Below are 131,811 nucleotides of genomic sequence, written 5' to 3'. Positions count from 1 at the left end.
TGAAGTGCTAACCGCTCGGCTAGGACAGCTTGATAAATAGTGGTGGTAGTTTAGGCTCAAGATGGGGGTCACAAAAATCTAATAGTCACGATTCTATCCAATTTCTTAATTATACATTTGCCGAAAAGAAAATGCAAGAGAAGAAAGAAAGAGGTAGACCTAGGAAATGGGGAACGGAGAGAGGAGGCTGAGAAAAAAAGAATGAAGTTTGACAGAAGAAAGGGAGGCATGTGAACGAAAAGATTAGCAAATGATGAAACTCATAGAAAGAATTTCCCTTGCGCTAAAAAAATCATCTGCAACATATTCACTGTGTACGGGAAATCTCCAGCCAAAGAAAAAAATGAGGATTCTATACAATTTCTTAATTATATATTTGCCGAAAAGAAAATTCAAGAGAACAAAGAAGGAGGTAAACCTAGGAAATGGGGAACGGAGAGAGAAGGCTGAGAAAAAATAACTAAGTTTGACAGAAGAAAGGGAGGCAAGTGAACGAAAAGATTAGCAAATGATGAAACTCATAGAAAGAATTTCCCTTGCGCTAAAAAAAATCATCTGCAACATGTTCACGGTGTACGGGAAATCTTCAGTCAAAGAAGAAAATGAAGATATATATTTGTATATTATCTGTATATGAAAAATGAAGACGTATATCTGTATTTGAAAAAAGTGCGGAATGAAACGGTTGGCCGAAAGAACACGGGTGTCTAAAATTCAACCTTACCTATATCACAAGGCACAAATTACCTTTGTAGACTTACCGACTTATTGTACAAAGGACTTTCAAAACTAAAAAAAGCTGTTTTTGAGCTGGATTTGAGTTACCTCTGTAACAATTCTGTCAATAATTCAAATCCAAAACAAAAAGAAATTCAGCATCTTGGAAAGACCTCCAATGCAAGTTAACGGATCTAGAGCTTAAATCGCTAAAAACAGGCGTATAAACCTTGATAGAAGATGCCGAAGAACTAAAAAGAAATAAACCCGAGACAAGCGTAAAACTTGGCAAGTTTAGCAGGCAATTATGTCAAGACTAGAAGAGATTCATGAATGCTGCAAGAACAAAGCTTGGGAGAAAGGACGGGGCTGGATTCCATTGGACAAAAGAAAAAAGTAGACCTCAGCAAAACAAATGGAAGCAACTTGTTACTATCGTAGCTCTTCAGGGTATTTTGCCAAAGATTACTCAATATCGGGATGAACATAAAATAAAAGCTTGGGCTAGGGCCAAAAACAATAAAAAACCGTAATGCGTTTGTGGAATCACAAAATATACATGCAAAATTATATAAACAGCTTGCTGGTATTTATTACTTAAAGTTTTAATATTTTTTTATTTATTAAGGTAAAATAAAGTGAAAATATTTTAAATGTATATTTGTTTTCAGTAAAGTGCAAATTATATTTTGGTCCTAAGAAGGCATGGGGGTTTTCATTCCTTCTCATGTTAATTTTTGCTCGTTTTGAGTTTGAATCAATTATTTATTGCAATTTCTGATCGTTTTGAGTTTCATTTATTTATTGAGGGTGATTTGTGGTAGTTTTACGTTTGGAAGGCTATTTGACTTTATTTTTGCTCATTTTTGGCTTAGTGGAGCTCTTTAGTTTTTTTTTTTGAAAAACTGGTTTGTGGAAAATGTTTTTTAAATGAATTTTTGTACGTTTTTATTGACATAGTCTTTTTCAAGGAAGAAAATGATATTTATATCTTTTCGGTTTCTTTTCTATAAAAATCCATAATTTGGTTTGCTATTTGTTTGTTGGAGGAACTTTTTCGACAATTTTTAATCCTGACAAAAATAGTATTGTTTGACTTAAGTTGATACCTCCTCGAGTTGATCTGACAAATAAAACTTAATAACATTTCCAAAAAATTTTGTCTATGCTCTTTGACAACCTGGATACAGTTACACTCTTTTGATTTATTTAAACTGTAAGAGCAGAAGTAGTAATAGCAGTAGCCCCAAAAGTTTCAAGTTAATACCCCCAGTGTTTCTTGACATATTGCTGAGGTGTCTTATTGGCAACTATACGCACAGTGCCTTTTGATTTAGTTTTAAAGCAACATTTAATTTTGAAGCATAATGGGCCGATTCTATAATTGTTGGGGCCTGACATACCCATTATCCCTATAGCTGCTAAACTGTTCTACTATACTGAACAAAATATCTGTCTCAAAACTTTGACTGGATGTATTTGGAAAATGAGGCTTATATGTGTATAGTTTTTTCGTTTAATTGAAACTCCCACTAAACATTACCTAGAAGTTTCGCCCATAACCCTTGCCCCCAAGCTCTGAGGGGCTATTTCCACACCAATACCTTTTTATATGATCTTTAGACTATTTTGAACAAAATAGCTATCTTAAAATTTCTTGCGGATGCATTTGGGAAAAAGAAGACGTGTGCTGGGGCTCGTTGGATGCAACTTTATTCATTTGATTGGATGTGTTTGAAAAATGATGGGCGGGGGGGGGGGGGTAGGTTGCCCTCCAATCACTGCCGACTATTAAAAAGGGCACTAGAACTTTAAATTTCCAATCCAATGAACCCTCTCTGAAGTTTTTGCGACCTAGCTTTCCATATAAACGTTATATGCCCCCGTGGCATAATACACAACCCTTGCCCTGAGAGCTCGGGTGGGGGGTGGGGGATAATCTCAAAACATAACTACTGGACCTATGAACTACGCTGAACAAAATGGCCATCTTTAAATTTTGATTGGACGTATTTGGGGTAATGATTGGCGTGGTGGGGGCTCGTTGCCTTCCAATCACTTTTGACTATTAGAAAGGGTAATATAACTTGCAATTTCCAATCAAATGAATCCCTTTCGAAGTTTTTACGACAACTCCTTCTATACAAAGTTTCGTGGTCTAAAAAAAAAAAAAAAAAAAAAAAAAAAAAATTGTGGGAGCGCTATTGCACTGCCTATGATCTCTTTGGACTGTTTTTTGGACAAATGGTCATCTCAAAATTTCTATAAGATGCATTTCGGGAAAACAGGACGCGTGGGGGAGGATAGCTGCCCTCCGATCATTTTTGCTCTTACAAATAGGCACTAGAACTTCTGATCACCAGTTCAATGAACCACCCCCCCCCCCCGAGGTTTATACGACCACCCTTTCTATAAAACTATATATGCCCCCAGGGCATAACTTACAACCCGGACCTTCAACTACGTTGAACAAAATGGCTTTCTCAAAATTTTGATTGGATGTGTTTGTCAAAATGATGGGCGTGGGGTGGGGCGGATTATTGCCCTGCAATTACTTTCGACTACTAAAAAGGGCATAGCCCTTTCAATTGCCAATTAAATGAGTCCCTTTTGAAGCTTCTACGACAACTCCTTCTACGAAGTGCCCTGGTCTGAAAAAAATAATACATTGTGCCCATATTGGCTCTTTACTTAGGCAGCGGTATTGCGCTGACTATGATAATATAAATGGTCTATAACTTGCCAGCCAAAAATGATGCACCAATCGGAAAATGTATACATTCTGAAAGGATGTGATGCATTTCAATGTGATAGGCATGCACATAAAAGGAAAAAAGAAATACTGAAACGCTACGGTATATCCTAACTTAATCAGATCTACTCTATACCCAATTTTAGTCAACTTCAGATAGCGTCCTGTCTTAAGCTTTGAAAGAAACGAGCACCATGGAATTTTCCTCGTAGTAGGAGAGGACCTAAATGAGATATTTTTCTACGCAAGGGCGAATGAAAAGTATCTGAAAACTATCAGGATAAAATATGAAATTGAAGTCTTGTATTCATTTTGGATTTCACAAGGAATTTATTTCCTCTCTCCTTACGCGTTTGCAGACGTTTTCCTTAGAGGCAGAAAAACGGGTAGAGGCCATGTTCTGTTTAGTATTCCTACACGCTTAATGTTTTTCCATTCTAAAATAATATAAATATAAAACTGCGGGCTCCGGTTAGCGATTGAATCTGGCGGCAAAAGTTTACAGATCTAGTCTGTATTACATAAAAAAAAAAAAAAATTTCTCAAATGAAAGCAAGGAGCAACATTAAAACTTAAAACGAACAGAAATTATCCAGTATATGAGGGGGGTTGCTCTTCCTAAACACCTCGCTCTTTAAGCTAGAGTTTTTTAGTACTTGAAAAAAAAAGCTTCTTATTGTTCTAATAAAACGAACAGTATTTCGGGAGTCGTTTTTAAAGAATTGGGACAGAATTCAAACTTTGGCGGAAATAGCGAGGGGTTGAGGAGGAGCAACCCCCCTCATATACGTAACAATTTCTGTTCGTTTTAAGTTTTAATGCTGCTCATTAAATTCAGTTAAAAAACTTGTTTTTTTAATTTAATTTCTGATCGTTTTTTTAATAATGCCAGGATATCTGGCGAAATCTCCACGGAAAAATCCCTCCTCCTCACGGATTTATTCTCTAGACAATTCAATCCTGGTGAAAATATACCCCGGACAATTACCCCTAACATGTCCACGCATAAAATTGAGTCGGCAAAGAAAAAGCAAGACATAAGACGAATTTTGTATAGAAATTTTGGCAAATTCCCCCAGTGTAAAATATCCTCTGAAAAATTCACTCCCCGTGGATAATCGCACCAGCAGAAAATTTGCTCCCCACCCGAAAAATGTATTCATACTTTCCAATAACAAATACTATATGTAAACAATGGGCAAATTTTGTAACTTAAAGTTCTTTCCCCAGGGGCTGTGGGGGGTCAGGATATCTCCAAAGGCATAGTTATTTGGCCTTTCAACTATGCTGAACAAAATGGTTATCTAAAAATTTTGATCGGACGATTTTGAGAAAAAAGGGGTGTGGGAGGGGGCCTAGTGGCCCTCCAATTTTTGGGTCACTTAAAAAGGGCACTAGAACTTTTAATTTTCATTCGATTGAGCCCTTTCCTGATATTTTAGGACTACTGGGTCAATGCGGTCACCCCTAGAAAAAAACAACAAATACACACGCATCGGTGATCTTTCTTCTGACAAAAAATGCAAAAATGGTGTTTCCCCCATTTTTCGAAAATAAGACAAACTTTCTTAAACTCGTAACCTTTGATGGGTAAGACTAAACTTAATGAAACTTGTATATTTGAAATCAGCATAAAAATCTAATTCTTTTAATATATATATTGATATCAAAATTCCGTTATTAAGAGTTTCGGTTGCTATCGAGCCGGGTCGCTCCTAGTTACAGTTTATCGCCAGGAACTGTTTGATTTTTTTTTTTCTATCTCGTTTTAAAGTAAGAGAAAAATCGTGGCCAGGTTCTTGGGAACATTATAATTCGTGCTCTGTTTCTAGGGTAAAACTTTTAGATCTGGATAATGGAATAGTTAGATAGAAACATAGACAAAATGTATGTAATGCATACTAGGCCTTGACTCCGCGTCGATTTATCGGTGGCGTGCCGCCAATGAGAAAAGCGTCGGCGTGGAAAAAATGTTGGCGGTGCACCGCCGTATATTTTGACAGGATCAGCTCAGCTCATTCAAAAATTGAGAAAGGAAGCAAAGAACAGAGCAGAATTTTCTTCCTTAAGAAAGAAAAGAGAAAAAATAAATTGCTATGGCCAAAGACCCTCAACTTTTTGGTTTACCGCCCCCATAGTGAGAAGTAACGAGAAGCCTGTTCCAGCTTGGAATGACCCCTCCTGTGTCTGTTAATAAATTCTTGGACCACACTGCTTTTCCATCTACATAATTTGACAAATGAAATTATAGTGAAAACAGGTATAATATTCTAAATAAAGCAATGGACAGAACAAAAAAGCAACAAACTTTAAATAATAATGAAGTCCTAATATCTTTACTTCTTGCCTGAAAGCTTTTAACAACGAAAGAAAACCAAAAAAAAATCCCCAGAAAAAAAATGGTTAAGCTAAATTAAACAAAAACTATAAGGAAATAGAAAACATCAAACAAAACTCACATCTTAATAGCTTCCAGTATCACCACGCAAATAGCACGAATACGCACAACAGAATGACTATTTAGGTTGTCTCTTGTACAGCTTGAGCTTAGAAATAAAATCTACCAGAAACAAAATAAAATATTTATTTAAAAATGTGCATATTCCCAAGGAACAAACAGTTATAATTATATACGGTTCTAGGCAAATACCCCCCCCCCAGCGAATACCCCCCGGAAAATACCCCCCGTGGAAAATAACCCCCAGAAAATACCCCCCGCGGAAAATACCCCCCTGGAAAATACCCCCCTAAGTTCAGCCCCACATTCTCAGAAAATTTCAATTTTTCACAAATTTTCAAATTTTTGGGTCACTTGCCGGAGACTCTGGGCGGGTGGGAGCCCCCAAATATTGTCCCAAATTTCTCTCTCAATTTAGAACTTGTTCACGGATGCCCACCGTCTCGAATCCCTTTCCCAGTAGTATCTATTCATTGCCTCAGCTGAGTTTAGCAATCTGAGCAAATTTAAACTTTTTCAAGTTTTGGGTCAGTTGCCTGAGACTCTGGGCAGGTGGGAGCCTCCAAAAGTTGTCTTAAATTCCTCTCTCGCCTTAGAACTTGTTCATGGATGCCTAAATCCTTGAACGATTAGACTGTTTCCCTAGCGGTAACCAGGCATGTTCTACGCACATACCAACAACATTCTTTTTTTATTTTCACATGGGGTCCCAATCTAGCCCATGTCCATCGCTTAGCATTCTAGCCTTAAAAAATAAAGCCCAGATAGTCAGACCCCAACGCTCCAGTCTGAACCCTGAACGCTAAAAATGTCCAAATTTTGTCCAATAATTAATTAAAAATTTGCATCCTGAACCCCTGATAATAATCCACAAACCTTATATGAGGGGGTCACTATGCATTGAAAATAGTGAAAAATGAAATTTGCTCAGAATGCTGGACTGAGCTTATAGTCGTGAATGGTTAGACAAATACTCAGGCGGTAATCATGCACTACACACACGTCAATAATGTTTTTTCATTTTCACATGGGGTCCCATTCTAGCCCACATTTGCCACTTCCATTATATTAAATAAAAAAACACAAGTTTTTTTTAACTGAAAGTAAGGAACGACGTTAAAACTTAAAACGAACAGAAATTATTCCGTATATGAAAGGGGCTGTCCCCTCGTCAACACCTCGCTCTTTATCCTAAAGTTTTTCATTGTTTAAAAAGAATAGAGCTGTGAGAAGGTCAAACTTTAGCCTAAATCGCGAGGCGTTGAGGAGGAGATAGCACCTTTCATATACGGAAAAACTTCTGTTCGTATTAAGTTATAACGTCGTTCCTTACTTTAAGTTAAAAAAACTTGTTTTTTTTATTTAATTTTTGAATGTTTTGGAAAAATTGCAGATTTAGATTTTGGCTCACCGTACATGAATAATTAAAACAAAATTTGAATATTAATTTTACTTTTATTTGGTTAAATGGCTTTCTAGAAACTTGTTTAATTTTATTTACGAACGTTTTTATTCGTAATAAATATACGTAACTTACGAAATAACTTACGTAACGAGTTTTCTTTACGTTAAGTTTTACGTACGTCGAAGAAAAATTATTATTCCGAAGAAAAATTATTATTATACAAAAATTCTCAATTGTAAAGGAAACCTGAAAAAGATTTGGTCCACCATTAATGATATAGTTTCAAAAAATAGAAAATCGAAGTCTAAACCTATTCGCCTTAAATACATAAATGGTAGATTAATTGACCCCTTAAATGCACCTGATGCATTTAATAATTATTTTTCTAATGTTCCTCATACTGACTCCAACTTCTCCTTACAGGCTGTACTCCCTTGCTTCAATTTTAGATCCATATTTTTCTGCCCAACTGATCGCAATGATGTACTTCAGATCATCGGTTCTCTCCCTAATAGTTTTACTCCTGACTGTCTTGGACTAACTAAAAAGCTCCTGAGGACCATACTTCCTTTTTTTTATGAGCCCATCAAGCATATTACCAGCACATCTTTGACCCACGGAGTTTTCCCTGATTTACTAAAGTCAGCCATTGTTATTCCAGTTCTTAAAAATGGCGATCAAACAGAGATATGTAATTATCGTCCGATCTCAATTCTTCCTGTTATATCCAAAGTGCTCGAGAGAATCATCTTCAGACGTCTGTCTCCCTTTCTGTTTGACAGTCAGCACTCCGTATCCTTGATTTCTCCTCACCAATATGGCTTTAGGCCGAAATTCTCAACTTCTCATCTTCTCTAATTGACGCCACACAGTTCATACGCTCACAACTCGACCTTAAAAAAAACTGCATTGGGCTTATTTTTGGATTTTTCTAAGGCCTTTGACATGGTCGATCATAGTATTTTAATAAGTAAATTAAATAGTTACGGTATTCGTGGTGTTGCCCTCTCTTGGTTTTATTCTTATCTATCTGGAAGGGTACAGAGTGTGAGCCTGGGTGGAGTATCCTCTCAGCCCTTACCTGTTCGGAGGGGTGTCCCGCAAGGCTCCGTTCTAGGCCCTATTTTATTTCCCCTATATATCAATGATCTTGTTATAGACCTGGGCCCTTCAGTTTATCCTGCATTATTTGCTGATGACAGCAACTTCTTCATCACTGGCACCAATCTACCATTGGCAATAACCTCTGCCCAAGTCCTTCTGAGCAGAGTCCAGGCGTGGTGCCTTACGAATAACATGACCATTAATAGCAAAAAAAGTCAAATAGTATTATTCAGAACCCCCCTACAAAAAAGACGTTATTCAACCTGCTCTTGGTCTCAGGTACTCCTCCGACATCCTCCCACAAGTGGAGGTTGTCTAAGTTTCTTGGTGTATTTATTGACTCATGCTTGTCATTCTCTAATCATATTTCTTACATAACAGCAATAATTTTGAGACAAGTAGCTATGATTAACCGTGTGAATCATTTTCTTCCTCCTGACATCCTAGTTACCCTCTATTATTCCTTTATTTTTCCTTACCTTTCTTATTGTGGATCAGTTTGAGAAAACACAAACCCGTCCTATACTAAAAAACTAAAATTTGCCCAAAACTGTACCATTAAAGCAGTTTTTCAGCTTCTCAGTCCCTATATTCAACCCGTGATTTATGTTTAGATTTTGGCATATCTCCACTTGATCAAATCATACAAAAAATAAACTTATCGCTTGCTTACTCTGCTTTCCACAATAATCTTCCACCTCAACTACTAACCTATTATAATAGTAATAATTCGGAAGCCCACTATCTCTGTTCATCCAATAGAGCCTTTAAAATTCCTAAATGCGTTCAAGTGCTTCCCAGCAATCTCCCATTTACAAATCTATTATTCAATGGAACAAAATTCCCTCCAGTGTTGAACTAGCCACAAGTTTCTGCAAGTTGTATAAAAATGCAACAATACTTGATAATATAATTTAATCTTTCCATTTTTAACAAGTTTGCTCTAATTACCCATGTTTTATTCTTCTATTTTTTTTTTTTTTTCATTAAAAAGTTATAATCTAGGATATTTATTGTTATTGATGTTTTTGTTATGTTTTTATTCTAATAAAATTTATTTGAATTGAATTGAACGAACTTCTATATTCATATATTTTTAATACGTATATTAGAGGGTTCGCTCCCTAGTCAATACCTTGCTCTTTAAGCTGAAGTTCAAATTTTGTTCCAATTCTTTAAAAATGACCCCATAATCACAAATGCCGTTAATTAGAATAAATAGCTCTTATGAAAGTACTAAATAATCTTTGGCTTAAAGAGCGAGGTATTGACTAGGGGGTGAACCCAATCATATGCGTAATGTTTTCTGTCGTTTTAAGTTTTGATGTTGCTCCTTACTTTCAGTTGAAAAACTTGATTTTTTTATATATATAATTTCTTATCTTTTTTTAAATAATGCTGGGAAATCCGGCGCCCCCTTCATAGCAATGTCCCTTCCCCCATGAAAACTTCCTTCATGGAAAGATCCTCCCACATAACCCCCGACACACCCACCCCCCACCCCCACTACCAGAAAAAATCCCCCCTGAGAACGTCTGTATACTTCCCAATAACCAATACTATATGTTAACATTGGGTAAAGTTCGAAAATTTCAGCCCTCCCCCAGGGACTTCGGGGGATTAAGTCATCCTAAAATACATAGTTATCATATTTTCGATCATGCTGAAAAAAATGGCTATCTCAAAATTTTGATCGGGTGACTTTGGGGAAAAATGAGCGTGGGAGGGGGCCTAGTTGCCCTCCATTTTTTTTGGTCACTTAAAAAGGACACTAGAACTTTTAATTTCCGTTCGAATGAGCCCTCTTGAGACAGTCTAGGACCACTGGGTCAATACGATCACCCCCTGGAAAAAAATAAAATAAACACGCATCCGTGATCTTTCTTCTGGCAAAAAAATACAAAATTCCACATTTTTGCAGATAGGAGCTTGAAACTTCTACAGTAGGGTTTCATATACGCTGTATATGATGGTGTGATTTTCATTACAGTTCTATAGCTTTTAGGGGGTCTTTCCCCCTTTTTTCGAAACTCAGCCATATTTTCTCAGGCGCGTAACTTTTGATGGGTATTACTAAATTTGATGAGACTTATATATTTGAAATCAACATAAAAATCTGATTCTTTTTATGTATCTATTGGTATCAATATCCCGTTTTCTAGAGTTTCGGTTACCATTGAGCCGGGTCGCTCCTTACTTACAGTTCGTTACCACGAACTGTTTGATAATCAGAATTAAACTTAAAAAAAATCCCTAAAATATTCAGGAGATAATCTATTAAGCACTTGGTAAGTAAACACTCCCACCTGATGGTCTTTCACCTGATGAATGTTTAAAGTTCTAAAACTGATAAGACACTAACGCCTGTTCTCTCACTAAACAAACTCACCTAGTTCTCGAAGCGCCTTAAATTGAAGAATCTGCAGTATTTTAATATTTGAAGAAAAATTAGATGCATAAATACAGCAACCATAAATAATAAAAGGATAAAAACAGTATGATATACATTTCTTAAAGCAGTTAAAGGTAACACGTGTTTCAAACGCCGCATCGCTCCAAGACCTCGTGCAAGAAATCATATTTACGAAATTAGAAGAAATTTATTTAGAAGAAATCATTTAGAAGAAATCATATTTATGTGTATCTTCCAACTAAAATTATTATCAACACAAAATCCTAAATTTTTATTTTCAAAAACCTGTGAAAGTGACAAATTTTCAAAGACTATAGAAGCACTATTTACAATTTTTCCTACCCTACAAAAAATCATATAATTTGTCTTAGAAGTATTAACAGCAAGGTAATTCAAGGAGGTAAACACCAAAAGGTTTTCCAGCGTTCGGTTTGCTTTATCCACTAGTTCTTCCAGTGAACGTGCAGAAATCGTCAAAGCAGTATCATCTGCAAATGCTGTAACAGTTGCTTTAGGCATGAAGAACCTCAGAGTATCGACGCATATGAGAAAGAGTAACGGACCCAGGACTGAACCCTGTGGAACTCCACATTTTACAGGATAGACTCCACTAACGATGTTACATAACATTACTTTAGTTGACCTTCCATGCAAATATGATTTAAACCAATCCAAGCAAACATCTTTTATCCCCAGACTAGATAGGCGACACAGCAACAACTCAAAATCCACAGTGTTGAAGGCTTTTTTGAAGTCGACAAAGATCGTTAAAGGAATAAAACCTTTTTCTAGAGCTCCATCGACTACATTCAGAAGATGGTGAACAGCATGGCTAGTAGAATTTTTACTGTGGAATCTGTTTTGGCTGTCACACAATATTCCTAGTTTATCCAAATATTCATAAAGTCTCCTGTGAATTATCTTTTCATAGATATTAGAAAAAATAGTCAATAACGAAATCGGTCGCCGATTCGATAGTTTTATTTGTTGCCTCCTTTATAAAATGGTATTACCTTTGCCAGTTTAAGACCACTAGGAAATTCATCAGTCTTGATTGACAGATTTATCAAATCAAGTAGACAAGGTAATATATAAACTAGGATGGCATTTACACCCCTAATATGAAGCCCATCTATTCCGGCCGAGTTGGACATCAGTCCTTTAACTGTGCTATGGATCTCCTTTGCTGTGCAATTCTCAAACGAAAAACTGCGCCCTTCACCTCAATTATCAATAAAGGACTTCTCCAGATGTCTTCCAGACTTTTAGCTACGTCTTCCTTAATACTTGCGCCTATGTTCGTGAAATATTTTCCGAATTCATCTGCCATTTCCTGTTTATCAGTGATTTCACTTCCATTCACCATGGTTACCATGGTCACCATGGTCACCCATGGTTTTCTTGGCTCATTTTTCTCTTTCCTCATTTTTTTCAGAGGACAAGACACCTCATTTACCGGTTAGAGAATATTCATAAACCTGTTGAACGCTGTAGTTGCATTTTGCTCTTCGCTAACTTCATCCCATGCTATTGTACTAACTTGCTCTTTCAGCTTTCTCAAGTTATTATTTCTCATATATCTATAAACTCTCTTACTTAGGTTTTTAGCCGAAGTTTTATAATACCACTTATCATACAAACAATCGGAAGGAGGTCAGAAGCAGGTTGAAGGAGAACATCACAGAATGCTTGCCTCAATAGATTTGAAGAAACAAATATGTTATCAATTAATGTTGCCGACTGAGCAGTGATACGGAAAGGAATCAGATTCACTTGGTACAAATCATGAGATAATGCAAGATTTAAAAATTCTAAATGAAAACCATTTAAATTCAATAAATCAAAAGTTAAAATCACCCAGAATAACGCATTTCAATCGACAAGACTGGACCCTGCTTAAAAACTGACCAAACTCCTGAAAAAATTCCTCCGGATGAGCAAAAGGGGGTCTATAAACCAGGCAGAAAATTCACTTTTTACTTTACTCTTTTAAATGTTATTCTTTACTTTCATAATAAAGGCGTAGACCAGAAATATTCCCGAAAATCAAGAGGGATTAGATATCAGCTTCTATCTCTTCCCTCCCTAGAACTAACTCTATATTTATCTCAAGGTTCAATGAGAGTTACGATGTTTTGGTATTAAGATGCACTTTTGAGGCATCTGCCCCCCCCCTATACAATGACCGACCATGCCTCCTTCATAATATCTTATGTACAGTTATATAATTTTCTTCGTTCTTTTATTTGTTTTAATTTTCCTTTAGCTTCTCAATTTTACTTTTGGGAGAGAATTTCCTGGGGGGGGGATATTTTCAGGAAGGAATAAGTGAGACCCCCTCTCATTCGATCCGTCTAGTTTGCATCAGATATAAAGGCTTTGCTCTAGCTCAGCCTAAAATCAACAAAAGTCAAGTGGGATTGGATGCAGGGACCAGAAAGGGAAAGTATTTTTGAGGAAAAAATTTGAAATTGTTCATAATCCTAAATAAACTGGATATACCTCAAGGGGAGGACTTGGAGGCCCCTTTCTTCCCCACTTTTGAGGCCAATTTTGGTGGAGGGTGAGGGAGCTCTCACTTTCTTATTGATTAACAATCCAGCATCTTCTATAGTTGCTTGACTTTACTGGCTTCTTGGCTGACTTTACGACTGTTTGATCAGCCTAGTAAATACCCAAATTCTGCATGAATTTGATAATTATAAATAACATCCCAACTATAGTCTCAAAGAGAATTCTGATGGAATTTTACTCTTCATCTAAAGAATTTGTGGATCTTACTGCAACAGACGAAGCTGTTTGAAAACATGTTGAGTTATGCCTTTTGCAAACGAAGTATCAAGAGTGAATAGGTCAGAGCCATTCCCAGATAAAAACCCGTGCATTGCGTTCTGGTAGGATATAAAAGAGCGCACCCAAATGGTGGCAAACCTTGCACAAATGGTTCTTGGACTGCTGGCCATGAGCACAACAGCCAAGCGTATCCTCTCAACGACGGATCTAATTGTCACTATTAAAAGACCCTCAATCACTCCAGGGAGAATCAACCACGCACAGTTCATCCATGGTAACTGCAAGATGATGCAGGGTCAAGCAAAGCTAGAAAAATGATTAAGCCGAAATTTTTTTTCTTTTTTACTTTATAATACAAAACAAATTACGGTCATATTATACATCCTTATTCATTTCAGTAAAAAAAAGAAAATCTTTTCGCCCGCACGCCAGGCCCATGTTCTATGAAAACACGTTTTAAGCGTACTGTTCTACTTCGTCCTGACACGGGTTGATAGGCGATTTATCGGTCTAGGACTAGGATCAAGTAGGAGGCGCATTAATGTGTGAAATTTTCCTTTACTTTCGACGTGAATCTTATATTTTGTAAAAAAAAAACAAAAAAAAACGTAATAGTGGGTTTAAAAGACTTAAAAGGAGTTCTTGGAAAACAAGGCAGAAGTCCCGAAGAGATTTGATTTTAAGAAAGTTATAAAACCTTTGAGTTTCCCCCTCAAAAGTATATTGCTAAGACGTAAGATAAATAAGGTCTATCGCACGTCACACATGGGCTGCTGAAAGTGAGTTCATGAAGTGAGTATGAAGTGAGTAGTGAATATCATGAAAATACGGACATGGATGAAAGCGAACGCTACCGTTCATTCAAACACGTGAAGTTAAAACTCTGAAAAAAGACATTTGTTCCTAAAAATTGTTGAGTGTTGTTGCCTGTGTTATGTTTACCTCTAATTAGCGTAGAACATGTTTTTTTATTATTTATGACGTGCCCTCAGAGTTTTAAAGGGCTTAAATGGACTCGTCAGTTTATTTGGATTTGAACGATACGTCACTCATCATGTTTTGAATAGGTTTGAGCATGGGCGTAGGCAGCATATTGTCTAGGGGGGGGCAGATATTGTCTAGGGGGGGCAGTCAATAGTGTGATGGAGTTTTATCAACTGCTTTTTCCAAACCATCTGCTTTTTCAGCCGTATCTAATGTAAATTTGAAGGTGTAGGGGGGGCAGCTGCCCCCCTCCCTACGCCCATGGGTTTGAGACTCCTTCTGGATAGGAAAAAACGGCGTCGACCGGTGGCGCGCCGTCAAGGACATGCCAACGTCTTCCAGCTGTTAGCCTTTTGCCACCGAAAAGAAAACCGGCGCGGTATCGGGTCTACGTCCAACTGAAACAATTTTATGTTATTAATGAATTTGGTGATTGTGCTCGACTATCCTTAGTTTCTCAGGCCTCTAGCGTGCATTAATTCCATCATATATAGCCAAAAGGTACCTGGGTACTCGGCCATTTTTTAGCATTAATTAAAAAAACTTTCCTAAAAATAAGTTGTTCAAAGAAAAGTAAAGGCCATTTTAAACTTAAGCTCAGCAGATACAAATACCTTTTAAAATTCAAACTCAAAACGATCAGAAATTACTATTAAAGAATAAATGAAACCCCAAACGAACAGAAATTAAATAAACAATCATAACAAAAACATACAACAAGTAATAATATGAACGAATAAATAGATCTTAAAGCGAGTAAGGCTTAGATTGAATATGAAAATCAAGCTTAAAACGAAAAAAAAAAATCCTGTTAAAGTAAAAATGAAACTTAAAACGAACAGAAATTAAATAAACAATCAATGGAAACAAACATACAATATATATTAATGTAAATTAGTAAATAAATCTTAAAACGAGTGAAACTTAAATTGAATATGCAAATCAAGCTTGAAACAAACCAAAATCACTACAAACCAGAGTTTGGGTATGACCTCCTTCTCTCACTGTAAAAGTCTAAAACCTGCTGCGTCATTGGCACTTTACTGAAAACTATATGCGTCTTGAACAGTCTTGGAAAGTGTAAATAACATCAAATTGAACATTTGATGTATAATGATATTAATTGTTGAAAGATTCATCAGTTCAAGAATTTATTTCACTGTAATTTTATTTTTATTTTCAATGCTGTAAGAACTGGAAAAGAAAATATTTGTAATATATTTTGTTTTGTAATATATTTTGTTTTCAGTTAAGCGCCAATTACGCAGTTGGCTTTCGGTTTTTATTAAATAAAAAAAAACAAGTTTTTTTTAACTGAAAGTAAGGAACGACGTTAAAACTTAAAACGAACAAAATTTATTCCGTATATGAAAGGGGCTGTCCCCTCCTCAACGCCTCGCTCTTTACGCTAAAGTTTGACTTTCTCACAACTCTTATCTTTTTAAACAATAGAAAAAGTTTAGCGTAAAGAGTGAAGCGTTGAGGAGGGACAGCCCCTTTCATATACGATAATTTCTGTTCGTTTTAAGTTTTAACATCGTTCCTTACTTTCAGTTAAAAAAAACTTGTTTTTTTTTATTTAATTTTTGAACGTTTTTGAATTAATGCAGGTTTTGATTTTGGCTCACCGAACATGAATAATTACAACAAAACCTTCATATTAATTTTACTTCTATTTGGTTAAATGGCTTTCTCGAAAGTTGTTTAATTTTATTTTCGAACGTTTTTATTAGTAATAAATGTACGTAACATACGAATTAACTCACGTAACGAACTTCTATATTCATATATTTTTATACGTATATTAGGGGGTTCGCCCCCTAGTCAATACCTTGCTCTTTAAGCTAAAGTTCGAATTTTGTTCTAATTCTTTAAGAATGACCCCTTAATCACAAAGGCCGAAAATTAGAATAAATAGCTCTTATGAAAGTACTAAAAAATTTTTGGCTTAAAGAGTGAGGTATTGACTAGCGGGTGAACCCAATAATACACATAATATTTTCTTTTCGTTTTAGGCTTTGATGTTACTCCTTACTTTCAGTTGAAAAACTTGTTGTTTTTTTATTTAATTTCTGCTCTTTTTTTAAATAATGCTGGGAAATCCGGCGCCCCCTTCGTAGCAATGTCCCTTCCCCCATGAAAACTTTCTTCATGGAAAGATCCTCCCACATAACCCACGACCCATCCCCTCCCCCCACCACCAGAAAAAATCTCCCCTGAAAACGTCTGTATACATCCCAATAACAAATACTATATGTTAACATTGGGTAAAGTTCATAACTTTCAGCCCTTCCCCCGGGGACTTCGGGGGATTAAGTCATCGTAAAAGACATAGTTATCAATATTTTCGACCATGCTGAACAAAATGGCTATCTCAAAATTTTGATCGGATGACTTTGGGAAAAAAATTTACGTGGGAGGGGGCCTAGTTGCCCTCCATTTTTTTGGCCACTTAAAAAGGGCACTAGAACTTTTAATTTCCGTTGCAATGAGCCCTCCCACGATCTTTTAGGACCATTGGGTCGATACGATCACCCCAGGGAAAAAAAAAAAAAAAAAAAAATAAGCACGCAACCGTGATCTTTCTTCTGGCAAAAAATTCAAAATTCCACATTTTTGTAGATAGGTGCTTGAAACCTCTACAGTAGGGTTCTCTGATACGCTGAATATGATGGTGTGATTTTCATTAAGGTTCTATATCTTTAAGGGGGTCTTTCCTCCTTTATTCAAAAGTCAGCCAAATTTTCTCAGGCGCGTAACTTTTGATGGGTAAGACTAAACTTGATGAAACTTATATATTTGAAATCAGGATTAAAATTTGATTCTTTTGATGCATCTATTGGTATCAAAATTCCGTTTTTTAGAGTTTCGGTTACCAATGAGCCAGGTCGCTCCTTACTTACAGTTCGTTACCACGAACTGTTGTATTTACAGTTAAGAAAGGAGGCAGTATCAAAACATTGGTTTGTAGTGAAACTATATTCGTCTTGAACAACTTTAAAAAGAGCTAATAAATGAAACTGATGTATAATGATATTAATTGCTGAAAGCTAATCTGGTCAAAATTTTACTATAATTTTAACGTTTATTTTCAATATTAAGTACAAAAGATATTATTTGTAATAAAATTTGTTTTCAGTAAAGCACCAATGACGCAGTAGGTTTTAGACTTTTACAGTGAGAGAAAGCGGTCATACCCAAACTCTTGTTTGTAGTTATTTTTGTTCCTTTCAAGCTTGATATGCATATTCAATTTAAGTTTCACTTGTTTTAAGATTTATTTATTAATTTAAATTAATATCTATTGTATGTTTGTTTGCATTGATTGTTTATTTAATTTCTGTTCGTTTTAAGTTTCATTTATACTTCAATAGGAAAATATTTTTTTTGTTTTAAGCTTGATTTTCATATTCAATCTAAGCATTACTCGCTTTAAGATCTATTTATTCATCCATATTATTACTTGTTGTATGTTTTTGCTATGATTGTTTATTTAATTTCTGTTCGTTTTGGGTTTCATATATTCTTTTGTAGTAATTTCTGGTCGTTTTGAGTTTGAAATTTAAAAGATATTTGTATTTACTGAGATGAAGTTTAAAATGACCATTACTTTTCTTTTAAAAAATTATTTTTCGGAAAGTTTTTTTTTTAAATCAATTTTAATTCGCTTTTTATTGCAAAAATTTTCAATCAATTAAGAACTAATTATTTAATCAGCGAACTTTAAAAGAAAATATAATATTCATAGACGTATCAACAGTGATTTCAAAATAGCAGTATAAAAGTGAAAAAATTGGTTTGTACGAACCTGTGAGTTCTTATTATATGATGTTTGAGCTATTTTTAATAAACTGGCTATCTCAAAATTTTTATTGTATGGGTTAGGGGAAAAAGGGCGTGGGGGGGGATAATTATCCTTCGGTCTCTTTTAAATCTCTAAAAGTGAATTAGAATTTTCTATTTTCAATCGAATCAGCCCTCTCTGAAGTTTATACAAGTATCCCTTTTACAAGAACCATATATCATGGGTGCCCATATGGGGGGGCAGGGGGGGGCTCTTGCCCCCCCTGGCTGAATGATGCTGCCTTATTTTTATATTTTTGTTCTGAGATTTCTATTATATAGAATTAAAAGTAGCAATTAGACGAAGTTTGCCCCCCCCTGGAATTCAGCTTATGGGCGCCCATGCCATATATATCCCCAGAGTATAACTTACAACGCCTGTTTTTGTGCCCTAGGGGGTTGTGTCGACCCCGGAGTTTTAATATCTGATGGTTGAACTATTTTTAACAAAATGATCACCTCAGATTTTTAATGGATTGGTTTATCCATCCGATAAGCCCAAAGGCGTGGATGAGCGGGGCTAGTTGCCCTCTGATCTTTTTTTACTCTGAAAAATGAACTACAACTTTTAAATTCCGTTCAAATGAACCCTCTCTGAAGTTTATACGAGCATCCCTTTCATAAGAACCGCATACGGCCCCAGGATATTGCTTAAAATGCCTGCCCCCAGACCCTGGGGGTATGTGTCGATACCGGAGTTTTTGTTTTCTGACCTTTGAACTATTTTGAAAGAAATGGCTCTCTTAAAGTTCTTATCGGATGGGTTTAAGGAAAATAGGGCGTTGAGAGAGGGTCTAGTTGCTAACCCTCCCATCTCTTTTGTCTCTTAAAAAGTGAACGAGAACTTTCAATTTCCAATCATATGAGCCCTCTCCGAAGTTTATAGGAGCATACCCTCCAAAAGAACCATATATGACCCAAGAGCAATACTTACAACGCCTGCCCCGCTACCTGGGGGGGGGTGTCGACAAAGGAGTTTTTCTTTTCTGACCTTTGAACTATATTCACTGAAATGGCTATATGTAAAGAAGTTTTTGTTATATGATCTTTGAACTATTTTTAACAAAATAGCTACCTCAAATTTTGTGTTTGGGGAAAAAGGTGGACGAGAGAGGGGGGCTAGTTGCCCTCCTTTCACTTTTGACTCTTAAAAAGGGCACTGGAACTATCGATTTTCAATCAAATGAGCCCCCTTTAAAGTATACACGACGACCCCTTCTATACGAAGTGCCTCTGGGAAAAAGAAATAAATGGAGTGTACTGGGAGGCTAGCCGCCCTCCAATCACATTTGACTCGTAAAAAGTGAACTATAACTTTCAATTTCCAATCAAATGAGCCCTCTATAAAGTTTATACGAGCATCTCTTCTATAAGAACCATATATGCCCCCAGGGCATAACTTACAACGCCTACCCCCGGGCCCTAGGGGGCTGTGTCGACACCAGAGTTTTTTGTTATCTGAACTTTAAATAATTTTTAACAAAATGTCTATCTCAAAATTTTTATCTGATGCATTTAGGGCGTGGAAGAGGGGGCGGGGGGGGGGCTAGTTGCCCTCCGATCTTTTTGACTCATAAAAAGTGAACAAGAACTTTCAATTTCCAATCAATGAGCCCTCTCCGACGTTTTTACGAGCATCTCTTCCATAAGAACCATATATTCGCCCAGGGCATAGCTTACAACGCCTGCCCTCGGGCCCTGGGGGGCTGTGTCGACCCTGGAGTTTTCGTTATATTTTCTTTGAACTATTTTTAAATAAATGACTACCTCAAAGTTCTTATTAGATGGGTTTGAGAAAAAAGGGCGTGGAGGGGGGGACTAGATGCCCTTCAGTCTCTTTTGACTCTTCAAAAGTGTACTAGAAATTTCAAAGCAAATGAGCCCTCTTTGAAGGTTATACGAGCATCATTCCATAAGAACCTTATATGCCCCCAGGGCATAACTTGGAACGCCTGCCCCCGGGTGCTGTGTCGACACCGGAGTTTTTAATTTATGATCTTTGAACTATTTTTAACGAAATAGCTATCTCAAAATTTTTATTGGATACGTTTGGGAAAAAAGAGCGGGGGGGGAGCTGTGTACCCTCTGATATCTTTTGATGTTAAAAAGTGAACTAGAACTTTCAATTTCCAATCAAATGAGCCCTCTGAAGTTTATAAGAGTAATCCCTTTTTAAGAACCATATATGCCCCCAGGGTATAACTTATAACCCTTGCCCTGAAAACTGTGGGGGGGGAGTGCTGCTCAAAGATATAATTTCCATAACTTTCAACTACGTTGAACAAAATGGAAATCTCAAAATTTTGATTGGATGTGTTTGGGGAAATGATAGGCGTGGAAGGGGTGTTAGTTGCCTTCCAATCACTTTTGACTATTATTAAAAGGCACTAGCCATTTAAGTTTCCAATCAAATGATCCCTTTTTGAAGTTTCTACGACAACGCTTTCTATAAACAGAAACCTTATATGCCCCGAGGGCATAACTTACAACCCTTGCCCTGAGGGTTTTGAGGGGGGAGGGTTGTCATCCTCAGACACCTAATTTCAATTTTCAACTACGTTGAACCAAATGGCTATCTCAAAATTTTGATTGGATGTGTTTGGGGAAAAGGTGGGCAAGAGAGGGGGGGGTAGCTACCCTCTAATCACTTTCGACCATGGGCGCCCATGAGGGGGGGCAGGGGGGGGGACTCCCGCCCCCTGGGGGAATGATGCGGCCTTTATTTTTATATTTTTGTTCTGAGCTGTCTATTATATAGCATGAAAAGTGCCCCTTAGATGAGGTTTGCCCCCCTGGAATTCAGCTTATGGGCGCCCATGCTTTCGACTATAAAAAAGGGCACTAGCCCTTTGAATTTGCAATCGAATGGGTCCTTTTTGAAGTTTCTATGACAAAGCTTTCTAGAAAAACCTTATATGCCCCCAGGGCATAACTTACAACCCTTGCCCTGTGGGCTGTGGGGGAGTTTCCTCCTCAAAAACATAATTTCTATCCGGAAATCAACTACGCTGAACAAAATTGCTATCTCAAAATTTTGATTGGATGTGTTTGGGGAAATGGTGGGCGTGGAAGGGGTGTTAGTTGCCTTCCAATCACTTTTCACCCTTAAAAGGGCACTAGAACTCTCGATTTCCAATTGAATGAGCCCCCTTTGAAGTTTCTACGACGACCCAACGCTATAGCGTTGCCCTCTGATTTTAAGACAGGACACATAGACATGTGCACCAAATACTTTTGTCTGTGGTTGAAAATAACGAGACATGTGCACCAAATACTTTTGTCTGTGGTTGAAAATAACGAGACATGTGCACCAAATACTTTTGTCTGTGGTTGAAAATAGCGAGAAGCAAGCCTCTAATTTTTTTCTATCTATAACTAAACATAAACGCCATCTCCAAAACCATATTTTAAACAATTCAAATAGAAAGATTTTTATCTATTGTTTATTTTAGGTAATTGTATAACTTCAAAATGGTCATCAGGAATCCAACTACATTGACGAGGCTTGGTTCAATGCCAAACTTATTGAACACAAAGAAAAAGGATCTTTTCAGGTTTGTCTGGCAATCTTGCGCAAAATTGCTTTCTGAACTGAACACTAAGGCTAGCAACAAATAAAATGTATTCAACACTTTCAAAGTATTAGGCTATAGGAGCAGTCATTTAAGCAGTAAAATTATAGTTGAGGGGCTTCTAGCCTATCGGTAAATTTCTACCAAATCATATTATTGAGTTAGGAATAAAGTGAATACACCATTTGATGACTTTTTTTATGCTGATTACAAATATAATAGGCCTAATCATTTCTATTGGAAATGAATTTCAGCCCCCCCTATATATGCCAATTCAGGGTATATATTAATACATTAGAGGGAGGGTTAAAGTTTAAACTTACCTCTCATTTACATCAGAAACAGAATTTGCCCCCACCCCCCTAATGTAGAAATATATACCCTGAATTGGCATATAGGCAATAGGGGGGGGGGGGCTGAAATTCATTTCCAATAGAAATGATTATTCAGCATAAAATATTCGTAATCAGCATAAAAAAGGCATCAAGTGGTATATTCACTTTATGCATAAGTCAATAATATGATTTGGTAGAAATTTACCAGCCTATCTATCATGGAAACTAACTAAGGTAGTTGAGTTAGGTGAATCAAAACTTTCAGGAATGACTTCTAGGCCAGAAACATACCCCAGGAAGATATTTTGAAGTAGCTGACAGAACCCAACCCCTGTCCCCAAATAGAATTCTACCTGGTAAATTTTTCATTGTTCATATTATTGACTTACAAATAAAGTAAACATACCACTCAATGCCTTTTTTATGCTCTTTCCAAATATAATAATCATTTTGGTAAAATTCTTCTTTAGCTAGGCCTACTTTTGGCTGGGACTCCACCCTTTGACTATTGGAAAAAATTACTTTATAAGCTTATAAAGAATGGTACTATCCAATCTCCTTATAGGCTAACTAAAAACATTTTAGTCATCTAGTTAGAAAATTTGGCCTATCCTTAGGCTATAGGAGAATCTATATTTGCCAACTAGTTGACAATAGCCTAAATGTTGCCCCAGCAAAACTTTCTGGTAAATTTTCACCAAATCATATTATTGACTTACAAATAAAGTGAATATACCACTCAATGCCTTTTTTTATGCTGTCAGAAATGAATTTTACCCCACCCCTATATATACCAATTCAGGGTATATATTTGCACATTGGGGGGGAGTGACAAATTTTATTTCTGATGTAAATGGGAAGCAAGTTTAAACTTTACCCGCTAATGTGCAAACGTATACCCTGAATTGGTATATAGGGGTGGGGGTAAAATTCATTTCTGACAAAAATGATTATTATATTTGGAAAAAGCATAAAAAAAGGCATTGAGTGCATGGGCATAGGGAGGGGGGCAGCAGCCCCCCCTAGACATTCAAATTTACATTAGATATGGCTGAAAAAGCAGTTGATAAAAGGCCCTCCATCACACTATTGACTGCCCCCCCCTAGACAATATGCTGCCTACGTCCATGATTGAGTGGTATATTCACTTTATTTGTAAGTCAATAATATGATTTGGTAAAAATTTACCAACTTTCCTTTTCCAACTAGTTGACTAATAACTTCTCCCCAGCAACACTTAAATTTGTCAACTAGTTGACAATAAATGTTGCCCCTGCAAAACTTTCATTTTCCAACTAGTTGGCTAATAACTTATCCCCAGAAAAACTTTCATTTTTCCAACTAGTTGACTAATAACTTCTCCCCAGAGACACTTAACTAGTTGGCAAATATAGATTTCTCCTATAGGAATGGGAAAAATTTTTTCAACTAGATGGCAAAAATATTTTTAATTATAAGGAGATTGGATAGTACCATTTTATATAAGCTTATAAACTAATTTTTTCTAATAGTCAAAGAGTGGACATCCCTTTTGGCTAGGCCTATCTTGGAAAAGGATTGGATTAGGAAAATGAAACTTTCAGGGATGGGTTTACAGGCTAAAGTACAGCTTGGGAAGGTATTTTGAAGTACCTACCTCCACTTCTTCTCCCTCTAGAGGGTCCTGAAATTTGCCTACATGATAGGTCTATGTCTATTAAAATTTTGACAAAGCATCATTTTACCTTAATTTTCAGTTATCAGTTTCTTTTTCTCTGGCTTTAGTTCTTAAAAGTAATTCCTGTTATTTGAGTAGAATTTAAGCCATATCAATGTTGTTTTTTTCAAATTTAGGAAATATATTTGCATATCTTTAAAACCTTATAAATTGTGATTGAGTAAAGTTTTGAAGCTGAAAACAATTTTGCTATACTTCATTTCAGCAGAAGATTTATTTTGCAAAGTTTCACTTTTATAACACACAGATTTTTAAAGGTCATCAAAAGTTAGGACCCTCTAGAGGGAGAAGGAGTGGAGGTAGGTTGTTCAAAATACCTTCCTGGGACATATCTTAGCCTGTAGTCCCATCCCTGAAATTTTCATTTTCCTAACCTAACCCCTTTCCAAGATAGCCAAAAGTAGCTAAAGTAGAATTTTACCTTTTGTTGTTTATGTTATTGACTTATGAATAAAGTAAACACACCACTCAATGCCTTTTTTTATGCTCTTTCCAAATATAATAATCATTTTGTCAGAAATGAGTTTTACCCCCACCCCTATATATACTAATTCAGGGTATATATTTGCACATTCGGGGGGGGGGGGAATTTTTATTTCTGATGTAAATGAGAGGTAAGTTCAAACTTTCTCCCACCCTCCCTCAAATATGTAAATATATACCCTGAGTTGGTATATATAGGTGTGGGGGTAAAATTCATGATAAATTTTTCACAATTCATATTATTGACTTACAAATAAAGTAAACATACCCCTCAATGCCTTTGTTTATGCTGTTTCCAAACATAATAATCATTTTTTTGGAAATGAATTTTACCCCCACCCCTATATATACCAATTCAGGGTATATATTTGCACATTAGGGTGGGGGTAAATTTTAGTTCTGATGTAAATGGAAGGTAAGTTTAAACTTTACCCTTACCCCCCTAATGTGCAAATATATACCCTGAACTGGTATGGGCCTAGGCCTATACAGGGGTGGGGATAAAACTCACTTTGAGCAAAAATGATTATTATATTTGGAATGAGCATGAAAAAGGGCATTGAGTGGTAAGTTTACTTTATTGTAAGTCAATAATATGAAGTGCAAAAAATTTACCAAATTCATTTCTGACAAAAATGATTGTTATATTTGAAAGGACCATTAAAAAAAGGTATTGAGTGGTATGTTTACTTTATTCATAAGTCAATAATATGAACAACAAAAATTTACCTTCAACCTTGATGAGCTATACCAATCTTTACATTTTCAATAAAAATGAAACCTTATAGAAATATTGTCTGCTTAAATAAGGCACAAGAAAAATATTTTGAGCTTCATGCCTATGCTCAATCCCAATTTATAGGGCTTTAAAGATCTGTGTATCAGTTTGTTAAACTTTGGAAAAATATTTTTTATGGTTTAAAACGCTAGGGTATAAGACCTTTTTTTTTAGGAAAGACCACTTTTCTTTGGCATTCCAGAAAAATAGTAATGGGTTCTTGGACCACCCCTATTTACTACAGCAAAATGCAATGTAACAAGAACTCCACCTTCTTGGTCAAATTTCACCAATAATTTGTCAGCATAAATTAAGAATATTGTCTCTGTTTTGACAAGCAATTGAAAAGAAAAAAGTGCATCTAATATTTGTGATTTATAGAATAAATATCAAGCAATGAAAGTTATGTTTTTAGAATCAACAGAAAACCTGCTTTTTGCTAGTATATGAATGACCTTGACACACTGAAATGATATATACATCAAAATAGGACAATTGGTTTTTCCAAAAAAAGGTCCTTGTAGGCAAACCAATAAACTAATAATTTCAAGTGTTTGATCTTAAATAATTTTAATGAAAACCATATTAATGTATAGCTTAGATTATTAGCTTTTCTCTGATATATGCAACTCTTCTCAATTCCTCTTTGGTAACAAAATGTGAGAGTTTTAGTTTTACATAATTTAACTCCATTGGGTACTGGTTTTTTACTGTACTAAAATAACAGGAATTATATATTTAAAAACTTAAGGCAGTAAAGAAGAGATTGAAAATCCAAAATTAGGCCCAAGATAAAATTTTTGTCAGCATTTAGATGGACATAGATCTGTCATGTATGTAATCTTCAAAGCAATAGGAACAAAAACTTTCATTCCTGAAGGATATAGTCACCTAGATTGAGAATTGGTTTCAAAATAGCAAGAAGCCTATAAACTAGAGCTTTACCATTAAATAATTTCCCATGCTGCACTGCTGTTGGTAATAGCCTATAGGTGGTTGGCCACTTCTTAAAGAAACATGCAGTATTATTGCTATATTCCCACTCTCCAGAAGCAATAACAGTAAATATTTAGAGCAGAGGCTCTCCAGAAAGAGACATGCCAAAGTAAAGAGAGGCCAATAGGGTAAAAAACCAGTATCCAATTGAGCAAAATTATGTAAAACTGAAATGCTCACACCTTGTTACCAAAGAGGAATTGGGGAGAATTGCATATATCAGAGAAAAGCTGATAATCTAAGCTATACATTAATATGGTTTTTATTAAAATTGTTTAAGATAAAACACTTGAAATTGTTAGTTTACTGACTTATCTACAAGGAACTCTTTTTGGAAATACCAATTATTCTATTTTGATGTATATATCTTTTTAGTGTTTCATTTATATTCACATATTATAATATAAAGCTGATTTTGTTCTGATTCTAAAAATGTAACTTTTATTGCTTGATATTTATTCTATAAATGACAAATATTAAATATAATTTTTTCTTTTTAATTGCTTGTCAAAACAGAGACAACATTTTTAATTTATGCTGAAAATTATACCAAGAAGGTGGGGCTCTTCTTACTACCCTCACATTGCATCATGCTGAGGTAAAATAGGGGTGGTCAAAAAATCCATCTCTATTCTAGAATGCCAAAGAAAAGTGGTCTTTCCCAAAAAGAGGTACTTTACCCTACTTCATGTTATAGTGACCACAATTTGTTTTTGATATGTAATGAAAATGGTTTTCTGTGTCCATTTGGAGATAATCAGCTTTGCCTGAGCAAGAGAAACTACTTTGCAGGTATATTTTAATCAAATATTTAATATATAAGGTGGTTAGGTTCTGCTTTCTAAAATTCTGGGTAGCCTGCTTTCCATAATTCTCCATTGTATTTTTCATAATTTTGTTACTAAAGTATTATATTTTCATCATATTTTGGTATAATTCATTCTTTGTTATTTTTTCTCTAACAATATAATTATTCCTTTATAATATGCAGCATATTTATATTGATCAGATTATCATGTTTCCTTCATTTCTATTCACATTTTTAACTTATTTGAAATAGTACTTTTTATCCAAAAAGAGCATAAAATTAGCAGTATGAAAATGTCTCTTTTTTTTAGCATGTTCCCCTTCTGGGGAGCTATTTTGCACATTTACTAGAAAAACTATAAAATTTGGCACTAATTTAGTGGTTAGCCCCCTCAGAAGGAAACTTGTTAATAAGACAGCTCTTACTTCATAATTTACAGAAAAACTATAGTTAACAAATATTCTTGCTACTTCTACTTTCATTCTCTTTTTATCCACTTTTTTGTTGGTTCTATTTTTGTGTCTGGCCCCCTCAAAAGGAGACAGTGTAAAATTTGTAAAACTAATGTAGGAAATTCTAAAATAATTACTTATTGCTAAAAGCACTTCACCCCCCCCCCCACTAATGTGCACATATATAGTCCAGAAAAAAAAATTAAAGATTTATGGGGAAAAAGTCCCTTCTAAAATTAATTTTCATCTCTCTGAACTCCCAAATACAACTGCCAACAATTTGAACTTGTACCTACCTTCCATCATTCAAAGTTTTTCCCCTTTCACTGACTCAAGTCCAACTATTCCTCCCAATACCTTCTTCCCCCTAATTTTCCCCTCTGACATTTAAAATAAAATCCTAAAGCTTAGAAAATCAAGCACTTGCCCCTTGAACATCCCAATTGACTTAATTATAGCCTTTTCAGACAAAATTGCTGGACCTTTATCAAATATTTTCAACCACATTAAAAAATTTGGTTAAGTTCCTAGTTGCTGGAAACAAGGTTTTATAACACCTATCCCAAAAAAATCTACCAATCTGGCTTAAAGTTTAAATTTGTCCCCATATTGATGTCCAATAGTTTAGTAATTTAAGGAAAACTTCCACTACCCATTACCTTCTGCATTTATACATACCATTGTAAGTAACCTTGAGAAACCCAATGTTTGGCTAAACCTTGTCTTAGTTGATTTCCAAAAAGCTTTTAACCTGGTTGAACACACCACCCTAATTTGTTTACTACAGTTTAACTTTGAGCTTGATCCTCTGTTAGTAAATATTGTTTTGTTGTTTCTTTTAAATAGATCTTAAGTTGTCAAATACAAAAATATTTTCTCTAACCTCCTCCCTATTTACTGTGGAATTCCTCAAGGAACCTTATTGGGACCACTCTTATTTCTAGTTATTATTAACAATATTTGTAAGGAATTCCCCCAAAGGGGGAAGCACATGAAATGCAATAATAAACCTTTGCATGGAAAACATTTTCCCCAAAAGACACTCCCTTTCATATACTGTTTCTGAACCTGTTCCTATCTTGTCCCCCATCTTTTGATTTACCTCAAGGTATGAAAAAACTTTTGTTCCCTTCATTACTGATAAAACAAACCACTAGTTTTTCTCTTTCTTTTTTTGGTACTGGTGATACCCAAGTTTTTTGACATTTTGCTGCTTAATATTTTTGACTAATGAATAGTTTTGCCATTCTGATATTCTTTTGTTTTGCATTGTTTTGCCAGTTTTTTAGTTGTTTGCTTTATTTATGTTTTTTTTTTTGGTTTTATGACTTGAAAATGCAAATTTGGTTCTTTGGGGCTTGTGATAGACATTTTTTGCAATAAATATCTTGTCTTATCACTTGTTAATCCATGAAGTATGTCACAGGAACATTAAAAGTGACCCCCTCAAATTCTGAACCCATATTTTGGAAGAAGCTAAGAATCTAAGTATGAAAGTAGATTCTGCCAAATCAAATATAACAACAATAAATTTCTTGAAATCCACTCCTGTTTTCCTAGACCCTATCCCACCCAAAATGCTAGTGAAACACATTAAACTCCTTGGTGTCACAATTTCAAATAGTATTAATTGGGACATGCATGTTTCAAATATTGTTAAACAAGCAAATGTTCCACTATCCATGTTAAAACTTTTAATTGCCCAAAGATGCATTCCCTCCATGTTTATTTATCATTTGTCAGGCCGCTATTGGAATATGCATGTCTGGCCTGGCATATGCAACTTTCAAGTGAACTTAGCAAAAAAATTGAGTTTGTTCAAAAGCATTCACTCAGGATTATCTTCAAAGAAAGCAAAATCCCATTCACAGCGCAATCACGCTGTCTAAGTAAAGAACAATGTTGGCACAATGTATTATTTATTTTTTTGTTTTTTGGTTTTTTCATACCACAGCACTTCGTATCGAAGGAGTTGTTGTAGAAACATCGAAAAGTGCCCATTTGATTGGAAATTGGAGTGGCTAGTGTCCTGTTTAATAGTTGAAAGTGATTGGAGGGCAACTAACACTCCTTCCACGGCCACCATTTCCCGACACACATCCAATCAAAATTTTGAGATAGCCATTTTGTTCAACGTAATTGATTTTCTGATAGAAATTATGTTTTTGAGTAAAATACTCCCCCACAGCCCTCAGGGCAAGGATTTTAAGTTATGCCCTGGGGGCATATAAGAACAATGTTGTCACAATGTGTTATTTATTTATTTTTCCTTTAGACCAGGGCACTTTGTATTGAAAAAGTTGTCATAGAAACTTTGAAAAGGGCTCATTCAACTGGAAATTAGACTGGCTTGTGTCCTTTTTAATAGTCAAAAGTGATTGGAAGGCAACTAACACCCCTTTCACACCAACCATTTCCCAAAACACATCCAATCAAAATTTTTGAGGTAGACATTTTGTTCAGCGTAGTTGATTTCCACTTAGACAATATGTTTTTGAGGAGGACACTCCCCCACAGCCCTCAGGGCAAGGGTTGTAAGCTATACCCTGGGGGCATATAAGGTTTTTGTGGAATGCATTGTCGTATAAACTTCAAAAAGGGCTCATTTGATTGGAAATTAAGGATGACGAACCCCCCCGAGCCCCCAGGACAAAGGTTGTAACTTATGCCCTGGGGGCATATAAGGTTTTTATAGATAGTGTTGCTGTTGGCTCATTCAATTGGAAATTGAGAGGGCTAGTGCCCTTTTTAATAGTTGAAAGTGATTGGAAGGCAACTAACACCCCTTCCACGCCCACCCTTTCCCCAGACCCATCCAATCAATATTTTGAGTTAGCCATTTTGTTTCATGTAGTTTAAAGTTCAGAAAATTACATATCTCAACTCGACGGTCCCCCCACAGTTACCAAGGCAAGGGCTTTAAGGCTTGCCGTGATTGCGTAATAGGTTTTTATTGAAAGTTTGGTCATAAATTTGCCAAAAAGGGCATAGTCGAAGAAGCGACGAAATGGTACGGGCCCTTTTTAATAGCTAAACGCAGGTGGTAGGCTCCAAACTTCTCTCTTACACCCATCATATCCCCAATCACGTATCCTCAGAATTTTTAGATAGCTATTATGTTCAACGTAATTGAAATTTTTGTAAATTATGTATTTGAGGATGACAATCCCCCCCCTCCACAGCCCTCAGGGCAAGTGTTTTAAGTTATACCCTGGGGGCATATAAGGTTTTTATTGAAAGCGTTGTCTTAGAAACTTAAAAAGGGCTCATTCAATTGGAAATTGAAAGGGCTAGCGCCTTTTTTAATAGTTGAAAGTGGTTGGAGAGCAACTAACACCCCTCTCACGCCTACCATTTTCCCAAACACATCCAATCAAAATTTTGAGATATCCATTTTTTTCAATGTAGTGTGAAAGTTCTGGAAATTAGGTCTTTTAGGATGATAACCCCCTCAAGGCAAGAGTTGTAAGTTATGCCCAGGGGACATGTAAGGTTTATATAGAAAGTTGTTCTAGAAATTTCAAAAAGGGCTTGTTTGGTTGGAAATTGAAATTGCCCTTTTTAATAGTCGAAAGTGAGTGGAGAGTAATTAACCCCCCTCTCACACCCACCATTTTCCCAAAAACATTCAATCAAAGTTTAGAGATAGCCATTTTGTTCAACGTAGTTGAAAGTTCTGGAAATTATGTATTTAAGGATGACGAACCCCACAGAGCCCCCGGGGCAAAGGTTGTAAGTTATGCAATGGGGGCATATAAGATTCTTATAGATAGAGTTGTCAAGAGGGTTCGAGCTGTAAAAGTTCAAGAGGGGCTCATTCAATTGGAAATTGAGAGGGCTAGTGCCCTTTTCAATAGTCGAAAGTGATTGGAGTTTAACTAACCCCCCTCTCACGCCCACCCTTCCCTCAAACACATCCAATCAAAATTTTCAAATAGCGATTTTGTTCAACGTAGTTAAAAGTTCTGGAAATTAGGTCTTTGAGAATGACTACCCCGCCCCCCACCCCTCAGGACAAGGGCTGTAAGTTATGCCCTGGGGGCATATAAGGTTTGTATTGAGAGTGTTGTTGTAGAAACTTCAAAAGGGCTCATTTGATAGGAAATTGGAAATTGAAAGGGCTAGTGCCATTTTTAATGGTTGAAAGTGATTGGAGAGCGACTAACGCCCCTCTCACGCCCACCATTTCCCGAAAAATATCCAATCAAAATTTTGAGTTAGCCATTTTGTTTAACGTTGTTGAAAGTTCTGGAAATTAGGTCTTAGACAATGACAACCACCCTAAGAGCCCTTAGGGTAAGGGTTGTAATTTATGCCCTGGGAGCACATAAGGTGTTTATAGAAAGCGTTGTCGTTTCATGGGCAGCGCAATCGCGCTGCCTAAGTAAAGAACGATGGTGGCACAATGTATTATTTTTTTTTGTTTAAGAAAAATTTTCCATACCAGGGCACTTTGTATTGAAGGACTGGTCGTAGAAACTTCGAAAAGTGCTTATTCGATTGGAAATTGGTTTGGCTTGGGCCCTTTTTAATAGTCAAAAGTGATTGGAAGGCAACTAGCACCCCTTCCACGCCCACTATTTCCCCAAACACATCCAATCAAAATTTTGAGATAGCCATTTCGTTCAGCATAGTTGTGCAATTTAATGTCTTTTTGTACTGTATCTTTTTAAAGATGTTTGATTATTAAGGCAAGCCCAATTTCTAAAAATGATATCGACTAATCTTCAAACTTTTGGTTTTATTTTTTAAGGTTTTTGAATTGTTGTAATACCGTGTTAAAATATAAAAACATACTTCTGCAAATACCTGTTTTTTGCTCTTTAGGCAATTGAATATCTTTTTATACTCAGATGTATTCAAAGATATGTCATTGTTACCAATAGTCCCATTTCTAACAACGATTTCTACTAAGCTTCAAACTTTTTGTTTTCTTTTTTAAGGTTTTTGAATGTTGTAATCTCTTGTCAAAATATATGCAAATATTTTTGCAATTACCAGTTTTTTACTCTTTAAGCAATTTAATATAAACTTCTCCATAAAAGAAAATCTTCAATTTTTCCACCTAAGTGTGACAACGTCATTGCAATAATGATGTATATAAATGTGACGTCACTAACATATTTTTTTTCTTAAAAAAATGGCTCTTAACGAATTTTCTCAAACTTCTGACCTATCTAGATCGTTTTTTTTTAGGCCAGAATATCTTAAGATGCCAATTTTCCCGAAAACATTATGGAGCCGTTGTAGAGAAAAAATACATACATACATAAATATACAATTATTGCTCGTTTATATAGATAGTGTATGTGTGTTTAGAAAGACAAATGTCAATAGCATTTTTACAATTTTCAGGTTAAAATTGTTTTTATTAGAATAAATAGCAGGAATTAGCACTTTCCTGAGGCATGATAGCTTCTGCTGCTTAAAAAAGACACTGGAATGAACTTGAATCAGCCCTTACACAAAATTCTACAACCACTGGTTCAATATAACCAGTCCCGAAAAAAAAGAACAAAACAATAAATAAAATCGCATCTGTGGCCTACCCTCTCGGGAAAAAAATGTGAAATTTCATATTTTTGTAGATAGGGGCTTGGAGCCTATGCACTAGGGCTCTCAGATATGTCGAAATTTAAACTGTCATTTTCTCAAAGATTGCATATCTTTCTCTGAGTATCTCCCTGTTTTTCTAAAAATATACAAATTTTCTTATGCTAGTAAATTTTGGCTGGTAAATTCACAGTACAAAAATTAGCCATAAAAAATGAATGCTTTTGATGTATAAATGCTATCATTTTTTTCAGAGCTTCTGTTTCTGTTAACAAAGGCAGTTCTTCACTTACCGCCTATTATTATGGATGGTTTGATATCCTGCATTTTGTATAATTCGCCTGTATTGTCGTATTTTTTAAAAGTTTTACTTTCTCCTTATATAAATTTCCTTGTCTAATTGGGCACATAAAGAAAAAAAAAACGAAAAAGTTACTAATTGAAAATATCTTCTGGGTCTGTGTAACCCAAAAGTGACTGATTTAGGGGGAAATTCTCTCCATATATGTTTTTTTCCTGTTTAATTTGGATTTTATTTTCTTTTTTTATTCATTGTAATGTCTGTTCACTTGAGGTTGACTTTTTGTTTGTAGCATTTTTGAACCCTTATATAGGCTTATTTTTTCTCATTACTTGCTTAAAATCCAGTAAACACGCGATAAGCGAAGTTTAGTTAATGCTAATGAAATGAAACAAAATATGATGAAAATATAATAGTTCAGAAACAAATTTGGGATATATATTTGCACATTAGGGGGTTGGGGTGGGGGTAAAGCATAGCTATATTAAATGCATAACCTAACCTAGGTACCTTTTTTTGCCCCTTCAACCCGAAAAAACTAAATTTTAAATCTTTGTCATGGAGTGAACAATACCTCACTATGCAGTGAAAACCTGTTTTTCATCTAGCATCTTTGACATTTTGATGCGGTCATTCCCGCTTGTTTTCTGGATTCTTAACAAGTACCTTTTTCTCTTGTCAGTTTACTTTGATTGGAAAACTTTTGTTATTAAAAATTCGAGTATTTCTTTGTTTTATTCATCAAACCAATTGCAAAACGTAATTTTTGGGTTGGTTATTCTATATGATGTAAAAAGGCACCAATGGGATTCGAACCCATGATCTCCTGCTTACTAGGCAGGCGCTTTAACCAACTAAGCCATGGCGCCTTGAATGTTTAAGTGAAATAACTTTAAATTGATGTTTAATGTAATGGAATTTGGCACTAGTTAATTTGTTCAGTACTATAGGATAGGCTAGCTAAAGAGAGGCCGTGGCGTAGATACACGGACAAATGGTGTATATGTCTGTTGCCTGTGGATGACAGGACGGTCAAGGCTCAATATAGGGCAGAGGTAAGAGGAGGAAAAGAAATACATTATGAAATAATATTGCCGCGGGTAAGGTAGGAAGTGAGGTTACTAGTTTTCCCCCCTTCTACCTTGCTTCCCTCGTTCTGCTTCAACAAGAATCCCCTCTTCTTACCCCAATAAAATTATCACTGAAATATATTGAATAACTTTTGTCCTGTACATTGTTGATATTGTTAAATAAGCGAACCTCCCCTCCCCCCTTTACCTTACAATTGCTTAATATTTATTTTACAGATTTTTTAGCTTTCTTTTACAGTTTTTTTTAAACTAAATTGTGTTTTTTTTTAATCAAAAGAGTTGTCCTTGTGTTTTTTATTTGTCTTGTTATCTTTTAATACTGCAAGTTTTGATTCTTTTGACATTTTGATAAAAAAACAACAACATTATATTTGCTTGTTTTTTTATGTGTGTGTGTGTGTTTATTGAGTCTATAAGTGCAAATTAGGCCCATGTGGACGTAGGCCTATGATAGTCATTTATCATATAAAAATCCTATCTTGTCTAGTTTCGTTGTGGAACCAGGAGTTGAGTAGTGCTGTGTTTTTTATTTGTCTTGTTATCTTTTAATACTGCAAGTTTTGATTCTTTTGACATTTTGAAAAAAAAAAAAAACATTATATTTGGTTGTTTTTTTTATGTGTTTGTGTGTGTTTATTGAGTCTATAAGTGCAATTGTGTTTAAACTAAATTGTGTTTTTTTTTTAATCACAAGAGTTGTCCTTGTGTTTTTTATTTGTCTTGTTATCTTTTAATACTGCAAGTTTTGATTCTTTTGACATTTTGATAAAAAAAAAAAAAAACATTATATTTGCTTGTTTTTTTATGTGTGTTTGTGTGTTTATTGAGTCTATAAGTGCAAATTAGGCCCATGTGGACGTAGGCCTATGATAGTCATTTATCATATAAAAATCCTATCTTGTCTAGTTTCGTTGTGGAACCAGGAGTTGAGTAGTGCTGTGTCGTATGCCTGTTTGTATGGATTAGTTTAAGGGGTTTATCGGCTTATCCTACGATAACATGATATCAAATGGTAAGGTAAAATAACCTAGACTTGGATGATGCAGAGGATTACTGTTGTTGATAAAACAGTTTGCGAAATGAATGAAAGGTTCAGTGTGCAAGAATAGGCTTAGGGATAGTAATACTATTAAGAAGACTAGGAATAATTAAGGCTTGAACAACCTGGGTAGTATTATCTGCAAGGATGGTGGATTCAGTGCTACTACTGCTAACAACTCACCGCAGCACCAAGCCGCTTGAGGCACCAAGCCGCAACACAGCTACGCACGCTCCTCCTCCATCCTAATCTATTCAAAGCCTCCCTCTTTACACCCTCCCAGGAAGTTCCCATTTCCCTTGAATCTTTCCTTACGGCATCCTCTCACACTGACTGTGAATAACCTGCTTTCCGTTTAGCTCTAGATGGTTGGCCTAAAAGGGTGATCTTCGGCAATCTGTCATCCTTCATCCGCAGAATGTGTCCTAGCCATCTCAACCTTTCTCTCAGTATAGCCCTAGAAAGTTGGATTGAACCACATCCACCCGCAGAAAGCGAGTGGATGCAGTGAAGGTGTAAAAAAGTAGAATATCCAATGCCTAGGATGTTGGTTTATTCGCAGCTGAGAAAACTTTGTAAATAATAGGGAAATAACTAACGGAACTAAAGATTACAATATTGGGAGCCATGGTCATGACAGAGGTCAAGTCTGAAACTTTGGTGCTTCGAAAGGCTGAGGAAAATGTGTTAAATGATTTCCAAAGGAAATTTGTAAGGATAATTTTTGTGAACTCGTTTGACTGGCCGTATATCAAAGTTTGATCCCACTTTTAGGGCCATAATGAAATTTATGGATGACAGACTGCCAAAGATTGTGTCTTTTGGCCATCCATCTGGGCTCAAAGCAGATCATTCCCGAATGGGGTAAGCGGAGGTCACAAGAAGGGACTTAGAGGAAATCAAAACCACATGGAAGGGGGGCAAAGAGTGAAGCTTTGAGCGGTATGGGGTGGAGGGGGAGCAGCGCAGCTCTGTTAGCCTCAGACGGCTTAGTGTTGCAGTGAATTGTTAGTATCGGTAGTAGTATCAGATTCTCCAATCAATGCTTTCTCAACTATAATAATTGCTTGAGTCACAATTACGCCTCCCTCTCCTAATGGGGCCAGATATAGCCCTAAACTATGCACAAAAGTTTGGCTTTATTTGGTATTATGAACCAACTATTGATGAGAAATAAGCACAAAAGATAACAGTAAACAAAAAAAATAGACAAACTTTAGTAAATGGTCTAGGGCTATATATATATATATATATATATATATATATATATATATATATATATACTCTCGTATATACATATATATATATATATATATATTTATTTATTTATTTATTACCCGTCAAAAAAAGGTACAAAAGACGGAGTATCACTAGACAAGAAAAAACACACACAAAAATAAATTACAACACATTACACATAATCGAACAAATAACAAAGACGAGAAACAAAAACTCAATTATACACTGCACTGCAGGTACGTAAGAAATTTTACTTTTTAAACTCCCAAGTACTGAAGAAACATAAGCAATATGATTGATAACTTCAATTCAACTAACCTAACCTACAGCAAAATACTTGATAACTTCAATTCAAAACCAACGGACTCGATCAACTAGTCTAAATATGACAAGAGATGGTAAAAAGACTAAATATGACAAGAAATGTGCAAATAAAATTAAATGGACAGCGATTTACTGCCTTAGCAAACGGTACCAAGGGTGGGAAGAAACTTTCTCGTTGTACCGTTTAATTTGTTCAATTATAGCTTCATTATATATATATATATATATATATATATATATATATATATATATATATATATATATATATACATATATATATATATACATATATATATATATTATATATATATATATATATATATATATAATATATATATATATATATATATATATATATATATATATATATATATATATATATATATATATATATATATATATATATATATATATATATACTATTTTTATAAGTGAGCAAGCAATAATTGTTCATTTATTTATTTTTTCTCAAAAACGGCTCCATATTTTTTCGGGAAAATTGGCATCCTGGGATATTCTGGGGTAAAAAAACAAAAAACAAAAAACGATCTAAATATCTCAGTAGTTTGAGACAGTTCGTTAAGAGCCTTAATTTAGGAAAAAAAGTGTTTATATGATTGACGTCATTTTTATATACATCAGTATTGCAATGACGTCACTTATGTGGAAAAATTGAAGATTTTCATGTATAGCTAAGTTTATATTAAATTGCTTAAAGAGCAAAAACTGGTTATTGCAAAATATTGGGTTATATTTTTACAAGGGATTGCAACAATTCAAAAACCTTAAAAAAAAGAAAACCAAAAGTTTCAGTTTCAAGCTTAGTAGATATCGTTGTTAGAAATCGGACTAGCTTCAATAATCAAATATCTTTGAACAGACCCAGTATGAAAAGACATTAAATTGTATAAAGAGCAAAAAACTGGTAATTGCAAAAATATTTGTATATATTTTAGCAAGGAATTACCACAATTCAAAAAAAAAGAAAACCAAAAGTTTGAAGATATCGTAGATATCGTTGTTAGAAATCGGACTTGCTTTAATAATAAAATATCTTTGAAAAATTATCTCAATTTGTCTACTGTAAAAAGACAAGCGACAATGAGAATCCATATAAAGAAGCCTGCTGCGTGCCGAGTGCCGGGGCCAGGACCACAGTATGAAAAGACAGCAAATTGTCAGTGGTTAGAAGACAAGCGACAATGAGAATCCATATATAGAAGCGCGCTGAGTGCCAGGGCCCGGTCGCTGGTAATTGCAAAAATATTTGTTTATATTTTAACAAGGGATTGCAACAATTCAAAAACTTTAAAGTTTGAAGCTTAGTAGATATCGTTGTTAGAAATCGGACTAGCTTCAATAATCAAATATCTTTGAAAATTGTCTAAAATTATTTGCGGTTAGAAGACAAGTGACAATGAGAATCCATAGGCCCGTTTTTTAGCACTAAGATCTTACATCTTTCTGCAAAGAATATCGTTTTTTAACTCATCTTTGTTCTAAGATCTTACAGCTCACTGATGTTAGCAAAAAGTGTGAAGACCACCATTGTTCTGCCATATAGAACAGCGATGAGAGAACATTGATGATCTACTCATCATTCTTCTCAGACGGTTGATCAGAGCAGAATGATGAAAGACGTTTGCACAAAAAAGACCAAAGATGTAAGATCTTAGTTCAAAGATTTCACTTTTAAGCGTTTTCTGACAAAAGATGTAAGATCTTAGTACATTGATGAGTGAAAAAACGGCATTCATATATAGAAGCCTGCCGCATGCCGATATATAATATATATATATATATATATATATATATATATATATATATATATATAATATATGTCATCTGGTCCGAAGAATAAACATTTGTGATATGGATATATTCTGTTTCTGCAGCAAATGAAGCTTTTAAAGAATGAACAAAGCGAAAATACATAATAAACTTTGTTTTAGGAACATGGATTGTTCTTTTAATTTGCTGTACAAGTTTGCTATTTGTTATAATCTATGCATATGCGTAACTAGACAGTATAGTAATCATGTTTCTTTTTGGGATGGGGGGAATTTTGCCTGTTTGAGGCTGTGGGCTCATATACGTTTGCATATTAGTCTTAGTTAGATTTTTTCAAAGATTATGTATTACTAGACTCCACAATGCATAAAATTAAATTGAGAAGATAACATAATTTAGATTCCCTGTGGGCAGAAAATTTCCCAGAATTGAAATTCTCACAAAGTCTAAGGTCATAATATAAGCTCTGCGTTCATTGTAGCTTATTGCAATTGATTTTCGTCACTGACAGCCTGACGATGGAAAAATACAAAGCATGACGATGGAGTATAACAAAAAGAATGAAAATGAAAGAAAAAAAAAACACGTACAAAACATGAGCAGATACGTGCAAATTAAAACTCAATAAACCAAACAATTCAGAAAATTAAGCCACTCCATGGGTTGTAAACCTCTTTAAATGTTTCATACAAATAAATAATACAATATAAAAAAAAATAATAGTAACCTAGCAAAAAAAATAAATGAATAAATAAATAAAAAAAAGGAAACTAGCATTAAAACAAAAAATCCTTCCAAGGGTGGTTCGACGGATAACCCGTAAGCTTGGAAAAAAGCTTATCTCAGCATCAAGAGGATCTGACAAGATCATATTTTCCTAAATATGTTGATTGAGGTGAGGAAGTTTATGTCAAAATAGCTTTGAACTTGAACAACGTTCTGTTGTTTTAGGTTGTGTCATCATGCTTCAGCAAATGAGGGAAAGAAGCTCCGTCCTGCCCCGTCTCAAATGCAAAGTCTGATGGACATAGGCTCGAGAGAGATATTTGACACGGAACACGATGCATTCCGTGAAACGGCTCGGAAGTTTTTCCAAAAAGAAGTTGCTCCCAAGATGGCTAAGTAATATTTTTGCATTATTTTTGTTGCTATAATAATCATGGACAAATATGAAGGTTCCATAAAAACCGGTAGTAATACTTTTACATTATTTTTGGTGCTATAATAATTATGGACAAATATGAAAGTTCCATAAAAAGCGGCTCCCAAGATGGCTAAGTAATATTTCTGTATTAATGTTGCTGCTATAATAATTCTGGACAAATATGAAAAAAAACTTTCGTCATGATCATGAGAAATACAAAAGGTAATAATTTTTTCTTTTTAATCCCTTGAGGTATCAAACTGACCTTACAAAGCCTCTCATGTACAATAGGGAGGGAAACAGACAAACGACAGTATGAAAAAAATATAGTGATTGTGAAAATATAAATACTTTTCCTCATCAGATACCCCAAATGTAGGATGTAGGAACTTTATGGAAGGTAGTAAAAAGTGAAGCACTGAACGGAGTTGGTTAAAGGAGGAGTTTGCGTAGCTGTACTTGCCTTAAGTGCCTTGAAGCTGCGATGAGCTGCCAGTAGTAGAAGATTCCTACTACTGATAGCAGTACTAGTAGTACTACTACTACTGCTAATAGTGGCAGTAGTGCTACTAGTACTACTATTAGTAGTGGGAACTACTAGTACTACAAATATTTGTAATGGTAGTAGTAGTTATACTGTTCAATTTGGTTGCGCAATTTTTACCTGTGATTTGATAGTTAAACTGATCGGCGTAGTTTAGCCTTTTATTTTGTTATATAAGGATGAGTGGATGATTCTTTTCGACTTTTTTTGCTCCGATTTTGCTTCTGTTTTCAAGAATGTACTATTAATCTTAGTTTTTAGGATAAGTTGTGTAAATTTTCTTTTTTACCATTTTTGTCTATTTTAAAGTTAAGAAAACAAGCTTCACAATTCAGAATGTTTTTCCTTAAGCTAAATTCAAAAATGTTGTAAGATTTATTGAAGTATCCAATGCTTTTGCGTATAGTTTTTGGATGTTTTTTTTCTTTCTGGAATGCCAGAATTTCCACACAAGTAATTAAAGAAAACTTTCACAGATACTGTGAGTGCTAGGAATATTTGTAGCTACATTGTTGAACTTCGCATTAAAAGTTGCTGTAGGGCAACTATCTGAACTTTTTATTTAGTTCAAATTACCCAACGCGCTTAAAAAAAAATCTACACAAAATCTGAAAGAAGTGGAAAAGTTATGATAGACAACTATCCTATTGACGCTTTGACTGACAAATTCCAGCGTTTTGAACTAGACTTGTCAGGAGTTTCAGAAACTCATCTCTAAACAGATTTGCAAACAATGATGTAACCATGGAAACAAAAGCCAACACTAGAGCAATCCCCAAAAGTTGTGTCTGGTACCACTTTCCCTTAAAGACTAGTAATTTTATGTTTACCATAAACGCTGCTGACCAGTGTTCATATCCTTCATTTTATGTATTGACTATTACTACTACTAACAACTCATTTCAGCACCAAACCGTCTTTGGTCACAAACCTACGCACGTCCATTCTTCATCCCTATCTATTCAGAGCTTCCCTCTTCACACCGATGGCGGTCCAGGGGGGGCGAGGGGACGCGCCCCCCTAAAATAGTCTAAAATAGTGTAATTTACTTAATTAACGCAAGTTTGCGTTGATTAAACTTGCTGCTAACGCAAGTTTATCGGATCAACCTATTTTGTGACCCCCCCCCTAAAAAAATCCTGGATCCGCCATTGCTTTACACCCTCTCAAGAAGCTCCAATTTCCTTTAAATCCCATCTCACAACCTCTAACCATCCTATTTGGGGTAGACCTGGTTTTCGTTTGGCCCTAGATGGTTGACTGAAAAGGACAATCTTTGGCAATCTGTCATCCTACGTGTCCTAGCGAGCCTTCGACTAAAGTTGACCATAAATAGACTCGACTCAAATTTTTTCTATAGTTTTCACATTGATATTGATTGTTGTTTATTCTAGTTACTTTTTATTCTAGCTGGGAAAAGACCGGCTATTCAGATAGAGACACATGGCTTGCAGCCGGCGAATATGGGATTTTAGGCGTTGCCACTCCTGCAGAAGTTGGTGGCATCGGCGGAAGCTATTTACATGCTGCTATCTGTATGGAAGAACAGTAAGTTATGAGGAATTGATTATCCCCTATTATAACGATATACATGCTTAAGAGATTTGAAGTACCGTAACCCAAATAAGCCGATGGTATCCTTCCGACAGTCCCGCTTGATAACATAGTGTCATTATTATTTTTTAATGAAATGTACTTTCGCATACCGTGGTATAGGCTTCTTTTTGTTTGAAATATACACTATATAACTATGACCTCGCCTACCCTCGGCTGTTCTGCCCAAATTTATTCTGTAGTTGATAATATTAATTTAATTTATAAAATTCATACCAGATTAGAAAGTTAATTGTAATATATCGTTTCTAGCCTTAGGAATATTAGTTAATAAAAATAAATTTACGATGGAAGTAAAGAGCGAAGATGAAACAGAACAAATATTATTGCTTCGCAGTTTTGTAACATTGGTTCAAATAAACTGACTCTTTGTAGAATTCTGAAAAATTGACGCTTTACTGAAATCACAAAATCAGCGCAACAAAACCTGATTAGGAGCAGAAAAGTCCCTAAATAGACTGCAGAAAATAAAATATGATTTATAAGGCTCTCAGTAGTCTTTCATCTGCCATAAAATCAGTATATAGAGATTTTAGAAAACCGAAGGACATTAAACAAGTTTTAGATGTGAAGTTGATTTAACTTACAAAACTTGATGTCATTACTCTTGCAATTTTTCTACTCTATTACTGCGAAAATTTGAGTTTCTCCTAAGAAAGTATGCTCTGTTACTTATTACTTCTTGGACTTCCATATTTTTAGGTGACTCAAAATATTCGGCAAAAAAAAAGTGTAAAAAAAACAGAAGTGAGCAAAAATGTCAAGATTTGATAATTGCAAGCTACAGCTTAAGGTCTTTATTTGCGTTGAACAAGAGACAAAGAAGAAGAGACAATGGCGAGCTCTCAAGGTTTAAGCATTTTCGAGGGATTTCAGCCTCTTTTTCAAAATTTCTATATATTTCTATTCGTAACAAACTCTTCCTATTAAGGTTAATCGAAAAAATGATTACTGTTTCTGAATCAGCTTCAAACGGCAGTTTTTCTCCCTAGACAGTTTTGTTTTTAAAAAGCGCTCTTAAATTTTCGGTTGCTATGGGCTGTGGTTTGCTCTTTATTATGGCTCCTAAAGGGACTGAGAGGTTTAGCGTTAAAAAGCAGGAATTGTAAACCTCTGGCTATTGGTTTTCGATCATATAGATTTGTATAATATACTCTTTATGCTTCCCAGCATTTCTACTCGAGATATTGCACCAAAAATACTATTTTTGGTGCAATATACAACATTTTTTTTATAGAGATATGGAGACAAATTTACAAAAAGCACATAGATATTATCAATAGTCGTTAAGCATCTCTCTACGATGCTGAAATAGCCTACTACTTCTGCTAGTCAGCCCGCAATTAACCACACTCACTAGTGGAATGGGAGGGAGAGTACAGAAGGGAGGATTTTAAAACTCGGGTTTCAGGTTTTCGATCATGGAGACAGTACCCTTTTCGTGCTTCCTAGCCTTTGCGCTCCAGATATGGCACCATAAAATGCCACTTTTGGTGTCACATGACCCTTTATGACGGTATTATCGAGACGAACTTTTAAAAAGCACGTAGATATGAGAATTAGCTTTTAAATGAGACCTTAAGTAGCTCTCTTTGATGCTGCAGTAGCCTGTTAGTTCTGCTAGTCAATAGACGGTTTATGAAAAATATTAAGGGTGCTGGCAGGCAAATGTATAAGAGGGGGGATTTAAACCTCAAGCATAGGGTTTTCAACCTTGGAGACTATGGTAGTACCCTTTTAATTCTTCCCAGTCTATCAATTGCAGAAATGACAAAGCAGACTTTTTGGTTACCAGATATGTACCAGACATGGTACTTTACTTACCATATCAGATGTAAAGTACCAGATATGGTACTTTACGTGGGCTTTATCAAGTCGAATTTGTGTAAGGTGATTAGATATAAAAATTAGCTGTTAAATGAGTCCTTAAACAACTCTATATGGTGTTCCATTGCCCCGCTAGCGACGAAGAAGCAAAAGGAAGCAGAAGAAGAAAAAAAGAGGACACATAGGTGCTACCCATGCAAAAAAAGTGACTTTCCTTGTTGTTCAAGGTTTTTGAGGGGGGGGGGCTCTTCAGGCTCTTTCCCAAAATTCCTTTAAATTTGTTTGCAAAATAACATTTGACTATTACGATTGACCTAATAATAGTTACAATCCTTAATCAGCTACAAATGGTAATTTTTTCTCACTAGGCATTTTTAAACTTTTGGTTACTATGTGCCATGGTTTGCTCTTTACTAGGGTGCAGCTATTGCTGCATCCATGATTATTTTGTCTGCTTCCTTTTATTTATTGTACCATGTCTTTTTTTTAGCTGAAGTGTTAGACGAATTGTACCTACCTCTAGTATTTTTTTCAGTAAAGTGCAAATTATGTAAAGTGCTCTGATGGGGTTATCATCCTAAAACACCTAATTTCCAGAACTTTCGACCCCGGCGAATAAAATGGATGTCTCAAAATTTTGCTTATTTGTGTTTGGTGAAATGTTGGGCATGGGATGGGAGTGTGTTACTTTACGATCACTTTTGAATATTAAAAGGGCTCTAGCCCATTCAATTTTAAATCGAATGAGCCCTATTCGAAGTTTCTACGACAGCGCTTTCTATAAAAAAATTTATATGCACCATGGGCATTACTTACAACCCTTTCCAAGGAGGAGGGGGGTGTAGGGTTTGTCATCCTTAAACACCTAAGTTCCGAAATTTTCAACTATGTTGAGTAAAATGGTAATCTAAAAATTTTGATTGGATGTGTTTGGGAAAAGGTGGGCATGAGAGGGGGGTTAGTTGCTCTCAAATCACTTTCGAGACTATTAAAAAGGACACAAGCACTTTGAATTTCCAATCCCCCCCCATATGGGCATAACTTAATTTCCAATATGCCCCCAGGGCATAAAATAAAACCTGTTCCATGAAGGATGTGGGTGTGGAGGGGTTGTCATCCTTAAAGACCTAATTTCCAAAACTTTCAACTACGTTGAATAAAATGGCTATCTAAAAATTTTGATTGGATGTGTTTGGGAAAAGGTGGGCATGAGAGGGGGGTTAGTTGCTCTCAAATCACTTTCGAGACTATTAAAAAGGACACAAGCACTTTGAATTTCCAATCGAATGATTCCTTTTTCAATTTTCTACGACAAAGATTTCAAATAAAACTTAAATGCCCCCAGGGAATAATTTACAACCCTTGCCCTGAAGACTGTGGGGGAGTGTTCTAATCAAAGGTATAATTTCCTGAACTTTAAACTGCGTGGAACAAAATAGCTATCTCAAAATTTTGATTGGATGTTTTTGGGGAAATGGTGGCTGTTTTTGGGGCACAAAATGACTATCTTAAAGTTTTGATTGGATGTGTTTGGGGAAAAGGTGTGCGTGAGAGGGGGGTTGGTTGCCCTTCCATCACTTTCGACTATTAAAAAGGGCACTAGACCTTTGAATTTCCCATCGAATGAGCCTTTTTTGAAGTTTCTACGACAAAGCTTTCTATAAAAACCTTATATGCCCCCAGGGCATAACTCACAACCCTTGCCCTGAGGGCTGTGGGGGAGTGTCCTGCTCAAAAACATATTTGCTATGTGGAAATCAATTACACTGAGCGCAATGTCTGTCTAAAAATTTTGATTGGATGTGTTTGGGGGGAAGGTGGGCGTGAGAGGGGGTTTAGTTGCCCTCAAATCACTTTCGGCTATTAAAAAGGGCACTAGAACTTTGAATTTCCAATCAAATGAGCCCTTTTTGAAGTTTCTACGACAAGGATTTCAATAAAAATTTAAATGCCCCCAGGGCATAACTTATAACCCTTGCCCTAAAGACTGTGGGGGGAGTGCCCTGCTCAAAGATATAATTTCCTGAACTTTAAACTGCGAGGAACAAAAAGGCTATCTTAAAATTTTGATTGAATGAGTTTGGGGAAATGATGAACGTGGAAGGGGTTTTATTTGCCTTTCAATTACTCTCGACAATTAACAAGAGACCTAGCCATTTCAATTTCCAATCTAATGAGCCCTTTTTGAAGTTTCTACGATAACGCGTTCTGTAAAAACCTTATATGCCCCCAGGGCATAACTTACAACCCTTGCCCTGAGGGCTGTGGGGGAGTGTCCTCCTCAAAAACACAATTTCTGGAACTTTCAACTACGTTGAACAAAATGGCTCTCTCAGAATTTTTATTGTATGTTTTGGAGAAAATGGTGGGCTTGAGAGGGGGTTTAGTTGCCCTCCAATCCCATCCGACTATTAAAAAGAGCACTTGCCCTTTGCATTTCCAATCGACTGAGCCTTTTTTTGAAGTTTCTACGAGAAAACTTTCTATAAAAACCCGATATGCATCAAGGACATAACTTACAACCCTTGCCCTGTGGGCTGTGGGGAAGTATCCTCCTCAAAAACATAATTTCTATCTGGAAATCAACTACGCTGAACAAAATGTCTATCTCAAAATTTTGATTGGATGTGTTTGGGGAAATGGTGGGCGTGGAAGGGGTGTCAGTTGCCTTCCAATAACTTTCGACTATGAAAAAGGGCACAAGCCACTCCGATTTTCAATTGAATGAGCCCTTTTTCGAAGTTTCTACGACAACTTCTTCGATACGAAGTGCCCTGGTCTAAAGGAAAAAAAAAGATAATAAATTGTGCCAACATCGTTCTTATATGCCCCAGGGCATAAATTAAAACCCTTGCCCTGAGGGTTGTGGAGGAGTGACCTCCTCAAAAACACATTTTCTATCTGGAAATCAACTACGGTGAACAAAATGGCTATCTTCAATTTTTTATTGGATGTGTTTCGGGAAAGGTTGGGCGTGGCAGGGGTGTTAGTTGCCTTCCAATCACTTTCGAATATTAAAAAGGGCACAAGCCACTCCAATTTCCAATTGATTGAGCCCTTTTCGAAGTTTCTACGACCACTTCTTCGATACGAAGTGTCCTGGTCTAAAGGAAGAAAAAGATAATATATTGTGCCAACATCGTTCTTATATGCCCCCAGGGCATAAATTAAAACCCTTGCTCTGAGGGTTGTGGAGGAGTGACCTCCTCAAAAACATATTTTTTATTTGGAAATCAACTACGGTGAACAAAATGGCTATCTTAAAATTTTATTGGATGTGTTTCGGAAAAAGGTGGGCGTGGAAGGGGTGTTAGTTGCCTTCCAATCAATTTTGACTATTAAAAAGGGCACAAGCCACTCCAATTTCTAATTGATTGAGCCCTTTTCGAAGTTTCTACGACAACTTCTTCGATACAAAGTGCCTAAAGGAAAAAAATAAGGAAAAAATAAAAAAAATAATAAATAATACATTGTGCCAAAATCGTTCTTATATATCCCCAGGGCATAGCTTAAAACCCTTGCCTTAAGGGTTGTGGGGGAGTGACTTCCTCAGAAATATATTTTCTATCTGGAAATCAACTACGCTGAAAAAAATGGCTATCTCAAAATTTTGATTGGATGTGTTTGGGGGAATGATGGGCGTGGGGGGGGGGGGCTAGTGGCTCTCTAATCACTTTTGACTATTAAAATGGGCACTGGCCACTCCAATTTCCAATCGAATGAGCTCTTTTCGAAGCTTCTACGACAACTCCTTCGATACGAAGTGCCCTGGTCTAAGACAAAGAAAATAAATATATTATACATTGTGCCAACATAGTTCTTTACTTAGGCAGCGCTATTGCGCTACCTATGATATAGATATAAGATAATTTAGGGGTCTTGTTGCTTTGTTGGTTTTAACCTAAGTAATTAACTCTATTTTGATACCAAGTTTTGATACCAATAAATACATCAAAAGAATCATATTTTAATGCTGATTTCAAATATATAAGTCTCCTCATGTTTAGTCTTACCCATCAAAAGTTACGCGCCTGAAAAAATTTGCCTTATTTTCGAAAAAAGATCAAATACCCTCTAAACGTCATAGAACACACCATCAGATTCAGCTTATCAGAGTACACTGCTATAGAAGTTTCAAGCTCCTATCTGCAAAAATTTGGAATTTTGTATTTTTTGCCAGTAAGATCATGGAAGTTCTAGTGCCCTTTTTAAGTGTACAAAAAAATGGAGGGCAACTAGGCCACCTCCCACGCTTATTTTTTCCCAAAGTCACCCGATCAAAATTTTGAGATATCCATTTTGTTCACCATGGTCGAAAAATACAATAACTATGTCTTTGAAGATGACTTAATCCCCCACAGTCCCCGAGGGAAGGTCTGCAAGTTATGAATTTGCCCAGTGTGTACATATAGTATTGGTTATTGGAAAGTATACAGAAGTTTTCAGGGGGGATTTTTTCTTGTAGTTGTGGGGGTCGGGGGTTACGTGGGAGGATCTTTTCATGGGGGAAGGGAAATTGCTATGAAGGGGACGTCGGATTTTCCAGCATTATTTAAAAGAACGATCAGAAATTAAAAAATACAAAAAAAACCATTTTTTTCAACTGAAAGTAAGGAGCAACATAAAAACTTTAAACGAACAGAAATTATTACGTATATGATTGGGTTCGCCCCCTAGTCATTTCCTCGCTCTTTACGCTAAAGTTTTTTTTTGTACTTTCTTCAGAGCTATTTATTCTAATTAACAGCCTTTGTGATTAAGGGGTCATTCTTAAAGAATTGGTACAAAATTTGAACTTTAGCGTAAAGAGCGAGGTATTGACTAGGGGGCGAACCCCCCAATATACGTAATAAAAATATACGAGCATAGAAGTTCGTTACGTAAGTTAATTCGTAAGTTACGTCAGAACAAAATTTCGAGAAAGCCATTTAGCTAAAAAAAAGTAATATGCAAATTTCGTTTGAATTGTTCATGTATGGTGAGCCAAAAACCAAAGCTGCATTAATTCAAAAACGTTCAGAAATTAAGTAAAAAAAACTTAAAACGAACATAAATTATTCCGTATATGAAAGGGGCTGTCCCCTTCTCAACGCCTCGCTCTTCACGCTAAAGTTTGACTCTGTCTCACAACTTAATTTTTTAAAACAATACAAAACTTTAGCGTAAAGAGCGGGGCGTTGAGGAGGGGACAGCCCTTTTCATATATGGAATAATTTCTGTTTGTTTGAAGTTTTAATGTCGCTCCCTACTTTCAGGTAAAAAAAACGTGTTTTTTTATTTAATCAAACTAAAATCGAAGTAAATTTTCAGGCTTATGCCGGCAAATAGCGGTCTTCAGCGGCGAAAAGATTTATGACGTTTGTAAAAAAAACAATAAAAAAAAACACCAGTCGTTAGATGGTGCTAATGTTCATTCAACACCAGCGTCAGTTTCTCATAATCTTTATCGCATTTGAATTACTAGCTTATTCGTGTCAGATCTCAAAAATATTGGGGAAGATTCATAAGAGGAAAACTGAACCGTGGTCCGATTCCCTATTCAAAGTTGAATAAGACCAACAATGTATTCAGTGAATTTCTAAACGTCAGTTATAAGCGTTTACAAACGTCAGGTTGAGCATTCCCATTCTCCTTGACGTTAAATGAAATTGCAGGAAAACGAGGTGGTTTTGGACCTGCGAGAAAACGGAAGGGAAATGAAAATAATTCGGCTCAGCCGTCCTCAGTGCAACAATGAAAGAGAGACAATTTAAAAAAAAACCTTCCCACTTGAACGGTAAACAGCAAAAGGTTGAGCGAAGTTCTCAGTCGAAGTTAATGGATATCCCTTCTTTTTTCACTGGTTGTAAAGCCTTGTTTTCTCACAATTTCTCGTATTGTCATGCTTAGTGAGTTTGACCGTAGAAATTATTTACTCATTGATGCCTTCAAAGAGTAGACCAACCATCTAGGGCCAAACAACAAGGAGGTCGTCCCCGAATGGGTTCAGAGGAAGTTGTAAGGAAAGATTTGAGGTAAATGGGAACTTCTTGAAAGGGTGTAAAGAGGGAGTATAGACTTTGATAGAATAATCTATCGAAGATATTCAATCTTTTTGATTGAATAGACTTTGATAGGGGAGGAGCGTGCATTGCTGTATTGACCTCAGGTGGTGCTGCAGTGAGTTGTTAGTAGTAGTAGTTTGATGTATATGTGGAATTTGAGTCGGATGCTCTAGAAAGACTGGAGTCGACCAATTTTTAATTAACTCCAAATAATATTAACTCTTAATCCTATTAATAAGAATTAATAGCTTTTGTTAAAAACTAATGAGGGAAAGCCAACGCTGATTCTATAATATCTCCGATTAACAAGTTAGTGTTTTTGCAATTTTTATTTTTGCTTCATTCTTTAAGGAGTTATGTCAACTCTTCTGGACCAGCTTTCAGCCTTCATTCGGACATTGTACTGCCGTATATTTACAAATATGGGTCAAAAGAACAGATTGAGCGGCTTATCCCAGATCTTGTTTCTGGGAAAAAAATCAGTGCTATAGCAATGACAGAGCCAGAAGCTGGAAGGTAAGCTTTTCTTTAAATTCAGCTAGAATAATTTTATCGACATGTCTTATGAGCTTCGGGGAGGGGTAAATGCTTTTGTCTGGGGCATCAAAGGGACTAATTTTTACATACGAAAATTTAGTTTCCATTAATCTGTCTAAACTTAGTTTATTCTTGAAGAATTATATCCGAAATTTTCATTATTCCTTTTTTCCACTATGCAGAAAACATGCTTGTGTGATTTTTTCCGTAGTTTTAAATACTTTCGTGCAATTACTGTGCTGCTCTGATAAATTAACCTTCCCCAAAAATATGGACTCCATCACAAACACAAAATGCTCATTTCCTCTTTTTGCCTTTTATTTTGAAACCCCTCCCCTTACTCCCCTTACTTTGAAATAGTAAGAATCCTCGAAATAAATTCTCGCGTTCGTCCCTAGGTCTGGCCCGCAGTAAAAAAAAGTTCGAGAAACATCTACACTGTAGTTTAGTGCACACTGTACTATAGCGCTATACATTTCTCAGCACTAAACTAGACGCTATACTGATTACTGTAGCAAATGATATTTAGCTCGAAAATGTAATTTAAGGAGAGCCAGGGGATACTTTGTTATAGTTCTTTGCTTCTGATTTTAGACCTTCTATCACCTCCTACAGTCACTCCACCTTCATAAACGTAACTAAAACGAAGTAATAAGTGAGGGTACCGATAATGGAACTTGTTACGGGGGCCCAGTATAGTATCTCAACGGCTTTTGGTACATCCTATATAGCCCTTATCAAAATCAAATGCAACAAAACGTGACGGGACGTAATATCTATAAGGCTGGTTTGAAGAACCCCTCACCTGTCTCTTCAGGACAATTTTAAGATTTAGCTCTAAAACGCAGTTGTGTGTCATTTCCCCTCTTTTTTTGGAACAAATGGCTCCCTTCGCCAATAGATAGCGGGCTCCAAAAATGGAAGTTGAAAACTATATCAAAATCTACTTTCATGCTGATTCCAAATTCAGAGTTCGGAGTTATATATTAAAATTTATTATCATAAAAGACCACATAATTTTAGAAAAGGGGAAAGCCCACTTACCAAAAGGGGTGTGGTCTGCATGATAATTGCTTCATCAACCTCATGATATCGAGAACCCTAGGAATAAACTTCCCTGGGCTCTCGATATCATGATTTCCTTTCCTTTTCAATTACGAAATGTTGTCTTCTTCCTCGTAGTGATACACACGGGATCATCGGGTATATAGATTGGGTTTTTTTTTTGTTTTTTTTTTTCTTGTGATCATCGTATCAAAGGGGCAATTGCAAAAAATTATGTCCTTAATAATCTTCAAGATCCTACACACCTCCACATGATCCCAATATTTAAAGCATTTTACCCCTTCAAAACTCCTACATGCATAGCATTTTACCAATTTTGATTCAGTCAGTGGTAAGCATCCTCTAGCGGCGCAGTGGGCTTGATCTCTGCTTGGTAATGCTTAACCTGGAGTTAGAATGCAGCTCCAGCACCCTGCTGCAGGGACCGGAATTTGATTGCTCTGGCACCCTGCTGCGCGGACCGGAATTTGATTGCTCCAGCACCCTGCTGCAGGGGTTGAGATTTGATTGTTCCAGTACCCTGCTGCAGGGATCGGAATTTGATTGCTCCGGCACCCTGCTCCAGGGAACGGAATTTGATTGCTCCAGCACCCTGCTGCAGGGACCAGAATTTGATTGCTCCAGCACGCTGCTGCAAGGACCGGAATTTGATTGCTCCAGCACTCTGTTGCAGGAACTGGAATTTGATTGCCCCAGCACCCTGCTGTAGGGGCTGGAATTTGATTGCTCCAGCACCCTGCTGCAGGGACCGGAATTTGATTGCTTCAGCACTCTGCTGCAGGAACTGGAATTTGATGGCCCCAGCACCCTGCTGCAGGGGCTGGAATTTGATTGCTCCAGCACCCTGCTGCAGGGACCGGAATTTGATTGCTCCAGCACTCTGCTGCAGGGACCGGAATTTGATTCCAATGACAAGATTATGTGAAAGTGAAAGTGTCTCCATAATTATCCAGACAAGAAGTCAATGGTAAAGAAAAGTCAGTCAGTGGCCAATTCAAATAAGTGGCCAAGTCAGTGGCCAATTCAAATAAAAGAATCCACCTAGTCTCAGCTCTACTTGGCTAAGGGTCCAAGATTTGGCCACGTCAGTGGCCAATTCAAATAAAAGAATCCACCTAGTCTCAGCTCTATTTGGCTAAGGGTCCAAGATTTGGCCAAGTCAGTGGCCAATTCAAATAAAAGAATCCACCTAGTATCAGCTCTATTTGGCTAAGGGTCCAAGATTTGGCCAAGTCAGTGGCCAATTCAAATAAAAGAATCCACCTAGTCTCAGCTCTATTTGGCTAAGGGTCCAAGATTTGGCCAAGTCAGTGGTCAATTCAAATAAAAGAATCCACCTAGTCTCAGCTCTATTTGGCTAAGGGTCCAAGATTTGGCCAAGTCAGTGGCCAATTCAAATAAAAGAATCCACCTAGTCTCAGCTCTATTTGGCTAAGGGTCCAAGATTTGGCCAAGTCAGTGGCCAATTCAAATAAAAGAATCCACCTAGTCTCAGCTCTATTTGGCTAAGGGTCCAAGATTTGGGAAGGTCTCATTTTTCCGCAGTTTTCCTAACAGGGATCTGCCAACAAGGCTGTTACAAACAAGGTGCAGCAAGATTATGCACTTCTTAAAAACTAGTCTAGGGTAAAACGATGCTTCCTGGACAAATTTTTTTGGCACTGCTAAGAAAGTAGTAGACCAAGATATATGAGACTTTTGAAAATCAGCCCGTATGTCAATTTTTGGAAGTCTCTGAAAGCTTCGTTAATCTAGCTCAAATACTTCCTTTTAAATATATATAAAAACATCTTTTCAAGCAATTTCTTTTAAGTAAATTGAAAATGGGCAAAGTCTGAAGACTAGCTATGTATAGACTTTGGCATACTGTCTGTTATTGCTTACTGAAATAAACGAGAAGTTATATGCTGAAAGAAATATCCTGATAAGATATCAGCTCTAGAATCAATTGGCCTAGGCTACTATCTAATTACCTACTGAAATTCTAAACTAACTCGCTATATTTGGACGTTCTATATTTTAAAATATCATATAAGCCCCAGCACTTGATTTATACATAATTTGCTCGCCTGGACACACTGTCTATTGGCATAGAGGATAGCTTAGCTTCTAAAAGAACAATCATAGGTCCTGCAGTGGCATAGTGGGTTTGATCTCAGCTTGGTAATACGGGACCCGCAGTTCAAAATCAGGTGTAGCAACACACTATAGGGCTTAGAATTTGATTCTAATGATGCGATTATACGAGTGTCTCCATACTAACCCAACACAAAAAAGAAGTAAAACTATCCTAGACTAACTCAAAACGCATCGGATGGACCTCAAGAGGCCACTAAAAATTTGATTCCTGGAATTTTGCATTAATTCATTCATAATAATAGAAATAGCCTGTCTAAAGCAATATAAACTCTCTTTAATATTTCAAAGAAGGTAGTTGAGTTATGAAAAAAAAATCCAGATAGAGAATCGGTTTTTTAGGTCAACAAAAATACTGTACGAATTAAATAAATATTTCGGAACTGCGACTGCCTCCGTTCTTCTGTGCTACAAGAGAAAGTTAGAAGGGAAAACGTTCACATTTCTTGGATTGAAAATACTCGGTTAAAAAACAAACTGATAAAACAAACAACTCGGAAAGCCAACAGAAAACACAAGAGAAAACCAAAATTGGAAGAATTGAAGAAAAAAACCTAAAATCCAAACAAACGCAAAGAACCGAGAAAAATAACAAAGAAGTGAAACGCAAAAAATAGTTGACTTAAAAATTTAAAAAGCCTCCCCCCTTCGGAAAAAACTAATTTCTAGACTGAGCCAATCATCAATAACTACAATTAACAAAAATCGAGGTTACTCGCCGGCTCGCTCTTGAAATTAGTTTTTTTTTTTTTTTTTTGGTTTTCCGCGTTTGTTTGGTTTTTAGGCAATTTTGTTGTTTTTTTCTGTTGTCTTTCCAAATTTTTCGTTTTTTGTTTGTTTCTTTGCTTCCGACTTTAAAGTGAAGTGGGAAATCGAGCCAAACGTTTAGACCAATCTAAGTCTTGGGCTGGGTTAGCTAGGGGCTCAAAAACCCTACGGCAGTGCTCTTCGATATGCTGAGTTTGATGGTGTTGCTTTCATATAGATTACTCCCCTTTTTTGAAGGCATTTTTCCCGTTTTTTGAAAATCCGGCTAATTTACACAGGCTCGTAAGTTTCTGTTGGTAGCTTTAAAATTAATGAATCTTACATATTTAGACACTATAAAGAATAAGATTTAAAAAAATATTATTTGTCAGAATTTCTTCGGCAGAGAAAAAATTGAAAAACTATGTTTATTAATTACGAGCTAAAACTTTGAACGAACTTATCTCACTGAAGTTAATATCACCTTTGGAGTAATTCTGCCTATTAAGTCTAGAACTTCTTACTAGGTAGTCTATCTCCTGCTCGCATATGCCTGCGCCTGCTGATCCAGAGCATTCCAAACTGCTAAGCTTATAACCAGAATATGTAAAAGCCCCGCTTTCATTCTCCACAGTTCACCATGGGAATGATGGACCAGGCTTGCCACCCTGACAATGTTAACTTCATTGGCTCTTACTTCATTAATTACTTGATTATTTAGGTTGTTTTACGTCTATTCATTTGTTTAATGTTTTTATTTTAGTGATCTACAGGGGATTAAAACATTTGCCAAGAAAGATGGAAGTGACTACATTTTGAACGGATCTAAGGTAATCTCTTTGATTTTAGACTTTTTCCAAAGCATTCGTATTGCTACCCAAAATGCTTTTCGAAGCAATAAATGCTTTGGACCTGGGAGTCAGAACCAACCGGACAGATTAGTTTTAAAAATTTTGTCCCTCAGAAACTCCTCTATCCCGTTCCCAACTCCTTGAAACTTCACTATTTTTAAATTTTACACAGAGAACCTAATCAGGTTTTAGAAGGTGAGGCTTTTCAAATCAATTAAAAGGTTAAAGTGAACATATTAGGCTATTGGTTCAGTATTTAAGTCTATTGAGTCTGCAATACTTCGAAGCACAAATATCAGATCATAGATGAAACTCAATATTTTTTCAGTTCCATGGGTCAAGTTCTAGTTTACCATTGGTTGAAATATTTCAGTAGTTGCTGAGAGGCTTTAAAGGGTCTATTTCCTTTCATAACTATTGAAAAGTAAATCCTACCATTGTTCTGTCGAAAATGTTTTGTGTTAATTATTAATTACGTTGATTGATCAGTTGAATACGAATTAAGTACGAATGATTTAATTACTGTAATATCATAAATCGTAATTTCCTAAATTGTAATAGTGTACAATTATCATATTAATTGTAGAAGATTGACCAAAGAATATTTCGTTAGTCTTCAGTAGTGACCAAAAGTGACGGCTTTAATTTGATCACTGAATTCAGCAGCATTTTATCTCTAAATCTCCTTTTTTTCTGGAGATGGTTAAAATTCATATCGAACACCCGTTTTTGGGTAATCTATTTCCCCACGCGTGCCTATGGAATTTCCAGTTCTCATAAATGTCTATAGAAAATACGACGTGCTCGAAGTCTTCACTTATTGGGAGAGATTTGAAGGCTGTTTCGGTATTTCCTTTCTCATGAGATTACAATTTGGTACATGCTGAATCTATGAGAGGTTAGCTCACTTGTTCTATGGTAATCCTGTTGTTCTTTCTTTTTCTCTTGACTCCTTTCATTTGTGTACATTTTCTTTGCTTTCATTTTTCTATATTCTTTTCTGATTTCCATATTTGCTGAACAGACACTTTTTGTTATCTTATCAAACTCTTTTGTTGAATAAATGTAAGTTTCGTAAATGTATTGAAAGCCTATGTCAGCGCCTAGGTGCTTTCCGTTCAAACGTTCCGTTTCCATAAATTTTGTGAACATGCCCGGTAGTTTACACCATAAGCATGGGAAATTTTTTTTTTGGGGGGGGGGGGGAGGGGGTATAAGTAGATAGGGAAAATTCCTATCAAATTGACGTTTTTGTTTGCACAATATGCGTGGTCCATTCGCGAGGCCAAGGTTACAGGCTTCCGACTCGGCTAAGCAGGGAACATCGCAGATATATATATATATATATATATATATATATATATATATATATATATATATATATATATATATATATATATGTATGTATAGTATTCTCTTTTTTAGTATCAACATTCCATATGTTTGGGGGGCTATTCAGCAAGATTATGTGAAATTATTTTCCTCTCCTTAAAGTGATAATTAACTCTACCTGAAAGAAGCTGTGACCAAAGTAAAGAATTGGCTAACTCTGGAAAACTAAATTAAGCAATTAAAAGGGCAAAATAAATTAAAGGGGCAAAGGGCAAAATAAATTAAGATAATATTATATCAACTGAAAAAAAAGACAATAGCATATCAAAAAGTTACTCAATGCAAATGCTTATCTTAAAATTTTAATAGCCTGAAGAAAGACTACTAGACTGTAAAGGCTGGAAGAAAACCTGAAATTGTTGTCAGGTTCACACAGTTGATGACACAGACATTTGAAAAACTCCTTTCTTCATTAAAAACCGATCTTCAATGAAGAAAAGATTTCTTGATTAATATATCTTTTTATAGTTCGTGTTGGATTAACTTTTGAATCCTCTTAGGTTTATATTACAAATGGATGGAATGCGGATCTTGTTATTGTTGTTGCTGTGACAAATCGTGAGGCCAAGTCGCCTGCACATGGTATTTCTTTGTTTTTGGTTGAAGAAGGCATGCCCGGATTCAAAAAAGGGTGGCTCATGAAAAAGATGGGATTACACTGCTCTGTAAGTTTTCTATCTTATATAAAACAAAATATAGGCTAAGGTCAGTAGGCTGCTTTTTCACCGGCACTATTTTACTGACGTTTTTCTATGGTCATGATGATAAATTGTCGTCAGTTATTGGCTTCATGAGTGATTTGGGCTTGTGTTGGTTGCCGGCAGGTGACGCATTGAGTGCTCCACTGAACACATCCTCTTTAGGGCAGTTCAAAGTTAGATGACAAATGTTGCTTACATAGAAATTGTAAATTTCCAAAAGTAAGTGCCGGTAGCTGATACATTGCCGTATATTGATGTGTGTGTGTGTTTCTGTGCGCTGAAAATACAGCTAAACCATTCAAAGTACAAAAATACAATTTTCGTGAATAGTAGATAGAAATATAGTAATGGTCATAAACTACACAAACTAAGACAGACTTCACTTGAAAAGATAATTTTTAAATTGTCTTTGAGTGACGTCATGCGAGGGCTATAAATCTGGGGTTCCGATCATAGCTAGCGAAGTGATTGAAAAAATCCTGCGAGGACTGAAGGTCTGAACTTCAACCAAGCTGAACATTACGCTTGATAATGCTCATCTTTTTTATTTTTTTCACAATTTTTAAGGAGAATAAGAGACGTAAGGGGGAGTGGAGAGGGAGTTCATTTAAAAATATAAAAAAAATCGAGGAACATTGAACCCCTTTGTTTTAGTTTCTTTGTTTCATTCTGTAAATCCAACATTCTTTGTTTGCTTTTCAGAGATAAAGGAAAGGAACTAAAAAAAGGTCCGTCGAAAATTAAAAGGCAAATAACTCCACAATCTCCTCATCTAATGATTAGCGATGCTTCTCCGCTACAAAGGTCCATACACCGACCCTGAGGCAGCTGGGATCGAACCCTGGGCCACGTATCCCCATGCAAAGACCAATACACTCTTCCTCTACAGCAACACTTTTCGGAAAGTAGCATCTTAAATATTTGAAAACATTGAAATGGATTATTGTGGTAAAAAAAAAAGAAGGAAAGAATAAAACACAGTCCTAAATAATTTACTAAAGATACGCCAAAAATGAGTTTCTTCCCATTTAACTTTCCTTCTCATAAAAAGGGAGAATCAAATGAACGATGGGTACTTCAAGCACCGAGGAAAGTGAAAATGAAATCTGATTTTTTGGAGTAGTTACGTTACGTGGAAGCTTGCTCAAAGATTTATCTTTTAAAAAGTAGCAAAAATTGAAAAATTCAATTTTTTAAGGAAAAAGACCCCCGTTTTTGGTATTAACAGTTGCCGAAGTTAAAAAAGAAGCGTGGGCAGAAAATAAGCTAGAGACATATAGCACCCAACAGCTTAAGGCAGTATAGCTTTCCTTTACAGGTGTTGTTGTCTTAGGTAATCAATAATTTGTTACTGTTTTTCGGAACAAAAGTGTTGGCAACCTTAACTTAACTGATTAGTTTTGCCTAGTTATTTTTCGGTTCAACGTGTCAACACTGACGAAAATGTGAAAAATCTTAGAAAATCACGAGTTTCCAGGTACGAATTGACCATAGGTGGCTCGAAGGGGATAAAGAATGTTTTTATTTTGATATCCTTAGTACTTTAAAAATACTACTACTAACAACTCACGGCAGCACCAAGCCACCTGAGGCCAATACAGCTATGAAAGGTTCTCCACCATCCCAATCTGCTCAAAGCCTCGTCGTTTAAACCCTCCTTATAAGTTCCTATTTCTATCAAATCTTTCCTTGCGACATCCTCCCACAGTCCCATCTCATTCGGGGAATACCTGCTTTTCGTTTGCCACTAGATGGTTGGCACACAAGGACAATCTTTGGCAATCTGTCAACCTTAATCCGCAGAATGTATTCTAATCATATCATCCTTTCTCTAATTATACGCCTAGAAAGCAGGTGTGAACGACATTTTTCTGCTTTTAACTTTAAAAATAGAAACTGGACAAAATGTGTTTTGATTTTAAATATTGAATTACGAACTTTTTCGATTAGCCTACGCAAAAATATTTTTATTTTGATGTCCTCGGTACTTCAAAAATATAAGCAAGGCCTGATGCAATTTGGCGTTAGTAATTAATTGATATGATTCATTTTTAGTACCTGATGTATTAATATGATATACTGATGTAATTAATTGAATTACCATCTTGTTTTCTCAAATTTGATTGATTATTCTTAGGACACTGCCGGTTTATTCTTCGAAGATATCAGACTTCCAGCGTCTGCTCTGTTGGGTGAAGAGAATAAAGGTTTTTATTACCTAATGAATGAACTGCCACAGGAACGTTTGAACATTGGAGTGCATGCGCTAGCTCACTGTGAGTGGGCTTTTGAGGAGACAAGGAATTTTGTGACGCAAAGGAAAGCCTTCGGAAAGACCATTGCACAATTACAGGTAATTTAACCCGTTTTTTCTTGCTTCAGTTGAAGTAATAAATTGGCTCTTGTACTGGCATCACCTTTCAGGTTGATACTGGTTTTTGTCAACTTGATTCAATATCACATAAATTACAAGATGTTTTTTATCTTCTTTGTGGATTCTTCTAGACCCACATGTTGGTCTTGAATAACAAGCTCATAGGCTGTTCAAGATCTGTTCATATTAATCTTTTATTTTTGGTCTGTGTGGCAATCTGGTAAATCAAATCGAGTTTTCTTCTTATTCCGCTTTTTGTTATTCCCTAACCTGTTTAGGTTGGAGGGAGGAAGTTTTAGGTGAGCTCTTCGCTGTTTATCAAAACCGTTTTTTGCTGTTTATCAAAACCGCCTTTGAATATTTTTCAGGTTCTTAATGTATTCACTGAAAAATTACGATATGCCAAAATATAGTTTGTGGATGGTTACGATGAGTTGAAGGTTAACATGTGTGCTAATGAAACCTTTTGGAATGTCTACTGGTAAATTGATGTCTTGGCGACCGTGTCTACAATACCGTCTTCCCAATATAGGGGTCTAGCGTATCCTCCCCAGAAACCCCCCCCCCCCATAATTACCCCTGTAAAGTTCACCCCGCAAGTAAAATTGAGCAGCCAAAGGGAAATTAAGACAAATAAAATAAAAAAAAAATGAAGGAAAGAAGTGATTCCCGTATATTCTACCTATATTCCAAAATACATGTAGAATTGTGTAGAATCAAACAGTTCTTGGTAACAAGCTTCAAGTAAGGAGCAACTCGGACCAAATCTCTATAAAAGGGAATTTTGATAGCAATTAATGCATGAAGAAGGGTTTTTTCTGCTGAACCAAATATATAAAGTTCATTAAGTTTAATGTAACACATCCAATGTTACGAGCCTGAGAAAGTTTGTCTGATTTTCGAAAAGTTTGGAAAAACACCCCTAAAAAGGCAAGTAATCTTAATGAAAATGAGACCGTTATATTCAACATATACCGTTATACACAACATATACTCAACATATACATAGACCGTTATATTCAACATATACCGTTATACACAACATATACTCAACGTATACATAGACCGTTATATTCAACATATACCGTTATACACAACATATACTCAACATATACATAGACCGTTATATTCAACATATACCGTTATACACAACATATTCTCAACATATGCATAGACCGTTATATTCAACATATACCGTTATACACAACATATACTCAACATATACATAGACTGTTATATTCAACATATACCGTTATACGCAACATATACTCAACATATGCATAGACCGTTATATTCAACATATACCGTTATACGCAACATATACTCAACATAGACATAGACCGTTATATTCAACATATACCGTTATACACAACATATACTCAACATATACATAGACCGTTATATTCAACATATACTGTTATACACAACATATACTCAACATATGCATAGACCGTTATATTCAACATATACCGTTATACGCAACATATACTCAACATATACATAGACTGTTATATTCAACATATACCGTTATACACAACATATACTCAACATATGCATAGACCGTTATATTCAACATATACCGTTATACTCAACATATACTCAACATATACATAGACCGTTATATTCAACATATACCGTTATACACAACATATACTCAACATATACATAGACCGTTATATTCAACATATACAGTTATACACAACATATATTCAACATATGCATAGACCGTTATATTCAACATATACCGTTATACACAACATATACATAGACCGTTATATTCAACATATTAGAAAGTCATACTGTGGAGGTTTCAAGCTCCTATCTGTGGAAATGCGGAATTTTGCATTTTTCCCAGAAGAAAGATTACCGATCTAGATAAGATATTTATTTCAAAATTTCCTATCACCAGCTTCGAAGGGCCGAATTTGCATTTCGGAGTCATAAAAAACAAAAAAACTCATAAAAAAAGCACAACAACTAAAAAACTGGCAAACAATGCGAAAAACAATAATATCCAATTGGCAAAATCATTCATTAGTCAAAAAGTATTAAGCTGTAAAATGTCAGAATGTTAAAAAGGTAAAAACTGATAAACAAAAAAAGAGAGTTAAATAAAATTTACGCTAAAAGAGGTTTAAAAAAGAACATATAAAATGGGGAGGGAACAAAACAAGCAAGCGAACATATAACTTGGGTATCACCAGTACCGAATAATAAAAAGGAAAACTAGCGGTTTATTTTATCAAATAGTTCGTAGCGACAAACTGTAAGTAAGGAGCGATGCAGCTCAATAATAACCGAAACTCTAAAAAACGGAATTTTGATACCAATAGGTATATAAAAAGAATTGGCTTGTTATGTTGATTCCAAATTTATAAGATTCATTAAGTTTAGCGTTGCGCATCAAAAGCTACAAGCCTGAGAAAAGGCCTTAGGAATAATTCCTAAGACCTTAGGAATTAAGTTTCCTAAAAGTCAAGGAATCTTAATGAAATTCAAACCATCAGATTCAGCGTATTCAAAAACCTTGATGTAGAAGTTCCAAGCCTCCATCTGCGAAAATGTGTAATTTTGTTATTTTTTGCCAAAATAATGATCATGGATTCATGTTTATTTTATTTTTTTTTTCCCAGGGGTGATTGCATTGAACCAATAATTCAATAGTATCGAGAAAGGGCTCATTCTAACGGGAATTAAGAGTTCTAGTGCCCTTTTTAAGTGACCAAAAAGATTGGAGGCTAACTAGCCCCCCTCCCACCAACCTTTTTTTCTAAAAGCCATCGATCACAATTTGGAGATAGTAATTTTGTTCAGCATAGTTGAAAATCCCAGTAACTGTGTCTTTGAGGATAACATACCCCCCCAGTCCCTGGGGAAAGGTTTGTAAGTCAGGAAATTTGCCAATTGTTTAGATATAGTATTTCTTATTAGAAAGTATACAGACATTTTCCGGGGAGAGGGGAGAATTTTCTGCTGGGGAATTTTCTACGGGGATCATTTTCCGTGGTTAGGGAAGTTTTGGGTGGTGAGCTTCCAAAGAAAAATTTTACACTGGGGGAATTTGCCAAGATTGCTATACAAAGTTCTTTTTATTTTTCTTATGTCTGCTTGCCGACTCAATTTTACATGTGGAGATATTAAGGGGAAATGTCTGGGGCAATATTTACCGGGTTGGAAGTATCTAGAGTATTTTTCCGTAGGTAGGGGGATTTTCCACGGGAGAAATTTTCCATGGGGGAGTTTTCCACAGGATAAATTCTCCAGAGAGAATTTTCTGGGGGCGCACCTTTCTACTAGGGGGTGGGGGGTATTTTTGAGAAGAATTTTCCACGAAGGAGGCATTTCCGGCATGATTTTAAAAATAATCAGAAATTAAAGTCTTTCAAATAAAAGTAGGCTAAGAAAAAATTTCCAGCCGGAATCATCCACAAGAAATTTTCCTGGTGGGGTATTATTCATGGGAAGAACTTTGCATGGAGGGATTTTCCGTGGGGGGAAAGAATTTCCCAAAGAGGGAGGAGCCAGATTTCGTGGTATTGTATGAGGAGACAGCCCCCTTATACACATAATAAATAATTTGTTTCATACGATAATATTTTCACATCAGGAGGGTAGTTTCTGGGGGTGAATTTTCCAGAGGAAATTTCACACGGTGGTAAACGTCCCCAAAATTAATGTGCAAATTCCGTTTTAATTGTTCATGTACGGTGAGCCAAATTCGAACTTGTATTAGTTGAAAAACGTTCAGATATTAAGTATAAAAAAAACAAGTTTTATTTAACTGGAAGTAAGGAGCGACATTAAAACTTAAAACAAAAAGAAATTATTCCGTATATGAAAGCGGCAGTCCCCTCCTCAACACCCCGCTCTTTACGCAAAGTTTTTTTATTACTTTAAAAATTAGAGTTGTGACAAAGAGGCAATCTTTAGCGTAAAGAGCGGGGCGTTGAGGAGGAGGCAGCCCCTTTCATATACGGAATAATTTCTGTTCGTTTTAAGTGTTAATTTCGCTCCTTAATTCTAGTTTAAAAAAAAACTTTTTTTTTTTTAATCAGTAATGAAGGGGAAAAGGTTTTTTCATACCTGGAGGTAAAGCAACGGATGGGGGACAAGATGGGAACTGGTTCAGAAACAGCACGTGGCAGGCGGTGTCCGGGTGGGGAGTGTCTTTTGGGGAAAATGTTTTCCGTGCGAGGGTTTGCTAATGCATTTTTTTTATTTTTTTTTTGCAAAACGGAGGCTGTACCTTTCCTGTGCTCAAGTGTTTCCAGCTTGGCCTATTTCAGAAGGAGCGAGTAGTGTACCTTAGATTCTTTGAAAATTGTTCCAGGGCTCTTTTTTAAATGGATTCAATTTTTTCTGATTCTTCACAGGAGATGCCAGGATGCTAAACTGGGCTAGCATATTCAAGATGCGGGCGTGGATATTCCACTTATAAGGATTATCTAGGACCGAGAATCCTAGAAGACCGGGAGAGGGCTCATTCGAACGGAAATTAAAAGTTCTAGAGCTTTTTTAAAGTGACCAAAAACACTATGCTACGGAAAAATAGTGTTTTCTGCCATTTTGTGGGACCAAACTACGATTTTGCCATGGAAGACCAAGTTACTATCGATTAAAAGTTCGGAGAGGGAGGATTTGAAGACATTACCTCCCAACTACCCAATGTGTGAAAATACAACGCTCGGAATCGAGTCAACTTTTCACTAGCTTTCTTCGAGAGTTCTGGCTTTTCAAAAATCAGGCTAGATAGCTTGACCATATAAAATTCTAGAATAAACCTTTTAAAAAGGTTTATAGGCTAAAGATGCTTTATTGCAAGACGATAAGGAAAGGGAAAAGAGTGACTCTACACAATTTCTCACAATAAGGTTGGTCAGGTAAAAGAATATATCGGAAAAAAGGCTAAATTTTCATGTTTATAGTCTTATAAAATTATAGTAATTTTATAAAACGAAAAAATAGTAAAAAAGAGAAAAACGAGGATTATACAAGCCAGTGAAAAATATGGACTAAAATGCAAATATTTCGGTCAAGACCTCCGCTTGACCGTCCTCAGTGCAAGATAATAACATACTAATTACTAATAAAAATCCAAGGATAGTATAAAAAAAAGTTCAAACCTTAAAACAAAGCACAACTAAAATCTTAAGACCCTTTCCATGTAACGGTGAATGACGGCCAAGCGGAGGTCTTGACCGAAGTATTTGCATTTTAGTCCACCGAAATATAATTATGTAAAATAATTTCATGATTAGCTGGAAAAAGGCTAGATAATAATAACAATAATTTATTTTAAATCCCGTCATACAATAACAAAAGATTATAAATGTTTAAATTTTATAATCTTAGTGCAAAGAAACGATTAATTTATTGGTTTGAAATGTCGGTTTTGGCATTAGCATTTCTGGAACTACTTGAACTTCACTTTGGTAGAAAATACAATAATGGTACAAGATGATGTAAACTTACTGCAATTAGATGATACAACACACCCTGAACAACTTTTTCGTCTGGGAAGGGACATGACTGAATCGTTTTTGTGTTACTGAGACTGCTGAAAAGAGGAAGGGAAAAGGGGCAGTTGGTACAGGTCAATTTTTCAAGTAGTACAGACCTTAAGGGGGTAATACAATAGTGGGTTTTGGTAGAGTGTTTAATTAGAATTTTACAGTAGCCTATTTTTTTCTGTCCTCTTCTCTTTCCTGTTTCTCATGTGTTCATTGGTTTATTGTTCATTTAATGAAATAAATTGAACTTGAACATAACTACAATTTAGTCATTTCCCTTCCCAGACGAAGAAGTGCGATCCAGTGAGTTTGATTCGACTAATATGCTTGCTGACTAATCTGATCAGCCAATATGGGGAGATTTAGGTGTTACTTTCGAAATGTTGGGTAGAATTGGGGGGGGGGGGGGTTGGTGGTGTCCTTAGCATTACCGATTTCCAAAAAGCTTTAAACAAGAGAAAAAAAAGAACAGAAAATGTAAATTACAAAACAACCTACACCCTCTGTGCTACACGTACGTCTTTGCCAATCACAAAAAACCTCTACAGCTCGTTCACAACCACAACAGTGGTTCAGGAACTGGTTAGACACACCTTCAAGATAAAGTGATCAGTGATCCAACTCTTGCACGGCTGATAATTCAAGGAAATTAGTCACCAGAACTATTATAGATATTTCTGAAAGAATGTAAAATTCATGAAAAACGGCAGAAATTCGCATTCATTCGAAATAGCTGTAACAAGAAATAACGTAGAATTTGTAGGAATTATGAAATGTAACAAATATTGATGAAAGTTGTACGAATACTATATCTACATACAAGGGAGGGGGGGGGGAGAGAACTTTTTGCTGCAGAGAAGTAGATATTACTTGTAAAAAAAAAATTCTGACTAAAAAAATTTTCATTCTTTTTACTCGCTTAAGAGTTCACACAGGAAGGCCAATTAGGTTTTAAAAATATTGGACTATTGCCCAAAATAAAATGTTGGGCTATTGCCTTCCATTTCTGACGTGCGCTTGAAAATCGAGGCGAGTAGATAACAAAATGCACAAACCATTACAATTAAAGCAAGGACAACAATTGAAAGGACAAAAAAAGCGTTTGTCAAATCTATGGGGGTGGGACATTTTTCTTGATTTTCTTTTCAATGAATATACCAGAACAAATGTATTTTTCAAAATCTAGCGCTCCTTTCCCCACTAATTTTCGCCCCTGAATTAAAGTGCACAGTCCGCCAGGGAATTATAGGAACGTAATCTTTATTTTTCTCTATTTCCACAATTTTATCCCTCAGCAAGTGCTTTTTTACTTTCTTTTTTTTTCTCTATTTTCTTTCAATCTCTCTTTTTCTCTTGTTTCCACAATTTTTTCCCTCATTACATACGTTCTCTCTCTCTTTCCTCTCTTAATCTCGCTTTTTCTCTTTGTTTTCACAATTCTATCCCTCATTACATACTTTTGTTCATTTCCTTTTCTCTCTTTTTTCTCTTAATCTCTCATTTTCTCTTTGTTTCGACGATTTCATTCCTCATAACTTGCTCCTTTTTTCTCTTTTCCTCCCTTAATCCCTCTTTTTTATCTTGTTTCCTCAAAATTACCTGCTTTTTCTCTCCTTTTCACTTTCTTTTCTCTCTTATTTTCTCCTTTTCTATTTGTTTTCACAATTTTATCCTTCATTACATGCTATTTTTTATTTTTATTTTTTCTCTTAATCTCTCGTTTTCTCTTTGTTTCCACAATTTTATTCCCCATTACATGCTCTTTTTCTCTTTTTTCTCTTAATCTCCCTTTTTCTCTTTGTTTTCACTATTTTATTCCCCATTACATACTCTTTTTCTCTTTTTTCTCTTAATCTCTCTTTTTCTCTTTGTTTTCACTATTTTATTCCCCATTACATACTCTTTTTCTCTTTATTTTCTCTTACTCTCTCTTTTTCTCTTTGTTTCCACAATTTTATCCCTCATTACATGATCTTTTTTCTCTTAATGTCTTTTTTCTCTTTCTTTCCACTATTTTATCCCTCATTACATGCTCTTTTGTTTTAAAGACGGTTCAACATGGACTGGCTGAGCTCAAAACTGAAATTGCTGTTGGACGAGCTTTCATTGATCAGTGCATATCCCTCCATGCCAAAAATCAGTTAGATTCGGGTATGGCTTCAATGTCAAAGTACTGGTAAGTAAAATCTTTGACCTTTTTTCTCTTTTTTTTTTAAGCTGTAACTCATATTTATGTGTTAAACGGAGTGGAGTTGAAGATAATTCCTAGTGAAAAGGTTCTTTTAAATGAAAAGCCTAAAGTGTATTAAAACAAACTTGTAAGAGTTTGTAGGACTATTGTAGGGCTTTTATAGGGCTATTATTATTAGGGCTAATATATAGGGCTATATATTATTATAGGGCTATTATATTTTATTATTGTAGGGCTCTATTTTAGGGCTTTAACCTCGTTCAGAAGAAAAGAGTATATACTGAATTCGGGAAAAAAGGTAAAAATCTACTTTTACCAGCATCAAAATAAGTAATGTCTTGGTTTAGCTTTATTTATTATTTTTAAAAAAATTGTTGCTTTATAATACCAATGACACTAAAAATGATATCTGATTCTTCAAATTGGTTAAGTGGAAACTTAACCAACCATATACGTCTTTAAAAACTAGGAATACCTGGTAACTTAATTTTTGATGAGTGGGCGTCAAGTTTAAAAATAAGAAACGTGTTTGAAGAATCAGCAGAAAATGAGCGAAAAACATCCATCATCATTAGGCTCTAGAAACTGTAATTATCTTATATCCATATGCATTTAAAATTATTCAAGATGAAAAATTTCAAATTATTACTCAATTGACTTGCGTACAAAAATATCTTTTTAAAAAGACCAGGTAGGCTATCCTATTCTGTAATATTTATGACTATTGGCATATCAATAGAATTCTTGTACTCTTCTGATTTCAAAATATCATTTTTTTTTTACTTAATTTTTACATTCTACCTACTAGGTTGTATTTGTTCAATAGCCCGATTGAACAGTTGTTCTACCCTATTGATTGTTGTATTGCTCTATGACCAGATGCAAATAAATCGGGGGCTATGATCGTTTGGTTAGGCTTGTTTGTAAATATGAAACGTTTCCGCTTGTTTCTTTTCATGATTCAGTGCGGCAACAAAGGAGAGATTTTGATGTCCTTGGTACTAGTAAATAATCAATATTGTTAGTATATGATTACTCATTGAAAAGTAAAGAATATTAGAAGCGATCTTTTGTGGCATTGTTTCCTGAAATGGATGCATTTTCCTAAAAAATAGATTAAATAAACAAGATATTTTAGAGACTCTATTTCTTTTTAAAATAATTGTAATTGAATGAAACCTGAATCCTAAATCAGCACGACTGCTCATCAAAACCAAAAATTGTTAGGTGACAGTTTTTTTATTTTGGACAATGGAGAAGCAAAACTAGAGTCTTCTTCTCTTTTTTTTCCTTTTTCAGCTCTCTCTAATCTAACCTTAAATCTAGGCAGATTTTTAAGAAGTATATTCCTCGTCTTTATCTCTGATTAGTTTGTTTTCTTTAATCGAGCTGCATTTACAGCTCTACCATCTAGTTAAGAGATATCAATTCACAAAACCAAGGGAGTGGGAGGAGGATTTTCTTAAGGTTTTCTTCTAAAGATGCAAAAAAGCTATTTTTCGAAATCGAAAAAAGCTTTGCAATTTTCACGATTAAGGGATATCGATTTCACTAAGGGATATCAATTCACAAAACCAAGGGAGGGGAGGAGGATTTTCTTCACTTTTTCTTCTAAAGATGCAAAAAAGCTATTTTTCGAAATCGAAAAAAGCTTTGCAATTTTCACGATTAAGGGATATCGATTTCACTAAGGGATATCAATTCACAAAACCAAGGGAGGGGAGGAGGATTTTCTTCACTTTTTCTTCTAAAGATGCAAAAAAGCTATTTTTCGAAATCGAAAAAAGCCTTTCAATTTTCACGATTAAGGGATATCGATTTCACTAAGGGATATCAATTCATAAAACCAAGGGAGGGAGGAGGATTTTCTTCACTTTTTCTTCTAAAGATGCAAAAAAGCTATTTTTCGAAATCGAAAAAAGCCTTTCAATTTTCACGATTAAGGGATATCGATTTCACTAAGGGATATCAATTCATAAAACCAAGGGAGGGGAGGAGGATTTTCTTCACTTTTTCTTCCAAAGATGCAAAAAAGCTATTTTTCAAAATCGAAAAAAGCCTTGCAATTTTCACGATTAAGGGATGTCGATTTCACTGAGGGATATCAATTCACAAAACCAAGGGAGGGGAGGAGGATTTTCTTCACTTTTTCTTCTAAAGATGCAAAAAAGCTATTTTTCGAAGTCGAAGGAAGCGGTGTAATTTTTTCGGTTTTTCCTGAAGAGACTACAAAAATATATTTTTCAGCATCTAGGGAGGGCGGGATAATTGCCTTTCTTTGTAGGTTATCGACAATATGCATAAGTTAGTTACATACCTTTCCATAGAAGGGAATTTACCTTCTCCTTCCCTGAATTGTAAATAAGGGGTGCACTAAATATATAGTTTTTTTTAATAACGCCTCATTTTCCATCTACAAATGACTACTAAACTGTGTACACCTATACTATACTTCACTACAGCACCAATCCGTCTGTGCACCGCCAACACAGCTGTGCACACTCCTCTTACCCTCGCACCTATGTTGTAGGTTATTTGCGATTTTGTTTTCAAACAAATGAAAAGAAACAAAAGATGGACAAGTAACCAGAAAATAAGTTATGAAACAAATATAAATGAGTCAGATTAGCATCTAGAATTATTCTTCAAAGAAAAATATTCAAAAAACGTAAAAATTATAGTTTATCCGTAGTAGTTCAAGAGGGAACATGGGATTTTTTCCCCAGAAAATTTTCCATGTCTCACTTAGTCTCAATTAGTGCTCACTGTACCAGGTTTTTTTTTTTTTCACCAAAAAGGCTTTATATCTTTTTTCACCACTCATAAAAATAATTCAAAAATGGAGCCTCTGATATTAAAATCGCTTGTCGTATCCTTGAATTTTCTTACCAATAGCAGTACAAAAAGACTTAAACGAGTTTTAGATCTTCCTTTCACCTGTAAGATAGTGCCTCTTGAGTGATTTTGGTAATGGAGTGCAGCCAATTTTGTGTACCAGAATCACGCTGGAAAGTGAACCAACAGATATGGACATCTCCTTGTATTTCTACTGTGTTCCCTTACTTCAAATTTAGTGTTTTACTGTTACTTCAAATTTATATTATAGTTGCATTGTTTTTATCCAGAAAGAAGTATTTCGACTCTTTTCATTTGTGTTTGAAATGAAAAGGCAGCGTTGCATAAGAAATTATTTACCTAGTTTTCCTTTTCCTTGATCATGCTAACCTTCTCATAGAAACTACGAAAAGGAAATCTAAGTTACATCTGTCTGCTTAGTATATGTGCAAATTTTTCGACACAAGTTACCCTTTCCCAAACTATTGTATATCATTTTGTTAGGGGGGGGGGAGGTTGCAGAGATAATTCTAACCCCTCGTACTTACCTGGAGACCATTTTTATTGCTCCATCTAAATATTTCTTTATATTAAGCGATGCTGGGGATAAATTGCCAGTACATCCCAATTGATAGTAACGACCACTCACGAAAATGTGGCCAAAATGTGTAATCTGTATGTGTAATCGAAAATGTGTAATCTATCTTATAAAACGAGCACTAATTGTATGTCTATCAGTAAATTTTTCATCAAAAATGACACTGTTCTTTTTTTGGAAATTGGCATATTAATATTTTTGTTGTGAGAAAAAATGATCTAGATAAGTCAAGACTTTGAGAAAATTTTTCTTCTTCTTCCCGAACCCTTAATATTTTAATCAATAATCTGCTGACGGAAATTAGAGACCCATGAAGGTTGAAAGCCTTAAGCATAAGTAGGAGGAGTTTCAAAACGCAATTTATTGACACATCAGTTGATTCTGAGCTTTTAGACGAAGTCACTCTCGTTTGATAGCTGTGAAGTGAGTTTCGAACTCTTAAGAGCTTCGCATTAAATGCTACGTCTTTTGGCAGAAAAATTTGAATAATGATTTGCATACCAGGGGAACGAGCTTCGCCCATTGATTATTGTTCGTTAAATAATTCTGGAAAAACATTTTCGATGGAATGCCATTACAAATGCCAAGACTTCCAATACCTTAATGGTTTTACACTTTCTACAGTGAATAAAATACAAATAAAGTTGTTTCGCGAAAGAGATTAAAGAAAAAACTTTGATTTTCCTTTGACCGAGAGAAGCTCAATCTGCTGGTATTAAATATATATTTCATGTCAAAGTCTTGGTGAGATCTATAACTTTGTAGCATTTAGTGAATCCTTATACTGTGAACACTTGTTAATGTGTACTCCTAAGGGGTATTGTACTTGGTATCGGATTAACGATGCTTCTTGACTACAAAGGCCCATGCGTCGGCCCTGCAGTTTATTGCTACAGCTGGATTCGAACCCTGGGTCCTGTATTACCAAACAGAGATCAAACCTATTGTGCCACCACAGGAAAACCCTACAGGGGTGAAACTACGGCAAAACCTTGAATAATTTATGTTTTAGATAAAGGCATTACCACAGCACCAAGTTTTTTTTTGTAAATTTCTCTTTCCTCTTGTGATTTGGTTTATTTTCGCAGGCCCACTGATCTGGAAAACAAAGTGGCCTATAAATGTGTCCAAATGCATGGTGGCGCTGGTTACCTGTGGGACACCCCAATTGCGAAGATGTATGTCGATGCTCGTGTGCAACCTATCTACGGTGGCAGCAATGAAATCATGAAGGAACTCATTGCCAGACAAATAGTTGGGGGAGGGAAGAAAAAATAGACTTGTTTCTGCCTTTTTGTTGTTCTTCGTAATTTTTAGATTTTAAGTGTAAAAATTTATGTCACAAATTCAGAATTTCTCGGGTCTTTTTTGCATGATTCGCAGCGCCTTCAGTTGCTTGGCATCCTTTACTTAAAAAAACAACAATAATTCAGAGGTAGTTTGGATTTTATCTATTAGGTTTTTTTTTATCATAGGAAAGAAACAAGCCGAGTCTGTTTTTGATCTAGTAGAAAAAAGGAAAAACATATGGAACATTTTGTATTTAGTAAAAAAAAAAAAAAAAAAAAAAAAAAAAAAAAATAAGGGGAGATGGTTGCTATTTATTAGAAAAGCTTTTTTTTTATCATAACCAGAAAATAATCAAGTCTATTTTTTATGTAATGAAAAACCGAAAAACACGTGAAAACTTTTACATTTAGAAAAAAAATAAGGAACAGAAACGTAAAAAAGAAATAACGCAACTTAGAAAGAGTAAAAATGTAAAATAACGGGGTGTTATTTTACATAAAATTATGAAAAGTAAAATTGCGTCTACAAAAAAAATAAAATGAGAACATGTGAATCACAGAAGAAAAATTCGCGTGTTAAAAAAAGGAGAAAAATAAAGCCGAATTTAAATTAAATAACACAAAATCAAATCTGAACTAATGGTAGACTTTAAGCTGAAATAAACTTAAAATATATATAAAAAACTTGTTGCAGTTGAGTAAAAAAAGAAAAAATCGGCAATCAACTACCTGGTGGCACTATAATTCAAAATCACGTGATTAAATAGGCTTATCAATCCTAAAAAGGGCTTATCCCAGATTTGCCTCTTAATCACTTGGACTGTCTGTCTTGGCTTTTTCTGCAATTAGTCATGTGTTGATGCCTACTGCAAAATACTTGATTTTCAGTTCCCTTAGTCTTCTTAACATGATGTGGCTTCGTTTCCATTGCTCATACTGTTCTCTGAACAAATTCGCTTAATGACTATGTCGATATTTAAACTCCTTGAAAAAAAAGTTTTAACTGTTGTATACAGTAAAAGGGTAGTTGGAATACGCTTTAGTGTGTGCTTATTCGCGCTAACCAGCATTAAGTGCTGTTAATAATAGCGCTTTTCGGGAGGTTGACTTTTAGGATTTTGTTTCGCCAAAGTTCAACTATTCGATCCAATACAAAACGAAGTGGTTTCCAGTTCCAATGTTCCACTATGCTACTGGAAAAAATGCCGCGAGTCTGGGAAGCTAACGGTTAAAGGGATTCCCGCGTAACGTCTGAATTTCACGTGAGGGAAAAAATACCTGGTGGCACTGTAAGCATAAGTAATACTGATAAAATGCATTACATTCAAAAACAAAAAAGCTACTAGTGCTGGATAAAATAGATCGCTTCCCTTCTAAATCTTAGTTAGACACTTGCCAAGGTTTTTATCTTTTCTTTCAAAGTCCACTACCACTAGCGCTTTAATTAGTAATGCAAGGTAGCAACATGTTGTTAGTGTTTCTGACGCCCATAATCTTGTCAAAAAAGACCCGAAAGTTTTGATTTATAAATTTTTATTTTACTGCCCTTAATTGGAATTTTAAAAGTTTATTGGACGAAGTTGGGATTCTTTGTAATCTGGAAGTGCTTTATACTCTATTGGAATAAATTCGATAAAATTTTGTTGCGACCTTCTATTTCAGAAATAAAATAAGAGAAGGATTATCGTTCTAGATTATATTCTGTTTGAATATTCACCCATCTTTTTCTCTACCGTAATTATAAAGTGGAATTGCAAACAGAATCAGTATAATAAAATATTTCAAATATACCAGCTAAATTGTTTTATAAGGGGAACCTATCCTGCCATATAACTTCAATGTGAAATCAAAGTTTTGAAATAACCGGGAAACTCAGGCAGCTACTTAAATGTAGCCTTTCCAGGTATAGCATATTTCCTGCCTTTCCATGTGTAAATAAAATGAAAATATGAATCAATTGGTAAAACCTTGAATGAAAACATGTTAATAAGTTTACTTTCAGTTTATTTAGACAATGGAATGTTTCATTTTCATCATTTTTGTACATGTTTTGCTCATCTAGCCTCAATCGATCAATCAAACATTTATTACCCACTCAAGAGAAAGACAGTGAAGTAAGACACAAAAAGAAAAAAAAGAGATACACTGAAAGATTCGTAATATATATATAAAAGAGCATTAACATCACATTAACCGGTATCCAAAATAAGTGCAAGATCATTTAAATTAAAAAATAAACTAATTGATCATAAGGAGTGACGTGGCAAGCTGTTTGCTCGTACATCCTCCCAACAAGGACAGGCGGGGCATCATTAACTGACAAATTAATAAACCCTTTCCTCTTAGAGGAAAGGGTTGACATGTGAGATATAGACGAAGCTAGCTTCTGCGCCCTCTCACCAACTTTGTCATTGATTGGATCCTCAAGGTCCTGGACAAGTACAAAGGTGTTGCAGTGAGCGCGACCCTCTCCTCACGGATCTTGACTATGCTGACGACGTGGACATGCTTGCTGAATATATTTCGGAAGCTCAGGCTATGATCAATGACGTGGCAGACAAGGCACTCTCGACTGGCCTCTAAATATTCTAGCGAAAACAAAAACCATGCGAACGGCTATGACGGATGCAACCCCTGTGACCCTAAACGGTAGTAAGATCGAAGACATCCAGTCGTTTAAATGCCCCGGCTCAATGGTAAACCCTGCTGGCGAATCTTCAGATGAGATCTGGAACCGCATATCGTCTGTTTGGAACGTCTTCCTTCAACTACAGAAGGCTCTCTGGATAGTCTGGAAGCGGAGCGAAATTTGAACACGAAGCTCCAAGTTTATGAAGCTATGGTTCTCTGTTCTCCTCTATGGATGTGACATGGTCACTGAAAACAACCAAAACGTTGATCTTGAATACCTTCAACCACAAATGCCTGCATTATATCCTCAGCATCTGCCTCTCAGATAGAATCTCGAACGACGAAGTCAGGAGAAGATGTGGGAATCGCCCACTTGCCTCTGATATTGTCAAGCAGAGAAGACTGAAAAGGTTTGGCCACACAATGCGCAGACCAGATGACCGAACAAGCAAAAGATGCTTCAAATTTCTACCACTACCGGTATGGAAGAAGAGAGGTGAAGGCCAAAGGAAGACGTGGCTCGTGGAACTGATGCTCGATCTAGAGCCATTTGGATGATCCATAAACTACGGCAGTCGTTGGGATCGTCAGTAGATGGAGATTGTAGAGCCTGCCACCCTCGAGCGAAACCTCGGGAAGGAGACATGCTGTCGTCTGTTGGGTGCCACAATAAGCCTGGATGCAGCTTGACCGAGCATCAAGTACAAGTAAGGCGAATTACGGATATTGAGTTGAGATTCATTTTACTGAGAAGAGCAAATATTGAGCTCATAAAACGAATGGTCTACAGCTTCATTGGTAGCGCTGCACAGTCAGCAAAATAGGAGGCCAAAATATTTAGGTCAGTAATATTTTCCCAGATCCTATTGTAAACACGAGAAGGAGTTTTAGATGGAGATGCTGATGGGTTAGGAGGAGTGCCACTTACTAGAAATCCCGATAAAAGCAAGTAGAAAATGTCTCCCAGGGATTGTTATTTAAGATTAGCTTTGGATTTCTTAGAGAAATTAAATAAAAAAACATGTTTTTTTAACTGAAAGTAAGGAGCGACATTAAAACTTAGAAACGAACAGAAATTATTCCATTTATGAAAGGGGCGGTCCCCTCCGCAATCCCTCGCTCTTTACGCTAAAGATTTTTATTGTTTTAAAAAATAAAGTTTTGAGACAGAGTCAAACTTTAGCGTAAAGAGCGAGGCATTGAGGAGGGGACAACCCCTTTCATCAATGGATTAATTTCTGTTCGTTTTAAGTTTCAATGTCGCTCCTTACTTTCAATTAAAAAAACTTGTTGTTTTTATTTCATTTCTGAACGTTTTTGAATTAATGCAGGTTTTGATTTTGGCTCACCGTACATGAATAATTAAAACGAAATTTGCATATTAATTTTACTTTTTTTTTGGTTAAATTACTTTCTCGAAAGTTGTTTTATTTTATTTACCAGCGTTTTTTATTAATAGTAAATTGACGTAACTTACGAATTCGATAGCGTAGCATGGTTCTGAATTTACATATTTTTATTACCTAGACTAGGGGGTTCGCCCTTAAGTCGGGTCTCTACTCTATACGCTAAATTCCGAAATTTCTTTTTATTAATTAGAAATGGCCCCTTAAGCATAAAAGTCGCAAATTGTAATAGATTGCTCTTATGAAAGTGCTAAAAATACTTTAGCGTAAAGAGCGAGGTATTGACTAGGGGGCGAACCCAATCATATACGTAATAATTTCTGTTCGCTTTAAGTTTTATGTTGCTCCTTACTTTCAGTTAAAAAAAAAACTTGTTTTTTTATTTAATTTCTGATCGTTTTAAATAATGCTGGGGAATCCGGTGCCCCCTTCATACCAATGTCCCTTCCCCCATGGAAAGATCCTCCCATGTAACCCCCGAGCCCCCCCCCCCCACTACCAGAAAAAATCCCCCCCCCCCGAAAATGTCTGTATACTTCCCAATAACCAACACTATATTTAAACATTGGGCAAAATTCATAACTTGCAACCCTTCCCCCGGGGACTGTGGGGGATTAATCATCCTCAAAGACATAGTTATTATATTTTTCGACCGTGCTGAATAAAATGGGTATCTCAAAATTTTGATCGGGTGACTTTGGGAAATAATGAGCTTGGGAGGGGGCCTAGTTGCCCTCCATTTTTTTGGTCACTTAAATACGGCACTAGAACTTTAATTTCCGTTCGAATGAGCCCTCCCGCGATATTCAAGGACCACTGGGTCGATACGATCACCTCTGGAAAAAAAATAAATAAACATGCATCCGTGATCTTTCTTCTGGCAAAAAATACGAAATTCCACATTTTTGCACATAGGAGCTTGAAACCTCTACAGTAGGATTCTCTGATATGCTGACTCTGATGGTGTGATTTTCATTAAGGTTATATGACTTTTAGGGGGTGTTTCCCCCTTTTTTCAAAAATAAGGTGAATTTTCTCAGGCGCGTAACCTCTGATAGTTAAGACTAAACTTGATGAAACTTATTTATTTGAACTCAGTATAAAACCTGATTCTTGTGATGTATCTATGGTATCAAAATTCCGTTTTTTTTAGAGTTTCGGTTACTATTTAGCCGGGTCGCTCCTTACTTTCAGTTCGTTACCACGAACTGTTTGATCAGATGCCGTTGATAATTCTATCTGATATTATTTTGAATTTCTTGTCTTGCCCGTGTTCTACAGTGATATCAATTCGTGAAGATTAGGGGGAGGGGGTGTTTTTCAAAATCTAAAGTGGGGGCAGCGCCTCCCGCCCCAAATGACACCACTGGTGTTTCAACAACTTTTGCTCTTACGGTTTTCTGTTAGCAGTCAAACTGGAAGCGATTCTGAAAATCAAACGAATCGAACTTTCGGAATGAAACAATGTAAGAACTATGTTATTTCAATGTTTCGCTTAAGGCTAATCAATAATCTATACTATGTCTGACAAAAAATATGTCTAAAATCCCCCTCCTTTTTGAACGTATGCATGTTGCTTTGTATACGTCTAGGGAGGGGCAGGGTTGGCAAACTTGTGTTTTTTCACTTCTTTCAATGAAAATACTGAAAAAGAGATTTTTTTTTAAAATACACTAAGTAAAGGTTTTTTTTAATCTGAGGGGCGGGGGAGACTTTCCCTCCCGTAAATTGAATCCACTGCTTTACTCCCGACTGTGGCAGTTAGAGTTTTCCAGTTGCAGGTAAAAAGCGACTCTGAAAATCAAACAAACAGAAATTTTTTGAATGTAACGAAGTCAGTTATGAGTCAGCTATCAGCCAAGTAACATCATTTGGCTAGTGCTTTTAACCTAGGTTGATGTGGACTAAAATGAATTGAAATAGCTAAGTGGGCGGAGTTTTGTTCTGTGAATGCGGAAAAGTTCTTTTTATGCAATGAGACTGCTAATTAATGATTACGCATAAACAGAAGTCAATTTATTAGCTGAGGGTTCCAAGCGAAGATTTGAGGAGTTCCTGTTGGGAATTTATGGTGTTAGCCGTGTCTTAACGGCTTAGCGAACTGCACTTACGTGTATAAATAAGAAGTACTTTTTCCGGTAAGAATATTCTAATTTTTTATTTACTGGTTTGTGATGACGAGGAACAAACGTAAACGTAAAACAGAGGACCAATTTGGATCGATTTCGCATGACGAATCTGGCCATTCATCTTCAACGCAAAAATCAATAAATCGTGCTTCGATCCAGTTATTAGCGGACGTTTTCTCGAAAATTCTTGAAATCGTAACGGAGTCTCAAAATACGCTAAATCAATTGACATGAGATCGGCTAATCAAGAAAATCGAGTAACTTCTGTTGAAAATGCTCAAGCCATCTTACAATCCAATCTTGCTCAAGTTGGAAAAAATTGCAATACAGTAAATGAAGAAGTAATTTCACTAAAAACGCAAATGCATGTTGCATCCACTGAGGCAAAATATCCCCGTGAAATGGGTTCGTTGTCGGCAAGATTGATGTCGGTGGAATATTTATCTACAGAAAATAACATTATTGTGTGGAATACGGTTTGTGATGATGTAGCTACTGCTAAGTTTATTTCAAGAAACATGTGCCAATGGTTTAGAATTATCAAAGGTTCCAGAATTTACAATTGTTACGAATAAAAAAGAGCAAAAGTTTTCAAAGTGAATGTTAAATCACGCGAGGCGAAGATTATGATCTTACGTAATGGGGAAAAACTTAAGAATAAGACTTTCGATTCAAATACAGCTATGAAAAATCTTAACGTCTGAGATGATGCTCCATTGTCTGTTCGTGAAGCGCGGAACAGACTGCGAGATTAAATCTAAATTGAGTAATAAGAGTATTTCAGCTTGGGTGTCTAATACTGTTCCTCCATTCATTCAGCTTGAAAGAGAAGGTGTTGGAAAAGTGAAATATAAGTACAATGAGCCAATACCAGAGCTAGTTGATTGTCGATTCTAGCATTTCATTTGTTTGTTTTGAAGTTAAGGGGCATTTTTTGCTATTATTAGATATATTTTGTTATTGTGGTAAGCGCCACTACTACAAGTATGTGCCTGATGAAGGAAATTAATTATATATTTCTTCGATTGCATTATCCTGTCTTTTTTAATTTGTGTGAGGTTTTCACCTTTTTATTTTCTATGAGTTTTTTTTTGTTATGCTGTATCTTTTTATTTTGTGTTTCGTTTATAATAAATTTTATTTTTAATTTATTTTCTCTTTTTCTCAGTTTTTTTTCCTTTGTTATTGGTTGCAGCCCTCCTGGATACTGGAGATCACTTGTTGTTGTTGTAAGTAGAGTTAATTTTTCTATCAGTTTCCTCGTTTGCCTCCTAAGCTTGTGTCTTGAAAAAATAGCTGGATTATAACAATAACAGATTGAAAACACTTAGAGAAATTCGTTCAGTTGGGATGTCCTGGGGAATGGGGTCTTAAATCGGGATTATGATGAAGGAACGGTGGAGGATTTTCCAGTGGTTAAATATAAATTTCTAGCTGATATTGGAAATAAATCTACTATGGGTCCGCGAAGTTTGAGCATTTTCCATTTAAATTGTCAAGGCCTTTCTAGTTCATTTAATTATTTAACAGAACTATGTAAGTTTTCTGAGTTGGATGTGCTTGCATTGAATGGAACGTGGTTTTGCAATTATACAATGAGTCTACTTGAAATTGATAGTTATGACTGTGTGATGCAGAATAGGGACTCACGATTACATGGTGGATTGGCTTTATATTGCAGGAAGAATATTACAATGAAAATACGGAATGATCTACGCATGAATAAAGAGATGGGTTTTGAATGGATGGTAATTGAACTTTGTAACTTAGGAAAATTTTCCTCTGTGGTGGTTGTTTATCGACCTCCATCTGGAAATGTGCAGGAATTCATCGATTTGCTGGAGCGGCAAATGGATAACTTGTCAGGTTCAAATCGCCCATGCTTTGTTTGTGGAGAGTTTACTCTTGATCTATTTTCAGTAAATGTAAACCCGAGAGTTCGAGATTTTTTAAAAGTTATGGGTGGTTACGGTTTAAGACCGACAGCAATATACGTAGTCGAGTGACTTTGCGCTCGGAATCACTTTTGGATAATACATTTGTTAACGTGAAGTATGATTTTGCTGATGTTATTTTGAATCATGTTTCTGATCATTTTGGTGTCTTTGTTGTTATTAGAGAGTTTGGTGTTCCTACAGCTATGAATATACCAGCATAAGTTTCTGCATTGAAAATGGATGCTAAGGTTCTTAACATATTCACAAGAAAATTAAAGAACGCTCAATTTGACTTTTTAGAAAGTAGTGATCTGAAAGTGAATGAAAATTTTTCATTGTGGTATTCAGAAATAACTAAACTACTAAAAGAAAGTTGTACAGTTATTCAAAAGCCGGCTTTTCATGTTACCCCTAGGAAACCCTGGGTTACTAGAGGACTGATGAAGGCCATATCAAATCGAAGACTGCTTTATAAATATTCTATAGTGTCTCCTGAGGCGAAGGTGAGATATAAGAAATATAATTGTGATCTCAATAACCAGAAACAAGTTTTAAAAAGTGCAGGTAATCCCAGGCAAACGTGGAGAGTAATTCAGTCTGTTCTGAGCCCTTCCAAAAGTTCAATTTTACCTGAAAATTCCAATACTGATGCTTCGATTGTAGATAATTTGTGTGACCATTTTTCTATTGTTGGTAAACGGATAGCGAACTCCACGACAAAATTTTCTGAGGATGGAACATACCACCAGTTTTTACCCAAGGAAAGTGAAGTATCTGCATATCTGAAACCAGTGACTGCTAGTGAATTACCTACCACATTGTGGAACATGAGAAATAATGCTTCGGGTGCTGACTTCCTTTCATTGCGTGTACTTAAGTATGTTTTCCCGGAAATATCCGACCAGGTTTTGGTTTTATTTAATGTGTGCCTAAAATTTGGTGTTTTCCCCGATTTTATGAAGATTGCTCGAGTTTGGTGTTTTTCCGCTCTTTACGGGCGGAGAAAAAAAATTTTGCCGAATGATTATAGACCTATTTCATTGCTGCCAGTTTTATCGAGAGTTTTGGAAAAACTGATTAGTGGCAGGATGGTTGATTTCTTGAGAATAAAAAGTATTTTTAGTAAAACTCAGTTTAGATTCCGTAAAGCAATGTCGATAGATCAAGCTCTTCTTTTTCTCACGACGTTTGTGAACGATGCTCTGGACCAAGGGTGGAAAGTTACATCTGTTTTTTTTGGACATTGTGAAAGCCTTTGATGCAGTGAACCATGGAATTCTTATGGTGAAGCCGAGGAATTGTGGTTTTCGTGGTATGTTTTATCGTCTATTGGAATCTTTTCTCCAAGATCAAAAACAGTTTGTCAGTGCAGATGAAGTTGAACCGTAAGTTAAAAGTGTTGAATTCAGTGTCTCTCAGGGGTCTGTTTTTGGGTCCTTACTGTTTCTTACATATATTGATGACCTGCGAAATGCTATAAAAAGGACTATCTTTTGATTTAAGATTTAGTGATACTGGAGCATCAAAATCTATTTTGCCTTATTTTACTGATGATACGCATCTAACTGTTGCTGCAAAAACTGGGGAAATGCTTATGCAGAATCTTCAGACTGGCATGTTAAACATTGAAAAATGGATGGGGGGTTAACAGACTTCAGCTAAACCGCGCTAAATTCTATTTTGTAATGTACGGGAGAAGTAGCAATTTTTACCCTTGGATTGATAAAATACAGTTCGGTCAAAATATTCTGCCTCGGGAAGTTTCGACAAAGTATTTAGGGGTGATTGTCGATGAGTGCCTTAACTTCAAAGAGCACATCTCATGTGTTAGTGGCAAGGTTGCAAGATATGTGGGATGATGAGGAAACTGAAGCACTTTTTTCCAAAAGATATTATGAGATTGTTTTATTTTTCTTTTGTTCACGCATACCTTCTATATGGTTGTCTTGTGTGGTCAAGTACGTTTTTAACTCACCTTCGTCCCCTTAGAAGTTTACAAAATAATGCCCTACGTACCCTAATGCCCTACAAAATATTACCGATTGCCGGATTATTCCGTTTTTATAATGCTCTTTTTATGTTTAAATATACACGCGCGTTATTACCTGAGTGTTTTAGGGAAATGTTTACAAGTGGTGTTAATTTCCATAATTACTCGACTAGAGCATGAAACTAGTTCGGCGACCTCAGGTTATTACAAAGCGATCCGTTTTTTCCATAAGACATGTTTGCTCTCGGGTGTGGGAACCATTACCTCAGGCTATTTCAACAATTGATGAGCTAAATGAATGTCGCAGTAAACTAAAAGGACAGTGTTTGTCTACATATGAATTTTAATCCCTGCTGAGCGAATTTTCTCTCAAGTGATCGTGATACCTTTTTTTTTTGGGAGGGCGACGAGGAGATAGAATAGAAGAATGATCTTTTAATTTTGTGTCTTCGGTATCCAGTAAGGTCGTGAAATTTATTAGAAATTAATTTATTTCGTTTATTTTTATTTATTCATTTATTTTATCATTATTTATTGTTTTGTATTTTTTTTTTTTTGGTTGGGCTAAGGATGGCTAGTAGTAATTGTGTATTTAGGGTTTTGTAAAGGGCGATGTCTGCCCATACAAGTTTAATAAACTTTGGGTCTTGTTGTTGATGTGTTTTATTTCTTGTTAATAAAACCCTTTTTCTCTAAAAAAAAAGAATTTTGTTGTTATAGTTGCTACAACAGAAGAGTGATTAAACTATACTATGTCTGACAAAAATATGATTGAAATCCCCTGTCTGCACATGAGCATGTTACTTTGCATAATATATCAGCGTTGTTATTTACTTAATAAAATCGAGGGTGGGAGCATATTTGTCGTTTTTTCAATGAAAATACTAACAAAGGCATTTTCCTATGAAAATAGGAAGGATATTTGTTAAAATCTGGGGGAGGAGATGTGTATTCGCTTAGTCTAGATAACTAAAAATAGTCCCTAAAACAATCTTAAAACGTTTTAATACCTGTCAGATATAAAATAGAATTGATTTATCAAAAACCAGAAACGAAATCAAATGAAAATGACAAATACGTCAGTGGCACTGTCGCTCTAAACTAGCTACGTCAGGATGACTCACTGCTTCTTCGAACCCTAGAAATGAATAGTATAATCAACAGTATATGAAACTGCTTTCAAGATAAACAATGAGTATTGTCACTAATTAATTCTCAGATTCTCCCGAGTATTTCTGCACAGCTATCACAAAGTGCAGTTACAGTTAAGTACCGTTATGTACAATTAAGTACCGTTAGAAGCACATTTAGGTAAGGTTAAAAGTACTATTAATTACCATTACGTACGGTTAAAAGTAATGTTAAGTACAGTTAAAAGTATAGTTAAGTATCGTTAAAAGTACAGTTAAGCACCGTCAAAAGTACAATTAAGTACCTACTCCACCACATGTTGGCTGGTAAACCAGAGAGTCAGTGACAACATCAAAATATAAATCCTTTTCAGCAGTCGACTATCAAAGGTCACATTCCACCAAAAGCAGGATAGCTCCGGTAATACGTGTCGCATAAAATAAAAATGTTACGTATCAATAAGAACACTTAATGTACAATTATGAAACAGGAAATAGAAAATAAAACAAAAGCGAATAAGGATAACTGATAACGATAGCCTACCGAATAACGAATAACCGAATAAAGAACAACGATAGCCTGCCGGGTAGTGGACTAATTTATGTTAAATAGTGTGCTGAGTCCTCTATTCCACTTTTCAGTAGCCATAGAAGCCAATCAGGCTTTTTAGCATAAATTTTTTGCTTTACCTTTAATTTTTTTTAGTTCTAATTTTTCCAATTTCTATTATATTTTTCTATTTTTAAATTTCTCGTTAGGTTTTTCTATTTCTTACATTACATATTTTCAAATGGCTCATAGAACTGATCAGACTATTTAAATTACCCTTAATTCGTACCTATCACATTAGTTCTGCCCTTGGATGGACAACAAGTGGAATATCATCATTTTTATACAACTCTGAAAAAGGCTTATGCCAGCTTTACCACTCACTCAGACTATATGTTTTTATTTTACTACAATTAGCCATGGCTCCCAGCTTTTTCATCACAGTCCACCAAGATTTTTATTTTTTTTTTTAAATAGTATTTCCATTCAATTTTTTTAGTTTATTAGCATAAATTTTACCTTGATGTTGTCTTGTTACTTGATAATGTCAAAAAATTTAAAGCAAAAAGTCTGACTGAACGTGATCAATCCCAATAGTAATTCCATAAACACTGATTAATAACCCATATTTAAGAATACCCAATTTCTATGAAACGTAATCGAAAAACATGGTACATACAGAGGGGAATCTCTGAGCTTTGTTATCCAGAAATATCCAGATTTTTAATAGTTAAGGTAATATGGTCTCTCTAAAACAAGCAATTTTGCGATAAGCCCGCAGCTATAACTTGCGCCAAAAAGGCGTTATACTTATATCATTGGATTTATTAGCCTTAGATCTAATAATTCACCGAGTCAGAAATATGATATTACTTTTTCTTGGAGAAGGATCTAAACCTACTTAAAAAAATAGGAAATTCATCTTCTTTAATTATTTTCAACATATTTCAATCTCAAACAACCGTGTAGCCTACACCGAATTTCAAAAATATAATTCAGCAGATGGATAAAATTGAAATCTCAGTCATGAAATGACATCAAAATTTTCGTTTTTCGCTGATATATTAAAACCTTAGCAAAGAAGAAAAATAACCTACTACAAATTGTACAGGGAACAAAAACCTTAAAATTCAAAACATAAATTTTTCCGGTCCGGTCTCTCCTGTCCCACTCACAAACAAAACAACCATATTTTGTACACGAAAGTCGTAATACTAAGATTGCGGGAGTTTTTCCAAAATTTTAGCTGATTTTGTAATTTTGGATTTTCCTAACATAAGTTTGCGGGTATTTTGCAGTAGGCTTTAAGACATGGCTAATTGTAGAAAAAGCCAAGACAGATAGTCCGAGTAATTGAGAGGCAAAAATGTTTAAATGGGACGGGTAAATGGCGGGAGCAAGTATGATAATCTTATTGGACAAGTACTTGTGTGTTATTTTCTGGAAAGGCACGCCTGCCTAGAGTCTCAGGCAGGTTGAAAAAAAAATTTAAAATTGATATAGGACCATTATGTCATAAATCTCCTCAGTAATTTTATTAAACCTGAGCGCCTACTGTGGAATTGGATGGAAGGGATTAAATAAAGCCTAGACTTACAGCCCCCTTCCTCAAATCAAGCAAACTTTATACTACTACTAACAACTTTACCGCAGCACCAAACCGCCTGAGGCCAACACAGCTACGCACGCTCCTCCTCCATCCCAATCTATTCAAAGCCTCACTCTTCACACCCTTTAAGGAAGCTTCCATTTACCTTAAATACTTCCTTACGGAATTCTCCCACCCCTATTGAGGACGACCTGCTTTCCGTTTAGCCCTGGACGGTTGGCCGAAAAGGACAATCTTTGTAAATCTGTCATCCTTCATCCGCAAAACTGCCCTAGCCATCTCAACCTTTTTTTCATTCATAGAAAGCGGGATTGAACCACTCTTTTCGAACAGCCTACTGTTTGAAATACGGTCAGTCAGTCGGGTACCCAAAACAATCCGTAGGCAATTTTTCTGGAAAACATTTAGCAAATCTTCCTCCATTTTTCGGAGCGCCCTTGCTTCAGAACTATACCTGACCACTGTCATCACCGTAGCTTCCAATATTCTAATCTTGGTTCGCATAGGTGCCTTCCTATTCTTCCAAACTTCTTTTCAACTATGAAAAAACACCCTGGGCCTCGGCTGTTCTACTTTTAATATCTTCACTGCACCCACCATCTTTACGAATAATACTAACGGGGTAAGTCCACTTGATCGATCTTTTTGTTATCCAACGTCACCTTTTCATCTTCACTTATTCCTAGCCTTAGCTACTTAAGTCTGCTTAAAATTAATTTGCAAACCTATTCTAGCACCCTGAACTCGCAAAAACCTCCATAGACTGATTTTTTTCTTTTAAAGAACCTCTATAAAATAATTCATTACCTCCTACCTAATGGTTTCCAAAATGTCTTTTCTTGAATAGAAGGGAAACGGGCTATTGAAGTCTTTTCTTTAACAAACAGATTTTTTCAGATACCTCAGCCGAGACCTAGGAGAAAAGAACCCTGCAAAACCTCTTCTAGAAGAGAAAACCCGTATTCTAAACTGCATTACAAGAAGGCAATCGAAACAAAGCAAAAGGCACACGAACGTTGGATGCTATCAAAGAGAAAGGAAGACAAAAGGAAGATTGTCGATCCACTAAATAGGCCACCTTCGTATGGACCAATCACACACTCCTTAATATGAACTTTTGGTTTTTGACGGAGCCAGCTAAAACTCCTGCATTTTTGTCCAAAAGTGTGGGAAAACAAAGAAAAAACGCACATGTCAACTCATAAGAAAGTACCACAAATCGGACGGAGCAATTGGACTCATAAAAACATCCAAAAATAGGACATGTTTGTAAAAGTTGAGAGGTTACTTGACCTTTAAGGCTCACTCCTTCCAACTAAATGACAACTATCAATCATCTTTTGTCACTCATAGGCCAAAACTTCCAAAGCTAAATCTAAAATATTTCAATTAACACATGGCAGAGTAGGTATTCGTCGATAATTGCAAGTGAGTTCGGACGGGTCTCACAACAGCTGAGTATACACCAAACTACTGATATTAAGAGTCTTGAAAGTAACGTGATGCCAATGTAACAGTCTTGTTTACTTAGGGATGCCTATTCTGAAAAAATCCAACAAGCTAATGTGTCTATGGCCGCTAAGACGGTCCACCTGAATAGGGCTAACTTAACACAAGGTTTTCAGTGCAATTGCTGTACCCTTTCTACTCGACCTTTCTCTTGTGTCACCTTGCTTCACCCTCATAAAAAGCTACCAGTCAGTAGGATTTTCTTGAAGTTTGGGAAGTATCTTCTATGCTTAATTCTAGGGAACTGGAGCGCGTTTCATAGTAGAAAGTACAACATAGTAGATCCTACTGTTGTATTTGATACTCGTGACAGAACCTTTTCAAAATAAACGCCAATTCGCTCCATACTTGACCGTCTATATTTTAGCATTGAATATTGTATGTACATGTTGAATCGAAGTATTATACATCTACATAGAAAAGCTATTTTTCATGTACAAGAGCAAGAACTATTCTACGAGCCATGTAAAGATGTTTTAATACTGTAAACCCCTCTCAAGCTACTCCTAACCTTATGTAACCTCACATAAGAGGCTGGTACGGCAAAATTAAGCTTTTCTAATTTCTGAACGATTACCTAAACACAATTACCACTACTACTACTAAAAGCTCATTGCAGCACCAGGCCTCCTGAGACAGCACAGCTTTGCATGCTCCTCCTCCTTCAAAATCAGTTCAAAGCCTCCCTCTTTACACCCTCCTGAGAAGTCACTCAATCTTAAACACAATTATTTTTTATAAACGCCATAAAACTATTCAATTTTGATTTAAATCACCCAGTAATAAGTTGAAACTCACCGATTTCTTAGAATCCGAGCCTAATAGAGCAGACACTTTACTTCTCTCTTGCTCCAACTCTTGGGAGACGCGAGTTACTTCTTGGACTAGTTCCTCCTTCTCTCGTTCCATCTTAAGGTTCTGTGCAACTATCTCAGCTTTCTCACGCGCTAAAATAATTTAAAAAAACAAGCTGAATTCTTTCTCCAATATTAAGCTAATAAATACATACACAAATGACTTAATAAAATTAATTCCAATAAAAAGAATCAAGTTCTAACAAACGGTCAATTCTACCCCCAGTAAACAAATAAGCAGACACATGTGACTTCACGATAAAAGGCTTGAAGAAATAAGGAAGTATTCTATTTACGTGCTATTCTGTGAATAAAAATTGATAAATATTAAATAAACAGACATCAGGCTGTTCATTTACCTGGGAAATTTATCTTAGAAAAAGCAAAGCCTATTATAATAGATTATTACAGCAATTATTGATAGCCGATTAAATTTGCTATATTTCTTTTACAATTCAAAAAAGAAAACTGAACAACAACGGTTTACCACTTAATATTTGTAACGTTTTATTAATCGAAAAAAACGTTTTGTCATTTAACATTTAATTGTGGGGATGACACATAGGGAGGGTTTTCTATCGTAGTGTTATTTTCAAATGTGTTTGAACTTATGTTTTATGTGTTTTGTTGTATTTGTACATGTTTCTTTTACAATTCAAAAAAGCAAACTGAATAACAACGCTTTTACCACTTAATATTTTTAACGTTTTATTAATCGAAAAAAAAAAAACATTTTGTAATTTACCATTTGATTGTGGGGATGACACATAGGGAGGGTTTTCTATCGTAGTGTTATTTTCAAATGTGTTTGAACTTATTATTTCTTATGTGTTTTGTTGTTTTTGTAATATCCATGGCCAATGGGGCTTTTGTGAGAAATATATCTATATCTATATAAAAAAAAGATGAAAATAAGTTAAGCATAGTTTATAAAATACTTAATAACCGTTAATTAGGTGTTTTTTCTGTTTTCATATTCTCCATTAAATGAAGAAGATTTGGAAACAAATCTCTTGTATTTTTCCCAACTTGACAACTGAGGGCAACACAACTAAGCACGCTGCTTCTCAATCTAAATCTATTCAAAGCTTTTCTTTTTATATCCTTCCAAGAAGTTTCCATTTCCTTTAAATCGTTACTTACGATATTTTCCAATCACATTTAGGGACGTCGTCAATATGGCAGTAGCAAAATAGAATTTCAGAACGAGCAATCAATTAATTTGGAAAATAATTTAATGAACTTTTCCTAGAGAGCCTTTCATTGTTAATCAAAGCTTGAATCTCGATCTTCCTTCAACATTTTTAATTTTTAATAGTTTGCTCACGATGATGATCAAGATGATTGGGATGATTTTAGAAGTAGGTTAATAATAATTGATAATCCTTTGTAACGTTTATCAAAATGTTACTTAAGAATAGATTGGAAACTAATTTTCAATAGATTGGAAACTAATAGATCCTTAGCGCGCGAGCGTGAGGCGTTACGTTTTTTTCAAGCAAAAACAGATTTCTTTTATGCAACTTCTCAGCCTAAAACGTTTTCTCGGTTAGCGAACTTATACCGTTTTAACATTGACTTTCTTTAAGAGCTTCACTCAATAAAACTGAGCGTTTTTACCACTAATTTTGCGGAAATGTTTAACATAAAGCTTCAAGCTAATCCAAACAAATATAATTTACTAAATGACATCATTTAATAAAAACCCATTTGATACTAAGTGACGATCAAACACTTTTAATCTTTGAGCATCCATAGTAAGATATTTTCCAGGACAATACTTATTTTCTCATATAGCCGGTTTGTCATTTGCACAAATATCGTGCGAGTGTTAAACACGAGTTTCTACGTTAAAACACGAGAAGAAAACACTACGCCTTTAAATTTATATTTTCCTCTTCCTTCGAGAAGAGCAATTACCCTTTGGGTGTTTTCCTTCAATCCCGCCAAACAAATATGGAAACTAAAGCAAAAAAGAAGAAGCCGTTGTCGAACACCTGACAACGGTGCAAAAGAAGAAACTGCTAGATGCAAAACATAAACACATTTACCAGGTCAGCTGATCGTTATCGACGGAGAAAAGAAGATACGACATAAAAAGAGAAAAACATTACGAGGTTCTGAATTGAAGGGTTCAGAAACAAAGATGTTCTCTCCTACAGAAAAAATTAAACAATAAAAAGTCACATGAGCCAGTCATTGGAAAAAAAATATAAAACTATTTCAAGTTTTAATAACTTTTTGTGTTTCCCAAAAAAAAGATAATTATTTAATAGTTTGAAAACGTTTAATACCATTCTTGATAGAAGTTCAACCTATGAAAACTATTGATTAATAATGCTGGAAAATATTGGGGCATTCTTCAAACCAACCAGTAATGGTCTCATGAAAGAAATGGGGATCCCAAAAATCTTTTTCGAAGAGGATATTGCTCGGATATCCCAGGAATCGTTCAATACACTGTTATTCTTCAAACTAAAGGGTAGTTGACCAATGAAGCAATGTATCTTATTACAAAACGCAAAAAAGGAAAATTGTAGTTAAAAATGGAGAAATTATTCAAGCTGGTGTGGTACAGGCATGGGTAATAGGTAACCGATGACAGAGAACAATGAAACAAAGTCTAACGCATACATTTGTTGGTGAGAACTTAAGTGAAAAAAAAGAAACAAAATGCCCTTCTCTATGTTTTGAAAAATAATGTTTTATGTTTATTAAAAACAAGAAAAAAAACCTTGCCCCCCTCAAATGCCTGTGAACTGGTGCCCCTGTTAAGATAGACATTACTTGACTAATAGCTAGAAATTTCTCTTAGCTAATATTCACTACAGCAGCATATGCCCAAAACTGATTCCAATAGTAAATGAGCTTAGCTTCAAGCATATCCGTAACTCAGAGAAGACGCATTCTCTTGACTTCAAAACTTGTTTAATTGCTAGTTTCCCGGCTTCAGGCCACTTGTTAATCAGTACCTGTTTTCTTTCGCATTAGCCCCAACCTTTCCTCCCAGATCAAGTAATGTCAACAACTAGCACGAAATAGCTGATTGGAATAAAATTGACCTGCCTACTTTTTAAAGCGTTAATAATATTATCTGGAGACAAATAAAGTTCCAGCTCCAATCTCAGAAGACAGTGCATCGAAGAAGCAGATTTTACTTAATACGTAGTATGCTGAAATTGTGCATGCCCTTTGCGTTACTGAAAAAAGTGTCTCGGTCAACACAACTCGTTATGGAACTGAAAAGCCTGGTTGTACCGGCCAGGAGCTGGGCAGGGCACAAGTCAAAACTTTTGTTCCACATTTGGAAAGAGTGCGATATGCCACGTAGTGGAGTAGTAAACAAAGTCAGACTTTGGGCAAATAGACGCTTCGTAGAGGTACTGAAACGTCACCAAGCAAATTATAGAACCGACATGTCATACAAGGCCAGTAATGACTCAAACTTTTGTCGAAAGATGTTAAAAATTCAAGTTCCGCAATGATCCAGTGCTCCCAAGTGAATAATGATGTAATTACTTCAACGTCTTTACGTTTTACGTTATTAATTAACGAAATAACTAACTACGTTAAACGTTATGTAAGAAGAAATTCCATGATGTTCATGACGTTTGTTCTAAATGTCTTATGGCGAGTTCCCCTTTTCTGGTTGAGTATTTGTCATTTCTTTTCTTAGAAATTCTTAGTATTGGAATTATTGTGCCACACCTCTTTAGGATTTTATAATGAGGCCTGTTCTAAAAAACAAAAAAAAACTTTATAATTTCCAAACACCCAGACTCAAAATCTTAAAATAATCGGGGTTTTGATGTATGAATAGACCTCAAATGGGTCCAGGAGACTGAAAATATTTTCATTTTGGTGTCCTTGGTACTTTAAGATTTAAAACTATACTTTACCAGTGGCACCGATTCACGAAAATGTAGGGGAGGGGGGACAAAGATTTTAGGGGGAGGGGGTAATGATTGCAGGGGGGACGACTAATTAGCCATGATAAAATAGAAAATAGTTATGATATAGAAATAAAAAGGTATTTTTCAAAGTCTAGGGGGTGGCAATTCCCCCCCCCCTGCCCCCCTAATTGGCATCCCCGTACTTGTCTTTAAAATAATCCTATTACTGCTGACATTCAACAGTTCGGGCCTACCTAATCTAAATACTAGTGCAAGAGGCAACCCAGTTACGGACATACTTGATCCGTTTTTATAACAGAATTTGAGCAAGTTGCGCAGGAATTTCAGAATTGATTATGTTAGCCTAGGAGTAGCTTTTGATTACTTTTCTTTTAATTGTTGAATTTATTGAAAATAAAAACCTATACAAAAACTAATTAAATAATTCTGGATTACACTCAACCAACGGTTGAACATAGAGTGATTATAAATAATGACCAGTTTCCATTTAGTATCTTTAATTTCAGACCTAAATAACGAAAATAATTAAAAATAGGAAGAAAAATTATAATAATATAAAAATAAAGTGTTCAGTTTGGGGTATGCAAAAATAGAACTTACTTTCGGACTGGCCAAGGATGGTGCAGAGCTTTTTTATTTTTGATTTCGAACTGGTTAATTCTTCCTTTAAGCGTACTACCTCTCCTTTCAAAAGCTTAACCTCCTCATCACGTAACCTCACCTCCTCTTCTAAGTGAGCAATGCGAGCAGTGCCGGCGATTAATGGCTAAAAAATAAAACTGTTTAATCATTGGCATGGACATGTTATGAAATATGCGATTAAGTAGACAAGCTGCTTTAATTTTACGTTACTTCTGGTAGAGCCGTTCCTAGGATTGGTGGTACCAGGGGAAAAATTAATAACAGTATCCCCTATAATAACAGTATCCCCTATAATAGTGCATGGAAGTTTTATTTAAGATGTGAGTTTGATTCCTAATTATTTATTTATATTTCTTTTCTTTTCCTTTGTTTTTTTTTCTCTCTCTCTTCGTGTGTTTAATTTTGTTGTATTTCGATGTATTTTATTTTTTTAAAAAGAACATTTATTTCGCTTTCCTATTTTTTTTTCCTTTGAGAAAGGCTCCCGGACGTGGGGCCGAAATATCCGGATTGACTTTTAATTAAGTGTTTATTTTTTTTGCTATTTATTCAGTGCTTTATTAAAATTAAAATCCGTTTTTTCTAGCTTAATTTTTCGTGCACTGGCTAATCATGAAAAAACGATAAAAAAAAACGTAAAGAAGAGAAAACGAGGGTAAAAACAGCCAATGAAAAAAACACAGATTACAATGCAAATCTTTGGTGAAGACCTCCGCTTGACCGTCGTCAGTGCAGAATAATAAAAAAAAAACACCGATAAAAATCCAAAGATATTATAAAAAACCAAACCTTAAAACAAAAACTAAAACATGAAGACCCTCTCGAAGTAACGGTGAAAGGGTAACTGAATAACATATACAATACTGAATGGTAATTCAATTTTTCAATTGATGTAGAGCATTTTTAAAGCCAATGGCTTCCCAGGTAAGATATTATCACTGATTCTGTTTGGTTGCAAAATATGATTTTGTTGATTTATATAAAAACGATCAGAATTAATTAGAGATTCATTATAAATAGGGCTTAGATAGGTTTCTCCAGTGTCTATTTGAGGGCTAATTCCTATTTTAGTTTTTGTGTTTGTTTTAAGGTTTGGTTTTTTATATTATTTTTGGATTTTATCCGTATTTTTTATTATTCTGCACGGAGGACGGTCAAGCGGAGGTCTTGACCGAAATATTTGCATTGTAATCTGCGGTTTTTTCACTGGCTGTTTTTATCCTCGTTTTCTCTTCTTTACGGTTTTTTATCGTTTTGTCATGATTAGCCAGTGTGGTCTCAGAAATTATTTACTCTCTTTTTCTAGAGATTCAAATATGAAACTGGATTTTTTTTTTAATAAAAAAAAAAAAAAAAAAAAAAAAAAATACCTCCATACGCATTTATGCAGTTTTTGGTTGTAGCGGTGAACAAAGAAGAAGAAGAAGAAAGAAACGTGAAGATGAGAAATCAGCAAAAATGAATTAATAAAAATGCGGCATCAAATAGCTTAAAAAGGTTCAGCTAGCACCTTCTTAGCAAACAAATGTCACCGTTTAGCAAAAAGAAGAAGCTGAAACACATGGCACCAAACAGCTTAAGCTGGTGCAGCTTTCCTTTGAAAGTGTAGTTGTCTTTAAGAATTAAAATATTATTTATGTTTAGACTTTTACGGACAAAAAGCGTCATTGAATCTATGAATGTCAGGATAGGTCAGTTCAAAACAGGTGCAATAATTCAGGATGACAGCAAGCTTCACAGTTTAACTAATCCAAAATAGATGTTATTACTTTGAATACTCAAGTAAGACTGAAAATACAACCCGAAAAAGTTATTTTCAAAAGCTAGAGGGATGGGGGTCAAACCACCTGAGGCCAACACAGCTGCACGCTCCTCCTCAATCCCAATCTGTTCTAAGCCTTCCTCTTTACACCCTCCCAAGAAGTCCCTCCTCATTTTCTCATCTTCACGGTTTTCATCGTTTTGTTAGAAAAATAGAGAGACAAAAGGAGAGAGAGGGAGGGAGAAAGATAGAGAGAAGAAGAATAAAAACTTTAAGAGGGAAATGAGTACAAAAACTGACCTCATCTAAGACTTCTTGGACTCGCGTAGCTTCTTTTTTAACTATATTTTTGGCTTCTTGGTGTACTCTTTCGAAAAGATCATCGATTTCAGGAGAACCATTTGTTTTAGGAATAGGATCAGATGGTACAGTGCTCTCTACCTGAAAGGCCCAAGAAGTTAAATTATTGTAAAACTTTGAATCTATAATTTGCATTATATCAATGACACTAGAATTTTCAAAATATCAATTAGTACTTTCAGTATAACAAAGCAGATGTTTGAAGCTGGGTATTACGAATCAGCTGAGACCCGACGGTAGTTCAGACAAAGAATAAAAAAAAGATATTCTTACATTGCATTACCACTACTACTACTAGCAACTCACTACAGCACCAAACCACCTTAGGCCAACACAACTACGCATGCTCCTCCTCCATCCCAATCTGTTCTAAGCCTTCCTCTTTACACTCTCCCAAGAAGCCCCATTTTTCCTTAAATATTTCCTTACATGCTCCCGTCCCATCTAGGGACGACCTGCTTTTTGGCCAACAAGGATATCTTTGGCAATCTGTCATCCTTCATCCACAAAACATGTCTAAGCCATCTCGACCTTTCTCTTATTATAGCTCTAGTAAGTGGAATTGAACCACATTTTTCGTTGCATTAACAAACATAAAACTATCATAAACATCAAAAAACGTAACAAAGTGAACGTAACTCTTATTATCACTCCCACAAACTGATGCCGTATCTTGAAAGAAACCAATTTCTCAGGAAAACGAAAAAACTGAGTTTGTTTCATCAATAAGGGGATTCAGGGAGCTGAGGAGCGTTTGGAGTTGATTCAGGCTACTTTTTCAAGATAAATTCACAATGAGAATTTCATAATACCGAGACTCAGCTGACTAAGTTTAGCATCGCTAATTCCAAATCCATCCATATTAAAGACTTAGCTAGCATTCAGAATAGATTTAGCCAAAAATCAGAAAAGATCACTAATGGCCTTTAAAACAAGATTGAAATGAAATTGAAAACATCAGTAATGAACATATTACATATCACTATATCATCAATATATTAGATATAACATATACAATTGAGAAATGGTTATAATTATAATGTATGTAATAATCATTGTAGATATTTGATTCGATAATTTCAACTAGATATGATGATATAATACATATTCTAATCATCATATCTATTATCATATAGATATAACATATTGATTATAATAGTCTATATCTGTAGCAAAAAGTGTTCACATTTTGGTATAATAGCTTAGCTTCGCAATTTGAAAACAACTAGTTTCGCAATTCCTAAATGTGCATGAAGTATCAAGTCCCGTATATAACGTGTGCTAAGTTATGAAAATAACTGCCCCATCTACTTAGTATTCAAAATTGAAATACTATTCTGCCATCTAATATTTTTGTTTTTCAAGAATTAAGTTCGGTCTAAACTCTTTACGTTTCTAGAAAAAAACTTTGCAACTTAAACTAGGATAGGTAGAGTTCCACAAAACTTGGTCAATTAAGAAGAAGACATCATATCAGAGATGGTTGTGGAGGCTTTATGTTTCCTACTAGCTCTTAATTTGTCATGATTTTAATTTCTAATCCAAAATATGTTGAATCTTCGCCCATCTCAACTATTTGACTTCCAAAACCACGGAAAAAGTTTTAATTTAAAGGACTTACACGTATTGAATACAGAAGTTATTACTCTCCTGATGGTAAAGGGATAGTTCTCGGCAAAATGTTTTCGAAATTCCCATAATTTTGTTTTCAAGATGACGTTTCACTATTAAGACTAATCGAAATAATAGTTACCGTTCGCAAATCAGCATTTTCATTTGCGATTGGGGGGAGGGGGAGGGGGGATCTTTCAGAAAAATTTAGAAGAAGAAAAATCCCTCTCTCCTTGTGTGCAAATTAAGTGATGGAAACGGCATCACGAATTAATCTTGTCAATATGGAAAACGTTTGAGTGGTTATTCGAGGGTTCAGTATTAAAGTGCGTCAGGACCTTTTTTTTTTCTTTCAAAGTGACAACGCTTCGACATAGCTGAAACTCGATGTTTGTCAGTGTGTTCATGAACTAAGTTTTTATTTGTGCATTAGCCAAGATATTTCAGCAGCTGTCGAAGGGTTTAAAAATAATTATTTTTTTATAGTAACAACAAACAAAATGCAACATGCTCATTTTTTCCCTCTATTTTTAGCAGAAAATCATCACACTTTTAACATAGTTAACTGGTCTTACAATCATAACGGAAAACAAGGGATTTAATTTGAGTCACCAAACTACAGAATGATGTATATTAAAACTTTCATTTCTGGATTAGACCCGTCTTAAGCTTGAGCCTTCCAGGTTCAGCGTACGATCCTTGTAACACTGTAAATAATACACAGATGGCACAATGCAGGTCCCTTAGACCATAGAAATCACTTTGGGCGTGTTCCAGAAGCCAATGATCAGTAATTATAACTACTTATTTTTTACAACCTTTACCCTGCTCCCATCGCTAATTCTCTTGGGTGGGAAATAGGGCTTGATAAGCTTGAGCTTTCTCAAACTACGATTGGGAACTCCAAAGCGAGAATAAAAGGAAGTATCTTATCCAAGCAGAGGAAGCGCACTCAGGGAAGTGAAAAAAGTATTTCCCTGAGCTACTTAACCCTTCCAAAGTCTCCTCTGACCTACCTGATGCTAGCCAGCTAGAGCCAGCTTGAGAGCCATCGCTTGAGCCAGCTAGATCTACAGCCACCAACGCTAACTGATGTTCTTCGAGCGCTTACAAATATATAGAACAACAGACCCTCTGGAAAGGATGGCATCCCTGGCAAAAAATATAAAACTATTCCCCGACTCTCTTATGTCAGCTGAAAAACCTGTTTCCTGAGATGTGGACACCGAAAGATTGGAAGCTCTCAGTGCTGATACCAGTCTACAAAAAAAGGCGATAGGATGATCGAACTATCATATGACTGGTATACCTAGGTATATTACTGATAGACAACACACTGAAGGTCTTTTGGATAATAGTCAAGAACCGCTACAAAGACTTCCGAAACATGTTTACAAGAACGGTACAAATAGGTTTCAGGCGTGGTAAAGGCTCCAAAAAAGTATATTTTTACCCTCCGTTGGATTTACAACAATGAGTGGTATTCATCATAACCCTTATTGACTCTGCGTTTGATTGCCTTATCAGAACCAAGCTTTGGAAGAACACGGCAGAGGTGATCGAAATACTTAAAGACCCGTCTACAGCTATGCAAGTCCGAGTCCATGACGACAAAACAACAGTTTAAAGTTGAATCAGGAGTTAAACAAGGGTTTTGTTTACTGAGCTCCAGTCCTACTGAGCTCCATCACTGACTGGATAACGACCAATTCGCTTGGTGCTTATGATGGGTTCCTAAAGGGACTGAAAAAAAAAATCTCGATAGTTTCTCTCTTTTTATGTATTGGTCAGGCTATGCCTTTATTTTGTATATATTCACACGTTTTCCTTCTTTTTTTTATATTTTAATGACCTTTCATGGTCAGCAAGCCCAAAACAATTAATAAAAAGAAACACCCAAAGGAGCCAGAGATCAAACTAGATGGCAAAGCCGTCTATACCATAGAAGAGTTACGCTAACCCGGCCCTATCTTAACTCCAATAGTGGTGTAGAGACTGAAATGGCAGCACGAACAGCAAAAACATGGGGCACACTGATGATATCAGCAAAAAATTTAAGAGAGACGTGTATGATGCCACCGTCGAATACATTTCGCTATACGACTGTGAAACTTGGCCTCTAAAGGCCGAAAAAACTCGCACCCTAAAAGCATTCGGCAACCGTTGCAACACACGCATTCAACATGTCAGTTGGTGATCTCGCATATCAGGCGCTGAAGTTCGAAGGCACTGGACCCAGAAAGACCTCCTCTCGGTAATCGTGAAAATTGACTGCTGAAATCTGCTTGGACGCACACTATAACAACCAATCACCACCATATCCTGCGATCCCCTTCCAAAATCAAAAAGGCAGACCTAGCGGCCAGAATTGGTGAATGGAGCAGAAAAAGCTTGTCAATACCGTCATCTATTGGTGCCGAGCAAAATAGATCTTTGGCTGGTTCCCACCCAAAGTAAATATTACCTTCCCCCGTAAAATGCAACCATAACTGCAATTGTATCCTCTATATGCTGATAATAAGAAAAAATATTATTGTTTTAGTTCTTCCTACACCTATACTACAAAAAATTGAGCAAATTGCTTTACTACATGGCCTTTTAGAACCCAATTAATAATTAATTATCACTATTGATAATTGGCTTCTCGAGCAAATCCATTGTAACCAGTTACGAGTTTAACAAGCAACTGTCGCACTTTTACATAAAGACTCCAGCAGCAAATTTACCTGAGAGCCTGGGGCAGATTGAAACTCCCCAATTGTCATTTTAGAGAGTTTCTTCTTCTTTTTATTTTCCTTTTTCCCTTCACTGGTGTCTTCCGACTTCGATTTATCTTCTTCAAAGGCAATTTTAGAGGCTAATAGCGCTTGCTCCAACTGACTCTTATATGACTCCTCTACGAACTAGAAAAATAAGAATAATCGATTTTTGTTCAAGAATGTATACAGGTATAGATAGCTTGTAGGCCTATGAACAAAATTTCGAAATCTATATGAATTTCACCATTATTTAGTGTGTTTTCATACAATTTGCCTTCAGATGGCCCCCCTCCCCCCATCCCAACTAAGCAGTCTATATCAAGAAGTATATAAACAGCTAAATATATACATACAAGGGAGAATTGAATGCTAGGATTATTATAGCAAAAATGTTAAACACTTATCTAACAACAACATTTTTTTTTAAATAATTTTATAAAGAAAGGACGTACAGTTATCCCACGACACCCTACGACTTCCTACGTACGTCGCACTATCCCACGACTTCGTACGTACGTCTCAGGTCATTTAATAAACAACTTGAAGAGCGAAAATCAAACCTTCATGCCTGGACCCAACAATACTACTATTACTGCTAACAGCTCACCGCAGCACCAAGCCGCCTGAGGCCCCAACCACGGATGACCTGCTTTCAGTTTAGCCCTAGATGGTTGGCCGAAAAGGACAATTTTTGGAAGTATGTGATCGTTCATTCGCAGAACGTGCCCTATTGGAAACTATTCATGTCATGGTAGTTTGGGTTATATACGAAAACTTCGAGAAATGTGATTTTACTAACAAACTAAATGCCGAATCTATCACTCGAGTCTACCCTTTTACCTTTTAAAGGACGGATATACCAAAAGGTCAAGCAGGAAATTAACCTAGGTCAAGAAATATTTGGGCCCACGAAACCAATTTTTCATACTATATAACAGGCACTTCAAACTCGTTCATTTTCAAGGGCTACATTACATATAAAAAAAAATTCGTTATAACAAACTGTACATGAAGATTGACTTGTGCTAATAGTAACCAAAGCCTTAAAAATGGAACTTTGACAACAATACATACATAGGTATAAGCATCATGGTGACTCTAAAATTTCATGGTGACTCTAAAATTTTCAATTTATTAAATTAAAATCACTCAAAGGCTACTGGCTGGGGAAAACGTGCCTAATTATAGGGAAGGGAAACCCCGCTCCACACAGGGGAGTGATTTCGACCAAACTTCAAATTCAGCATATCATAAAAGTTTGCGACAGAGGTTTCAAACCCCTATCTACAAAAAAGTTCTGTGATTTCCAGGTCCAGCATATCCCTATTCACAAGGAAATCCAACGGAACACTGCTGTAGCTCTATATTATGTGCTGCCCTTTTTGTACTTTTGGGCATGGGTAGCAATGATGTGTCCTCTCATTTTCTTGTTTTCTCTATTCTTTTTTTTTCATTGTTTATGAAGAAACCCTCTACAGAACTTGTAAATATACACTTTCGATATAAACGGTGTTGCCACATAATTTCAAATTATGAAACAAAAAGTTGCTGATTCAACAGAGCAACAAAATAAATCACCGAAAATTGTTCAATACAGTTGTCCAAAATTCAAGACTTTAAAAAAGAAAAATTTCAAAATACGATACCTGTAGATTTTAAAAATGTATAACCTAAACGCAAAGTAGCATGGTTTTTAGTTATCAACATCTTTTAAAAAATACCACTATAATAGCCAGTTGGAGGAACTTTTAGAAATTAGTAATGTTGACATGTGTCGAATGTAAAACAATAATTGTAAAGAATTAAATAAATTACAAAACTCACAGCTCAAAAAATTTATACAACTCACAAGAAAAAGACTGGAATTTCCGCTGAGAATAAATTAATTACACTTGATATTTTTCAGAACTTCTGAGTACAATAAAACACTGCTGAAATCTTCATAACTGCCAATTTGTCCTGCATTAAACTGGAACTTGGATAACGAAACGAATTCTATAAATGCATCGGTTACGGATATCGATGCTAAAAAAAAAACAGGGGGGGGGGGGGGAATGTTACCTCTTCATCTTTTTTCTTCCAATCTTCAAATCCATTCTCACCAACTGGCTGAAGATTTTGTTGTTTTTTTGCAGGTTTTGACTTTTTTCCACCAAAGGCCAAGGCAACTAGCTAAAAGAAAGTAATTTATATTAATTAGCTAACTAGCAACTAGCTAAAAGACAACATCCCCTGTAAGGCTCTGTTGAAGAAAGGGAGCAGCACAAAAAAAAACCAACATAGATTAGACAGACAAGAAGCCAAAAGGCTGTCCTTTTTTCATATTACAATTTGCACCTCATAACTGACTCGGGTGGGGCATGGGTAAACAGTAGGTAAGGCAAGTTGCACCTCATAACTGACTCAGGTGGGGCATGGGTAAACAGTAGGTAAGGCAACTTGCACCTCATAACTGACTCAGGTGGGGCATGGGTAAACAGTAGGTAAGGCAAGCTGCACCTCAAAACTGACTCACGTGGGGCATGGGTAAACAGTAGGTAAGGCAAGGGCATCGGCCATGGTAAACAATATATACAGTTGAAAGTTCAAAGAAACCTGACTTAGGGACAGACTAAAAGGAAATTGGATGTCATTTGCATTAACAAAGTGATAAGGAAATTGGTTACCGATAAAAAAAAAAGAGTAAATCTGAGGGTATTAGGAAGATCATTGACAAAACTAGAGAAAAGAGAAAGGTGCATTCTTCAAATCCATTTTCCCCCGCTGGCAGAGGTTCTGTTTATTTTTTCATAGGTCTTGACTATTTTCCACCCAAGACAAAGCTAACAGACAAAGACTAAAGTGTCACTTGTTATTTGGTTTGAAACGGAGGTCAATGGCATGACTCTGTCAGCTCAGCCTGAGTCGACCCCGTCTGAATGGGTACCTGGAGATATTTAGGGAAGGTAAACAGGAAGGGTCTGCAAAAGCACAGGAAGACTAACCCCTCCCCCTGCATTTCCTGGCTGAAGAGTCATGAAACAGAGATCAACACCGTCAGTAGGGACTGCAAATTCCGATGCCGTACTCTTTACCCTTTTTTACTAAGAGCACTCCATATGAAAGCTGTCTATATAAACCAGATATACAATACAACCAGAACTACTGTTTTGTCATAATTTAAATGCAAGTATTATACAGTTTCTTCATTTGACACATCTTGTAAAGGTCTTCTTGTTTTCATTGACAAGAAGATAGGTCAGCAACAAAAATAGAGTAAATCCTAGTGCCTTGAAATATGCACATGAATGCTTAAGAAACAAGCCAAACCGGTTTCTTTCAATAGAGAATTGGATTGTAAACCGTGGTTTGTCATTGCGTTTACAATATTGAAAATTTTGTTTTTTGGGGTTTAGGAGGGAAAAAGGTACCTAGGTTAGGTTAGGCTACGTATTTAATATATACTATGCTTTAACTAGCCAAATTTTGCACAGGGATATTGATTTATATTTACACTGGAATGTTTAATATTCTAGGGTAAATAAAATCATTATCTCATTTAATACAACCCTCCTTGGAGGGTTAGGAGGTTGCATGGAAGTAACTTAAGTATCTTAAGTTTCTTAAGCATTCATGTGCATATTTCAAGGCACTAGGATTTACTCTATTTTTGTTGCTGACCTATCTTCTTGTCATATAAAGTGATTCTAGATTAGATAACAGTTTAGTTACTTAATAGCTTGTTTCCAAAATAGGATTTTTTGCTTTGTCACGAATTTTTTAGAGCGGTTTCAGAGAAGAAAAAAAGTTACTTCCACACAATTGTCCACTAAGGCTGAACGGTATGAAAACCGAAAATTAGCTATACAGAAGAGATTTTACTGTGCAAAAATAGGGCGGTTATCTTTTGATGAATACAAACGGGTTTAGAAGGCGGACCTTCTAACAAAAATATAGAACCCGCAGGATGATCAAAATTTGTTCGAACTTTTTGTGAAAACCAAGATTTCTGGATATATTAAACATAGTGCTTAAATATGGATTTTGGTCAACAATACATTAAAATCAGACATAATGGCAACCGTTTATGTCTATTAGACCTAATGGCAGAGGGATTTCTGGTAACCAAAGGGACAAACCTGCGATACATGCGAAAAAACTGAAAATCATTCTATGACAGCGTTTAGAGCAAAATAGTTAATGTTAAATTGTAATTAAGGGTCAGAAATTGTCATTTTATCAAGATAAAAGAATTAGTGACTATGCTCTGTGAAGTCACTGTGTGCTCATAACATTTTTAGTGAATTTTTGTAGGGAATAAGTTTGGCTTTCTTTCCTTTTCCTTCTTCTTCTTTTGTTTTCTTTTCGCGTACGGCAATGCAGTACCGATGTATTAAAAGCGGGGGGGGGGGTAAATTCACTCATTCAATAATACTCTTTTAAACATGTTTACTAGCTGAGACTTCGACCATACATAAAAAACTTAACCTTTTTTGCATGCTGACCAATGGTCTGCGTAGCGCTGGTACCGATCTTCTAATTTTCTGCCTTCGGCTGGGAGTGCAGTGCGTGGTTGGGGGCAAATCATCCGACGCTTCCCGTGTTTTCCCCCCAGATTTCTTCAGGTACCCATTTAGAGCTGGTTGACTCTTGGCTGAGCTTAAAGAGTCACACCCCTGACCCTCGCTCCAAACTAAATAACCAGTGACAACAGGACTTGAACCCCCGTCCTCAAAGATAAAAAATTTCAAGCCCCGCGCGCTAACCACTCGGCTAGGACTGTTCAAACATATATGCAAGAATATTTTTCAAGTAACTAACTAGCAAAATATTGTGTAAAAAGAGAAGAAATACGACTAAATAAGCTTCAGGAAGGGCACCCAAAAATACAATATGACCCAAAAGATTGTATCTTAGCTGAAATGGCTTTTTCTAATATTCAAACACATTTTTAAAAACTACGAGGGGGCACCCCCCCCCTTCTCAAAAGTTCCTGCCTTTGCATCTGGATTATGCCTCTGTAAAAGACAAAAAAAAATACATAGAAACTTGTCAATTTAATTGGGCTTTACTTTTTGTAGCAAAGATTAATGCAAAATAGACACAAGTGGATTCTTTTGAGTTTTTGTAAAAAAAAAATCAGATTTGCTTTCTGTTTGTAAATTTTTCTTGGAAATTTGATGAAAAATTTTCAAACGGAACAAGTTGTATGAAATCAGCAGCAATATGGAGCTCCAAAATATTTGGTTAAAATGCAACATACATTTCCGAGAATTATACATGAAATCAAAAAATTAAAGTAAAAACAATCAATTAAACAAAAGACTAGCATACGCTTAGTATTTGCTTTACATTACTCTAGAATTTTTTCAAGGTTTTTCAAGTTTTTTTTCAGCTTTTCCAGGCTCAGTGCAAGGGTCTACTTCGTCTAAACTATCGGCAAAATATCTTAGCAGCTAGGTGAGAAAATTCAAATAAAATATAAATTCCTGCCAAAAGCTCGCAAGACTATCGTATTGGCATTTTGACAGACAAATTCAGGCGTTATAAACTAGACATGTTAGGAGTCTCAGAAGCTCATCTCTCAGACTAATAAAAACGGGATGGGCGGGGAGGCAGTTGCCCCCCCCCCCCCTCCCCACAATGATCTGGAAAAATTGTAATTAATTGAATAAACTTAAAATGATAGTAGATCCACACCGGCCGCCGAGAATTTGCCGGAACGACTACAAAAGGTGACAACTACACTTTTTGTAACAAGTGTGTTTAAACGCTGTCGAAACGATGATTTTCTATTGCAGGATTAAGCTTCTTCTCTTCTTCTATTTCACAGCAGGGCTTTTCAGTTGATACTATTTAGCCCTTTTCCTTTTGCTTCACTCTGTGGGCTACAGAGCTACTGGCTTGGTTGTCTCTTATTTATTAGATTTTCTCAGATATCTTTCAGTAGATCTTTCGACTCAAGGAGTTCAAATATAAGATGATACATATCGATTTCTGTGCTCTGTGTGCAGGTATAGTCGGCTAGACTCTTGGTTGATAGTGAGATTTTGTGGTGTTTGAAGCACAGTTTACAATGCAAGGTATGCTGTGCAGACGTCAGCATATTACATTCAAATAGGCAGTGGTCAATTGTTTCATTATTCATATTACAATACCCACAAAAAGGGGACAAGAGAAATGGACCACTTTAATTTGGAAACTTGTACAAGAATGCAAGAAAGTTTAGTTTATTTGTACCAAATAAATTATATGATAACTTTTAGAAAAATCCTTGTTGGAAAAGGGGGAAAGGGTAGGAATATTTCTATTAAACATAATATCTGATCGTCTCCATCGGTAAATATCTGTAATGGGGATTGGTCTCCCACTTGGCAGGTCAATATTTATAGCATTTTTTGCTATTTCATCAATCTGATGATTACCACTTATGCCTGAGTCGCCAGGAATATACTGAAGATAAGCTCTTATGCCACTTGAAGCAAGATTATCTATATTACTAATACAATCATAAGTGTCAATATCTAACTTATACTGAGGAGCTGAAGACAGCAACTCAAGGCTTGATAAAGAGTCAGAATAAACTATAATATTATTTGAAATAGAAATCAAAGGTTTATTTTCCAAAAGGTGTTCTAATGCCATGATTATGGCATTTAACTCTGCAGATATTATAGATACATTATTATACAATTTCTCGCCCATTGCAATTTTCAGGAGAGGACGAAAGGCACTACTTGCTACCTTCTCATTCATTTTGGACCCATCAACAAAGATTTGGAAATGGTTTTTATAAGTAATTGTATTAAGTTCAGCGAATTTCTTCTGGACACAAGCAATGGGGGTTAAATCTTTAGTCCACTTTGAGAAATCAGTACTTATTATGGGGATTGACCAATTTCATGAAGGGGATTTGGGGAAAGTAGGTGCAATAGACTTTGGGGGTACAGGAAACTTCTTCTGAATGTTGGTATACTCATTTGCAACCCCTCTATACATGGCTGGATTTCTCAACAAATTTTGTAGGGTGTGTGAGCTATTTGATTCGAGTTTTGTAAGATGTTTTAAAGCTACGTCTCTCCCTTATTGTTGTTAATCCGCTCTCCATAGGCAGAAACTTAGTGCTTGTGGGTTTCCTAAGACCAAATATGAGACGTATTATATCATTTTGTATTGTTTAAATTTTTTGCATTTGGGTCTTTGCACATGCACCATAGACGATGAGCCCATAGTCAATATGGGGTCTTATGTGTGATTTATAAAACTGCAGTAAGGTTGTCTCCTTACATCCCCAGAGTATGGAAAGAAGTCTTTTTAGTATAATTGTTTTTCTATAGCATTTTTTTATTGTGTTTGAAATGTGGAGGTGGAAATTAAGTTTTTGGTCAAGCATGAGACCTAGGTAATTAATATGATTATCTTCTGGAATAGTTGTTTTATTTAGAGTTAGTTTTGCATTAACATAGTTTCGCTTTCGGTGAAATTGGATTATTTTTGACTTGGTAGGTGCAATGGGTAAATCTGAATGTTGACAAAATTTTTCAAATTGGAAAAGTGACTTTTGCAGCTTTGACTGTGCAATCTCAAAGGTGTTGCCAGATGACCATAGTACCAGATCATCAGCATATTGTAGATTCGTGTGGGGGAGGTTCATGTCCCAGAGATACATGGCAAAGAGGAGGTAGCTGGTAGCTGATCCCTGTGGAAGGTCTTTAGTTATTGTATTTAGGAGTGAAGAAGCTGAAACTATACAAACAATGAAATTTCTTGATTCTATGAAAGATTTTATAAAAGATACTAGCTTGGGGGGTAGTCCAAGGTTTGCAAGTTTAATTAAAAGGATCTGGTGGTTCACATTGTCCTATGCCCCTTCAAAATCTAGGAAAGCTGCAACTAGGACATTATTTTTTGAGAATGATTCATTTATTGCATTTGTTAACAATACGAAAGCATCTGTTGAGGAATGGTGTTTCCTGCAGCCAGTTTGAGTGTGAGGGATCATGTTATTTGTTTCAACAAACCAGAGGAGTCGGTAATATATCATTTTCTCCATTACTTTCCCCATCACAGGAGTAATCATTATGGGCCTATAAGACTCAGGGTTATTTTTGGGTTTATTTTTCTTTAGGATTGGTAGGAGGGACGAACATTTCCAGATAGTGGGGAACATAGATGAAGCCCAAGCATGATTATAACAATTTAGAAGTTCCTGTTTTTATGAAGAGGCGAGATTCTTTATCCATGTAGGGTGTATATTGTCATAGCTGCTGTTAGGCTTGTTCCTAATATGATGTATTGCATTATTCATTTCTTGGATGGAAAATAGGCTGGTTATATACTCGGATCCTGGGCGAGGTTGGTACCTTGGGTTCATAGGAATTGGGGGCATTTTGCTACAATTATTTGATGTTAGCTTATTAACAAAAAGAGTGGCAAATAGCTTAGCTTTTTCATTATCATTGTCATAATGGGTATTATTATGTATAAGCTCATACAGGAGTGGGTTGGGGGAAGTCTTTTTCCCACAGATGTGGCTTATGACTTTATGTCTAATTGGCCCATGTTTTTCTCTGGAGATTATTTGCAAAATTATTCCAGTAGTTATATTTAGCATTTATTATGGTCCTTTTTAGATTAGATTCTGCTTGTAATTTTTTTAAATATGTAGTAGGTGATGGTTTTTTTAAGAATGTTCTCCTATGCGGCCTTTTTAGTTCTTCGTTTATGTTGGCACTCATTCGTCCACCATGCTTTGGGAATATGTTTAGGGAAGGTTTTCCCGGGTGTTGTCCGGGGGATAGCATGATTAGCTGTATTTATTAGTAAAGATGCCAAAAGTTCAGCAAGTGTGTCAGCTGTTGCGTTTGAAATGCATGAATTTTGGGTGAAACTTGTAATTTCATCATTTAGCTTATTTCGGAACATAGGCCAATTTGCTTTAGTGTTGATATATTTGGAGGCATGCGATAGGGTTTCAGCAGGTTCGTTTAGGGAGCAAACTACGGCAAAGTGGTCAGTACATAGACTACCAATTTTATTTATATACATTTTATTCAAAATATTTAAAGGCACAATTTGTAGGTCAATTGTAGAAAAACTGACACTTTTGGGGTTGAAATATGTATTCAGGTTTGGAGGGGTAGCAACAGCTAATTCATCATTATTTGAAGTCATACGTTCAATGAACTTACCAGCTTTATTTGCTGATTTATTCCCCCACAAAAGGCTGTGGGCATTCAAGTCTCCACAAATAATGATATTTTTCAACATATTAGAATTATTTATATGGCTGAAGAAATCCATGGCATCTGTAGTTTGACCAGTAGGGTTATAAAAGCTTAATATATAAGTTTTGTATTATTCAGCCAAACAATGATACCAATTGCATCAACATCATTTTAAGACTCAGGAAAGTTGATGCAACTTAATTTTATTTTATTATTAATTAATAAAGTTACTCCACCTCCTTTTCTCTCTGATGATCTATCCTTTCTCAGGATAGTATATCCCAGAGACATAATTTGTTGATTTTGGGTTAAATGAGTTTCCTGGAGGCAAGCAATATTGATTGAATTATTATTCATAAAAGATATTAGTTCATTTAACTTATTTTCTGTGAGTGATCTTACGTTCCACTGGAGTATTGATATGTGTTGTGCTGTTGATTTATTTTTCATATGACTGTGTATCAATGTTCAGCTTTGTTAATAGTAAAGCAAGATCTTTTTTTGCTTGAATGAGCATATGATCAGGGATGTAGATTTTTGCCAATTCTGCAATGATTTTTGTTTTCTGTAGTTGATGTATATTCATGGCCTGAATCGCATTACAGTTTAGAATGAATAAGCATATATTTGGGGATTGCATGTTTAGTTGTGCATCCTGTTTGTCAGTTAAGGGATTAATTCCTGGTAGTGTTTCTGGTTTGTTTCTTCTTGGGAGAGGGTGCCAGGCCGACCTCATCTCACTAGACGAGGAGGCTTGTTGGCTTGGTGATTCATTCTGACAGAGATGTGAGCTAGGGGGCTTAAGGGATGATGTTTTGTAAGGGGTACTTGATGCTTTGGGAGTTTTTGACTTGGGAGTTTTATTTGATTTCATTATAGGATTTATTTGGTGTGGTTGGACAGTATTTGCTTCCATAGCTGTAAAAGGGAATAGAATGACCTTCTCTGTTGCTATTTGGAGTGTTAGTGCTCTTTTCTTATATGCAGGGCATTAAGATTTATTGGTAGATTCATGTGGGCCTTTACAATTGATACATGTAGGCTGAGTGTTGTTGCAAGTTGTCAACTCTTTAGGATGGGAGCCTTTACAATTACTACAGGCTTGGAAAATTTCACTGCATTTGTTTGTTGTGTGTCCCAGTTAGAGACACTTCTGACACTGGATAGGCTTTGGCTTGTATTCCTTGTGCGGTTTGATTTGCCTAAATAGGAATAACTTTTCTGGGATATTAATTTTTTCCTTAAGTGTAAATAAGAAAGATCTACTTGTTTTTAATCCATTTGAGTTGAGTTTACCTAGTTGAGTGACATCTTCTACAGGGATTGTGTTAACAGCCCTATCTGAGAGCCCTTCTTTTAACTCCTGAATTGGTATTTCTAGGGGAACATTATATACTACTATTTTTGTAGGGGATTGTTTTGGGTTCCATTTAGATGAATTAATTGGGGTGTTCAGAAGAGATTTTAGATTTAATATTATATCTGCTGATTTTTGATCTTGGACAGCTATTAGCAAGGATCCATCACGGTGAATGTTAAGAGAAAACATTGATTTTAACATTTTGAAAATTGCAACCCTTATTGTAGTAATTTTTGTTATTTCAAATGGGGTATTAGGAGAAATTTTGAGGTAAATTCCTAAGTTTTGGGAAGGGGTATCTTGGGCTGGGGGAGGGGAAATACTTTTGATTGGAGATATTTTTTCCTTTTTTTGGAGCTCCTACCTCTTGAAACCCATTATCATCAATTGTGATATTAGCTCCAACACTGATCATTGTCCTATTCTCAGAATTTGAGCTTTCGTGTGAGCTTTGTGATAGAGTGCTTGACCAGCCAAGATGGGGCAAAAATGGATCAATTTCTTTAGTATTTGGGGTGGGATCCGGGGGGACTTTTTTTAGGGGGAGTTCTTTGCATTGCCTATTGGAATAAGCTTTAAGCTAAACAGGAAAGGATAGTACTATGATACCAGACTGTCTGCACTCTACTATGGGGAAAACTTCACCATCCACAAAAGAAACACCACAATATGGCCCTGAGGAGGATTTTGAGCACGATTGGTTCGGTACAACTACTGATAAATCGAGAGAATAATTCACAAGAAATTTATTTATAAATTTCTTAAAGTGTTGCTGTTGCTGTTGAATGCAAATTGCTTTGATTAAGCGAGTATTGTAAGTTCAGTTTCTTCTTCTACTTCATAAAAACGCAACTAGAATCCCAAACTGGGTCCTTTTGGCTTCCAGGTGCACATTTTCACATTCATAGTACGCTAAAACATTACACATACACTGCAAATAATACATAATACAACAAAAATAATACATTTCATACCATAATAGATACCTTGATTGACTTGTGAGAAGTAGAAGTGATCAAGCTGCCTATTCCCAGCAATTTAAGGCCTATAGGCCGGCTGGTACCAATACGGCTCTTCTTGCTTGCTCTAGCTATTTTCTGCACAAGGCAACAATACACATAATCATCACATTATTTTTTTGTACTGTGCATACATATCTGCAGTTTTGAAATATCACAGGATATATGTTACAATATTATGTTACAGTATATTATAGGAATCTGTAATAAATATTTAGACTTAACCCGTATTTTTTCTTTTGCTTTAATGTCACCTACGGATATTAATGTTATTTATTAATTTGAATGCAATTTTTAATGAAAAAGCTAACATGAATATTCTTTTCTGCTTAAACAATCGCCCACTGATATTATTGTTATTTATTTAATTGAATGCAATATGCGAAAGGAAACAAAGAAAAATATATTTTAAAAAGTTACTCATCGGGGCATAAGCTCCTCATTAACAAACAGAAAATATAAAAGCAAAAATCTTTCTTTACTGTCTAAATTGTTAGCAAGTCCCAGGGGCGGATCCAGGATTTTTTTGGAGGGGGGGCAAAATAGGTTGATCCAATGCTTGCGTAGGAGCAAGTTTATTTAACGCAAACTTGCGTTAATTAAGTAGATTATACTACTTTAGACTATGTTAGGGGTGATGCACGCCCCCTCCCCCCTGGATCCGTCACTGGCAAGTCCTTTAGGTTAACCAAAACTAACAGTGGATCCATATGTTTTAACGTAAACAAAGAAACCTACATTGGTTTATAAAAGTTCTGATAAAACTTCAGTACTTGTGGGTAATTCTTAGTTCCAGGGGTGGCTCGTACTATAGGTTAATTGGTTCAAAGCACCCCCTAGCAAATAATTTGATAAGAAAATTGAATAACATTTCAATAAACTAGATACAGTAAGTAAGTGGTTCTAAATTTATTATATTGGTAAATTTATGGTTCTAAATTTAGTATGGCAATACACTTAATCAGAAAGAGTCAAAGTGCATTCAAAATCACAAGCAACTTAATGACATGATGCATGGGGCTGTTGCAATAGCTTTTGGTTCGACTACGAGATTGAGCCTCCTGTGCTAGACGCATAGTCTGGGGAAAGAAGAGGGAAGATAGGCACTGAAAACATTAGCGTCGAAGCTGGCAGAACAAGGCCGAAAACGTGCGAAATCCACCTTCACCAGCCCAAAAGCTAGTCAATACTAATCTACAGTTATCTGAAGCAACTCACTGCTGACAGCTTTACCAAACGCCAAGCACCAGCACTAGATTTTATGTTTGTTTGATGTGTGTATTGTTTATTATGTGGTGAATGTTTCTGAAATTCATTGAGTAGCATCTTTGCTAAATACTAACTTTTCTTTGTTACTGATAGAAGAAAAATGTGTTATTAAGACTTGCAGCAGGCCCACGCCACGTTTGATTTTTACCATTTGATACCTGAGACCCCTGGATGTACATCCCCTCTTGCCTGCCCCGATCCATCAAAATGCTGAAATTACGCCCATATACCCAGGTTGGTACGAAGTAGCTTAGGTAAACATCTTAGCTAAGGTAAATTTGCTATAGGGAAAAAAAAATAGCAATAGTAGGAGACTGCTACAAATTTAGAGGTACAATAATCTGGTAATAAACAATACAGAATTTGGTCATAAAAATGGTCCAAGAGTATACATGGTATTCACAAGAGGGCCAATCCTATTGATTATGTTAATTTAAACTGAAGACCGGCAGGATTAATACAGGACACTAGAGCAAACAAGAGTGCTGTTTTTGACGTTAAAAGTAAAGATCATCATCTAACCGTCTCTAGAGTTAATTCAAAGCTAGAATTAGGAAGAGTTACTACTTTCCAGGTAGTTAAGATATTGACAGACATCAGTATGAGAATTCAAAAAGAACTTTCCAAGAACAGTTAGATATGAAATTCGAGAGATTAGAATTTCACAATGTAGAAGATGGGTGGAATATTTTTGGGAGATAGTTGGCAAAGTAGCAGATATTGTCTTGGAAAGCAAAGTTGGGATCCCATCCATGAATATTAGTAAGAATACTTTAGGGTTGGGAGAAGAGAGAAGGAGTTTTCCATGAATTTTTTTGGTGACAGATCCAACAAGAATAAGAGGGAAGCATAGAAGACATTGAAGTTCAAATTAAGGAGATGCAAAAGGAACGTCGTGGACAAAATTGCCAAGGATCTTGAAAATGTAACCTGCCAGCATTATAGTAATTCATTATACTGGCATATGAAGAAATAGAGAGGAAGTAGTCTGCCTAGACTCGTCCCAATTAAATATTTATCTCTGTTTGTGGTAAAAAAAAAAAGTCTTAAAGGGATATTGAAAAACATCCTGAGAATGTTTTAAACCTTGACAACATTGTAAGAAGTCATTCAGAAAAAAAAACAACAGGGAGGTTTATTTTGGAGGGAGGAGTAACAGATGGTTCTAGAAGGAGTGAAAAATAATAAGGCTTCAGCAGCTAATAGCATGCTAGATGAGTTTTGAAGTATGCTTATGGTAAAGCAAGCTTTAATTGATAGAGTTATCTACTATGCATATTCTAAAAAAAAGTCTTCCTAAATCTTTACAATGTAGATTTTGAATCTTGGAAAATGTGTGCACAACTGGTAAATTGGCTACAAGAGGTTCTTTATCCTTGAAAAACAATTCCTGCACTTGTACTTCCTGTTTATCCCCAACCCTTCTCTGCACTTCCTGTCTGAAGGACCACAAAAGAGATCAGCATCACTGGTATGAACTGTCAAGTCTGAAGTTTTTCACCTTTCTTACCTTTTACTTCCTTGATATTTGCACTTAGGCCTGACTTAAGAAACGTGTCAGATGATTTTCTAAGGGGGGGGGGGGGTAGAAATTGCAAAAAAGCAGATTCTTGTGCCCAACTGTCTTGAATTTTTATAAAAGTGGTCATTTAGGCAAGCTTTTGAGAAGCAGGATCTCTCAGACCAGTCTTGGAGAAGAGAGATTCTACTTTAACCCCCTCCCTGGTCAACAGAAATGTTGTTAAACATTAATTTTCACCATTAATATAGTTAGAAAAGAAAATACAATTTAAAATGCTATACCTCAGCCTTTTCACGCTTTTTCTGTTCAGCAGTAGATTTCTTCTTGCTCCCTTGGTTTGTCTTGCTTGTTGTCTTCTTTGCTTGTCTATCATGATTAGCATTCTCCTCATCACTACTCTCCAGAGCAAGAGCAGAAAACCTACAAAGAAATTTTAAACTAATACTTAAAATTCTGTACTGCATGTGAAAAAAATCATAAGAATACACCACAAGCAGCAAGATTTCTACAGGAGGCTCAACACCACTTTATCTCGCTGGACATGCGATTTAAGGTAAATTTAAGGTGAGATCTAAGCTAAAACAAATGCATAAATTTCAGCTTGGCAAATGCGTTCCACACATTTTGCAGTCATTTTAACAAAACAAACGCCTAGTCTTGCTATTTTGTTTACCTGTACACTTGCCAATTGTGAAGAGGCAAAAAAAGAAACTAGCTACATATGGCATTATGAACCAACTACTGATGAGACATAAGCACAAAATACAATGGAAAAACAACCCTGCCAGACTTTGCATATAGCCTAGGGTTATACCTGACACAATTAAGAGAGGGGGGCTGGAAATAAAACTGAGATAGCAGCAATTTGGTATTTGTATTTTGGCAGGAGCAAAGAATGGAGAATCTAATGGTATACTTCTTCTTTTTTTCATCTTATCAGTTGGTAGTAGCCTACCCTTCTTCTCTTCCTATTTCTGCTTCAGTCCTATAATAAAACTTAACTGACCTGTTTATACCTGTCTTAACTTTGTAAACTTAATCTTGTTTAACATGTCTTAGCTATATTTTTACTTAATTTTGGTTTCAATCTGACTCTAGGTTTTAAACACAATTCTAATGATTTTTGAAGAGAAGCAATGTAATTGCAATAAAAGTAATTGATATATTTAAAAAGAACATAAAAAAATGTATTATATGGTGTGTTCACCATGATTCTAGCTTAAAAGTCTAGAACAGTCAAAATTTACCAGAAAATGTATTCAAATTTTCAGGAATGAACCAAGGAGTGAACCAAGGATTAATAGAGTTTAGAAGGGTGCAGACACAACAAGCATGAATTCTGACCTACCTTATACATACATAATGTATCTGAATTCTGAAAAAAATACTTTACCTTAATTTTCAGTTTCCTATTCATTTTTCATTTGCTCAGAACTTAATAAAAAAGCCAGTTATTTCAGTAAAATTTTAAGCCATATAAAGGATTTTTCCCTAAATTTAAGGTATCAATCATAACTTGAGTATAAATGAAACTTTCAGGAGTGAATCCAGGGGCTAAAATATAGCCTACCTGGGGAGGTAATGCTAAGTTACTATGTTTACCCTTTTCTTGTTTCTAGAGATTAGAAGAGTGCATACATGACAGGTCTAATCCTAAAAAAAAAAAAAAAAAAAAAAAAAAAAAAAAAAAAAAAAAAACTTAATTTTCAGTTTTCCATTTTCTTAAAACTTAAAAAAACAACAACTGTTATTTCAGTAGAATCTTAAGCTATATCAAGGATTTTTCCCTAAATTTAAAGAATATATTAAAACAGTGATTTTGAATGAAGCTTTCAGGAATGAATTCAGGTAAAAATATACTTAGGATGGTATTACCAAGCTACTATGTCCCCTTTCCTTACTTCTAAACATTAGAAGATTGTATATATGACAGGTCTATACCTATCTGATTTATGACAAAATACATTTTACCTTATTTTTTAGTTTTCCATTCATTTTCCATTTTCTAAAAGTTTTAATAATAAAAATACTGTTATTACAATAGATCATATTATTTCAGAGGCTAATAACAACTTTCTTGTGTATTCTTTGAACAGAATATCTATTCACAGGGTTTCACTTTTGTAAAAAAACTTTTTTTAAAGGTCATCAGCCCTCTGGGCCCTCAGCAGCAGCCTTCTGGAAGGAGGGGAGAGCAGAGGTAGGTGCTTAAAATATCTTTCTGGGAGATCATTAATGCTCTGGATGCATTCCTGAGTTTTATTCATCTAAAGTAACTACTTTACAAGATAGAAAACATCTCATAAACTAGAATTTTACCAAAAGTAGTACCACCAAATTCTTCATCTTATGCTCTTTCTTAATAATAGGGTAAAGGCATAGATGATTCGACAATGCAATTTTGGAACCACTGTCAAAATTTTCCTTCAAAACAGGATAACTCTTCTTAGTCATGACTTGGAACACCATCTCTTGAAGCCATTGTTGGACATTTCACATATCTGATACACCCAGATAAGAAAAGAATATTCAATTCAGTTAGTTTCCTGTTTTCAACACAAAATGAACCCCCAACAGTTTTTCAGCTATGTAATGTTCAAACTGTCATTACTTGGTTATTTTTTTTGCAAAAAAAGTTGGGGTCAGCACAAATACATCAAGATATATCTGAACTTCTCTAAAATGTAGCAATGCTGACTATTTCTTGATAAAATTAAGTTAAAATGGCAGCTAATATTATATTGACAAAACCATATTCCAAGTGTTGAAAATTCTTCTCTGATGAAGTGGAATACCAGATCAACTAAAAATGTTCCTTCAGCCAAATTCAAATGTAGATATTGGCTTCTATTATGAGATTCATTTCTTTTGAGAATATCTTGTAGTAACCTTGCCAAAATTATTGAGACAGCAACCAGCCCTGTCAAAATATAGGTGATTGTCAAAACTTCACTTAACATTTAAAACAGATGAGAAACAAATGGTGTCAAAATTCAAGGGTCCTCTGACAAAAACATAGTTGTCAAATTTACAGGTACTTTCTAAACAACGAGAGATTTTGATGATTATTATTTGTAATAATGTTTCACATGAAAAAAACATTTAAAAAAAGGTTTGGTACTTATTTAGAATCTGATAAACACATGAGAAGTGAAGTTTTATTAATGCTAGTGAAGTAAAACAAAATAAAATGAAAATATAATAGTTCAGAAACAAATTTGGGCTATATATTTTCACATTAGGGGGGTGGGGGAAAAACATAGCATATATTAAATATATAACCTAACCTAGGTACCTTTTTTTGCCCCTTTAACCCCAAAAACTAAAGTTTAAATATCTTTCACAGAGTGAGCAATACCACACTAGGCAGCAGAAACCTGTTTTTCATTAGGATCTTTGACATTCTATATGTGGTTCTTCTTGTATGTTTATTGGATTCTAAATAGCCTAAGTACCAAAGTTTTCTTTTAATTGTAGTTTTACTGATTTGATGCTAGATGCTGGATTTTTCCATCATCTGAGAAACTGCTGCCTGGCCTCATGCTATATTCATATTTTTAAGCATTTGACTTGGTTGATCCCAACACCCTAATTCATTTATCACTGAATAAAGTTGAAGTAAACCCTCTTTTAGTAAATTTTATATGTGTTTTCTTTCAAATAAATCCCAAGCTGTAAAATACAAAATATTCTCTCTGAACCCTCCCTAGTTAGCATGGAATTCCTCAAGGAACCCTGCTAGGACCACTTTTATATGGAGTATTGATTTGGTAAGATTCCCTCAAAGATGTTAATATGTGAATGACCTGTTGATCCTTGAAGTATGTCATAGAACTATCAAAAATGACCCCATCAAAATCCTACCCATGTTTTGGATAAAGCTAAGAATTTACACATGAAGGTAAATTCCCATAAGTCAAATATAATGACAATAAATTTCTTAAAATCTACTCCTGTTATGTTAGACCCTATCCCACCCAAAATGATAATGAAACATGTTAAAATCCTTGGTCCCACAAACTTCTAATAATCTTAATTAGGACATACATATTTCAAGAATTCTGGACTCTCCAAACAAGGATGGTCAAAACTAATAATTTTTAAGGAGGATTAAACTAGTAGATTTACTTTGAAATGGCCAAATGTTGACAAACACTTTAACTGTGAACAACAAGAAATATTTGCTGGACCATTAAAGCTGAGAGAAAGTGGGTCATTCAGAGCCCCCCCCAGTGTAGCATTTACCCTAGAATATTCACTCCCTAGATATTTCCCTCCCCAATTAAGATTTTCCCCACAGAAATCCACCCCAATCCCCCCCCCAAAAAAATAGCTGTATACTTCACAATAAAAAATGCTATACATAAACAATGTGCAAATTTCATAACTTATAGGCCTCTCCCCACAGACTGTGGGGGTCATTTTACACCTAAAGACACAATTATTTATCTTTCAACTATACTGAACAAAATGACATCTCAAGACTTTGATCAAATCATTTTGGGGAAAAAGATTTACATGGGAGGGGCCCAGATACCCTCTAATCTTTTTGGTCACTTAAAAAGGGAATTTATAACTTTTAATTTCTGTTCCAATGAGCCCTCCTCTGATATTCTAGGACCACTGGGCTGTTGCAATCACCAAATAAATAAACATGCCTATGTGATCTTTCTTCTGGCAAAAAAAGAATATACAAAACTCCATATTTTTGCAGATAGGAGCTTGAGGGTTCTCTGGTATGCTGAATCTGATAATGTGATTTCCATTAAGATTCTGTGACTTTTAAGGGGTGTTTCCCTGTTTTTTTCAAAAATAAGGCGCATTTTCTCAGGCTTATAGCCTTTGATGGGTAAAACTAAGCTTAATGAAACTTATATATTTGAAATTAGCATAAAAATCTGATTCTTTTGATATATCTATTGGTATCAAAATTCTCTTTTTAAGAGTTTTGGTTACTATTGAGGCAGGTCACTCCTTACTTACAGTTTGTTATGACCAACTGTTTGATTTTTTCAACAATTCAATTGTAATCACTTAAATAAACAGGTTTTCACCAGGTCAAGAATATATAACTTAGTGCTAGCCTAGGCCAGCATCTAGGACCATCAGGGAGGAGGGCTGCATTGTCAGAGGCAACCATGATATTCTGAAAGAGCATAAAATAAAGATTGAAATGATTCCATTTTTATTTCATTAACATGTTTCTTTAGAAGTGGCCAGTCACTAAATGTTTACCTAAGTTTCACTTTTAGAATACTGTAGCCTACAAAGCTTTTTTATTTTTTTTGGAGAGCATTTAGGTCATGGATGGAAAAGGGGAGATTTTGAAGATTTTTTGGCACCTCTCCACTCTCCCCTCAATTTTGGAAAACCCCTTTTTTGGCAGGAAATGCTATAAAATTCTGAAAACAACTTTTATAAATCTTACAATACTTACTTAAATGGTAAAAAGTTGGTAAAACCACTGTATTTACCAACCAAGATTTAGATTTTGGTATATATCCTGTCACTATTTTAATGCTGATTATTTAACCAAATAGAAAGTTGTGGTGTCATCTGTAAAATCATGGCAGGAGTCAGTAAAACTGCCATGTTTACCAATCAATTTCAAAATTTCTGTAGATGACATGTCAGTATTGTTGCAGTCTTTATCAAACTGAACAAAAATTTTAGCAGCATCAGAAAAATTGCAGTGCAAAGTGCCATGATTTTACTGTTTTTTTTTTTCTACCAAGTGACCTCCCCCCCATTCATGATGGCCCTGATAGCATCCCAATTGAGTTTATACTCTCTGGAGGACCACTCAGCATCCAGCCTTCATTTGACAACATCAACAAAATCAGCAGTAACTGTTTCTTCAGACAGTTTGGTCTAACTGTTGACAATTTGTGATGAAAAGAATTAAGTGCAGACTCTAGACATGATAGACTGCTTGACAAGTTTGAGGTGATGACCTCTAGTTCTTGAGTTGGGACCAACAGCAGGGAATAATGCTGGGAAAGTATTAGCCTTCATTAACTATGGCTTCCACTCTATTTCTCCTGTAAACAAGTGTAGGGAGATTCAGCTTTGATAGTCTTGCAGGGTAGGAAAGCTCCCACATGCCAGATATAATTTTGGGAGCACATCTTCAAGAACTGTTATGTATTTTTCAAAAGACAGGGAGGCAAGAGACATTCTAACTTCAAGCTTAGGATGCACAAGTCCCTTATATAGAAGACTGATAACTTTAGGTGAACAAGTGGAAAGAGTATGCTTAATCAGTCCCATAGTTGAACTAGCACCAACAGCAGACCTTTTAGCATGAGTGTTGAATTTTATTTCTTTGTCAATAGTGACACCAAGATTTTGCTCATTATTTACAGAGGAGAATGGGGCAGTAAAGTTCTACAAAATCATATTATTGAGTTAGAAATAAAGTGAATACACCATTTGATGCCTTTTTTTATGCTGATAATGAATATAATAATCATTTCTATCGGAAGGGAGTTTCAGCCCCCCCTATATATACCTAACCTAAACCTTATTTGGACTATATAGGGGGGGGGCTGAAATTCAATTCCAATAGAAATGATTATTATATTCTTAATCAGCATAAAAAAAGGCATCAAATGGTGTATTCACTTTTGTCCTAACTCAATAATATGATTTCATAGAACTTTACCAATGGGGCAACCTAAGAAAAAATAAGAGTGACAAGGATTCAGTTTGCAAAAGTGAATGATATGACACTTGCCAACAATGAATTCAAGAAGCCAAGCCTCAGCCCATTGACCAAGCAGTCAAAGATTAATTTGTAGAAGGGCAGGATCTTCCATATTAGATTGCTATACTTATATAATACCTCATGGCATAATGATCTGGGCCTCAACTATGAAGTTTGAGTTCAAGTCTTTTATTTAAACATCTTTTGGAAAAAGTATCAAAGCAAGTAGGAGATGGGCAGACTACTTTCTTCAGAAGTAAAGCACTCTCCCAATCATCAACCAAAACAACAAGTGTGTTGTTTCAAGTTAAAAAGTTATCTTGAAAACCAGAGAGAGCTAGAAAAAAAGAGTGAAGAAGAACAATGGAATCTTGCAGGAAAATAAAAGCAAATGCTTGCTGGACCTTTTCTAGCAAGCAAAGAATAGAGGCTCTTAAAAAGTCATTAGCCTACAATGAAAAAAGTTTTAATCAATTCAAAAAGAACTTAAGACTTTTCAAATTAATGTTGAGTGAAAAGTGAATAAGTTATCACTCCTGGATTTCTTTTAGTTGAGCATTTTTTTGCACATATTTTTTAAACCATTTTTTTTTCTTTTTGGTTACTAAGGCTGAAAGATTATTCTTTACTATGTTGCAGCTAGCCTACCATTGCAATAATGACATAAGGATTGGGTTTGCAAAGGTTTGCCATCAATGGCTGCTTTGGGGAAGCCATTAGTCCATTAAGAGTGAGCTGAGAAAAAGGTGTGGCAGATTAAGTGACTCCAGGGGCACCATCAAATCTCTTTGTCCATCATTGTCAAGAAGACATGAACACTGTAGCCTTGAAATCATTCAGTAGTCTTCTTCAGGAAGTCTGTAAAGTGAAGTGCTTTTAGAAATAAAATACAATTACTAAAATAAAATAAAATTTTAGTATATAAAATAAAATTTTACTAGGAAATAAAATAAAATTACAACTGCCAATGTATAAGTATTTTTCAAAGTAGTTTTCAGGATTTTATAACGTTTTTGATAGGCTATTTTTATTGAAAAAACAAAGAAAATAAACTCCCATCCTGGGGAATTAAAATTTAACCCCTACATTCTTATAATTGGCAGTTGTAAAATACATAGGCCTAGCCTACTTCAGAAGTCCTTCCCAATACACAGTTTAAGTTCTGGAAACATTTATATCCCTCAGTTAGGTTACTTTTCAATGCAGAAGAAAGTCCATCATCTAGAATTTTACCAAAAAAAGTTTGAAATTTATTTTTATACCTTGACAAACTAGCCTTGGACATTTTATTATTTAATTCGGCAAAAGTGACCAATATCTGAATTCTGAAAAGGGTTTGTTCTAGTTCAAATATTTTGGATTGTATGTGAATAATATGAATATAAAAACTGTGAGAAAGCAACACGGATACAAAATTTAAGGCAAATAGAAATTCTTAGAAAGTCTTTTATTGTGAACTTTAATAGTAGTGCAATAAAATGCGGTTCATATTTACGTACTTTCACTTAAGACACCGTACCAATAATGCCAACTTTTCGCTCAACGTGTGTCCCCCTGAGCATCAAAAAATCTGTCCATTTTTAGCTAAAATGTGTCCATCTTGAAATCCTAAAAACTCGAGATTATATTTTTTACCAGTTGTGTGATTGACCAAGAGACACTTTGTAAATCTCTGTCGCATCGTCCAATTAACATCAAATATAATGAAAATGAAAAAAAATCCACATAAAACATTCGTACAAAATGACTTAGTGTAAAAGCATGAATCTATATAAACATGTAAATCCCTTACTGTGAACACAATCCTCTGGCAAAGCAAGGATTCTAAAAAAATATAATTTATGTCATAAATTTACAAAATGTCTCCGTTTTATGTCGCAAATTTTTAAATGTGTCAGTTTTTTGTCCTTTTATGTCATTTGGCTCCAAAACATAAGACTATGTCATTTTTACACAAAATTTTCTTCTGCCTTTGCAAAAACCTTAACGTCAGTCTTGAGACGTAATGGGTTTACCATTACTGATTCACATAAAATTTTCTGCTGCCTTTACAAAAACCTTAACGTCAGTAATATGAACCTGATATTAAAATACCGCCCGAACATTCGGCCAATTTAGGCCATTTTACACCGCCCCAACTAAAAAAAGTAGCATTTTACGTCAAATAATCAAAATGTTATACTAATTGAAAGTCAAATAAATGGCAAAATAAAATAAATTATAATTAAATGAAAATTAAATAATTAGTAATATGTTTAAAAATATACGAAACATCGAAAAGCTTCAACAATCGAAGAAGCTTTTTTGAAGACGGCGTAATTCATCAATTGGTAACTTGTGTATTATTTTTTAGAAAATAGCCACAGCATAGCTTTAGAGATTGTCCGATTGAATCCATTAGCGAAATTAAAATACAAAATCGCACACAACATTCAACTTCGATGTTTGAATACTAATATGTTTCTTCCTCTGCTATTATCATGCAAAAGATAAAGAGACGGTATTAAAAACACCATTTCCAAAAAAAATTATGGATCAGGGTTGAGAATCAGTAGAAACCGTGCTTTTCTCTTCTTTTTCATTCTATTGTATTTTTCGAAGTTTTACAAGAAGCGATTATGATTTTAAAAATGGTGTGATTGAAGATTTCAATATAGGTTAACTTACGGTTGCATTTTGACAGTTTATTGAATGATATGTCAATTTCCGAAAATGCAGCATGAAATTTTAAAGTTTGAGCGTGTCCAGCTTTGCGTCTATTCTTATACTTAGTTAGCTGTTGGTTTTTCTTTTTTTTAGCCTGTATAAATTGGTTTGCGAAAAATCAAGTCAAAACGTAAGATTTCGTGCTGCTGTTTTTAAGAAAAGAAATTATTCGATGAAGTTATGACCTATTGATTTTTCCGATAAAAACTACCGAAGAGTATTTGAAAACCTTCAGTTGTATTGTTTTTCAGATTGTTATCGCTGCTTGAAAAGCACCAAAAAGATAGAAAATATAAAAAGAAAGAACCATGCTTTTAAGCAAAGTAACAAATTGGAGGATGAAATTTCAGTTTTCGTGGCCTCACTTATGATTTTGATTATTCCTAATCTTGTTTACGTCATCTTTTGAACTAGACACACATTCTTTGAACTAATTTGAACTATTTTTCTCCTTTGCATGCACGTTCTGGGGGTTATTTCTTTGGTATAACGGAACCTTTAAAATTTACGCGGAATACTTCTTCTGGCAAAAAAATCGAGTTAGTTTATGTGAACTAGTTTTTTAGTAATATGTTGCATAAACTGCGACTAATATTGTTTTTAAGTGTCAAGTTTACTTTTTACTTGCAACCAAAAAACTCTGTCTGGCTTTTTAATTGTTACTCAACAAAAAAGAATACCCATGCAGAAGGGCTTGCAAACATTTACTTCGTTTTTTCAAACGAAGCGGTATTTTAACTGAAAAATTCAGAAGTAAAAAGAAAAAAGTAGCGAAAATACGATACTACAACTACTAACACCTCACAGCAGTACCAAGCCACCTGAGGTCAACATTGGTACGCACGCTCCTCCTCATTCCCAATCTGTAATATCTTTAGAGGCCTTGATAATCTTGCAAATATTGTGAATTATAATAAGGTTCTCTACCTTGGATGTTGCGAATATGGATCTTTTGGCTGTTACAATAAGTCCAGGACGGGTGAATGCCTTCTCTGGTAAGCAAACAAAGCAGCCTGATAATGATAAGTCTATCATATATCCAGCATTTCTAACTTTTAAAACATATAACTATATTATTGCTATTTTTAAAATAAAAGCCCGTCAAACAAATACTCTTATTTTTTAGAATTCACACACGTACAAAACTCAAATATTAGTTTCTATCCCATAAAATATAGCCATAAAAAGTATTTCAGTTCATGTTCTCACGATACAAGAGAAGGATAGCATAAGGTTGGCTAGCACTATCTAAGTCTTTGTACAATGTCAAAATTGCTAGGAACCTCAAAAAGAACTATAACACTACGGTTTTTTCTGAGAAGAATTCTATCGAGATAAATCGCTAAAATCATAGGAAAGAACGATGTTGGCAGTTGGCACAATGTATTATTAATTTATTAATTTTTTTTGGTTGGTTTTAGACCAGGTAACGTCGTATTGAAGGAGTTGTCGTAGAAACTCGGAAAAGGGCTCATTCGATTGGAAATTGGAAGGGCTTATGCCCTTTTTATGGTCGAAAGTGATTGGAAGGAAAATAACATCCCTTCCACGTCCATCATTTCACCAAACACATCCAATCAATATTTTGTGATAGCCATTTTGTTCAACATAGTTGAAAGATCTAGAAATTATGTCTTTGGGGAGGATTCTCCCCCACAGTCCTCAGGGCAAGGATTGAAATTTATGCCCTGGGGTCATATAAGGTTTCTATTGAATGTGTTGTTTTAGAAACTTCAAAAAGGGCTCATTCAATTGAAAATTCAAAGGGTTAGTGCCCTTTTTAATAATCGAAAGTGATTGGAGGCAACTAATCCCCTTCTCACGCCCACCATGTCCCAAAACACATCCAATCAAAATTTTGAGATAACCATTTTGTTCAACGTAGTTGAAACTTCTGTAAATTAGGTCACTGAGGATAACAAACCCTCACACCCTCAGGGCGAGGGTTGTAAGTTATGTTCTGGGGGCATATAAGGTTTTTTTTATAGAAAGCGTTGTCGTAGAAACTTCAAAAAGGGCTCATTTGACTGAAAATTGAAAAGGCTAGTATCTTTTTTAATAGTCGAAAGTTATTGGAGGGCAACTAATCTCCCTCTCACGCCTACCATTTCCCCAAACACATCCAATCAAAATTTTGAGCTAGCCATTTTTTTCAACGTAGTTGAGAGTTTAAAAAGTTAGGTCTTCAAGGATGACCCCCCCCCCACAGCCCTCAGAGTAAAGGTTTTAAGTTATGCCCTGGGGGTACATAAGGATTTTACAGAAAGCGGTGTCGTAAAAACTTAAAATAGGGCTCATTGAATTGGAAATTAAGAGAGCTAATGCTCTTTTTAATATCGAAAGTGATTGAAGGGCAACAAAGCCCCCTCTCACGCCCACTATTTCTCCAAACACAACGAATCAAAATTTGAGATAACCATTTTGTTCAACGTAGTTTAAAGTTCTGGAAATTAGGTCTTGATGATGACAACCCCACCCCCCTCAAACCCTCAGGGCAAGGGTTGTAAATTATGTCCTGGGAGCATATAAGGTTTTTTTTTTATAGAAAGTGCTGTCGTAGAAACTTCAAAATCAAATCATTCGATTGGAAATTATAAGGGCTAGCACCCTTTTAAAAGTCGAAAGTGATCGGAGGGTAACTAACCCCCTCTGACGCCCACCATTTTCCCGAACTCATTCAATCAAAATTTTAAAATGGCCATTTTGTTCAACGTAGTTTAAAGTTGGAAATTACGTCTTTGATGATGACACCCCCCCAACCCTCAGGTCAAGGGTTGTAAATTATGTCCTTGGAGCATATAAGATTTTTTTTTATAGAAAGTGTTGTCGTAGAAACTTCAAAAAGGGATCATTCGATTGGAAATTAAAAGGGCTAGTGCCCTTTTTAAAAGTCGAAAGTGATCGGAGGGCAACTAACCCCCTCTGACGCCCACCATTTTCCCGAACATGTTCAATCAAAATTTTGAGATAACCGTTTTGTTCGACGCAGTTTAAAGTTCTGAAACTTAGCTCTTTGATGATGACACCCCCCCCCCCAAACCTCAGGGCAAGGGTTGTAAATTATGTCCTGGGAGCATATAAGGTTTTTTTTTTACAGAAAGTGTTGTCGTAGAAACTTCAAAAAGGGATCACGATTGGAAATCAAAAGGGCTAGTGCCCTTTTTAAAAGTCGAAAGTGATCGGAGGGCAACTAACCCCCCTGACTCCCATCATTTTCCCGGACACATTCAATCAAAATTTTTAGATAGCCATTTTGTTCAACGTAGTTCAAAGGTCCAGACATTACGTCTTTGAGGATGACAAACCCCCGCAGCCCCCAGGGAAAAGGTTGTAAGTTATACCCTGGGGGCATATAAGGTTTTTTTTTATAGAAAGCGTTATCTTAGAAACTTAAAAAGGGGCCCATTCAATTGGGAATTGAGAGGGCTAGTGCCCTCATTGATAGTCAAAACCGATTAGAGGGCGAATGACCCCTCACGCCCATCATTTCCCCAAACACTTACGATCAAAATTTTGATATAGCCATTTTGATGAACGTAGTTGAAGGGTCCAGAAATTATGTTTTGAGTATGACAACCCCCCCCCCCCCCGCCCCTCACAGCCCTCGGGGCTAAGGTTGTAAGCTATGCCCTGGGGGTATATAAGGTTGTTATAGAATGTGTTATCGTAGAAACTTCAAAAAGGGCTCATTCAATTGGAAATTGAGAGGGCTATTGTCCTTTTTAATAGTCAAAAGTAATCAGAGGAGAATCACCCCCTCCTCATGTCCATCATTTTCCCATATATTTCCGATCAACATTTTGATATGGCCATTTTGTTTAACTTAGTTAAAAGGTCTGGAAATTATGTCTTTGAGTATGAAAACCCTCCCCCCGTAGCCGTCAAGACAATGTTCCTACTTATGCCCTTGGGGCATATAAGGTTTTTATAGTAAGTTTCAAAAAGGGCTCGTATAAGGTTTTTATAGTATGTTTGGCTCTTCTTTTCATGGAGTATGGTTTGTTTTTGCGATTTCTATTAATTATTGGGTAGGGTCAGGATCTAGACTAGGTATATTGTATCAACATACTGTCTTTCACTTGGAGTTTAAGATACATAATCATGGAGGGATTAACCTTCAGGATTATTCTTGGTCCTTAGTATTTAATGTTTGGGACCTTGCCGTTTAAGGATAGTTATTTTGACGGATTTTTGTCTATATATATATATATATATATATATATATATATATATATATATATATATATATATATATATATATATATATATATATATATATATATATACATACATACATACATACATACATACATACATACATACATACATACATACATCATCATACATACATACATACATACATACATACATACATCATCATCATCATATATATATACTACTCATCATCATCATATATATATATATATATATATATATGTGTGTGTGTGTGTATGTGTGTGTATGTGTGTGTGTATGTGTGTGTGTGTGAGTGTGTGTGTGAGTGTGAGATAGAGTGAGAGAGAGAGAGAGATAGAATGTGAGTGTGTGATAGTAGTAGTAGTAGTAGTAGTAGTAGTAGTATATATATATATATATATATATATATATATATATATATATATATATATATATATATATATATATATATATATATATATATATATATATATATATATATATATATATATATATATATATATATATATATATATATATATATATATATATATATATATATATATATATATATATATATATATATATATATATATATATATATATATATATATATTTCCTAGAATACAAATATCTAGGCAGAATCATATGCTCTTGCAATCACATAGGTTAAAACACATAAGGCAATAGTATATACTTTATAGGATGTTATACAGGGACTATTATTTGAAGTAATAGTCGTGATTAACTACACTAGCTATAACAAATTAATCAGAACAATGTTAAATTTAAAGATGAAACAAATAAAAGCAGTTCTCATCTTCATAGCATATTGCAGCAATACTGGATTACTGTGATACAGGCTTAGTAATCCTACAAAGAATAATTAACTACAAGGAAAAATGACACAATATGTCAATTTTTACGATAATACTTTTATATATCTTCAGCACACATTTCAGTGCTTAACTTATCTTAAACGTTTCTCAACATTCAACTAATTTTGCGTTTAAATTTCAACTATGTAATTAAACTAATTTTTAACTATCTAATTGAACATGAGGTAGCTTACATGGCTTAATAAGAGGTCTTAATTTACTATAAATTTTCATGCCTTTACTGTTTACGCACGTTCATGCCGCTTAAGAAACGCCTGTTTCGTGATAGCTGCCATGGTTTTACGCAAACAATAATTAGAGAGGAGGGACTGGACATGGTACGAATGACAACCTCTATTCCCATTCGCTCGATCATGTCCTCCCTTACTTTTTTGGCTTGAGGGTTATCAGGGAGTTCCGGGTTCAGGTTCTGCGTCTCACTCGATTCGATGTGATCTGTCTTTACTCTTCTTCTACGTGGTCTAATAATTTTTTCCATAATTCAATGTTAATAAGATTCTTATAGTCAGAGAAATCATGAATACCAAGTCTATTGTCAGGAGCTTATTCCACCAAAAATGTGTTGAAAATAGTCTGTATGTACTTTCTACGTACGTGAATCTTTGGTCTTCGTTTGTGAATAGGGGGATTTGGGACTCTAAGCTTCTCTTATTTTTGTAAGCGGTAATGTCCCTTGCCATTCTCTATTTTTGACCATATTGTGGCCTTTACTTCCTCGTTATTAATATTTGGAATGGTTTACGATAAATTAACTGGTTTGAGATCGATTACCATAGGGCTTATTATACTCGTACTCGTAGTTATAAATGGTGTTTGCACTGTGGCTTCTCTGGTAACTGGTCGAGATCCTTGTTTTATGGTTACTGTCCCTACGTCCTGTAGTAGTAATTCGGTTCTGTAACTTGTATCAATTTTTTTTGTGTTATTATAACATGATATGGTTCCAATTCTTTCCTTTGGAACAGAAAATAGCCACAGATCATTTCTAAGATGAATAAGTATCTCTTATTTTGTACTTCCTACTAGTGCTTCGCACGAATTAGGAATTTCTACCTGTTGGGTTTCTTTAAAAAAATATCTAACATACAGGATCCGGAATTCACATTGTAAATAGGCAGGGTTAGCTGACATACTAGATTTTTAAATTCTACACATTCCTTAAGGTTCTGTGGATTAGTCAAGGCATATTTCCTTCTATCTTAAAAGACTAGCAGGTACTCTGCTTCGGTTGTGATAGTCATAAATGAATTGGTTCCGCCTATTTTGTCTGGAAACGTATAGATTTTATACAAGTCAAATATGTATTGCTGGTTTATTAATGGAATCGTTACCGCTGCAAGTAGTTTTTCATTCATTTCCGTGATGTGAACTTTTAGTTTGGTGTAATAGTGGAATTAGGTTTGCTACTTCTGGTTCTGTGGGTAGACGCAGGCCGAATGTCAGATGTGTTTTTATTTCATCTAAGATACTTCTTAGGTTCGAAGGATCTACCAGGTCATAGGATAGGGTTCCTCCAGTAAGGGCAAATAACGCGAATTCAAATTTGCTAACATCAGTTGCTAGGTTAAGTAATGACATTGACACTATGTCGAGTGAGACCATGGCTAGGCTCGAATCTGATATCACGCGATCTACTTCGTTCTTCAAATAATTCATTATATTTACTGTCTTTGAGATTTTTTTCGAGACTGCCTCAATTTTATCCCTCTGATAGTTGGCTATGCTGGCTTGTATTTTTTGGACATGTAAGGTCACGTTCACTGCGTTATTTAGTTTTCTTACGTTTTCCCTTAGGATATCCAGGTCTTCTTCAGTTGATAGTCAAAATAAGTGTGAAGCCAATTCTTGTACAATTGGTATTAGACTAGCAGATCTGCGGTATTTGCTTTTTCGAAAGAATACCTTGAAGATTCTCTTGGTACTTTGCTTTAACTTTTGTATTTCTGTATTTAACAATTCGAATAATGCTTGTAGTCTCTGCCTATACAATATCAAGAAGGATTGGTGACTTGATACTCTTAGGGAGTTTTTCTTCTTACTATTAGTATCGTACCCTTGAACTACTATAGTTTGCGTCTCGGTATGCCTTATTGGGATTCTCGCTCTTGCTTGTATAAACATTTTGCCGAAGGAATGGCTATGCGTAGCTTTTTGTCCTGTCGACCATGTACATTTTTGTGAATACTGTTGGTTTGAGATAAGTCAGAGCGATTAATTTTGTGAGTGTATTACCAACGAGTTTGATTAGTCCTGGACCCGTATTTGTTGCGGATGTCGATAGTGAGGATTGAATTTCTTCGGCTCGTGTCCTAGGTATGGGTTTGGTTGTCGTTGTATCTTTTCTTCTTTATGGCTTGTCGATATTTTCCTTTTTTCCTTTTGGCGGTGTTTCCTTAGTGACGTTGCTCGCGGTATGATCTTGCCATAATTGCTTGAGATATGTCCATATACTTGGTAATTCATTGAACATGGCGTAATTCCCATCGTAGAGCTTGTTTTTCCTGGAAATAGTCAAGGAAGAACTTGTGGTGGATTTTATCGTAGTATGTTCGCTTATGGAACCATCTACATTACTTAATGCTCTTCTTCTTCGGCTTTCTCTGTTGTTAGTTCCTAGAGCCTTATCAATTTCTACCAGTTTCTTGTCAAAATCATCTATTATGAATTTCGATTTTAGTTTAGGAATAATGGGGGGTAGATCTCCTTTATTTTCCTTGCTATGCATGTCTTTGGTTGATTGCAGGCTCTTGTCTGATTTCAAGAATTGGAATATAGAGTCCTTTAGTTCATTAGTATTTTTCTCTAGTCTAATTACTTGTTGGAACAAGGTTTCAAACGGTTTGGGGTCCAGTTTCATAAATATTTTCCAGGCATTATGACTTGCGAGCTGTGAATTCTCCTGTTTGAAAATTATTCCATGTTTTACAATATCTGGGGCTACGGCGTGAACGATGAAGATTGTCATGCAATTTGTCAACCGCATCTCTTTGTTAATTCTAAAATTAATTCAACATTAATTATAACATGGATACCATTTTGTAATTTTAGGCCGGGTAATTGAACAACAATTCAGATTAATGTTACGCGGGCTATCTAACTTGATTGGGGAACTCAACCAAATGAAATTAAAGTTTCTGGTGACTGAATTAATTAATTACGCATGGGCCACGTATGCCTGATTATTAAGTTGGAGGGGGTAATTATTTTGAATGGGTCCATTCAAAATGAATATCATATTTAATTAGAGGATTGTGTGGACTGGCTTTGATTTATGCGGTGCAATTTATTTAAATAGATGAGTATTTCTAATTTTTGGTTGCATTTAATTTTGATTTTAAAGATAATTTCTTTTCTTACCACACTATATCTTACGTTTTTAGGGTTGTAGAGATATTGTTTATAATATCTTTCCTTGGACTGGGTCATTTTGACCTTGATATTTCACGCAGTTTGGATTTCCCTCGATTTTGTAACATATTTTTTTGTTTTCTGCATTTATCTAGAAGCAATAAATCTGTCTGAAACGCACCTTTAACAAACCAGTACCGAATTTTATATTGTTTTGCAATTTTATTATCTTATGTTGTATATATTGAAAGTACTTGCCCTTCCTCCCGCTGTATTTTATTCCCAATTTTCCTCTTGCGGGTCGATATTTGGGTGTATTTGCCAATCGTAGTCTAAAACGATACGGTCCTATGCTATATTCCCTTAAATCATATTTGACGTCCCATCTTTTCGCGAAAACTTCTTCCCCCGATTTATTCACAATGAGGATTTCTGCAGAGTATATCACGTTTTCCTTTGC

General features: G+C 35.5%; 2 protein-coding genes and 1 non-coding gene across 4 annotated transcripts; 1 reads left to right on the top strand and 2 right to left on the bottom strand.

The window, feature by feature from the left end:
- The first annotated feature begins 21,888 nt into the window (after nt 1-21,888).
- LOC148948208 (long-chain specific acyl-CoA dehydrogenase, mitochondrial-like) lies at nt 21,889-73,989 on the top strand. Of its 2 annotated transcripts, XM_089094204.1 has the most exons (9): nt 21,889-22,023; nt 39,900-40,070; nt 42,047-42,184; nt 50,473-50,637; nt 55,370-55,436; nt 57,350-57,514; nt 59,688-59,903; nt 67,483-67,610; nt 72,147-73,989. In XM_089094204.1, exons 1-9 carry the CDS (start codon nt 21,941-21,943, stop codon nt 72,334-72,336), a joined length of 1,323 nt encoding a protein of 440 aa, XP_088950330.1. In that variant the 5' UTR covers nt 21,889-21,940; the 3' UTR covers nt 72,337-73,989. The 2 variants fall into 2 exon arrangements, with proteins under 2 accessions (XP_088950330.1, XP_088950332.1); XM_089094206.1 differs by lacking the exons at nt 21,889-22,023; nt 39,900-40,070 and adding an exon at nt 40,216-40,226.
- On the bottom strand, nt 34,260-34,333 carry TRNAT-AGU (transfer RNA threonine (anticodon AGU)). Its single transcript has one exon. It is a non-coding gene; the product is annotated as a tRNA-Thr (tRNA).
- Nucleotides 73,990-83,428: 9,439 nt separating the features above from the next.
- On the bottom strand, nt 83,429-121,609 carry LOC148948207 (G kinase-anchoring protein 1-A-like). Its single transcript, XM_089093824.1, has 8 exons — nt 121,485-121,609; nt 113,798-113,936; nt 101,202-101,312; nt 99,108-99,284; nt 94,711-94,851; nt 92,607-92,772; nt 88,037-88,185; nt 83,429-83,578 (listed from the first exon to the last, which is right to left on the bottom strand). The coding sequence occupies exons 1-8, from the start codon at nt 121,505-121,507 to the stop codon at nt 83,561-83,563; spliced, it is 924 nt and encodes a 307-aa protein (XP_088949950.1). The 5' UTR covers nt 121,508-121,609; the 3' UTR covers nt 83,429-83,560.
- Nucleotides 121,610-131,811: the final 10,202 nt, after the last annotated feature.

Source organism: Artemia sp. Qi Xiang Cuo, chromosome 9, assembly GCF_049724085.1.
Source record: "Artemia sp. Qi Xiang Cuo chromosome 9, ASM4972408v1, whole genome shotgun sequence".
Classification (NCBI taxonomy): Eukaryota; Metazoa; Arthropoda; class Branchiopoda; order Anostraca; family Artemiidae; genus Artemia; species Artemia sp. Qi Xiang Cuo.
Note: the sequence above shows the minus strand (reverse complement) of the source record. Positions and strands in the feature narration are given on the sequence as shown.

Coding starts and splice junctions, on each gene's coding strand:
- LOC148948207 (XM_089093824.1), bottom strand. CDS start 121,507: ATGTCCAAGGCTAGTTTGTCAAG. Junction 113,937..121,484: donor TCCAAGGCTAGTTTGTCAAG/GTATAAAAATAA, acceptor ATTTCTTTGTAG/GTTTTCTGCTCTTGCTCTGG. Junction 92,773..94,710: donor TCCAAGAAGTCTTAGATGAG/GTCAGTTTTTGT, acceptor TTTATTTTTTAG/CCATTAATCGCCGGCACTGC.
- LOC148948208 (XM_089094204.1), top strand. CDS start 21,941: ATGGTCATCAGGAATCCAACTACATTGACGAGGCTTGGTTCAATGCCA. Junction 42,185..50,472: donor GCTATCTGTATGGAAGAACA/GTAAGTTATGAG, acceptor TCATTCTTTAAG/GAGTTATGTCAACTCTTCTG. Junction 50,638..55,369: donor ACAGAGCCAGAAGCTGGAAG/GTAAGCTTTTCT, acceptor TTTTTATTTTAG/TGATCTACAGGGGATTAAAA.